This window comes from Cryptomeria japonica, chromosome 8, assembly GCF_030272615.1.
Source record: "Cryptomeria japonica chromosome 8, Sugi_1.0, whole genome shotgun sequence".
Classification (NCBI taxonomy): domain Eukaryota; kingdom Viridiplantae; phylum Streptophyta; class Pinopsida; order Cupressales; family Cupressaceae; genus Cryptomeria; species Cryptomeria japonica.
In genome coordinates, this window is record NC_081412.1 from 404,618,296 (window position 1) to 404,762,474 (window position 144,179).

The 144,179-nt window shown below is 36.5% G+C and overlaps 1 protein-coding gene across 1 annotated transcript; it reads right to left on the bottom strand.

Annotated features, from left to right (window-relative positions):
* Positions 1–64,609: 64,609 nt before the first annotated feature.
* LOC131079468 (DEAD-box ATP-dependent RNA helicase 39) lies at positions 64,610–120,502 on the bottom strand. The gene is made up of 9 exons (XM_058017433.2): positions 119,721–120,502; positions 99,101–99,196; positions 98,828–99,016; positions 98,543–98,683; positions 95,901–96,041; positions 93,169–93,311; positions 65,944–66,073; positions 65,770–65,818; positions 64,610–65,525 (listed from the first exon to the last, which is right to left on the bottom strand). Exons 1-9 carry the CDS (start codon positions 120,252–120,254, stop codon positions 64,939–64,941), a joined length of 2,010 nt encoding a protein of 669 aa, XP_057873416.1. The 5' UTR covers positions 120,255–120,502; the 3' UTR covers positions 64,610–64,938.
* Positions 120,503–144,179: the final 23,677 nt, after the last annotated feature.

A 144,179-nucleotide genomic window follows, 5' to 3' on the forward strand; every position in this document is an offset into this window, starting at 1 on the left:
AAGACATGATCGATCAAGGTGACATCACGATTGATATCGATAAAATTTCAGCAAACACGAATCATACTATCTTTAAGGATCCATTTGTTAAACATGACAAAGGGAAGGCTTCTACATCAGGAACACAAGGTAATACAACTAACTACACAAAAGTCTCATATGACTACATTATTCATGCCATTAGCTCATCAGATGTAGTAAAAGATGATTCTTAAGAAACACTTGATAAATATCTAGAGATTAATGACAATGATAACCAAATTTGTATGCTGTCAGAAGTGCCAAAATATTATGAAGACAATAATATTTGTCTCATGGACTGGGGGCATGAAGAACCATTTCATTCGAGATGGTTTGGAGATGAACTTATAGCACATATCATGGATGTCAAACTTACACATGAATACTATAAGGAGGGATATAACATAAACCTTGACAACACAACATATGTTACAAACAGTTCCTTCACAAGAGATGATATAGTGGCTACAATCATAATAACTCCCTGAGACAGAGACTATGCAGTAGTTACTCACAGATCTAAAGTAACTTTACAAGGAGTACCACCAAATCTACCACCGGGAGTAGGGACTTATAATATTGTTGAGAAACTCAAGAAAACCCCGACACAGATATCACTCTTTGAGCTATTATGTATATCACCAACTCATAAAGCTATTATGGACAAGGCACTTCAAGATTCAGTAGTGGACAGAAATATAGATGAAAATGCCTTCCAATCCATGGTAGGGAATTTGGTATAGGGTACCCACATTGCATTCACAGATATTCCTAGTAATAGACTTATCCATAATGACCCACTATATCTAGAAGCATACATACATAAGAGAAGAATCAAAAGAGTACTTATAGATGGAGGAGTCGGTCTCAATATTTGTACTTTAAAGTTGGTTAAGGAATTGGGATATTCTGGGCTTCATATTGATCCATGAAAGAGAATAAATATCAAAGCATATGATGATGAAGAGCGTCCCTCAAAAGGTATAGTTATGCTACCAGTGCAAGTAAGACCAATAACAATAGAGGTTTCTTTTCAAGTGTTGGACAGAGAAATAGGGTACAACATGTTATTGGGCCACCCATGGATTCACACCATACAAGTTGTACCATCAACATTTGATCAATGTGTCAAATTCTTATATAATGGCATTGAAATAACCATAAAGGGTGATCCAAATCCATTCCAACCCTGTAATTACTTAAAGGCAAGTGTGGATAATCAGGTACCAATTAATCAATTTGCACCTCTCACTACACAAATGGAGTCATTAACAATCATGTAAATACAGAAGAATGTGCCTACAACATCCTCTTTGCAGATAAAAGATATTGGTTGTGGAGAGTACTCTATTTCAAGTACCTCAAATGGAAAATAGTTGTCTATGTCTCCTATGTCTTTTGGGAAACCTCAAAATGCAGTAATGAAAAAGGACAAAGGAAAATAAATTTAGATTAGTATGGCAATGGGTTCAAGATACTGCAAAAACATGGGTATGATGGTACCACAAGCTTGGGATTACAAAAACAAGGAAGATTAGAACCCATTGTACCTAATGACAATCCAGGGAATCAAGGGTTAGGATATAAACATGTACCATATATAACGGAAGAAAGACAACGCACACTAGATATACTGAATAGACCAAGGCTACTGTCAAAATACATATCTCAAAGGTAGTTGTCCACACGAGTGTTTCCCTCTTCATCTCAAACAAGCAAGCAAGTACCAACATCGCCTAGTGTGGAATCAAATGGTGAAGATATGAGACAAATCATACAAGAACCTAGCACTGAGTCACCCACCAATACAGTATCTGAAGCAACTACACAAACAAATGTAGTAACAAACATAGGCTTAGCACCAGCAAATGAGCCTAATCCCTGGTTATTGTCAATACTTTTGCCAAGGGAAACAACTCAAGCTCCACCCAATGAATCAGATGAAGAGAGACTACAATGACTTGTCCTAGGTTTAAGAAGGGTTTACATCTTCTACAGAGAGACTACAATGACTACAGAATCTTATGCCTCATGTGGGCTTAGTCCTAGGTTTACATCATTTACAAAATGGATATCCAACCTGGTACCTGTGACTAAGCCCACAGGAGGCATAAGAATCTATACTGACTTCTGAGATCTAAACAAAGCATGTCCTAAGGATGATTTTCCATTACCCAACATCGATATGATAGTTGACTTAAATGTTGGGAATGAAATGCTTTTATTAATGGATGGTTTATCATGATACAACTAGATCAGGATTGCACCGAAATATCAACACAAAATGAAATTTACCTGTCCATGGGGGACATACTGCTGGAATGTGATGTCATTTGGTCTTAAGAACATAGGAGCAACATACCAAAGGGCCATGGCGATGCTATTTCATGACATGATCCACAACATAATGGAATATTATGTGGATAATCTACTAGCTAAATCACAGACAAGAGAAGGTCATCTTGCAGTCCTTGCAAAGATATTTGATCGATTAGAGAATTACAATGTCAAGCTAAACCCAAATAAGTGTGTGTTTGGTGTAACAACAGGCAAATTGTTAGGGTTTATTGTGTCTAACAGAGGAATTGAAGTAGACCTTGAAAAGGTCAAAGAAATCATAGATATGCAACCTCCATAAACACTTAAGCAATTAAGAGGGTTGCAAGGAAGACTATAATCCATACGGAGGTTCATAGCACAACTGGCAGAGAAATGTTATCTATTCCAATATTTACTCAGGAAAGGAGTTACTTTCAAATGGACAGAACAATGCCAAGAAGATTTCCAAGATTTAAAGTGTTAGTTCCACCTACTCCAGGAAAACCTCTATTACTATATATATCAGCAACAAACTCATCTTTGGGAGATTTGTTGGCATAGCATGATGATCAAGGAAAGGAAAGATAAATCTACTATATAAGTAGAACCTTGATTGGATATGACCTTAATTACACTCCTATAGAACGAGAATGTCTAGCAGTGATTATTGCATCTCAAAAACTTAGACATAAAATATTGAGTCACAAGGTACAACTTATAGCACGCTTTGATCCACTCAAATATTTGTTAAGCAGAGCAACATTGACTAGAAGATTGGCTAAGAGGGTCATTATTTTGAGTGAGTTTGATATAGAGTATGTGGATAGAAAGGCAATCAAAGGACATATTATAGCAGATCAGTTAGCAGAGGCTCCTTTATAAGACAGTCACCCATTTCTCATAGACTTTCCGAACGAATCAGTATTTACATTGACAACATCTACCATGTGGAAATTATACTTTGATGAGTCATATACAAATCATGGAGCTAGAGTTGGGATTCTTTTCATCACCCCTCATGGTGATTCTATCCCTAAGTCATTCAAGATAAATTTTCCCTGTACGAACAATATAGCTGAATATGAAGCTCTCATCATAGGACTTCGTACAGCTGTGCAGTGAAGAATAAAATAATTACAGGTCTGCTGTGACTCGCAACTAATTGTAAATCAAGTCAATGATGACTAAAACATGAGAGATGATAAATTGCTTCCTTATAAACAAATGGTAGAAGATTACAAAGAACATTTTAGTAACATCACTTTTGAACAAATTCCAAGGATACAAAACAAGGCAGTTGATGCCATGGTTATAGTAGGGTCTCTACTAAATATGCCTAATAATGAAACTCGGTTTGAGTTTATTGTAAAACAATTGATGATACTAGCATATGAGATTCCCTCAACAGAGCATGTATGTGCAATTGTGGGTCCAGAATCCCCGTGGTACAATGAGATATACGCATATTTGCATACTGAGTACATGTCTCCAGATTTGTCTAGAAATTAAAAGAAAACTCTTATTCATTAGGCATCCAAACACAGTATTATTGTTGATACATTGTATAGAAAGGGATTTGATGGAACCCTTCTCTGATGTCTTGAAGAAAATAAAGCACAACTTTCCCTAAAGGAAGTCCATGATGGAATTTGTGGGGTGCATCAAAGTTGTCTACCATTGTCAAAGAAATTGCTAAGAACTGGATATTATTGGCCAACTATGGAAAAGGATGCCTATAAAAATGTACAAAAATGTAAACAATGTCAAATGTATGGAGACCTCATTCATGCACCAGCACAAGATCTTCAACCTATTACATCACCATGGCCATTTTTACAATGGGGGTTAGATATAGTTGGTAAAATCAATCCTACTTCTTCCAACGGGAACAAATTCATCTTAACAACTACTAAGTATTTTACTAAATGGGTTGAGGCAATTCCCCTTACATACACCACTAGAAAGAAAATAGCAAAATTCATGCTTGATTACATTATCTGTCAATACAAGATTCCACTATGCATAGTAACAGACAATGGACATCCATTCAAAAATCAAGAAATAAGAGAATTGTGTGACAAATTTCATATACAATAGAGATTTGCAACACCATATTATCCGCAAAGCAATGGGAAAGAAGAGGCAACAAACAAGACAATATTGAAGATCCTTAAGAAAGTTGTCACTGATGCAGGATGGGACTGACATCTCAAGTTAAATCCCACTCTTTGGGCTTACAGAACAAAAGTACGCACTCCTACAAGAGCAACACCATATTCCTTGGTCTATGGTACAGAAGTGATACTACCTATTGAAATAGAACTACCATCTTTAAGAGTCTCCTTAAAAAACATCATATCAGAAGAAGACTATTGAGTTGCAAGATTACAAGAGCTAGAAATGCTCGATGAAAAGAGACAAATCGCTTTCACTCATTTGCAAGGTTATCAGAACAGATTGAGAATGAGTTATTTTAAATGAGTACACCCAAGGAATTTTGAAGTGGGAGATCTAGTTCTCAAAGAGAACCAAAAGAACTTAGCAGAACGAGAAAATCCAGGGAAGTTTGAACCTAATTGGATAGGTCCCTTTATCATAACAAGGGTTATAGGCAATGGAGCATACAATTTGGCTACCATGGAGGGACATCCACTCCCTGACCTGATGAATAGCAGGCACCTTAAATGATATTATACCTAAGGGTTGGGTTAGTTTAGGTTTTACTTTCTGCATTTCATATCATTTTATTCAAACCACTGCATGATATATAGTTTACTTCCCAGCACATCACTCTCACAAATTTCATGGCATATAGTTTATGCATTTACATATATCAGCATCAATAAAACAAGGCAACTGTCCAAGTTTATCATCTATTTGCATTTAAGAGAAACAAGGGTCATCTCCTTTCTTAGATATTCGGACATGAAGTCTTTGAGATCCTAAGGTCATTCATTTTCAACATCACCCTGTGACGATGCTTTACTTATGGTTGGGTAGTGATTTCACTATTTGAGACTTGTTAACCCAAAAGCTATCAATTTCTATATCTCAAACACGTTAATAAAATCTCTAATTCATTCTAGACACCTAGTTGATCATATGACTAGTGAAAAATCTAAAATTCTACTTCAGCACCGCTGTAATTGTCACACCCAAGTAGGTTTTATTACTTACAAGTCAAGTCAATAAAATAAAAAGAAAAAGAGTTATGCCAAATATTCATCTCAAGGCAAAAGAGAAATGATATATTACTGAAATATCACGTATACAAAGTGCGACAAAACGCTTGACCATGGGAACATGCAAGTAAATTCATTAGGGCTATGAACGCCTGCTGGCAATGGAGCAATATTTGAGAAATTTCAGTTTATAACCTCGTTGAAGCTCTAAAATCTTGCTGGTAGCAAGGCTCTATTCGGGATGCTTCTAAAGCTAGGACAATCCACGTAGATAGTCATAGATAGTCATATAGGATGTTAAGGATCTTTAGTGAATACAAGAGCAGGAATTAACTCATTTGCACACACATGGGCAAAAGAGGATCAAAGTTTCAAGAACCAATGGGGAAGTTTTCCGCGTCTCCATTTGTAAATCCTAGTCACTAAGTGTGTTAATTTGAAGGTTTCAAACGACCTTAGGGATCGATTGACCGCTTATCTATGAAATGTTTTGCACCTCCATTGGTGTATTACAAATGCTAAAACAAACACAGTCATCCTTGTTAGAATAGAAAATGCATATTGCATTAACATAGGTCATGTAAAAAATTCATTGTCTCCACATGCATTCTGTAGATCATCATGTCATACAAGTCTGCACACTGGGGGCATAACTGAAAAAATCCTAAAAAATCATTTAAAGTCCTAAGAAAATCCTAATAAATCATTTAAAGTCCTGAAAAAAAATCCTAAAAAATCACTTAAAGTCCTTCAAAAATCCAAAAACAATGAAAAACATATAATCCAAAAACATTGAAAAACATATAATCCAAAAATATTGAAAAACATATAATCCAAAAACAGTGAAAAACATAAAAAAATCTAAAAACATTGAAAAACTTAAAAATCCAAAAACATTAGAAAATCCTTCAAAAATCCAAAAACATTCAAATATGATCTTGAAAAAATCAAAAACATCTGCAAAATGTCCTGAAAAATCAATCAAAAACATTCAAATATCGATCCACATAATCCAAAAACATCAAAAAAGCTCTTGGAAAAGAACTAAAAATCAAAAAATCAATCAATCAAAAAACTTGCAATAAAATGTCTCGCAAGAAACAAATACCCTAGCAGATATCCAGAAAATGCTTCGCATGAAGTTAACAAAGGATACGACTATCGAGTCAAACATCTGCAATCAACGGATCAAACTGTCTTATCAATCGTATCATATCTATATCAAAGTGATCATTATCTTGTCTTAAGCAGAAGAGGATACACTCAAAATCAAATATGTCGGTCTTAAACGGGGTCCGCAACTTTCTGATATCATACATTATCAACCATCACATCAAGCAACTAAGAACGAAGGCACAAGTTCAGTATAGCTGCTGAATTTTGTCTGGGTCGGTCTTTATCTTTTATCATTTGGTGACAGATTATGTTCCTATGCTACTCAAGGATGACCACAAGTGACTAGAGGATTCATGATGGGCATTACCTTTTTCTTTGTTTGTTGTTTGTGGTGTGAACCAATGAAGTTCTAGGGAAATTGCTCTAGTGGGTGTCTGTGATAGGAGCATTCAGCTTGTGAATGCCACACATACCTCTACCCCTGGTGTATTTCCTATAATGGAGGGGTTCACTCCTTGTCTGCTATGTGTTTGTTTCTTCGATGAGATATCTTTACATCTTGGTTCCTTATACCCTGATGTGCTAAGCTTTGTTGTTCAATAATAAGGCTCAATGATGAATATATATTGCTCAATAAATAAATGACACAAGTTCATGATCCATTCATTTTCATTCTCATCTCATTTGTTTATTGATAGTTTGTTGATTTCCCATCTTCTTTCTAAATCATATTCTTTTCTAAACATTATTCTTTCATCAATTTCTTCTTTCTTTCATCTTACTAACACTTCTTCAAGGTTCATCTGAGTTAAAAATTTATTGTGGCATTATCATATAAAAAATAAAAATGCATCCATATAATTCCAAAATACATCCATACAATTCAAACTGCATCCATGTAGAAACCATTGCATTCATAAGCATCATTCATAAATCATGTAGAAACCATTTGTATTCATAAGCATCATTCACGAATCATATAGAATCAGATAGACATACATTGTATAGCTCATAGCATCATTCAATATACATGGAAAACAAAGCATAAATCGCCGCCAAAAAAATTGCATATCATATATATAACTCAAAAATGATAATGTGTACGAATACAATAATCATAAACAAGCTTGAAGGCTCAGATAACATGATCTAAATGTCTCAACCAATACTGCCTCTATTAGCAGGTGGATCATGCCCACTAGATCCTGCCCCAGGATGTCGAGGTGGACCTATAACACCACCATTGTTGGTCCTCTATGATGATCCACAGATTCTCAAAGCGCAGATTCAGAGTCTAGAGGATGAGGTCGCTAGACGAGATATTGAGCAAGAGGCACACCACAGAGACTACAGTGCACTAGAGATCGAGAGGGATCATCTCTAGAGGGAGAGAGATGAAGCCGTAAGACGATCACAAATGATTTAGGTTGCCTATGATCAGCATTTTTCTCTAGGTACTGATGCACGTAGACATTTTGACACTTTATTACGCTGCATAAGAGGCTTTTTATTATCGACAACTCTACTATGACATTGTTCCTGGGGGATAGAGATCTCCTAGCTTTAGTGCGATTAGAGGTATGTAATAATAGGTGTCACCTATACCTCCCCAAACTATGTGAGTACCCATCCTAGAAGAGACACCTCAATGATCCTCTAAGTCTCAATTGTCCTCCCAATAAGATATCTTTGTTATCTACAGAAAGGTAAGTGTTGTGCATCATCTCCCCAACCAGGGCAATCTAAATATGGTCTCTAAATGAAATGCTGCAAAATATCAAGTTGATGTCGCCAGTACAAGGTGTTACCCGAACCCTTGTGTCTAATACCAGTTGTGTATCTATATGCATAAGGCTCACCAGGCTGCAAGTCAACATGAATAATAGGTCTAAAGATAGAAATGTGTTCCCACGCCCAAGTCTGGAGCAATGTCACACCACAACTGATAGATCGGTATCCCGGGTATACAATGTTGTGCATCTGATAATAAACCATGGCTAAAAGACATGGACCCCAAGCATATACTCAATGATGAACAATCATATCATGGAGCACTCTACCCCATCCAACTGGAAATTCATGACCTCGTCTATCAGGCATCAACAAACCACCTACGATACTACATAATATGATAGTCAGATCATCATAGTCCAAGTGATCCCAAGGAATATCATAATGACCACTGATCTATAAGTCTTTCACCTCACACTCAAAAAGGGTGCACAATCTAGCAATGAAATCATCATGATCATAGACAACTCTCTCACCATGAAAGGAAATGCGTAGTATACGCCATACATCCTCTAAGGTAATGGATGTCTCACTAGTAGGAAGATGGAAGGAACATGTCTCGGAATGCCATCGCTCTACCAATGCTATAATCAAGGCCTTGTTAGTCATAACCTCTGGCAAATGTAAAACATAATATAGTCCAAGATGTCGAATATGTGCAATCTCCTCCTCAATTAAATCAGCACGAAGATCAAGTCCGTTGGGTCTATTTTGTTGGCAGTATAACACTCCAATATGCTCCTGCACAGAGAAAATATTGAAAATATCAGATATCAGATAACGAGATAACAAGAAATTATCAAACGCATGACAAAAAACTTCAATATACAACGAATGTGTAATGTTTTACACTTATGCGTGACATTTTACACTTATGTGTTACAGTTAATGCTTATGCGTGACATTTAATATGGATGTGTGACAATATGAGCTAATGCGTAAACAGATTAGCGTATGCATAGCAATTACAACCAATGTGGTATACTTAAGCTCTTGCGGTACATTTCAAGCGAATGTGTAACACTTAATGCTAATGCGTGAAAACTGACATGCGAATGTATGATGATTGAAAATAAGGTATCTGGAAAATTTTTGAAAAAATAGCAAAAAATTAGGCAATTTTTTGGAAAAATACCATGTCGCAAGTCCCCAGAGGTCTCTGATAAGACCATACTCACTCAGACAAGTACAATCGAGCTCTATAGCTAGGAATGATCAAATACTCGCAGGAAAGCACAAAACTCGCAAAGATTTCCAAGAACTCACCACAATGCAAATGAGCAAATGAAAAGCTAAAATCTCTATTTATAGCTCAAATTAGGGTTTTTTTACCACCTCAACGCCCATGGTCCCCGCCAACTTCAAACAACTTGTAGGCTACTCAAATGATCTCGAAATTGAAAAAAAACTTCACACGATTGCTCATTATACTGATATCAAAAATATGGTCTCAATTTTTGAATTTTTCTACCACCTTTTCCGAAGGGGCATATTTACACTATACAGTGGTACCAAGGCATACTGGGGCAGAATTTTTCATTGTCTTTGAAACAATGTCATTCTGACTTTGTCTCAAAGAGGGGAAAATGTAGACACCTAAAATGTCTCATTGATCATGCACTAAGTATTTGCCTAATTGATTAAATAATTCTTTAATTATTTAATTAAGTTAATTAATCATATTCTTCTAATTTCATATTTCCTCATCGTCTTACTAATTATTTCTATTTCATATTCTTTCATCATTTATTCATTTTAACCATTTTCTAATGTTAATTAAATATTTATTATTTAATTAAATATGATTAATCTCCAATCTAAATAATCTTTATTATTTAAATAAATTATATTCTCAATTTCTATCTCTAATCAATTAATCATTCAACCCTTTTTAAATATTAATTAAATATTTATTATTTAATTAATTGTGATTTAATTCTTTTAATTTAAATAATCTTTATTATTTAATTAAATCCAACTTCTAAATAATTAAATAGTTCCTTTAAATTATTTAATTAACTAATTATTTCCTCTTATTCAAATTCCAAATCCCTAAATTCTAATTTCATTTAATTTCATTAATTCTTCAATTTGTAAATAATTAAATAGTTTCTTTAAATTATTTAATTAATGAATTAATTCTTCTAATTTCATTCAAATTCTAATTCTTCTAGTTCATCAAATTCAAATACATGTGCATGATTTCAAAAATCAAATTGAAAATCAAAGTCAAGTTCTAAATATATTCAAATAACAAATTGAATTTAAAATAAATTCAATATTTGAATAAATCTCATGCAAAGATTAAATTGAAAATCAAAGTCAAAGTACAAGCACATGCTAAATTAATTAATTCAATCAATTAATTAATTAATTCAATTATCTCTCCAATTCCTATTTCCATCTTTTAGTTAGCTTTTTATAAATAAAGTTTTCTTTGCCATCCTCTTTATTTCCTCCAATCATTCTTTTTCTTCCCTCGGTTAGCTTTTTCTCAATCAGTTGACTCAATTAATCTATTCAATCTATTTTGTTTCACTTCTGAATCAGCAATTCAACTAACAATCAGCATGTGAGCTCACCTGAATTCCACCTCTTGATCAATATATTCCACCTTTCAATCAATCATCTCCAATAATCTATAAATTGGAATCTGAATTAGAGGAAATAATTAGTTAATTAAATAATTTAAAGGAACTATTTAATTATTTATAAGTTGAATTTAATTAAATAATAAAGATTATTTAAATAAAAGAATCAAATCATAATTAATTAAATAATAAATATTTAATTAATATTTAGAAAAGGGTTGAATGATTAATTGATTAGAGATAGAAATTGAGAATAGAATTTATTTAAATAATAAAGATTATTTAAATTGGGGATTAATCAGAATTAATTAAATAATAAATATGTAATTAACGTTAGAAAATGGTTAAAATGATTAAATGATGAAAGAATAGGAAATAGAAATAAATAGTAAGATGATGAGGAAATATGAAATTAGAAGAATATGATTAATTAACTTAATTAAATAATTAAAGAATTATTTAATCAATTAGACATAATTAGTACATGATCAATGAGACATTTTTAGGTGTCTACAGACTCCTTTTGCATTTGTTAAGAAATGTCATCAATGTCAGCAACATAGCAATTTGATCCATGCTCCCGCCCAAGAACTTCGATCTCAAGTAGCATTTTGGCCCTTTTCTACATGGGGTTTGGATATCATTGGTAAAATATCTCCTCCCTCATCTCAAGGACATACTTTCATCATAACCGCTATTGATTACTTTACAAAATGGGTAGAAGCAATTCCTCTTCGATCCACTACCGTCAAAGTAATCTGTTGATTCATCTTAGATAACATCATTTCCCGATTTGGAATACCTTCCGCTTTGGTTTCGGATAATGGGACTTCATTTAAAAACAAAGATGTGAAGAATTTTCTCAAGAAATATCATATTCAACATAAATTTTCTACACCCTACTATCATCAATCAAATGGTCAAGTCGAATCTTCAAATAGAATAATCGAACAAATCCTTTGTAAGACTGTGAACAAGCATGGTAAGGATTGGCACACTCACTTAATCTATGCTCTTTGGGCTTATCGAACAAGCATACGTATTACTATTGGGTGTGCTCCTTATAATCTTATTCATGGTGTTGATGTTGTTATGCGTTTGGAGTTAGAAATCCCATCTCTAAGAGTTTCTCTTAAGGATATAGTGGATGATGATTCTTATAGGGAACAAAGGCTCCAACAACTTGCGATGCCTGACGAGTGATGAATAAAAACTCTTGAGCATATTCAAGCATATCATAAAACTTTACAACGAAGTTACAATGATAAAGTCATTCAACGTTCCTTTTGAATAGGTGATTTGGTGCTTAATGAGAATCAATGCAACATGAATGCTTTACCTGAGGACAAAGGAAAATTCAGCCCTAATTGGCTTGGATCGTACATCATTGACGAAGTCTATGGATTGGGTGCTTACAAGATAGCAAATGTGGAAATTACGCCTCTCAAAGAGCCTATAAATGCTATGCACCTTCATAGATAGTATGCCTAGTCCTTCTCTTTCTCTCTCACTTTCTAGTTTATTCTCTCTCCTTATGCCTTTTCTTTCTTCAAAATTGGATAATATGTTAGCATATCTTCATTAAAGTATGTGGTATTAAATGATATTGTATTTTTTAGTCGACATTACTTCATTCTTGACAAGCATGTTTCTTAAATTTATGGTTTTTTTTGGATTCATTTATGTAAATTGTAATGGATTTACATTTTATATGTGCTAGCATGTTATACAATTTCTTATGTCTTAAGTAGGATTATATCATGTTGTGCTTAATTAAAGTTAATTAAATCATATGAGTCATATATTTCTCAGGATTAACACATTCTTCTTCTACATCACCAAGGTAGCATTTAATTAAATACTTAGTTATTTAATTAAAATCACACATGTATCAATTTAATCATGAAGCATTGAGAAATCAATCACATGGGAATTACATTAGACATACATGTTCATTACCAAATGTGTTACTTTTAATCAAGGAAATTCCTACATTGTTTCAAGAATTAAAATAACATGTTTGAGATAAAACATAAGTATAAATGTCATAACATGTATATCATTGTACATCACAATGTGTCTCAACATAGTCATCTCCTATCCCTATGACTAGCAACTGGAGGATGGTGACTAGATGTCCCATCCTGGTCTTGTTGTGGGGGTGGACCCATGGGTGTGTATCATGATGTGGAACATGAGTGACTCCGTGAGGAGCTCCTACACTCCCTTTCCATCATGATCTCGCAATATGTAGTTGCCTATACTTGAGTCGCTACTAGATCACACTCTGTCTATTGTAGCCTCTCTAACAAAGTACTCTCCCTCTCTCGCCCGACCTCTAACTCCACCCAAAAGGGGGTGAACAATTCATCATGCCACCCAGCACTCCTCTAAGGTCTATGAACTATCTATGAGGAGATAGGAATGTGTGTGGTAGTGATGATGTCTGTCACTACATTCTGGATAAGGGAGTGCCACCCCTGAACACCAACTGTAGAGATAGAAAGAGGTTTTCATCAGTAACATTCTATATCATCAAATTTGTATAATTAAGATAGATTGAACAATCATAAAATACCTTACCTGGATCTCCCTCTCGCCAATAGGGATCATAAAAAAAAACTTCCTGTGACTGGGACCCGCTAGGATCTCCACGCTCATAATGCCTCTATACGATGGGCATGAGACAGTGGGGACTAGAATCAGAACCCCTTATAGGGTCCTTCTCCCCTCGGGATAGAATTCTTGGTGGATCTAGGGAAATGGTGTCATCTCTGGGGTGATGTGGAACCGCATCTGACTCGTTCTCCTCATCCTCCTCCTCATCCTCATCCTTCTCCTCCTTTCCATCCTCCTCCTCCTTCTCCTCCTCCTCCTCCTCCTCCTCCTCCTCCTACTCGTCTCCATCCTCCTCATCATCATCATCCTAATCTCCCTCTCTTGCATCAGGATCATCTCCATCACCACCAGTCTCCTTCTCTCCTGCATCATCATCCTGATCATTTGTTTCCTCCTCACCAAGGTCCTCGAATGTATCAGGGTCCTCCTCATCACCTGCGTGTCTCCATGGTCCAGGATTCCCTTTACGGAAGTGTCAGAAAGATGGCTCTAGGGTATTTCCTACCCCACCATGTGATGTACCATCAGTGTACACCCACATCATCTCTACAGTCGGTCGTGATATCCCAATCCAACGCATCTGAATCTGTGATATCAATCTCATCACTGGTAGGTCTCGAAATGGCTCCTGGCCTGGGCGTTACACTTGAGTGCCATATGTAGATAGGCACATCTGTAGGGACACACTGCTCAAACCCAAACTATCATCAGACTTGGTCAAAGTAGAATGGGACTATAGTGTGGCTATACCGTCCCTCCAAAAGACGGTTCCCCTGCATACAAAATAACTGCCTATGTATAGCTACCCACATGTACATCCTAAGGTAGGGTCGCCATTTGATAGCCTCTGTTGTCAATATGTCAAAGGTCACTCTCTAATTTAGAAATTCTTTGAACCGCCACTCATGGGTAAGAGGATATGCAAACACCCTAGGTTGCTCCAGAACCAAAACAATGGGAACCCTAGCAAGTCTAGTGCATGTGATGTGCTCAAGAATCCAAACCTATAGTAGTGTGCAAGTCATTTGGTTGCATCCCTGTCCAAAAATGTACTCTCCTAGGTCATGATAAAGGTGGACTAACATGCTTTGCCCTCAAGAGAATACCCTTTGATGTCTCTCCATCGATCTCATCGCATAAGTGAGACCTCCATGCATATGTGTGTCGTGCCCATTAGGGCACACGGCTAATGCAATGGTAGAAATCATCAATCATCTCACTAGTGGTACCTCACCGGCCGGATGTAAAAGCCAGCTAATCATAATGCGGCCTTTCATCTCACTGGGCATCTCTCTCCCAATGCAATATATCTTCTCCCTCCTATAGTTGGTAGCAATGCGATCACTCGGTATCTCACCGTCTCTCCTTTGATGGGCAGGTGAAGTATGTGGTACACGTCCTTGAGAATGACTGTCATCTCCCCCATGGGTAGGAGAAAGGTGGAGGTATATGCATACCATCTCTCCATCAATGCCATCAGCATCGCAGGGTGGAACTTGATGGTGGGCATGGTCATCACATACCATAGACCTACTATGTGTAGCATCTCTCTGTCCTCTGGTGTAAGCCTCAGAATATGACTCTGGAGGATCCAAAAGGTATGATCAACAATGTGCTCTCATATGTAGGGAAGAATCTACAAACACAAAACAATCCAATCATCTGTAATCACTCATCTATCATCATCATCTAATCGAAACATCATTCTATCTATTCTACACATCAGACACCTAATCCCATGCAACCCTCAGTGACTCTGAGCAGGGACCAGGGCACCCCTCTGGGGCCAAAGCACCCTAGGAGGACCAGGGCACCCAGGTGGGACTAGAGAACCCTGGGAGGACCAGGGCATCCTTGTGGGACCAGGGCACCCTAGGAAACCATGGTGCTCGGATAGGGGGGCATGTGCATGATCTCGACACTGACATCATCAACACAAATACCAACGCAAACAGGAAAAGTCAACAACAAGTCAACAGAAGGTCAACTCACCTCATCGAGCAGTTTGTCCGTCAGCACGATCTGGCATAGGATCTCCATCCACATGGGTCACTCGAGTCAACGTCGAGGCATGATGGTTGACGCGTGGGCTCCTCTGCAGTGAATAGTGCCAAAAGTCAAAAAGTGACAAATGAAAGTGTCACTTTAATATTTATGAGATATGCACTTTTTCATTTTTATAATTTTAAGTTAAAAACCCTAATTTTGCCCTTTTCACTTAATCTATCATAACTTGAGCTAGGGAGCTCCTATTTTCGCATCATCAACGATGTCAGAATCGTGAATTCGCTCTCTTGCTCCATATTGGTTCCATAAAGCGCTTTGATGGAATCTTTCTTCACTTTCATATCTTTGTCATCCATCCAACTCTCATCTATCATGTCTTATACAGGATGTATCTTTCCTAAAACTAGATGTTTTGATCAGGTCTTATGCAGGATATATCATTCTTGAAACCAGATGTTTTGATCATCTTTGTCTTATACAGGAGGTGTCATTCCTAAAACCAAACTTAATCTCAATCTTATTGACTCTATCAATCCATTTAATCTAATCCATTCTATCATGTCTTATACAAGATGTATCTTTCCTGAAACCAGACGTTTTGATCAGGTCTTATACAGGATATATCATTCTTGAAACCAGACATTTTGATAATTTTTGTCTTATATAGGAGGTGTCATTCCTGAAACCGGACTTGATCTCATACTTATCAATCTGATCAATCTTATCAATCCAACCAAACTGATCAATCTTATCAAACCCATGCATATCAGAAACTATCCACTCTTCTATCTTTCAAATAACATTCTTCTTCTTTCTAGAGATCATTCATGTCTTTAGTACACGAACAATCTCCTGAGGGTGCATTATCGTATAAAATCTCCATATCAATTTCATATCACTCTCATATCGACACCAGCTTCATATCGACTTTTCATATCAAATCAATTCTACATATCTAGAGCATCATATCGACAATTTTAGCGATAACACCATATCGAGAATTTTGGTGACATATCGAACGTTTTTCTTTGAATCAACGTGTGGTCACACATCACTTCAAAGAGGGGCAAAATGTAGACCTAAAACTTGCAAAACAAATTAAATAAATTTTATTCATTTAATCATCATTTATTTGTCTATTAATTAAAATAAGGTTAAATTAATATCACTATTCTTCTATTTGACCTATTAATCAAATTAAATATTTGATTAATTACCCTTTCTTCCAATCTACCCCATTAATTAAACTAAATTTTGATTAATTACTCTTTACCCACTTAAAAAAATAAATCTTATGTATTTAATTAATAGCCTTTTCCCTTTTAATTGAATTTACATTTGATTAAAAATCTCTTCGCATTTAAATAATTCATTATTTATCTGTAAATACCACCCCCCCCCCACTTGCAAAATCCTACAAATGCAAGTTGCACCCCTTTTGGCTCAAATAAATCTTTTATTTTATCAAAAAATGCCTATTTCTCTCCACTTGCATTCTCCTACATTTTCCATTAGTATGCTAATATTCTTCTAGAACCCCTCTAACCACTCATTAACTAGCCTAATTCTATTAATCATGTCATATCCCTAAATTTTGGGGAGTCACTTCTCCAAATTTGGGGAAAAGTCTTCTAAATGTGCCGAAGATTGTACCTCCTCTAACAAGTTAACTTGTTGAGTCTTCCAAACTTGTAAGGTTATCTAACTTTCAACAAGTTAACCTCCAAAGTCTTCAAAGAGAATTTAATGCCTCTTACAAGACGTCACCCTAAGCCACGATGGTTGTCCTTTTGGTCATCCCTTTGCACAAGAGTTTACCTCTAGGACAATAGCATGCTCCCTTGGATAATGGCATTATCCAATGATGTCATCTCTTGAGGTTACCCCTAATGCTTAGTTAGCATATAATATTTTCTTAGCATCCTCTCAAGCCATCTTAAGGTGACATTTTTCAACTTGGGATTCGATTGAATCCCCCTCATGGATTGATAACTTTCAATCCTAGCCCTTGTTGATATTTCTCAATCTCAACCATCCATTTCTCTATTTTCTTACAATTAGAGCCCATTTCTTCATCTTTTGATATCCATCTTCTTTTGCGTCCATATTATAGTTATTTTTTGTGCAGGTTATCAAGGAGCTCCAATTGTTCATCTTCCAGCATCTAGGCCATCCTAATTGCATCATAGCTTAGATTATACCATATTGTAGATTATCATTAAGCTTAATTTCATATCAATTCCATAACATTCTCATATATCATCTTCATCTTATCTTAATTAGATCACTTAATCTTTCAATTTGGAAATACACATCCATCTTGCATATCATATCAATAGCTTTTCATCTCATCACTAGGATCTTAGTTGCATCCATTTTGATCCTAGATCATATCCTTTAATCTCGTTCTTTAGGTTGTCATCTTAAATATCAAGTGCTCTTCCAAGTGAGGGCCACCTTGAATCTTGAAGATCCTTGGAGATAGAGGACCATGAGACGATTTTGAGCAATTTGATTTGATGAACATGTTTTCTTCATTTAGATTTCTTGATATAATGTTTCATGGGTTCATTTTATGTTTTCTTGTTGTCTTGCAGGCCTCCAACAAATCAGGTGCACACCAAGTATTGCTTAGCTTATTTGCTTCTGATGTTATCATTTTGGATATAAGACATAAATGGCCTAAGATGAATGTCTCCAATTGAAAGAAATGGATTCCACTATGGTGTGCAAGGAATAGCATAATTATGGAGATAAAATTCACACAATAAATTTTTCTACTGATGAGATGATGTGTTATAAGCATTCATAAATTCTTTAGGGGTCAACAAAGATGAATGCAATCGAAACATTTCCCCACTTATCTTATATGAAAGATGCAATTCTTTTAAGTAAAGAGAATATACCCTAGGAGGTGGTCTACATTCAATTAATTGGGGTACCAATGTACCTATATTGTCTATCTTGTCCTTCGATCTATTTATTTCTGCATCTTTTTCTTTTATTTTCTCCTCATGCAATTCTTTTTCTTTTCTCCATGTCTCCTCTTTCCTTTCCAATAATTTCCATAAATCAAGTGCAACTGAAGCCCAAGAAAATTGAGGTGGTTTATGTGTACTTACCATAATCTTTATTCTTTTCTCCTCTTGATTAACCTTTTATGTTGCCTCGGCTAAATTCTCCAATCCTGGTGCAACGGTCTCCTTTTCAACAAAGGGTTCTTCACTAAGTGGTTGTTGAGGTTCATGAGGGTCTTTAATGTTAAGGTCAACTTTAATTTCTCTAGATTGAACTGATGCTTCCTCCTCTGCATCCTCTTCTTCATCCATTACTGTATCTTGTGACACATTCTCTGTCATAAACTACACTAAATTATGAACCACATCTCTTGCTACATCTTGTGTCATATCTCCCAACTCTTTGTCTTCTAATTTTTCCTGTGATTCCCCTTTAGTTACTTTCTTAAACTGACATGTCTCCTTTAATTTTTCTTAAAAAAATTCTTGAGACACCTCTTGATGTTGAATTCCTTCATCATTAGAGGAAGAAGATGGAAATGAAGTTTGCAACTCAAGGGAATACATTTTAGGAACTTCTTCTTCTGAACATTGGGTGTAAATTTTCTCTCCCTCGGAAGTTTTACTCTTAAACTTCTTCTTTAATCTATGACTACTTTTGGTAGGACGTTTACTAGTAGTGGGCTTATCAATTTGTTTCTATTTCTGACCAGTTTTCCTTGCTTTTACAACTAGTTTCCTCATTACCTAAGTTATTGCAGGGAGTTCAGATTCATTTACTTTTTGCTTCCTAGATATAGGGGTCTTTGGTGCAGGTTTATTTGGAGCAAAAATAGGAAGCTTAAACTTCTTTTTCTCTTTTACCATTCTCTCTTGTGCATGTTTCCTTTTCCACCCCTAGTATCTATTAGTTTATGTGCCATAGGTTCCTTTGCATTTTGAGCAAAATCCTCTACTTCACTCAAATAATCTCCACTAGAAATATTTGTTGTTTCAGAGGATGAAGAGCCTATAGCTTTTTTAGCACTAGGTATCTGCCTTAATGGTTGTGCTCTGGCTATATCCAAAAAATCTATCCATTGCATCTCAGGGTTTATTTCAACCAGGGTTTGTTTAATTAATAATTGGACTAAACATTGGTGAGAAACAGACTGAATGTTACATTTCTAAACTTGGGCAGCCATCTACTTTAACATGTTGTAGAGGAAATTAGGAACCTTCATCCATCGTCCATGAATTAAATGACTCAGAAACTTAAAATGGACGAAATATAACTATGATTCTCGACCTTCACAAGTGAGATACATGATGGCATATGTCACCCTGTGAGCCCAGAGAGGTGGCAATGATAACCGACTTGTCCCTTGATGAGTAACATGCAGTGGAGGGTCACCATGTTCTGTAAACTAAGCTTAGGTCAACCTAGCATCCTTAGTTTGAGGAAATGGTTCTCCATTCCTAGGCAAGCCCGTGATTTGTGCAATTCATTTTATTGTAACAGGCACTCTCGACCCTTTGACCACTACTTGGTTGCACAAATTCCATGGCAATATCATCATCAAAAGCATTTAGCTTAAGAAAATAATCAAGCCAACCACATCCTCTGAAAAAGTGGTTCAAAATCTAGGTCTTGTTAGAGTAAGCTATGATTTGTAGGTTCATAGCAAATTGGAGGACCTCCCATTTCACTTCCCTTTGAGACAGATACAAAATTCTTCAAGAAGCCCTACTATGATTCTGAGATTCAAAAGTTAAACTCCCTTCTTTCCTGAGGTTTTTTAAATACGATAAACTTATGACACAACTTCTCATATTGCAAATAACAAGGAGTTGATTATAGCAAGCGTAATAAAGTGTCAAATCATGCAACCTTCTTTTAAATTTAAAATTTGATTGAATGAAATTTGACTGATTTGACATTAGAATTCAGGAAGAGTCAAATCAAGGATTAAACCCAAGTTGATATAATAACTAAAATTTATGCCAAATTTATACTAACAATGCCAACCTCGCATTATCATATCCCCCCCCCAACAAAAGTGACACGCAGGTGTCCACACATGTGAAGGAATAGGAATTATGAATGTATTTATAATTATTGGTATCAATGAATTGACAATAAGATATGAAACAAAAATTATAATCATGAAAGGAAAGATAAAGTACTTACGTGAGTAGATGAAAGATTTTCGCACGCTGGTATGACATTCGACACGTGCAAAGCAGAAGAGCTACTTTTTGAACTATTCAAGATATGATTGTGATAATGAAACTGATAATGGAAGTTAAGAAAGATGAGTGAAGTGGAAGTTACGTGGAATGATACGAAGAAAAGGACTACACATGGACATGGAGTTTTATTGTGGTGAATCTGGAGGATCACCAACAATGGCTACAGGAGAAACGGAATATTAAATTCCTCAAATTTCCACATGAATTCCACTTTAGTTAGGGGCTTGTGATAAAAGTGGAGACAGTGGTCGTTGACTAAGAGTCTAAATTGTTCATTATCAATAGTAGCCAATTTGACTGCACCATTGGAATATACTTCTTCAATTTCATATGGACCAAGCCACCGAGTCTACAGTTTGCCAAGAGTATATTTGTACCTAGAATCATACAACATAGCCCAATCTCCTGCATTAAATTTATTGGTTTTAATATATTTGTCATGTCATTTGATACGTTGTTGTTGAATCAGGGATGTATGTTGTAGAGCTGATTTCCACAATTCATCCAATGCATTGAGCTGGAGAATCCTTTCTTGTTCTGTTGCTGACAGATCTAATCCTAATCATATGGCAGTTCAAAGAGTTTTATGTTTAAACTCAATAGGCATGATTGTTGTTTTTCGATACACTAATTCAAAAGGTGTAAATCCTGTAATTGTTTTCCAGGATGTCTTATAGGCCCATATCGCTTCTAGTAAGCGATTTGCCCAATCTTTCTTGTGAATAGCTACTATTTTTGTCAAGATGGCCTCAATTTCCCTATTGATGACATCAACTTGCCCATTTGCTTGTGGGTGATAGGGAGTGGACTTTTTGTGTCTAATATTATATTCTTCCACCACTACTACTATCAAATTAGATGTAAATTGAGCACCTTGATCAATAACAATTTCTATAGAAATCGTGTACCTAGTAAAAATGTCTTAATAGCCCATTTACATTGTGGGTAGAATCGTGTACCTTGATCAGTAACAATTGTGGGTAGAATCGGTAGAGGAATTGTGTACCTTGATCAGTAACAATTTCTATAGGAATCGTGTACCTTGGTGTCTCATGCATGCTTAATAGCCCATACCTCTACCCATTTGGTAAGATAGTCAGTAGAGACTAATATATATGATTTCCCATTAGAAGGTGGGTCAATTGGGCCTATAGAATCCATTCTCCATTTGTCAAATGGTGTAACAACAACCTGGGGATGCAAACTCTTTTCATCTAACTTGGTTGGGCATCCCATTCTTTAACATATATCACATTTCCTTGTATACTATATAGCATCTTTATGTAGAGTAGGCTATTAATAACCGGTAAGTATTTTCATAGTTGTCCTCTTAGCTGCAAAATGCCCCCCACAGGGTTTATCATGACAAGCATGTAGAATATCATATCTCATCTTCTCTAATTCATCTCCTCGTGACACTATCTAGTCCTGTATAAAACAAACATCCAGTGACCCAAGTATATGGAAAAAAAATTCATTGAGGATCCTTCTGTCCTTTTGGTGCAGCCACGGTAGGAAGGTCCTCAAAGAGAATAGTTTGGACCGTGCAACAAGAGTTGCACAACAAAAACAACTAAATGTGATGGAGGCAATGCAGAAACAAACTGTATTATATCATGAAAATCATTTACAAACTATCGGCGACATGTGCGCTTACAAGATTCAGCACACTAGCCTGGTTACATACATGCTCAAATATAACATCCAGGCTCAAGAAAGAATGTGAGACAACTCTGAATCTCCTAACCTTCAATTTTATGTTGTATGTTCTAATGACTTAATTTTACATGCTTAATTACATTGATTTATATGATCAAGGATGATCTGTGTCGGCCCAAGATGGAACAAAATCCAATGAAGAAGATGTAATGTGTAAAACAACCAGGTCGGCCTCCGCCAAAGAGATCCCTTCGGAAAATCCATAGAATGAAGTATGGACCTAAGGGAAGATCAACCAAACACCAAGGAATGTTGGAAATAATGAATTGAAGTTTTGTAAGCTACAGAAATGATCCACAAGATTCACCAATAGCAAATAGGTCCAAGCGATTCATGTGCTCCAAGCCAGAAAACCATCTTAAATTCCAGAAGAGATAACTTGTCGGAAAAAGATCCAAACATTCCACAAACTTAGGATAAGGTAGATGAACATGTCCATGAACAAAATCCAGCTCCGCAAGATCCAATGAGAAAATGCAAAGAAACGCAAAAAGAAATGTTGAAACTACAAAACAAGAAACAAACTGAAAAGAAAAAGTTTTTGTTTGATGTAATATTGCCATGAACCAGGGATGCTCTTGCATCAGACATCCAGTGTTGTCGAAAATATTGAGTCCCTCACTTTGTTGAGGTCAAAGGAAAACCAAGATGGTCTACCTCTGCCTGAAAAATCCATGATGAATCTTCAACTGGTATGCCCTTCCACTTCACAAGATACTCTTTGTATCGGTTGCTCTGGGTGCTATGCCCAATCCTACTATCCAAAATGTCTTCAAACTAATCCAATTTCCTCTGGGGTATTTGCTTCTCCAAGTTTTCTCCACTACCCTCACTGAATTTTGCCTCATGGTATTGATGTAGATCTACAATGTTGAATATAGGTGAAATACCCAAACTATCTAGTAACTCCACTTCATATGCATTTCTAAAACTGAATTTCCTTAAGATTTTACAAGGTCCAAACTTCCTCATCTACAACTTATCATAGGTTCCAACTGAGAATCTCTCTTTTCTCAGATACACCATCACTTCATCTCCAACTTTAAATTCCCTATGTCTCCTCTCTTCATCTGATTTCTCCTTGTACTTGTTGTTCATGTCTTCCAAATGTTGTTTGACCCGATTATGTATTGTCTTCATATGCTCTGCAAATTCTTCTGCTTCTGCACTCCTCCTATCCTCTTTACTGATATCCCTCAACTCCGATATGCCTCTAGGCTGTGCTTCAATAACAATCTCAAAAGGTGTTCTTCCAGTACTCATGTTCACTGAATTGTTGTAGGCAAATTTTGCTTGTGCAAGAACCAAGTCCCAACTTCCAATTTTCTCTCCAACTTCACTACTTCTATATGTCCATCAGTCTATGGGTGAAAAGTAGAAATGAACTTCAAATTTGTCTTCATCTTCTTCCAAAGTGTTCTCCAAAAATATACAACAAACTTAGTGTCTCTGTCTAAAACTATGCTGTTAGGTAATCCATGTAATCTCCCCACTTCCTTGAAAAATAGGTCAGCAATATGTACTACATCTATTGTCTTCTTGCAGGGTATGAAATGTGCCATCTTTAAGAACCTATCTATCACCACAAATATAGAATCATTTCCCCTATGTGTCTTAGGCAATCCAAGTATAAAATTCATGTTTATGTCTTCCCTGTTGGCATTTTGATGATTATGTTGTGATTGTCATTGATGGACACACACTTGCTATGAGATCACTTTGTGAATGTATGAATTATGCTCAACCGGTAATTGTTCCAAACCGGTATCATGTTGTAGTCTTTAGACTATTGATGTTATGAAGAAAGTGTTTACCGATCTCAAGCGGTATAAAGACCCAAGCGGCATAGAGAGATCAAACGGTTTAAGGATCTCAAGCGAAGCGGAGCAAAGGAGCCAGAAGCGGCAGTTATCTTTTTCCCAGTCTTCAATTTTTGTCAATCAGTAATCTGTTAAACCGGTATTACTCTGAGTTACCAACCGGTAACCGAAAAAGTTGTATAAACCGGTAATACTCTGTGATGAGTTACCAACCGGTATATTTTTGTGATGAGTTACTATCCACCAACACTTTGATGGTGATTTTGTGTCGTGTTATCAAATGTGTCTAGATACAATGAACCTAGGAACTTGCAATGTAATCCTATTGGATCGACATGAAATCAAATTCCTTTCTAGGACATCATGTCTAGGGTTTTGTATGCGTATGTATGAGAGTAGTTGTTAGGTTTTGGTGGTCATTGAAGCTCTTGTATGTGCGATCTTAACTGAGAAGATCAAGTCTATAGAATGTGGATTTACTAAAGACTAAAGTAATGCTGAAGAGAAATAGCTATGAGCTACAATGGATCTAATCAAGCAAACTGTGTCATTTGCTAGATCATTCACTTATTGATTACTCACATCTTTGACAAGTCAGAAACCCTTAACCGGGTAGGCCCAGAAAAGCCTTTGTAAATCCTCTAACAAGGTGGTTCACATCTGTGGATCTGAAATCCTCTCACAAGGTAGTCTTTAATCGGACTTATCTCCTAACAAAGACTAAGATTCCTAACAGGATCTATTATGGTAAAGAATAGTGTATGACCTTAACCGGTCTGGTTACTATTCTGCAGATAGTTACTTGTGAGTTTCATCTCACCGTGGTTTTTCCCATTTGGGTTTCCACGTCAAAATCTCTTGTGTTATGATGTTTGTGCTTCTATGGGTGAATGCCTTATTTTCTATTTGGTCTGCATGTGTGTTAATCGGTTTGTTTGTTAAACTATTTTACCGGTTTACTGCCAGACTGTTAAAGTGTTTAAGTACAGTATTTTTTGGTATACTAATTCACCCCCCCCCCCTCTCTTAGTATTCATCAATTGGTATTAGAGCCAGCCTTTCTACAAGTCTAACCACTTGGAAAGAGATATGGGGGAATACACTGTGAGGGAACTTACTCATCAGCTCACTCAGACTGAGCAAGCCTATGATGAACTTAAGGTCAAATATAAGGCCTCTCAGGCAAAAAGAAGAGAGCATGCTAAAAAACTGATGGAGCTAACTAAAAATAGTTATTCTGATGAAGCGAACATGGAAGCCCTAATTCAAGAAGTTGAAAAACTGAATGAGTCCAATGCCAACCTAAGAAGGGAACTTGAAGGAATAACTATCAGAATGTGTCAAGAGCTTGAGAACTGGAGGAAAGCTAAAGATCTGGTAAAAGACAAAGATCATGAGATCTCCAAGCTGAAGCAAGAGATCAGTGCACTTACCGCTCGTCTTCATGAAAGCAAAATGGAAAAAGAATAAGTGCAAGATGAACTAAACATGGCTATCTCTGAGAATGCGACCTTGAAGGAATCCAAGGCTGCCATTTCCAAAGAACTCACTGAGTCAAAGGAAATACTTGCCAAATTCAATAAGAGCTATGTCAAGCTAGAGCAGAAGCTTGGATCAGCTAAACCAGTAAAGAATACCAATGGACTTGGTTTCTCTGAATATGAGGAAGGTGAGACCTCTGGAACAAAAAGTGGAGCATCAAAGGATAAAGGTAAGAAAAAGTTCAAACATGTTTGCTTTAATTGTCTCAAGGAAGGACGCACTGCTAATGTATGTAGAAGTAAGGCTTACAATAATTTTCCACATTTTCTAAACGATAAGCCTAGACCCAATAGATTCAATGGAAATTGTTATGCATGCAACAAGTTTGGGCATAGAGCATTTGAATGCAAGTCTGTCATGCACAATACTGGAAGGTATCCTCAAAGGAGTCAAGGAGTTTTTCCTAAATCCTCTGAGAATCGGAACCAAAACCGGTTTAATACCTATAGTCATCACTCAGGTAGCGGTGGCTATCAAGCGGCAACCGGATGGAGAGCAATCTGTGTGATTTTTCATGGTCGTGGTCATGGTCACACTGCTGCAACATGTAGAAGGAAGAATGGAAACATGAATAATGGACCTTGGAGAGCACCTGGAATGGTTTGCTATCACTGCAACAAACCAGGTCATACAGCAAGATTCTGCAGAGCAAGAAAGAGTATATTGGATGATATACCGGTCACTCCGGAAGGAAAGATTGATGTTGAAATTATTCAAGTAGATATGGAGAAAACCTGGAAGAAGAAGCCAGAAGAAGTGATTCAAGAAGAACAAGTTTCTGCACCTAGTGTGGAAGTCGTTGAACCAGCAAACTAAGCATCAGAAAAGCTTAGGGGGAGCAAACGGTGAAATATCACGAACCCCTGGTTTACACCGGTAAAAGACCTCAACCAGTATGTGATACCTATCAATTGGCAGAAGACCAGAAATAGTAAAAGGCAAATTAGGGTTTACGCCTTAATAGTGGAGCATTTATCGTGGTAGGTGAAGGACTTGTTTAAAAGAATTTTTCAAAGTCTTTTTTCACTTATCAGTTCACGAGCGAAGAAATTTTTAAGCACAGAGCGAAGAAAAGTGATTCAAAGAATTTATCAAAATCCTGAAGAAGAATCAAAAGAAAACATCTGTTGGTGAAGTGTAGAACACAAAGCGGCATTTCAGCAACCAAAGGAGTGTGTAGCAAAATTTAAATTGCGAGCCCTAAATTTTGACTATCGAAGGTATTTTTCAAAATTCTCTGTTTATCATGGCTTTCGCATCACATACTAGTTCTAGTGCACCTGTTGATACTGTAGACTTCATTCAATGGAAGGCAAAATATAATGCCCTATCTCAAATACCCACTGGTGTTATAGTGGAGGAAGGCATTTCCAATTACATTGATTGTAAGATTGAAGATCTAGGATATTTGATGATCCATTCTTAGTTGAGTTTGTTCTGTGGGAAGGACAAAAAGATTAAACCGGAATTCAACATTCTAGAAAAGAAGAAACTTCACAATGTTGTCTATTTCCTTGAAGAATTTTCAGATGATCACATCCGCATTATTCTGAGCAAAGTACACAGTGATAAAATGTACTTAGAGCGGATGCATGATATTACACCGGAAGCAATTCATGCCATCACCAGTTTCTGCAACGTCGGTGAAGTGCTAGCCCTAAGGAAGATCAGCAAGACGGAAATGACCAAGTTCACCGGTTCTGTGAGCGATTCGTTGGGAATGACTGTCAATTCCATCAAGGACGATCTGGTCAAATATGCGTGTATGGTGATAGGATACCGAACATTCCATTCCAGTAGAATCAACTTTGTCTCTGCTGCAGCGGTAAATGCCGCCTACAGGATGATCAAGGAAGATGCATCATTTGATCTATGCAGTGGTATGCAAAGACAACTTCTATTGAACCTCAAGTCGATCAAACAGGATAATGCCCTGAAATTTAAGTTTGGACAACTATTGGTTAGGTTGGTCTTCTACTTCCAAGGCTATTTTCCAGGAGTAAGTGATATTCAGTGGTCTACTGACCAACCGGTGACAAAGCAAATCAAGGAAAGCCTACAAGCGGTAGGAACCAGGTATTTGGAAGTGCTAAACAAATATTTTGATGAGTTCAGATACAAAATGAACCAAAGAGTAAGAATATCCAGTGATATTGTCAAGAAGTATGAGGAGGACATTTGCTTCACCATCAAAGTTGATGAGTGTATAATGGAGGCGGTTGAGCCTAGACTGGAAGAAGTGGAACCGATGGGATATGAGGTAATGTATGACATGTTAGATGGGTATGCCTCTACCCTAATCACCTCGCCCCTTGATCCAAAGGAAAAGAGAACCGGCACCTATTTGGCAAGGGTTACAGCAGTTGAAGAACCCTCAGTAAAGAAGGTAAAGGCAATGCCTTCATCATCGGCACCGGTTACCACAGCAAGTCCCAAAGTGACCAAGCGGTCACCAGCAAAGAAGAAACCGGAAGCGGCACCCGCCAAAGTCTTTGAGAGGAAGCGGAAGACAAAAAGAAATACACCAGACTCAGAGGACACTGTCTCTGAAGAACAGCCTAAGAAGACTAGGCAAACGAGGAAAAAGGCAAAGAGTGAACCGGCAACATCTGCACCGATAAATATTGATATTTCCTCTTACAAACCTTTGACACATTGTCAAAGAACAATTAAGAATATTAAAAGAAAAGTACTTGGTGATTTGAAAGAGTGCTTTGATGATTTTAATGATGATGAAAAGAAGGAAGTTGAATAGGAAGTTATCAATTATTTATGTATTAATGACCGGTGGCCATCAGAAATTAAATCTGAGACGCCTGATTCTTTGTATAATTCTTTAGATAACAAGTGGCGCATTGCCATAGAAAAGGAACAAGAAATAAGAGAGGAAGTATTTGCAAAATACTTTCTTGATGTGCCTAAAATAGAATTGTATGAAGTGGTGGAGAGATATAAGGGCCTCTTCTTCATGAGAAGAAGAAGACTCCTGTTATTGGAAGGAAAAGTTTCAAAAGTGGTCAAAGATACCCACTCCCTTGCTCAATCAGCTTTGAGACTGCATGAAGTGGCTGAAGCCAACAGGAAAGCTAAGCAAGAACTAGAAATCACTCAACCAGATAAAGTATATGACAGTGAAGGAGAACCGGTCACTACTCAATTGGACCCGATTGATGTTGATGCCTTGAACGGTGAAAAATGTTACTCCAAATGCACCAACATAAATAGAAGGTCAGGAGAAATGGGAGGAAGACGAGAAAACAGGCAGAGAGAGAGAAGAAGAAATAGGAGGAAGAAAATAGAAAATAGGAAGACATGGAAAAGAAGCAAAAGGAAGAAGAGAAGAAAAAAGCGGAAGAGGAGAAACAAGAGGAATAAAAGAAAAAGGAAGAGGAGAAGAGGAAAATAGAAGAGGAAAAGAAAAGAAAGGAAGAGGAGAAGAAGAAACAAGAGGAAGAAAAGAAAAGAAAGGAAGCGGAATAGGAAAAGGAGAAGAAAAAGGAAGAGGAGAAGAGAAAGGAGCAAGAAAAGAAGAAGCAGCAAGAAGAGAAGAAGAAGAAGGATGAAGAGGAAGAGAAGCAGAAAGAAGAGGAAAAAAAGAAGGCAGAAGAGGACAAGCAAAGAGCTAAAGAGAAAGAGGGAGCGGCACAGAGCACTCAGATGGAGACCCCAAAGGCAACCAACCGATAATCAAGCCAAACTGGCTGACATTACTAGTCCCATTGACCTCCAGTCTGCAAAAAAATCAAAGTTGTTGCAGAGCAGTAAGCTTGCTCAAGAACGCCTGGAAGTAATAAGGAGGAAGAAAGAGAAAGATGTGATCCAAGTTGAGGTGGACACTCTTACCAGTTTGATACCCGGTACCAACCTCCCAAGTACCGATTCCTCTCTTGCACAATTAAAGCTCCTATGCACGGTTGTAGAAGACCAGGTGCAAAGCTTGGAAGAGGTTGCAGAAGCAAATGCCAAGAAGGAGCATCAAAAGGCTCTCGACACTTCCTTAGTGAAAAAGTTAACAGAGCTCCGATCTAATCTTCAGAAGGCACAGAAGGACATTAGAGATGCAATGGATGAGGGAAAACTATTGCTAAGTAAGATATGTCAACCTCGTTTATTCTGTGATGATGTGCTTGCTCAGAAAGACAAATTGCAATCTGATATGCAGTCATTTATAAGCACCTTCAAGACGCCATATGATTCCTTCTCCACATATGGACAAACCGCTCACCAGTTTCAACTCCAGTCTGCAAGATTAGAGTCAGAGATAAGCAACCGGACACGTAATTTGTAGGAACTTCAATTGGTCCTACTGCCAAGACTGCAAATTCTTCAGAAATGCTATCTAAATCTGGATGCCCTAACGGTCACTCAAGAGATGAGTACCTTGGATGCCATGGAAGAGCAGGTCTATCAGATGCAAACGAAGAATGAGGTTGCTACCTCATTGCTTGAATCATGGTCTTTATCCATGAAGACATTTATGCAGGATTTTAAATCAATTTTTGACAAGTTTCACTCTTTATTGTCATAAACTTTTTTAAATCAGTTTTTAATGCTAATGGAAGAGTTTTTTTTTCAGCTGTACTTTGTCATTGTTGGCAAAGGGGGAGTAGTATTTTGTATTTAAAAATTTTATGCATGCTATGCATACTTTCATGTTTATCTCAGTAAGGAAGTAGTATACATTGTATTTTCTGCAAAAGGGATAGTGTATATGCTTAGGGGGAGTAATTTTACTTATGGCATGATTTTGTTGTAAAACATTTAGATGTCAAAAAATTTCCTAAGTGTTGCCATCAATGCCAAAGGGGGAGATTGTTGGCATTTTGATGATTATGTTGTGATTGTCATTGATGGACACACACTTGCTATGAGATCACTTTGTGAATGTATAAATTATGCTCAACAGGTAATTGTTCCAAACTGGTATCATGTTGTAGTCTTTAGACTATTGATGTTATGAAGAAAGTGTTTACCAATCTCAAGCGGTATAAAGACCCAAGCGGTATAGAGAGATCAAACGGTTTAAGGATCTCAAGCGGAGTGGAGCAAAGGAGCCAGAAGCGGCAGTTATCTTTTTCCCAGTCTTCAATTTTTGTCAACTGGTAATCTGTTAAACCGGTATTACTCTGAGTTACCAACCAATAACCGGAAAAGTTGTATAAACCGGTAATACTCTGTGATGAGTTACCAATCGGTATATTTTGTGATGAGTTACCATCCACCAACACTTTGATGGTGATTTTGTGTCGTGTTATCAAATGTGTCTAGATACAATGAACCTAGGAACTTGCAATGTAATCCTATTGGACCGACATGAAATCAGATTCCTTTTTAGGACATCATGTCTAGGGTTTTGTATGCGTATGTATGAGAGTAGCTGTTAGGTTTTGGTGGTTATTGAAGCTCTTGTATAAGCGATCTTAATTGAGAAGATCAAGTCTGTAGAGTGTGGATTTACTGAAGACTAAAGTAATGCTGAAGAGCATTAGCTATGAGCTACAATGGATCTAATCAAGTAGACTATGCCATTTGCTAGATCATTCACTTGTTGATTACTCATATCTTTGACAAGTCAGAAACCCTTAACCGGGTAGGCCCAGAAAAGACTTTGTAAATCCTCTAACAAGGTGGTTCACATCTGTGGATCTAAAATCCTCTCACAAGGTAGTCTTTAATCGGACTTATCTCCTAACAGAGACTGAGATTCCTAACAGGATTTGTTCTGGTAAAGAACATTGTATGACCTTAACCGGTCTGGTTACTATTCTGCAGATAGTTACTAGTGAGTTTCATCTCATTGTGGTTTTTCCCATTTGTGTTTCCACGTCAAAATCTCGTGTTATGGTGTTTGTGCTTCTATGGGTGAATGCCTTATTTTCTATTTGGTCTGCATGTGTGTTAACTGCTTTGTTTGTTAGATTGTTTTATCAGTTTATTGCCAGACTGTTAAAGTGTTTAAGTACAGTATTTTTTGGTATACTAATTCACACCCCCCCCCTCTTAGTATTCATCACTCCCAAGGTCTCTCTGAAACTATCAAATGCTTATACAATTCAACATTCTAACTACTACCTTTTGCAATTTGACAAATCCTACATCTCTATACAAATTGTTCAACATCCTTATGATTCTGACGCCAAAAGTAATTCTCATTAATGAATGCCATTGTCTTGTCTACACCAAAGTGTCCGACTAATCCTCCATTGTGCTTCTCCTTTATTAAATTCTCTCTCATAGAACTCCTAGGTATAAACAACTGAACTCCTCTGAACAACATCTAATCATGAATGAAATAATCTAACCACTTACTTATGTCCACCATAATCGGTTCCTTACAAGATTTCCAAGGTTCTGCAAAATCTAGGTCATCCCCATACAAGTTCTTCAATTATTCAGAACCTAATACCTCCACTCTCGTCTCTGTCAGCAAGTTCCTCCTGCTCAATGCATCAGCAACTCTATTTGACTTCCCACTTCTATGCTTCAAAACAAAGGTATAACTCTGCAAGTATTCTACCCATCTCATATGTCTCTGATTCAACTTACTCTGACTGTTCAAATACTGCAAAGCTTGATGATCAGTATACAACACAAACTCCTTAGGCAACAAATAATGTCTCCACTTCTTCAATTCTTGAATTATGGCATTAAATTTTTTGATCATACACTCAATATCTCCTCCTTGCATCATTCAACTTCTCACTGAAATAAGCTATTGATCTACCTTCCTGACTTAACACTGCCCCAATTGCATTCCCACTTGCATTACACTCCACTTGAAATACTTTGCTAAAACCTGATAAAGCCAACACAGGCTTCTCTGTCACCTTTTGCTTCAACAATTCAAAGCTCCTATTTTCTCTGGTTGTCCACTTGAAATCCTTTCTATCTCCTCTCATTGCTTCTATCATAGGGCTACAAACTGAATTGAATTTTTTTATCAACTTCCGATAGAAGCTATCTAATCCATGAAATGATCTTACCTCTTCAATGCTTTCTGGTGTAGGCCATTCAACAATTGCTCTTACCTTCTCAGGATCCATCTTCAATCCATCCACAAATTTCACAAATCCCAAATAGAATAACTCTTCCTTCATAAAATTACACTTCTTCATGTTTATCAACAACTTCTCTTCTCTCAACCTCTGCAAAACTTGTCTCAAATGCAACATATGTTCTTCTTTGCTCTTACTGAAAACCAATATGTCATCTAGGTACATAATAACAAACTTACCCAAGAATTTATTCAATACCTCATTCATCAATTTCATGAAAGTACTCGGTGCATTAGTCAATCCAAAAGGCATCACCAACCATTCATGCAGTCCTTCATTTGTCTTGAATGTTGTCTTCCACTCATCTCCTTCTCTGATTCTGATCTGACGGTATCCATTTTTCAAGTCTATCTTTATGTAGTATCTGGCTCCACTCAAACAAACCATTATGTCATCCATCCTAGCAAGGGAAATATATACTTCATTGTGATCTTGTTTATTGCTCTGGAATCAATTCCCTATTACGTTTCTTCTCTTCCCTTAATTTCCTCACACTTAGATTAACCAATTGTTCTAAATATTCATCAGTCTAGACAGGGGGTTTTTTTGTCATTTGTACCATCTCCTTGAACCTGTCATCCAACTGTACTATGGAATCACTCAATTCTTTTAGGGGATTTGGCCAGGTAGGAGCCCTATTGCAACTACTAGACCCTGTTAACATCCTCCTTTGGTCAATTCTAGCAAATGTTGTTCATAGTTCAATCACCATTTTTTGCATATCATCAAATTTTAGGTTTAGATCTTTTGTAGTTCCTTCTTCTGGTATTTATCTCCTCTCTTTCTTCCTTTGTATTATGGTTGCACCCACCTTGGCACGCTCAGCATCACCCTTATTGGTGCACTCTTCTCTTTTCTTCCATCTCTCTTCTCTTTTATTTTTTTGTCTTAGTCTTCTTTCTTCTCCATTTGGGTTGGTCATGATGTTTACTCTCCTTGACTTTGTTGCTCCTATATTTCTTTTGAGTTCTTGGTATCTCCTTTAGCCATGGGTGTTCATGATTTGGTCTTATATTATGCCTATATTTCATTCCATGATGGTTACCTTATTAGTTTTCCTCAATAGTCGTGTTATTTCATTCCATTCTGAACTCTTTCCCCCTTTCCATCTGCCATCCCCTTGGCACATGACCCCCTCTCACAAGGTAGACGTCAAGAAGATAGAGTTTTACCAATTTATTTTCAATCTTTCTTCTTTTTCTAATTTGGTGTTGATTGAATTAAAAATTTATTCCTAGAAATAACCCAACGCGACCTAACCAAGGTCTTGGCAATAGAACCAATGTTGGCATAAAATCTAAAGGAGATAGACCGGAGTTTTGTTCCTAAAAGATTTTTGCTAGTTTTAGTCTATTAATCCTGGAGGTGGTCCATTAGATTACTCTAGGTCTAGGTTAGTTACTTAGTTAATAGAAATAGCATACACTATATTAAAGAAATAAAATAGAATCTTTGTATTAATATCTTAGTGTGCCATATACATTTCTTATATCCCCTTTATCAAGTATATTTTTCTATCTATCCTCTTAGTTCTTAACCTTCTTAATTATAATCTCTTAGTGACTATACATCCTATATCTACTTATATCTACTTTTAGGGTCACAACCCTTTGATAGTAGCTTCATAACTAATCTATCACCTAGTTTTTTTTAATTTTGGACCCATGTTTATCGGATTACCTTCTAGTATTTCTAAATCAATGTCTATAGCCTGTTTTTCAGTCAACACCAGACTTGCCAATCATAAAGAGGTCAACAATCTTATGTTGCCTATCAAGCATATGCCCCCTTACTGTCATTTGGGCACTCTGGAAAGAAAGAGATGTGAGATTATTGCAAGAAAAACAAATGACGTTATCTTCTTTCCAAAATAAGGTTGAGGATGCCATTGTGAAAATCATTAACAGCCAATTGGGATAGATCACTCCAAAGAATACAACTTTCACAAATGAGATGCAAATATGAGATTAAGTTAGAATGGACTGCAAATTCCTTCATGGATTAGAAATGGAAACAACAATGAACCATCTCCTAGAGACAATGTGTTTGGTCTACTCCATAGTTTGAGCGGTATAAGCTAAGTTTTGATGGCTCATCTAGAGGGAACCCAAGAATCTCTAGTGTCGGCTACATAATTAGAGATTGGAATGAGCGAATGATGATATTTTCATTAAAACCCTTACCCACGGGCACCAACAATGAAGTTGAATTCAAAGCTTCACTTTACAACCTAAACATGTGCAATTCGAGTTGGATCAATTCTAAACTAGAAATTGAATGCTTTACTGAAAAGGAAAATCCAAAACATCTTGAGTTTTAAAAATTATATCATAAACCACATTTATAGGGAAGGCAATAGAGATGCAGATAAGTTGGCCAAGGAATTCGCGAATGGAGTAGACATTCTTTTGTGTGGATTTGATGCTAACATTAATTCCAATCTCTCCTAATTTTGGGAAGTACAAACCTAGTGCATCATGTCACTTCCACTCGAAAAACAATTAATTACAAGAAATATTCTCTTCCAATTTGGAGTGTTTACGTACTTTGACATCTAGAGTAGTTTTGAGGTGGGGATGATTGGCTCCATCCTAGCTCACAAGGATGAGAGATATGAATGCCAACTTGGAGCAATTAATGAATACTTTGCTTGCAATTTGTGTGGAAGGGATTTATATTTCCACACAAGGTAACAATTTCAACCACTTTGCTTCCCTTAGTTGCATTTCTCCCAACATCGGCTTATGGACACCCCAATCAAACTTCGCTGCAACAAAAGGCAAATGTCCTTTCTAGGGTTAATATCAAACCTACGTCTTAGAACAATTTGCAAGAGTCATGAATGAATGATGGATTTTAATAACGTCCACGAGGTCAAAACATCCTATGGGACCCACGAATAGCACATACCCTAGAAAATCGAGGTAAAAGGACCTTAAACAGTATGTAACCTCTTCTCGAGATCTGCTTTTCTGCAGTGAATCTTAATCAGCAGACTTGCCATTTTTTCGAGTTTTGATTCCTCAAAAAGCGGGTTTAAATTGTTCGTTTTTAAAATGTCTTCGTAAATGACACAGATATCACTGTATGTCGAGCATTCCATGACAAAATGTCGCTCCAACTCTACTACTCTAGTGCTACAAAATAAGCATAACTCTTTAGAAACCTTCCATCTACCTGTTTCACATCTCAAGTGATGAGAGCTGGTTCGGAGCTGTGTCATTAGCATTTTTGTTTTCCATTTAATATTTGCTTCTATGTAAGCTTTTTCTTCATGATCTTCTGTAGGGTTGAATTTTATGATATAATACACTTTTTTCCGTCCATCTTTGTTTTGTCCATAACCTGCTTCTGAATTTTTCCTTCACAATTTTTTTGAAGTAATTAAGATGGTACTTGGGAAATATTGCTTGACAAATGCGGATAGATACCGGGTAAATACCGACATCTCATCGCAGTTCATGGCATCTTCGTTGTACCATGGTGACACAATGGTGGATATTCTCCCACTCTTAAGGGTAGTGTTCATGCCTAAGGTGTTGGTTGATGACATAGACATAGTGGTCATGGAGAAAAATTGGGGTTGGGATTCCTTGGCCGAAGAACATTTCGAAGCTTTTTCAGCCAGGTGTTGTGGTTGCTCAGCAACCTTTCATCATGAACTCGGATGACCAGGAAATTGGTCGACTCTGCCACTAGGCCACAGTTGCTCAGGATTCCCTCTGATGGGTAAAAGGGATAGATATTGAAGACAATCTGGATTGGTTGTTCCGGTTTGCAAACATTGTAATATCTGACTCTGCCACTAGGCCATAGTTGCTCAAGATTCTCTCCGGCGGGTAAAAAGGATAGATATTGAAGACAATCTGGATTGGTTGTTCCGGTTTCCAGACATTGTAATATCTGACGATTTCTTCGATGCGGCTTGAGGGGGACCCTTTCCCCCCAAGTTTTGGCATCAATTCTCTTCAACACGGATGCAGGACATGGCTGGTGTTGTCGCTCCTTCCCACTTTCAGCTTTGTTTTGAGCTAATTATTTTGGGTTTTGGGTTTTGTATCGATTCTTGGCAGTATGATGTATTAGTGCTTCAATTTCAGTGTTCTGGCTAAGCACTCTTTTTGGGTTGGGATGGATGGTTGTGAGAAGGGTTTATTTTTTGTAATTGCTATCAAACAGCAAGCATATCATTGTTGTTTCTCTCTGTAAACATTGTCAATTTCTCCACTTTGCAGTTTATCGAGCCAAAAAAAAAGCATGGTTACTTTTTTTTATTTGTTTGGCTAGAAAAAATGAACATTCATTTTGTCATCCCGCAAAGACAAAAAGGGCATGCCAAGGGTGGTTTGCGGAATTACAGATTTCATTGAGGAAGGGAGCTATTAAGTGGCAAGGTCATATTTGTTTTATTCTCCACATCCAGCACATCAAAGGTGAAAGGGAGGCATATTTACATTTTAAAGACACATATAACACTCCTGCAAATCCACATAAAAGAAATAGTCATGTCAAAGCCATTGCTGAGGAATTTCGGGCAGGTTGGAAAGGACATTATATGCCTTTTTTTTCTTCTTGTTCTTTTCAATCTTGGGCACCAACTTGTGGGTGCTTTCTAGAGAGATATTGGCACCAAAGTCAATGTTGTTCTTATGTATAAATAGATCAATGTGGGGTGTAGAGAATAGTAAAAGAAATGAGCGAAGAAATAATTGAATGATGGGTTGATGACAATAGTTTTGGGCACCCGTTGTTTGCTCCATAAAATGCCAAAGCTAGTGCCAATGTGGAAAAATTAAGGATGACAATGAAATTCCATTTGCTTGTTGATGGCAGGATGAAAGAACAGACTTTACAAAGTTGTGATGGCACTTTTGGTGCGGTATGAGTTTTTTTGTTTACTTGCGGTGGGGTGGTAGATGATATTTCTCTTCCAATCACATAATTTACTCATTGGAGGCATTGTATTAAAACAAAATCAAATGCAATATGATTTTTGTGCTACATATTGTAGTGCTGCAATTTCATAAATATGGGAGAGAAGGCATTTTAATGTTTGTGATAGCTTATTCTAGGGTGATAAGGTTTGAAGTGATGGATATCAATTACCAACTTTCAAGAGATAAGCTCTCCAGCAACAAATACTTGTATGTTTGTCATGATCAACAAGGATTTCAAATAATTACAAGGTATCATGTTATTTTAAGAAGGAACAAGATGTCACAATTTTTGCTATGATGTGCAGTTTTTGGGTTGATGGCATGCATTTGCATATTTCTTTCATCCACTATTGCACGAGGAGCTAGTTTTGTTGACATGCGTATTATGTGCATTATGGTTGCTAGTCATACATAGAAATGATTTTCAACGAGAGTTTGTGGTAGTTATGCCTACAATCTGTGTGCAACTTAAAACATACTATAGAAGTGGGAAAGTTTTTCAATGCTTTGTGCCCATGGGAAATATTCTAGCATCGGTGATAAATGAAGTTATCATACCCTTCACTTGCTAGTGGTATTTGGCTTTGATTGTAAGAGAGGAAAGAAAGCTTGCTTTGGTTTTTCAAAAACTGCAACCACCATTAGATATGTTGGTTGCAATATGGAAATCTCTATGCAGTGCCATTGCCAATAAAACGTTGCAACAATCAAATGATGGAAACTAACTTTCCTCATTTGTTTAGAGTTTAAAACACGAACTACCTTGGGCATTAAAAAGTAGGTTGCAGGCAAATTGTTCTTTTTTATTTAAGCAAACAATTGCAGAACAGAAAACCAATAGCTAGATCATATTATAAACAAATGTATCTACATTGGGTTGGGCCCAAAATTGTTTATTGTAACTTGTAGATAGGGTAGGCCCAATTTGGGCTGTAAAATCAAATATGTATTTGAGCGATTATTTACATAATTAGGTTGGGAACAAACTCATGTAGCTTGTGATAAAGGCAATCAAGCAATAACGTCCTAATAGGTCAAGACCTATTTGGATGATATACATAATATTATTATTAAATTAACAAGGCGGGCCGACTTGAGACTTGACACCACAAGTCAAGTATATAAGAAAGTCATTTGCATGGCATAATCAATCAATCAATACAAAGCGAATCATTCTTAAGGCTGTCAACACATTCAGCGAATTTCTACATCAAGCATAAGATCTTCGGTGAATCACTTCTGATCGTCCGCAAACTATCTCTAATTACAAGTAGCAAATTTCTCCAACAAAGATTAGAGAATTATCTCCTCTGATTAGGCGAGCCATCTTGAGGTTTCGAATCTACTTGAGGACTGGCAAATATACCTAAGGGTTGGCGAATGTACATAACAAACTGAGTCTTTAGTCAAGCAAACTCTACGAACTAGTTGGGTGTAGATGTATTAAGTTATGAACTCCATTCTGGGACAACATACTCCATTCTCAGTGGTTATGATCTGATCCTCAAGGCAGATTGACATATATCAGATAAGTTATGTGTTGTGCCCTAGTTGGGTGTAGATGTATTAAGTTACTATGAATAATCTAATTAGATTTGCATTTATTGTTGCTGGGTTTTTCCTCCAAAAGGGAGGTTTTCCCAGGGTATCTGTGTGTGATTTGTGTTTGTCCTTCATTGCATTTTGATTTTTGTTGTTCATTATTTAATTTGATTGCTAAAATTAACATGGTATCAGAGCTTTAGGTTCATTATAAATCAGATTATTGGTTATCCTTCACTTCTAGTTTGTTGCTTTAATTTTGCAAGATGGTTACAGGATTGAAGGTTGAGGAGAGAGTTGATGGTGCTCTCAACTTTACTTCTTGAAAAGTTCGTGTGCTTCTTGCCCTTGAAGAGGTTGAGCTGTTACAGTTTGTGGAAGACAAGGATCTGCTTGAACCCTCAGATCCAGATGAGTTAAAGCAGTTCAAGAAGAATGCTCTTAAGGCAAAGAAGTTTCTAATTGATTCTGTGAAGGATTATCTTGTTCCAGTCATCTCCAAGTTATCTTTAGCCAAGGAGATGTTCAAACACCTAGAAGGAATATTCGAAATCAATAACATCAGTTGGGCTCTTACTCTGAGGCAGCAACTTCTTCAAATCAAGATGAGCAAGGGAGATTCAGTCATGTCTTTCTTCATGAAAATTTCAGAAATTGAAGGACCAACTCAGCTCCATTAGAAGTGAAGTAGTGGGCAAGAATGTTGTCATGATTGCATTAAATGGTCACCCTGATACTTGGGATCCATTTATTCACAGCATAAGTGGAAAAGTTGAATTTCCATCCTTTGATCGCCTCTAATCTGATTGCATTCAAGAGGAATCTCGCCTAGTTGCAAGAGGAATGCTCAAAGGCACTCATGGAGGTGACCATCATGTGCTTGCATCTCAACATGTCAAAAGAAAGGGTGATCATTGGAAGAAGAAAAACTTCAAAAGAGATAGAGACTTCAGATCTCTTGCTGCTTACGATTAAAGGAAGAAGCCAAGGGATCTTTCACATGTCCGTTGCTTCAGATGCAATAAGTTTGGACACTATACTAAAGACTGTCAGAATCTACCCAAACAAGGAGAAGCGAACCTGAATGAAGTTGCAGATTCAAAGGATAATGAAGACTTCCTTTTCATTTCTACTTTATCTAGCCATGTGCCAACTGACAACAACACTTTGTTGATAGACAATGGTGCATCCAAACATATCACGGGATACCGAAAGCACCTCTTAGACATGGAGAAAGAGTTCAATCTTCATGTGGTAATTGGTGATGATGCTCAGTGTTTTGTAAGAGATTTTGGCAATACTTATGTTGGTGTAAATAAATATTCATCTTGGATATTATTACACTTTACTTAAGTTTACTTAGGTGCATGCATTTCATAGTAGTTTGGGTATGAGACACTTGAGTGTTTGTGCCACATTGGGATAGTGTGTGTAGGAGAATTTCTACCCTTTATGGTGTGATCTTGTTGTTACACTCCACATTTAGTGGGTGATCCACCTCATGTAGAATATTATATTATTTCTCCTACCTACCCACGCCTATTTCCTACCTACCCTTATTTCTTATTGAGCCACATGTCATGTTTGTGTGCTCACATATTCATAAGCCTTGCCTATATAAGCAGGCTCATCTACATTGTTTGTATGGGCAATCAATCTATATCTTGTAATGATCCAGTTGATCAGTATTTTCATCTTGATAGAATATAGTTTATTCCTATCATCTATTTTGTCTCTCTTATTTGTGCTTTCCATTTCCTCTTGATCTTGGCAAAATCTCACATGGTATCAGAGCCATTAGAGTGTCATTGGTTTGCCAATTGAGAGAAATTTGATGTTATTTGGGGTTTGCGTTTTGGAGCTTTCTATAGCAGGTTATTATTGAAGCTTGATGGGTCAAATCTGAAGTCATCATTGGATTGAGGAGGTCTAAGAAAGTCAGTTTTGCCTTTTGTTTCATCCAAATCAGACTTTGGAGGCCAAATCTAGAGGCATTTGAAGTTTGAAGCCGCGACGGAAATTTTCCAGAAATTATAATTTTGCAGGAATTTTTAAAATAGTGATATCTCACTCATCTTGACTCCTTTTTTCGAGCAATTTTTTTTTTAGGGGATAGAATTTCATGATCTGTACAATGGTACAGGATTTTTCTGATTTGCAGATACAAGTTTTTTGGAAATCGTGAAATCCCAATTTTTACAACTTTGGAGGCTTCATTTGGGCTCATATGGACTCCTTTTCAGGTGCCGTATTTTTTGAAAGTGCATATTTTTTCATCTAATTTCATAATCTGCCATCTGTTTGTAGTGATTTTGAGTAGAAATTGTACTTTCAATATTTGGCCATTCTTAGCATATTTCGTACTTGTATTTTGCTTGGATCTTAGTTTAGATCACTAGCAGTATTTGTTGAAGTCTCTTACATCTCATTTTGAGAAGTTGTAAAGTTGAAATCAGAAGTCCATTTTGACATTATTTGCAAGTGCCAACATGATCTTTTTATGGGGGGTCAGTTGTTCATTTATATCTCTTGGTGAAATTTCATTCGGAGGCATCTTCATCTACACTATTCTACATGGCTTCTTTGTTGGTGGCATCATTCTCATGTTTCCACATTTGAATATTTGATGTAGTATCATGTTATATGTTCTTGCATGAGCCATGTTGTACTCGCACTATCATAAAGTGTCACAACTCTTTGTATCTTGTCATTGTTGACTATTTGATGTAATCCTCTTGTACACATAATATCTTGTGAGACTTGGTGCATGGCTCCAGTTGAGACTTAGATTGTACACATTTGTACATGGCTCCCGTGAGACTTGGATTGTACCATTATTTTTGCTATTTTTGAGTATCCAGATGATGCTCACAACAGGTTGTCTCCATGCCTGATCTTCCTTTTGTTGCAGCGAGTGATTCATCGTCATCGACTTGGTACTTGGTTTTGTCACACTTTGACATTATTGGTACAACATTGGCTCTCTTTCTTCCTTATGGGGAGGTATTTTGGTCATCATCATTGGACCATCTTTGCAAGAGATTCGACATTGAGGGGGGCTTCATGGTCTCTTCTTCTCTCTTATGGGGAGGACATGTTTTGTTCTTCTCATTCATCATTGAGAGCATTGTGTGCTTTCATCATCTCTCTTTTGGGGAAGGGTTTTTTCCCATTGTATTTTTCTCTCTTTCCCGCTTTATGGGAGATTGCATTTGCATTTGTACATGGGTACTGTTGTGACCTATTTCACACATCGCCCCATTGCAAATGGGGACCCCCTTTTTTTTTGCTTTTTTGGGTTTTGTTTTGGCGTTGCATTTGCTAATCATCAATTTTTTTACAATGAGGAGTTAGAGTTTTTGAGAATTCATCCCAAACCAGATTGATAAATTATGCTCAGAATTGAATTTGAATGCTGCCAAAGTGTTTAGAAGGTCTAAAGGACGAAAATTGTAGTTGCTTTGAGCCATTTTTGACAACCTGCTATTTTTAGAAATTTTTGCTTTTTTCTGTTTTTTCTGCTTTTATAAAACTGACATTTCGGTTTTGTTCTTTGGGCTATTTTATTACTACCCATTTTGTCGGAATTTGAAAATATCACCTCTAGATATAAAAAGCAGGGCTTCGAAAATTTTGCTTTTTTTCTGAGATTAGGGTTTTGTTCTTTAGGTCATTCTGATCCTACCCATGTCTTTAGATTCAAAAAAAATTGCTTCTAAGTGTAAAAAGCAAGGGTTTGAAAAATTTTCTTTTTTCTGAGATTAGGGTTTTGATCCTCATGCCGATTTATTCCTACCCATGTTCTTAGATTTCAAAAATGAGGTCTCCATGTGCAGAACGCAAAATGGAAATCCAGATTAGGGTTTTTGTCCAGATGAACCAGCTAGGTATGAACATGGCATGAACATTGTTGACCAAGTCAAAAGAAAGCAAGTGGAATGGCACATCGAAAATTTCATCCAGGTTGAAGAAATAAAAATGGCAGACAAATTCAACAAGGTTCAAGGGTAGAATGGCAGACGATTAGTTAAAATGTGGAAGAAATTTGAGCAGGATCAATTTAAAAATTGTACAAGAAAAATTGTTCGACAAGTATTAAACTCCTACCAAGGGTTAACTAACTCATGGCAAGGGTTACTTAACTCCTGCCTAAGGTTAAGCTTATTCATGCACCAAAACTGTCTGACAATTTTTAAAGTGCACCTCATGTCCAAGCTAGAAATTCTTTCCAAGTCCACTTTAAAAACATGGCATAAGGAAGATGTGCAAAATTCGCCAAAGCTTGAGAAAGAATGTAGGGCCCACTTGAAGATGGCATAGAATTAAAAAATATATAAATTTCCTAGTTGGCAATAAAAGATGATATGGCATTCCAAGAGAATTAAAAATGGCAAGTAAGATGACTTGGCAATTAAAGTCAAAGAAAACAAAAAATTAAAGAAAAAAAATTTAAAAACTTTAAAAAAAAAAAAAAATTGTGCCATGCCTTCCTCAAATTCGAATTTCTAGAAAGAGATTTAAAACAAATAAAACTTTCTAAAACATGATGGAAGCTTCTAAGGATAAATTCCAACTTCTTGGAGGGAGGATAAAACAGTAAAACTTTCTAGTTTTTGAGAATCTTCCAAGCTTCCTTCTAGAAGAAGGCAAAGGGTTTCAATTTTCTCAAGATAGAATAAAACACAAAGGCTCTAGAAATTGCTAAGAAGCTATAAAGACATGATGCCCATTCATTAATACTTTGTTTGCCAAGAAGAAGTTTGTATAGCAAAGAAGGAAGCATCAAAACTGTCAAAATTCGCTAAAGTTGACAGAAGCTAGTAGATTCAATGCATGATCAAATTATCCAACTTCAAAATTCGCCATGTCTACAGGTTTGGAAATCAAAGTGAACAACTCTCAGGCATAAATATTCTGAGATTAATGCCAAAATCTGATCATATTATCAAATTACCTTTGCAGAAGTAAAATAAATTCAAGGGTTTGAAGAAAAAAAAATTCAAATTCTTCAAAGGAAGCAGCTCCAAAATCCAACTAGATTATCAAATTTTCAAAAGAATTTGGATGAGAAATAAAGAAAAATCAAGGGTTTGGATAAAATAGGTTTGATATTCTCCTTAAATTTGCCATTGATAACAGTTTGAAGGAGAAAATTCTACCTTGAACATCTCCAAAAGGAAGAATAAAGCAGGTCCAAGGGTTTGAAAGGGACATTCAAAAGGTTCAAGTTCGCCATCACCAAGGTTTGCTGATAAAATTATGAGTTCACCATTGATCATCCTTGAATCTACCTTGGGAAAAGAATTCAAATCTACACATAGATTTCTCGGAAATCTTTCAAATCTGCCAAAAAAAGAGAAAAATTCATCCAAGATAGGCCAAGACAGGAAATTGAAAGTGGACTTGCCCGAGGAAGAATAAATTTTGCCCTGTCAAAAAAGAAAAGTAATCTAAATTCACATTGTTGAATTGCTGCTATCATGGTCAGCAGGGAAGTTTTAATCATTTCCAAACCCTCCTCGGAAGAGGAAGATTGTTTATATCTGATATGCATGTGATAACCTTCCAAGTTTGAAGTGAAGCATCAACTAAAATCTGTCCAAAGATGTGGAAAGTCCGCCCTTTCATATGCAAGGAAGAAAGTCATCCAAAATTTGCTAAGGAATGAGACATGTCCAAAGATTTTGTCCAAAGAAACTAAGCACAAAATTTGAGCAAATAAAAAATTATCCAAGGATGTGTGTACTTCACCCTGCCAAGAGGAAAGCCTTCGAGCATGCCAAACAATCCAAAACATGAAATTTTTCTTTCCAAGAACAAGATGGCCTGACAAATTGGAAGACAATTTGTCCGATCATACTCCGAAGCCTACCAAGATGACATGACAAAGAGCAAGACAAATTGTCTGATTATATTTCCGAAATGTGCCAAAGACAAGAGAACATGTGACTGTTTGAACTTTTCCGATCCATAAAAAAATGAAGGATGATTGTCCAAGAATATTCCAAGTCCGAGGACAAGCCAATTGACATGAAGCATGCCAAGACATAAAGATTGACACAAATTTGTTCCAAGACACAAACCTTAATATGTCAAACACATTCAAGTTCCTAGTTTAAGAAAGCCTAAGAGGGAGAAAACATAAATTGGCACATTCACAGTCAGGACATAAGACAGGACTAAAAATTGTCCAAGCATTTGTTCAAGCAAGTTGATCAAACTCAGACATGAATTTGTCCAAGGCATAAATGAAATATGTGAAGATGTCGGATCACAGACCTCAAATTTGATCCATTAGACAAGAAGACCATCAAGCCGGCACGCTATGAGGAAAGACTAATTTAAACAAATTCACATGAAATCAAACCAGTAATCAAGCAGGAAAATAAATTTGACAAGCACATGAAATCAAGAGTCAATCAAACAAACGGGTGGATAAAGGTTTGATACATGAAAAATGGCTAAGTGTGGAATTTCGCACAACCAAAAGAATCAAATTTTGACTAAATGTTGGACAGGAAACAGGAAGAAAGGAGAAGAACAAAGAAGAAAATAAAGAGTAGATGAATCAAATTCTTCTCCAATTTCAAGGCACCTGAAAGAGTCTCCGGGCATCAAGAAAGAAAAGTCTCCAGACTCGGCGAAAGTATGGGAAGAAATTTCAGATTTCTTGAAGGATTTGATTTCTGAAGAGTCAAAGACAAGCTCCCACGTGCAACATAAATTGGCAGCAAGAAGAGTATTCCAGACAAATTTCCATACTTAGGCAAATTTTTCAACACAAATTTGGGAATTCAAGTCAACATGTCCAGGTTCATTGAACACACTACCTCTCAGCAGAAGAAGGGGGTGCAATCCTAAAAGATAGCATCTTGTGCCACTTGTCTTTCATCTGATGGATATTTGATCTATTTTGGGAAACCCTAATTAGGGTTAGGTTGTTTTAATCTCGGTCATTGATTAGAAATCAATCCTGGCCATTTAATTGTAATTGGGGAGCCTATAAATTGAACTCACCCCTCATTTGTAAATCATGGGAGCATGTTGCAAAACATGTTGAGATAAACAATTGTTGCATACAATTGCCAAAGTAATAAGTAATGCATTGTTCGAATTGATGGTGATTATCTCTTTTATTTTGGAGTTGGCATGGTTCTTATCCCTCATAATAGTTTAGATTTTATTTCATGTACGTTAGAAGAATGAAGGATTTGATAGTTTAGATTAGTGAAACTTTTTGCTCATACTTTTGTTGGATGGATGATTTTCATTCGATATGTAAAGTTAGCCTGAGCTTTTGATGTGGATGCTTAACTTCTACTTTGAGTAATATTGTTCAATTGTTGGTGTTATTCGTAAGTGTGAAAATATTGAGCACAACCTTAGAAGATTGCACATGCTTTGCGTAGTTGTCCTAAGTGTGGCGAAACAAAGTGTTGTTATCAGTTTCACCTAGTCTTTACTATCTCCTAAATTCTTAGGAATAGATTAGAATTTCTAAACCATATCTCCTTTTCAGTTTTCTTGAAGTCCATAATCCAAAACCCACAAACGATAAACCTCTATTGTGAATTGAACGAGCCAAGCGTAAGTCCCTTTGTGTATTACCAGCATATCACAACGCCCATTGAGCTTATCCACACGTCAAGACCTGACCAAAGAAACCTTGGAATCGCCATATAGTCTTCTTGCAACCTTAGCATAAGTGGTGGTTTTTCAAGAGAGGATAGAGTATCCTTGGGTATTTTATTCTAAAGTTCGGTATATGATAAAACGTACACCAACATAAATTGGCGCTAGAAGGAGGGTTGAACTTTTGTTCGTTTATTCAAGTGGAGAAATTCAGCTAAATGGAAGCAGTATGAACTTTGAATTGCCAAATCAGAGATATGTTAGATCTCTTTTATGTCAAAAAAATTCAAAAAATGAAAAATTGAAAAAAAAAAAAAAAATAGATAATGGAAAATCAAAAAAAGGATTTCTCGATGGATGGGTGACCATTCTATGTTTCTTATTGTCGGGACAGTCTCATAGTGGACATCACTCAGTTTCAGGAAAATTTGAATGCACAACTACACCCCAGGAATTTGTCTAAATTTGTTGTACCCGGGAGGTGTCAGATTCATGAAACGACGCAACATGATGAGATGAATTGCTTGACATTTTTGTCAAGGATAGAATTGGTTCTACAAGGGAAATTTTTCTTTTGGGATGTTCCAAAACCAGAATTGTGTATAAAGCTTGACGATGAGGGCAATGGAAATGATCCTTTTACAAGGTTCGTACTTAGAATTCAAAATCAGATAGAGGTAGGAAATGAAAGACTTGAAGGTGTTTTGCTTCCTCGTTAGTGTCGTATTCACAATGAACCACATCCAGAATTCACTTGTTCAATATGCAAAGAGGCCATCAACCAAGCTAGATGTCAATTGGGATTATTAGAATTGCCAAGGAAATGCATTATGAATGAGCATCTTAGGCCTGCATCAAAAGAACAAAGCATTGCGACATCTTGTGAAGGAAGAAAATTGGGAAAAGATATTGAATCAAGCATTCAAGTGGATGAAGATTGTTCCTACATCACACTAGAACGAGAGGCCATTGGAATAAAGACCAAAGAAGCAATGAGGTACATCCAAGCAAGAGGCAACTGTCATCATATGGAAGCGGATGAATATATAGAATTGCAAGTTACTAAAGATCATCAAAAACCAAAAATAGAGGACTTAGTTGATAATAGAGATGGTTCGCTTCAAGAAGGAATAATCCTTAATGAAGAAGTTCAATCATGCATGAACAAGATGGAAGAAATGATAAGTAACTTGTAGCAAGATGGAGTATTTGACGATCAATGGGCTGCCAAGATGGAAACGGAATATGAAATGCAATTTGGGTTGGCGCTTGATCCAATGATCACAGTCATGGAGGAATTGCTAGATGAAATTAAGAAAAATGGAATGCTACCTGATGAACAAGTAACTGTGACAGAGAGAAAAAATGAAGAACAATTCAGGTTGGGGCTTGATCCATTGTCAGGGATTCAAAAAGAGTCAGCACATGAGATGTTCCAAATTTCCAAATTCACCTTTGAATCCAATTCTCGCCACACTCCACCTAGTTTGGGACATGACGTTGATCTACATGTTTCGGATGCAAGTGGTATGGTCCACCATCAACTCTAACCTCCTGATGAAGCAATGGACGATGAGCAAGAATTCTTGTCTGCAAATGAAGACCACCGGGTTGTATCTTTCCCTACTGTTGACTATAAAGAATATCATTTTGATTATGGAGATTTAGGAAAGACAACTTGTTTATGGATCAATCATGGTCCAAATGAGTTGCCCCAGTTACTAATCTTTCCTGAAGTTTTGCTTGAGTTTCAGGTTTGTACTTCGGAAGAATATTTTTCTGAATTTAAAGATAAGTTTGCAAAACTTCGGACTATGACTGTTGATTTGTTGTTGCTACACATCTTGAGAAATCATGCTAGGAGTTGTATATACTTAGGTCTTTTGAGTGTTGTTCATTTAATTTTTTATTTTATTTTTATTTAGAGTAGGTTAGTTTGTTTTCTTAGTTTAGTTGTTTTGCTTTCTTAGTTTAGTTTGCTTTGTTAGTTTAGTTGTTTTGCTTTCTTAGTTTAGTTTGCTTGTTTGTTTTGTTTTGCTTTCAATAAAGGGGATTCTATTTGTGAAGGGTGTTGTTTCTTAAGAACTCTAGTGTCTGTACTAAACTATGTTCAGTCCATTTCTTGGATAATTATTTATGAAATACTTTGAATCCGAGGTTGTTCTTTTTCAACTTCGTCATTTGGTTGGAACTTGTGCTTGACTTGGAACAAGATCATTTATTGTGTCTTGACACCAATATCTTGTGATTATTATATTTTTTTTACACTTAATGAATTCTCCGAGTCAGTATGGTCTCCCAAGTGAAGTCATGGCAAACAAAGAAAAAAAAAAGAGAAAATCATCAAAAGTCTTACTTCAACGCCACTATAATACTCAAGCCCATGCGAGCTTCATTGCTTGCGAGCCTAAGCGTGGGAATATGTGAAAAGAAAAAGAATATCAAAAAGAATGAAAAACAAAGGAATGAAAAATCAAAACACTTGGCTTTGGGTATGCGGGAATCTCTACAAGTGTACCCTCAATAAAAAAGAAAAATAATCGCCGGAAGTAGAGCAATCCTCGTGAGATTATAGAGATAACCTTGTTGGGGCTATGGACGCTCGCTGGCAGCAAGGCTCTATCGAAGGATGCTATTAGAGTTAAGACAACACAAATAAGTTAGACAATTGCACAGCTTGCCATGATGGAACCAAAGAGTCATATTATTCTTACGAAACAAAAATGAACACATTTTGCACACACTTGTAATTTGAGATGAAGTGTCATGATCCAATTTGAGATTTCGCTTCCTTTTTTAGTATGTTTTCTAGTCATTTGATGGACTGGAAAGAATTTTCCAAAGTTTCTAGGTATAGATTGGTCTTATCTTTGAAATGTTCAGGGACATTTATTCGGGTTGGCGCTAGATGTTATGACCTATTTCACACATCGCCCCATTGCAAATGGGGACCCCCTTTTTTTTTGTTTTTTTGGGTTCTGTTTTGGCGTCGCATTTGCTAATCAACAGTCTTTTTACAATGAGGAGTTAGAGTTTTTGAGAATTCATCCCAAGCCAGATTGAGAAATTATGCTCAAAATTGAATTTGAACGCTACCAAAGTATTCAAAAGGTCTGAAGGACGAAAATCGCAATTACTTTAGGCCATTTTTGACAACCTGCTATTTTTAGAAATTTTTGCTTTTTTTCTTCTTTTTCTGCTCTTATAAAACTGACATTTGGGTTTTGTTCTTTGGGCTATTTTATTACTACCCATTTTGTCGGAATTTGAAAATCTCGCCTCTAGATATAAAAAGTAGGGCTCCGAAAATTTTGCATTTTTCTGGGATTAGGGTTTTGTTCTTTAGGTCATTCTGATCCTACCCATGTCTTCAGATTCAAAAAAAATTGCTTCTAAGTGTAAAAAGCAAGGGTTTGAAAATTTTTCTTTTTTTTGAGATTAGGGTTTTGATCCTCATACCAAATTATTCCTACCCATGTTCTCAGATTTCAAAAATGAGGTCTCCATGTGCAAAAAGCAAAATGGAAATCCAGATTAGGGTTTTTGTCCAGATGAACCAGCAAGGTATGAACATGGCATGAACACTGTTGACCAAGTCAAAAGAAGGCAAGTGGAATGGCACATCGAAAATTTCATCTAGGTTGATGAAATAAAAATGGCAGACAAGTTCAACAAGGTTCAAGGGTAGAATGGCAGACGATCAGTTAAAATGTGGAAGAAATTTGAGCAGGATCAATTTAAAAATTGTCCAAGAAAAATTGTTCGACAAATATTAAACTCCTACTGAGGGTTAACTAACTCATGGCAAGGGTTACTTAATTCCTGCCTAAGGTTAACCTTATTCATGCACCAAAAATGTCTAACAATTTTTAAAGTGCACCTCATGTCCAAGCTAGAAATTCTTTCCAAGTCCACTTTAAAAACATGGCATAAGGAAAATGTGCAAAATTCGCCAAAGCTTGAGAAAGAATGTAGGGTCCACTTGAAGATGGCATAGAATTAAAATATATATAAATTTCCTAGTTGGCAATAAAAGATGATATGGGAGAATTAAAAATGGCAAGTAAGATGACTTGGCAATTAAAGTCAAAGAAAACAAAAAATTAAAGAAAAAAAAAAAATTTAAAAAAATTGTGCCATGCCTTCCTCAAATTCGAATTTCTAGGAGGAGATTTAAAACAAATAAAAATTTCTAAAACATGATGGAAGCTTCTAAGGATAAATTCCAGCTTCTTAGAGGGAGGATAAAACAGTAAAACTTTCTAATTTTTGAGAATCTTCCAAGCTTCCTTCTAGAAGAAGGCAAAGGGTTTCAATTTTCTAAAGATAGAATAAAACACAAAGCTTCTAGAAATTGTTAAGAAACTATAAAGACATGATGCCCATTCATTAATACTTTGTTTGCCAAGAAGAAGTTTGTATAGCAAAGAAGGAAGCATCAAAACTCTATCAAAATTCGCTAAAGTTGAGAGAAGCTAGTAGCTTCAATGCATGATCAGATTATCCAACTTTAGAATTTGCCATGTCTACATGTTTGGAAATCAAAGTGAACAGCTCTCAGGCATAAAGATTATTAGATTCATGCCAAAATCTGATCATATTATCAAATTACCTTTGCAGAAGTAAAATAAATTCAAGGGTTTGAAGAAAAAAAAAATCAAATTCTTCTGAGGAAGCAACTCCAAAATCCAACTAGATTATCAAATTTTCAAAAGAATTTGGATGAGAAATAAAGAAAAATCAAGGGTTTGGATAAAATAAGTTTGATATTCTCCTTAAATTCGCCATTGATAACGGTTTGAAGGAGAAAATCCTACCTTGAACATCTCCAAAAGGAAGAATAAAGCAAGTCCAAGGGTTTGAAAGGGACATTCAAAAGGTTCAAGTTCGCCATCACCAAGGTTTGTTGATGAAATTATGAGTTCACCATTGATCATCCTTGAATCTACCTTGGGAAAAGAATTCAAATATGCACATAGATTTCTCATAAATCTTTCAAATTTGCCAAAAAAAGAGAAAAATTCATCCAAGATCGGCCAAGACAGCAAATTGAAAGTGGACTTGCCCGAGGAAGAATAAATTTTGCCCTGTCAAAAAAGAAAAGTAATCTAAATTCACATTGTTGAATTGCTGCTATCATGGTCAGCAGGGAAGTTTTAATCATTTCCAAACCCTCCTCGGAAGAGGAAGATTGTTTATATCTGATATACATGTGATAACCTTCCAAGTTTGAAGTGAAGCATCAACTAAAATCTGTCCAAAGATGTGGAAAGTCCGCCCTTTCATATGCAAGGAAGAAAGTCATCCAAAATTTGTTGAAGAATAAAACATGTCCAAAGATTTTGTCCAAAGAAACTAAGCACAAAATTTGAGCAAATAAAAAATTGTCCAAGGATATGTGTACTTCACCCTGCCAAGAGGAAAGCCTTCGAGCATGCCAAACAATCCAAAGCATGAAATTTTTCTTTCCAAGACCAAGATGGCCTGACAGATTGGAAGACAATTTGTCCGATCATATTTCTGAAGCCTGCCAAGATGACATGACAAAGAGCAAGACAAATTGTCTGATTATATTTCCGAAATGTGCCAAAGACAAGAGGACATGTGACTGTCCGAACTTTTCCAATCCATAAAAAAATGAAGGATGATTGTCCAAGAATACTCCAAGTCTGAGGACAAGCCAAATGACATGAAGCATGCCAAGACATAAAGACTGACACAAATTTGTTCCAAGACACAAACCTTAATATGTCAGACACATTCAAGTTCCTAGTTTAAGACAACCTAAGAGGGAGAAAACATAAATTGGCACATTCACAGTCAGAACATAAGACAGGACTAAAAATTGTCCAAGCATTTGTCCAAGCAAGTTGATCAAACTCACACATGAATTTGTCCAAGGCATAAATGAAATATGTGAAGATGTCGGATCACAGACCTCAAATTTGATCCTAATTTAAACAAATTCACATGAAATCAAACCAGCAATCGAGCAGGAAAATAAAGTTGACAAGCACATGAAATCAAGGGTCAATCAAACGAATGGATGGATAAAGGTTTGATACATGAAAAATGGCTAAGTGTGGAATTTTGCACAACCAAAAGAATCAAATTTTGACTGAATGTTGGACAGGAAACAGGAAGAAAGAAGAAGAACAAAGCAGAAAATAAAGAGGAGATAATCAAATTCTTCTCCAAATTCAAGGCACCTGAAAGAGTCTCCGAGCATCAAGAAAGAAAAGTCTCCAGACTCGACGAAAGTATGGAAAGAAATTTCATATTTCTTGAAGGATTTCATTTCTTTAGAGTCAAAAACAAGCTCCCACGTGCAACATAAATTGGTAGCAAGAATGGTATTCCAGACAAATTTCCATACTTAGGCAAATTTTTTGACACAAATTGGGGAATTCAAGTCAACATGTCCAGGTTCATTGAACACACTACCTCTTAGCAGAAGAATGGGGTGCAATCCTAAAAGATAGCATCTTGTGCCACTTGTCTCTCATCCGACGGATATTTGATCTATTTTGGGAAACCCTAATTAGGGTTAGGTTGTTTTAATCTCGATAGTTGATTAGAAATCAATCCTGGCCATTTAATTGTAATTGGGAGCCTATAAATTGAACTCACCCCCATTTGTAAATCATGGGAGCATGTTGCAAAACATGTTGAGATAAACAATTGTTGCATACAATTGCCAAAGTAATAAGTAATGCATTGTTCGAATTGATGGTGATTACCTCTGTTATTTTGGAGTTGGCATGGTTCTTATCTTTCATCATAGTTTAGATTTTATTTCATGTATGTTAGAAGAATGAAGAATTTGATAGTTTAGATTGGTCAAACTTTTTGCTCATACTTTTGTTGGATGGATGATTTTCATTCGATATGTAAAGTTAGCCTGAGCTTTTGATGTGGATGCTTAACTTCTACTTTGAGTAATATTGTTCAATTGTTGGTGTTATTCATAAGTGTGAAAATCTTGAGCACAACCTTAGAAGATTGCACATGCTTTGTGTAGTTGTCCTAAGTGTGGCGAAACAAAGTGTTGTTATCAGTTTCACCTAGTCTTTACCGTCTCCTGAATTCTTAGGAATATATTAGAATTTATAAACCATATCTCCTTTTCAGTTTTCTTGAAGTCCACAATCCAAAACCCACAAACAATAAACCTCTATTGTGAATTGAACGAGCCAAGCGTAAGTCCCTTTGTGTATTACCAGCATATCACAACGCCCATTGAGCTTATCCACACGTCAAGACCTAACTAAAGAAACCTTGGAATCATCATATAGTCTTCTTGCAACCTTAGCATAAGTGGTGGTTTTTCAAGAGAGGATAGAGTATCCTTGGGTATTTTATTCTACTGTTCGGTATATGATAGAATATACACCAACAGGTACCTAACATGGCCTCGTACTCGGGACCCATCTTGCATTTCTTAGTTGCATTGTAGACTTTAGTGCATTCCCCTGAGTTGCACTTAAGGGGGGGTGTTGGTGTAAATAAATATTCATCTTGGATATTATTACACTTTACTTTAGTTTACTTAGGTACATGCATTTCATAGTAGTTTGGGTATGAGACACTTGGGTGTTTGTGCCACATTGGGATAGTGTGTGTAGGAGAATTTCCACCTTTTATGGTGTGATCTTGTTGTTACACTCCACATTCAGTGGGTGATCCACCTCATGTGGAATATTATATTATTTCTCCTACCTACCCACACATATTTCCTACCTACCCTTGTTTCTTATTGAGCCACATGTCATGTTTGTGTGCTCACATATTCATAATTCTTGCCTATATAAGCAGGTTGATCTACATTGTTTGTACGGGCAATCAATTTATATCTTGTAATGATCCAGTTGATCAGTATTTTCATCTTGATAGAATACAGTTTATTCCTATCATCTATTTTGTCTCTCTTATTTGTGCTTTCCATTGCCTCTTGATCTTGGCAAAATCTCACAACTTCCTTAAATTTGGAATCTGGCATCTCTTTGCATCTTAGTGATATTTTATTTGTTCCTAGAATTAAAAGAAATTTAATCTCTATTTTTGCTCTAGAAAATAAAGGTTATCAAATAGCATTTTCTGAGGGTAAAGTACTTGCTTTGTCTAATAAATCTAGTTTTAAATCTGCTCGTGTTATTGGAAATAGATATGATAGTTTGTATAAGCTTTCAGCTAATCTTGTTCGAGCACTCATCCATGAAACTCTCGAATCTAGCGAGCTGGCATAGAAGGCTTGGCCACCTTCACTTTCAGGCACTTCCCTCACTTGAAAAGATGGTTAAAGGTATGCCTAAACTTAGTTATTTTCATGATGATACTTGCAAAGGTTGTGCATAAGGTAAGAATACTAAGAGTCCATTTCATAAAAGTGAAAATAGAGCTAAGGAAAAATTAGCATTTGTTCATTCTGATCTATGTGGACACACGTATGTTCCTTCATCTAGCGGATTCCTATACTATGTTACATTTATAGATAATTTTTCTAGAAAGACTTAGATTTACTTTCTAAAATCTAAGGAATTTGATGAAGTGCTAAGTAGGTTTAAAGAATTTAAAGCCCTAGCTGAAAATATGTCTGGTAAAAGGATTTAAGATTTGACAATGGAGGTGAATACACCTCAAGTAGTTTCAATGAATTTTGTGTAGAGACAGGAATTAAGAGGGAGTTTTGTGTTCCTTACAATCCTTAGCAAAATGGTGTGGCTGAACGAAATAATAGTCATTGTTGAAGTAGCTAAAGCAATGATTCATGATCAGGATCTGCATACTTCCTTATGGGCCGAAGCATCCAAGATTGCAGTATACATTTAGAATAGATGCCCTCACCGTGTTCTGAAGAACATGACTCATGAAGAGGCATTCACTGGAGTTAAACCGGATATCAGTCACCTAAGGATTTTTGGAAGTCTTGTCTATGTTCATGTGCCGAAAGAAAAGAGAACTAAGCTAGAGCCATCCGGGAAGAAAGGTATCCTTGTTGGATACAATAAATCCTCCAAAGCATTTCGTATCTACATTCCAGGATAGAGGCATATTGAGATAAGTAGAGATGTTACGTTTGAAGAAAATATTGCTTTTAAGAAATCTAAAGGTTCCCTTGTCAATGATGATAAAGAGGTCAATGATAATCAAAACATGGATATTGATACTAACCCTGAGATTTAGAATGAGTCTTTTGAGCCTCCTGAACCTATTGAGCATGGTGATCCTCTTGAACCTCTGGATCCAACTGATGGACCTAGAGATATTGCAGTTAGCAAGAAAAGGCCACTTTGGGATAGGAGCACAATTCAAGAAGCAGAAAAGTTTGCAGCTCCTAGTGGCACTTTCAGAGAAAGCAGGAGACCTCAGAAGTTCTCCAACTATGTCACAATGATGTGCAACATCATTAAGACTGAATCATCTAGCATAGAAGAAGCTATGAACCAACAAGCATGGAAATTAGCTATGGATGAAAAGTATCAATCCATCATCAAGAATGATGTCTGGGATATTGTACCTAGACCTAAAAGTAAGTCTGTTGTTTCTTCTAAATGGTTGTTTAAAATTAAACATGCTACTAATGGTAGTATAGAGAAATATAAAGCTAGATTTGTAGCTCGTGTTTTTTCTCAAAAGGAAAGCATGGATTATGAAGAAACATTTGCTCTTGTTGCTAGATATACGTCTATTAGAACTATTATAGCCATTGTTGTAGCTAAGGGTTGGAAGTTACATCAGATGGATGTAAAGACTGTCTTCCTTAATGGTGTCATTGAGGAAGAAGTCTATATTGAGCAACCAAAAGGATATGAGACTTATAATAGAGAATCACATGTATGCAGATTAAAGAAAGCTCTTTACAGCCTCAAGCAATCTCTTCGAGCTTGGTATGAAAGAATTGATAAGTACTTGGTTAGTTTAGGGTTTTGTAAGAAAGATGTTGATCCTAACATTTACTTTAAAGAATTTAATGGTGAAAAGTTAATTCTGGTTTTATATGTGGATGATTTATTCTTAACTGGTGAAGATAGCCTCATCATTAGGTGTAAGAAAGAATTAGCTATTGAATTTGAAATGAAGGATCTAGGTCTAATGCATTACTTTCTAAGATTACAAGTGTGGCAAAAACCTAATGAAATTATTCTAAGTCAAGGAAAATATATTGTTGATATTTTGAAGAGATTTGGAATATTGGATTGCAAACCTATGTCTACTCCTATAGAAAACTAACTTGAAGAAATTGAGTTTATTTGCAGCTAACTCTGATTTTGCAGATCCTTCTGAGTACACACAGTTGATTGGATCATTGATGTATCTAGTTAACACTAGACCAGACATTTGTTATGCAGTGAGTGCTCTCAACCAGTTTATGAACAAGCCAAAGCATGTTCACCTTGTTGCAGACAAACATATTATGAGATACTTGTGTGGAACTGTTGGCTATGGGCTAAAATATCCAATCAATACTTTTGTTACCTTGGAAGGCTACTTAGATTCTGATTGGGCAGGAAGTGTTACCAATAAGAAGAGCACTTCAGGTATATGTTTCAGTTTGGGTTCTGCTTTAATTTCTTGGGCCAGTAGGAAACAATCCTCTGTAGCCTTGAGTACTGCAAAAGCTGAGTATATTGCATCGAGTGTTGCATCAAGAGAAGTAATCTAGCTTCGAAAGCTTCTTGTTGGGTTGTTTGGACAACTTTGGAAACCCACGGTTATTCATTGTGATAATCAAAGTTGTATTAAAATTTCTGCTAATCTTGTGTTTCATGAAGATCAAAACATGTGGAAACTCACTATCACTATGTTCGTGATATGGTACAAAGAGGTGCCTTACAGCTGAAATATGTTAGCGCTGATGAGCAGGTTGCAGACATTCTCACCAAGCCTCTTGCTCATGTGAAGTTTAAATACTTTGTAGATAGGCTTGGAATTGTGGAGAATCCAGCTATGACTGAGAGGGAGTCTCAGTCTCAGTGATGCATTAAGTTGCATCTTCCACTCTCTGCGGGCAATGCATGGTGGAGTCACCCTCTACGGGCAATGCAAGGTGACAGTATTTCCTTCTTTGGGAGAAGGTTGAGGTGAAAGACCTCTTCCACCCTCTGTGAGCAATGCAAGGTAGATCCATCCTCTACGGGCAATGCAAGATGGAAAGTTTTGTTGTTTTCTTGAAAGTTAATTTTTCATCCTCTGCGGACAATGTAAGATGAAGAAGTCCATGATGCATGATTACACTATTTGCTAGAATCCTCCCTAGCTAAGAGGGAGTGTTGAAAACCGATAGCTAGATCAGATTATATACAAATGTATCTACATTGGGTTGGGCCCAAATTTGTTTATTGTAACTTGTAGACAGGGTAGGCCCAATTTGGGCGATAAAATCAAATATGTATTTGAGTGATTATTTATGTAATTGGGTTGGGCCCAAACTCATGTAGCTTGTGGTAAAGGCAATCAAGCAATAACGTCCTAATAGGTCAAGACCTATTTGGACGATATACATAATATTATTATTAAATTAACAAGGCAGACCGACTTGAGACTTGACACCACAAGTCAAGTATATAAGCAAGTCATTTGCATGGCATAATCAATCAATCAATACAAAGTGAATCATTCTTAAGGTTGCCAACACATTCAGCGAACTTCTACATCAAGCATAAGATCTTCGGCAAATCACTTATGATCATCAACAAACTATCTCTGATTACAAGCAGCAAATTTCTCTAGCAGAGATAAGTGAATTATCTCCTCTGATTAGGTGAGCCATCTTAAGGTTTCGAATCTGCTTGAGGACTGGCAAATATACCTAAGGGCTAGCGAATGTACATAACAAACTTAGTCTTTAGTCAAGCAAACTCTGCAAACTAGTTCTTCTCTAAACGAACTTCATCCTGGGACAGCATACTCCATTCTCAGTGGTTTTGATCTGATCCTCAAGGCAAATTGACATATATCAGATTAGTTATGTGTTGTGCCCTAGTTGGGTGTAGATGTATTAAATTACTGTGAATAATCTAATCAAATCTGCATTTATTGTTGTTGGGTTTTTCCTCCAAAAGGGAGGTTTCCCCAGGGTATCTGTGTGTGATTTGTGTTTGTCCTTCATTGCATTTTGATTTATTTTGTTCATTATTTAATCTGATTGCTAAAATTAACACATGAAATATCAAAGAATATGCACATAGGGGGTTTGGGTGCCACAAGGATATTGTTTGAACGAATGATTGCTATTGAAGGTTCAGAAAATGATAAAGGGGTCATGGGCCAAATTTTATACGAGGTGCTAAAGTGGAAATGACTAAAAATGGCAGTCTTGAAAGAAAATATGCAAGTTTAAGGTGAAATTTTTGTTGCTAGTAGATGGGTTTTGACCCAAAGCAAAGTTGTTTTACTCCTCTCGTAAATGGGTTTTTACACTAATTTGAAAGGTTTGCATGAAAATTAAAGATGAAAAAGTAAACTATTTTCAGTTACAAATACGAGAGCAAACAAAACGCATGAAGAGGAAAAAGTGGAATATTCTTTTGTTGCAAATCAAAGGGAGCTAAAAGTGCCAAGTGTCTACCGCATATGCAATTTAGGGCTTTTTCATTTCTTCTCAGTAAAATCCATTTTCTTCTTCTTTGATAGAGGTTATAGGTTTCAAGTTATAGGCTCCAAGTTCTGGGTATTGTTGTTTTTTGTACAAGGAGACTTGTCTAGGTCCAACAATTCTTTGAAGTTTAGGAATAAATATTGTAATCTTAGGTCTAATAATGCCAAGCAGATTCAGTTTGCAAGTTAGAATTATATATGTCATGTTGTTAATGTCTCCTACATGCAATACAGTGACATTTTAATCAGAATAATCAAGGATATTGTGATTTTCATTGCACATATATTGCAATGAGTATTTGACCGATAGCTTTTGTTCAAGAAACAAACTAAATTAGCTTTAGTTAATCATTGAAGGCTTTGTTATTGTGTAAGGATCTGAAAGTAGGTTAACAATGTGTCCGTGAGTGGTTTCATTACCATAAGGCAACAATGTTTTAGTGACCACTAAATTTGTGTCCATGTCATTATCAAGAGAAATTATTTCATTTTTTACTCTATAATAGACAAGGCACCAGTCTAGCTTGTCTCTAATGTGGAAACCCTAGAAGGAATCCACCTTTAATCTGTAAAGCAACCTTTACTATTTTGTGTTCTTTTCTTTTTCATTTCACACATGCGTTGAATAGCAATCTGTAAAGAAGTTCTATACAAAACTAATTCCTAAGAAACTTGTGATAGAGGACACTCAGTCTCTAGAATGAAGCATTAGCATTGAAGAAATTCAGAAAGCCATTAAGACTCTGAATAATGACAAATCACCAGGACCTAATGGATTGCCAATAGAATTTTATAAAAGGAATATAGAATTGATAAGTGAAGATCAAGACATCATGCCAAACTTTGTCAATCAAAAAGGGTGCCATTAAGCTGCTACCATAGGAAGGAAACAAGATGATCAAGAATTGGAGGCCAATTACACTTTTGAACGTGTCTTATAAGATTCTCGCAAAAATCATAGCCCTAAGATTTGTCGATATTCTACCCAAGTTTATCAGTACTACCCAAACTGGCTTTGTCAAGGGGAGATATATTCTGGAGAATCTACTAACTAGCTAGGAGGCAATGTAGTGAGCCAAGGTTTTTAATCAAAATGTTGCAATGTTCCACTTGGATTTTGAAAAAGCATATGACAGGGTTGAGTGGTCTTTTCTGACCATAACCCTTAAGGTTTTTGGATTTCCTACAACCTTTTGTCATCAGGTTTAGACCCTCTTTGAAAGATACATCTGCTCCAATTGACATTAATGGTTCCTTAACTGAGTCTTTCAGCCTTGGAAAATCCACTAGGCAGGGATGTCCTTTAGCCCCTGCTCTACTTGTCATAGCATCGGGTGCTTTATACTACTTGCTCAGAGAATCCACTCTCTTGCCCAAAGTTAAAGGTATATCCCTCCCCAACATGGAAGATCTAGTGAACATTCAATTTGCGGATAATACAGCTCTGTTTCTTGAACTTAATGAGGAGAACAAGAAGTCCATCATGAAGAAACTTACTCTCTTTTGTGATGCATCTGGTGCAAAATTGTCGAACTCCAAAAACATAATGCTAGGATGGCAAGAAGAACCTCCCCAACGGTTTGCAAAATATAACTTTCAACGGGGTGGCCCTTCAAAACAAGTGGGATACTTGGGCATACCGTTTGCTATTAATCCGAACCTAAAAGATATGTGGTTGTGGATTAAAGAGAAAAATTGAGCACAAACTTGGTAAATGGAAGAGATAGTTCCTTTCAGTGGCCGACCAAATGCAGGTCTGTCAAAAAATTATGTCTTCTAACGACTTATACTATTAATTAGTATGGCTGTTTTGTAGTTATCAAGTGAATGACATTCAAAAGCAAATAAAGAAGTTTTTATGATCTGATGGCAAGGAAAGAATAAACAACATTCAATGAAATAGCAATGGTGCTGCCTTTAAAAAAAGCATGAGGGGGGGGGAGAGGGGGAAGGAGGGGGAGGTGGGGGAGGACTAGATTTGAAAGACCTTAAGTATCAAGGGATAGTGCTTGCTTGCAAATGGATCATCAAAGCCCTGAAAGGGGATGAACCCTGGAAAGTGCTTATTAGAAACAATATTAGTCTTCATGTTCCCAAGCAAGCCAAATCCTAAAAACTTCTTCCTCTCATTGACCTGCTAGCTGGAAACTTTCTTGTGACCCCTACTGGATCCACTGTGTTCAAAACTATTCGGACAGCATGGGAAAATGCCAAATACATCATCATTAGTAATAACATCATCTCTGATAATAACAAAATTTGTGGTGAGAGGTCCATTTGGTGGAATCTCTGCCATAAGGAAAGACCCCTTGCTCTCTTGCAAGGATGCTCTACTAAGAACTGGTCCCTCAAAGGTATAAAGTGTTTCAACAATATTCTCTATGAAGGGCAATTGAAGTCTTGGGCCTCTTTGAGCCACAAATTTGAACTCCCTCCCTCCAATTGCAGAACCTATTCGATTCTTAGAGAAGCTTGTACCCATATGTACCTCCCTAAGAATTGCTCTGATGATCAAGATAATCTGGAAAAGTTGAAATGGTCCAAGGGGAACAGAATATTAATGCCAAAATGATTTATAAAATTTTGTGTAATAATATTAAATTATTTGACTATAATAATCAGATCTGGCAAGTCCGTCAAGCAAGAAGTGGCGGAACATCTTTAGCAAGGTATAGAATAATATAATTGAGCCCAAAAGGGCCACTTTCAAATGGCTTTTGATACTACAAAGACTGTCATAAAAGATGTTTAGCAACGATGATGAACTGTGTAGCATACGCAGGAAACCTGATAGGCTGATACCATCAAGCATATTTTCTTTGATTGTTTCATAGCTAAGGAGATTTGGAATCAATTCTGCTTTAACTTGAAAGGATGGGATAATAAAATTAATTATTCTGAAATACTGTTTGGCTATATTTCTAGAATAAATAAGAATTGTAATCTTTTTTGGCTAATTTTCTCTACTGAAATTTTATGGCATATTTGAAAATTGAGGAATGAGGAAAGATTTCAAGGAACCAAGAGGACGCTTACTGAGTCTTGTAAGAGACTCATATTTGCTAATGTTGCTATGCAGGTAGCTTGAACGTTGGATGTTTCAAGGTTCAAATTCATGAAACTGCTGGAAGATGGCATAGTCAGGATCAACTCATCTGAAGTCATATATGAGCATACATGAACTCACACTAAGGAGGAGAATAGACACTTTGTGCAAGGACTGAGGAAATTTGTCAGACTAGACAATGAAGGCAAGCTTGAAGAAGAGAAAGACACTGAAAAGCAGAACATAAAGACTGAAAATAGGAACAGGAAGAGCAATGCTAGATACCACCTTAATGAAGGAAGCTGCTCAACAATTGAAGGGGTCAACTCTAATGAAGTAATTTCTGATATTTATATCCCTATTCGATGGGGAAACTTAGATAAGTACAGTGAGAGCAGAAACCTTTAAAAGGAGGCCACTTCGTTGGATACTTGACAGTTTTGACATAGAATGTTAACTATATTTTGACAGATACAGCAATAGCTAAGTTATACAATGAAGCCAGAAGGCATGGTAGATCAAGACACTTCTGCTACAAGGATACATAGCAAGATTATGATAAGGATTGAAATACTATACAAAGCAAAAAGTGCCACTGTTTTTGTATCGTATGTTATAAGCTGTTGTATATGTCATTAAGTGTCTAGATGCTAGTCTCCCGTTGACTCTTATCTTGACAGTTTAATACTGTCCTGAACTCTTGACAATTTGATATATGTATGGCTTATCCGCTATCTTTAATTTTAAAAAAAAAACTTCAATCGTATTTAAATAAAACAAATCTTATCGAACTGGTGAAAGTTTCTACACCTTTATATGATGGTTTCATCATTTGGCCTTTAGATATTACTCTGATCTATAGTCATCAATACAAGGACAATATGAGGTAGAGGCTTTTCCACGACCATATTAAGGAGACTGAGTTCATAGGCAGTAATGTATTCTCCTTGAGCATTTCCATTTCATCGCAAGGCATAGTTTCATCAAGTTTTGAGATGGGAGCCACGTTTTGGGGATGGGGTACAAAAGACCTAAATGCAGAGTCATCAGAAAATAGTTGTACAGGCATAGTTAAATGAGGTACGGAAACAATGGCATCTGTAAACAAAGACATTTTATTTTGCAATTTAAATATATGTAAACAAAGGCAGTTATCTGTAATCAATGGCATCCATAATCAATCTCGCCATCATGAATCGCTCCATCTCATTGCTTTTAAACTCAACACCGTAATCAAACACAGGAATTTTTTTTTCCTTTCTAAGATATTTTTTTAAAGCCCTAACATTTTGGGGACGTCGGAGCATCCACCAGCCATCCCCAACAAAGAGGCATGTCAAAGGAAGGTTGGGGAAATTTAGAGGCTGCCATGGCCTCCCCTCCTTGGAGTTACTTCTTTGGAGAATGAAATCTGAGATGAACTATGATTGGAAGTCAGGATCTCAAGAAAGTGCATAAAGGGAAGAGCTTAAGGTTTATAGGTTTGAGTCATTTATATAATTACATTGTAGTAGTGGAACATGCATCACTGACTGACCAATAAAATGAAACTGCATGCATTGTCATGTCCAAGTCACTTAAGATTAACCTCAGTTAATATTTCAGTTGTAGTCAAGCAACAACGATTTAAGAACTCCTGGCCTCTTTGCCAAGACCACCGTACAGACTAATGCTCTCATAAAAGTTGAAGAAAATCAGATACATATTTAGGATAACAAAATGGAAAACACACTTATACTTTTGAAGTAGTTGCTAAAGCTTGAATCCTTGAATAAATACCTAACATAAAAGTCGAAATGCAACTTCAACAGGATGACAATGAACTTCACAAGCAATAAATAATTTCTCGATTAGCACTCAAAGTTATCCAAGAGTACATGTACTTCCAATGTGATACCCATTTACAAAACTGCTCCAGCAAGGCCTAGGCCTAGAAGCAAATGTTCCCGGTTGGCATGTTAAAGTCCTACATTCTGTTTCACAGGTGATCTTGTTTGAAAATGTGCTTTGGAACTCCAATGTCTTTGTGAATCTACAGACTCTTCTTATTAGTTTCATTTTTGTCTGCGCCACAACCTGTACTTAGATCTGTGTTGCTTCAAAAAGGCCTTACAGGACAGAAGGGAATCAAAAACATAATACATACAATAAAACTATGCCTTTCTCTTCCCTGAACCTTTTCCCTCTTTCTCTGAAGATTTTTGTTTACCTTTAAAGCCAACTACAGAGAGTCTAGATGTCAATGCTTGCTCGGTCTTCCATACCTTTGGTGTCCCTTTTGCTTTTCTAGTACTCGTGATTTTAAAAGTTTTCTGCGTAGATTCCTGTTTTCTCTTGGCACCCAAAGCAGTAACATTTACCTGTTTGGTCTTTTGGGAACTGACTTTAGAATTTTTTGGTGCAGAAGTTCTCAATGCCTGTGTGCCCAGCTTCAGTGATGGATTCCTTCCAGACCTAGGAATTTTAGACACTTTTGTTGCAGAAGATCTAACTGCCTTAGAGCCTAGCTTTGATGATGGAGCCCATCCAGCCCTCTGAGTTTTAGTTCCTTTTTGAAAAGATGTCCTCTCTTTAGGTTTCACATTTTCATTCATTTTTTGATGGATCTGTTTCTGTTTTCTCGCTTCATGTTTTTCTTTTATAGTAGTAAGCCCCTCTAAGCTCTCATTGTTTCGTATAGCATCTTCAATTTCACTTGCTAGAGTAATCTCCTTCTTTGTGATAAGGCTTGTCACTTTACCTGCAAGATAGGATTTAATGCTTAATAATACTGATATCAATAAATCACTTTGACAGCTCAAAAAAATGACAAATAGCTATAATTCTCTCTATTATTCAGGATCCCTTGCAATTTTGTTGTCCTTAATCCCTTCCAACCACCCTCGGCAATCAAGATTTAGAGATTTCTAAAGAATTCTTTAAAAAATACTAATAGCAGCAGCAAAGAAATGAATAACAAAAATATCTGAAGAAATATTTTGAACCTTTTGCTCCCATTCGAGCAGTTCTTCCAGTACGATGTAGGTAATCTATCTGTACCAGTACAACACATACCAAGGGAATCAAGGCAATTGTTTGAACTGGCATAGAAATTACTTAAAAAACATTCCAAGAGATATATTAACAACATACAAAATTATCAAAGACTAAAGACTTACTGGTGTATGAGGAAAATCAAACATAATCACATGATCAACAGCCAAATCAAGTCCCCGAGCTGCCAAATCCGTGCAGACTAATGTAGGGGAATCACCATCATCACTCTTGAACTTGTTGAGATTCTCAATTCTGAGAAACAAAATAAATGATATTAATTGGCATGTAAAAAGCATACGAACAGTTTACATCTACAACAAAGCTCTACCTGGAGTAGGTTAGGCTCTTCCTAAGGAAAGGACCAAATTACATACAGGGCAAAAAGATTTATTATATAAGAAAATTATGTTTTGGTAAAGATTCCATACATAGTTTAATCAATCAGTATTTTCATCTATAGTTTTACATAGATCTGAAAGGCTTTCTACAAAAGAAACTCAACGATTTGATAAAACATGTATAATTATCTTATCTAATTTGGAAAAGATGCAAGCTCAATTATCTAATCTATATCCATTGCCAGTACAAAACAGACCTTTCATTTATTGCTGCTGATATAGATAAATAGTAAAAGTCTGATATCAATGTCATGGGAGATTCTATTCTGGAAGCTGCTCAATTTTCTCAGAAATTTGATGGATTTTGGTTATACTTGTGTTCTCGTGATGAAATAGTCCTGCATGACTCTGGGACTTCTTATTTCTACTACTGTAGTCCTGATTAAAAATCATTCAGCAGATGCTTGTCATGATTTTTCAGTTGCTCAAACTCTATCTCCATCTCTGGATACAACCTGTGGGTTTGTTTCTATTTTAAATGGCTTTCTCAGTATTATATTGAAAGGAATTCACTAAAGGGGCTCAAAAAAGCAGGCACTGTAAGCTGTATATTTATTCCAGAGTGCTTGGAATGCATGTGCAGCATCCTCTGCAGGAATTATTTATTGAAATAATTTCCTGGAGGAAGACTGGCATTGCTGACTTTAGCAGCATTGAGTTTAACAACCCAGTTCACTATCTTGCTGAAGTATAACATCAGGACCGTCATTGAGTTGTGGAGAAAAACAAACCTGAAATGCACTGATTGTTCATTGTATCCAAAGTTTTAAAACTCGGACTCGGCAAACCAAAAATTTGGACTTGGACTCATGAAAGACTCACGAAAGACAGCCAAAAAAAAAAACAGACATAAAGAAATTAATGCATTTAGAGAACATAAGAGCCATAATTGAAACATTACACGTCATATGATCTACAAACACGCAATATTTGAAATTTCATCATTCATACTCATAGTTTCAACTCTAAAATGTATAATAGCAGCATAAGTTTATAAATGTTCACAAAATTACATATAATGATATGTCCGACTCCAAATGTTAAAAACAACAATGAACAAACCAAAGAGAAGACTACATCTTCCTCTTTGTATTTCTCCTAATATAGCTCAATTTTTCAGGCATCAAGCTAAAAGTAGTAGCAGTGGGTGTTGTGGTATCTAAATGGTGAGATGATTCTTTTTCAAAGTCAAAGTCCTCGTCCTCGTCCTCGTCCTCATCTTCGTCCTCGTCTTCATCCTCCATTTCATCCAATCTTGCTCCTTCTACATCTTGTGCTGCTCCTCTCTCTATTTCTGCAATTTCTTCTTCGGTAAGGAGGACATCGTCACCATCATTTTGTTCATTCACGGTCCAATCACCATATAGATCAATTTCATCCAAGTCAATGGCCACATGTGAAACACCCTCCACCTGTCTAACTCGAAGGTGAAGGTTGTATTGAACGAAGAACCCTTACCAAAGGTTTTGTTTCATGTTATCTTCGTATGGTGGATGGAGAGGGCATGCCAATGGGTTTCATTTATGAGGCCATGGATAGGGCCAAAGAGGCCATTTCACATTACTATCATGGAAATACAAGAAAATGTGAAATCCTTTGGCGCATCATTGTTCGTAGGTGGACAAACCAACTCCACCAACCAATACATGCCTTTGCCTACTTTTTGAACCCGAAATTCTACTTCTCTGATTCATTTAGGGCTGATGAGGAGGTCATGGCAGGTGTTATTGCATGCATTGATAACATGGCACCTGATCCTGAGTTGAGAGACAAGGTTATTGATGAGTTGGAGGTGAGATTTGACATTTGCAGTTGCTCCATCTTTGTTTATGAATTCGGAAATGTTCATTATTGAATTTGAGTTTGACACTTTGACTATCTATTTATGAATTTGGAAATGTTCATTGTTCAAGATCTACAATAGTGCAGAGGGGAGACTCTTCTCATCACAACTAGCGATTGATAGGAGAGGAAAACAACAACCAAGTAAAAAATTTAGTAACTTAGTTCAATACTGTAAGAAAAAAACTACAAACTCAATTGTTACATTTTTTTCTCAATTCTAATATTTCTAAAAAAATTTTGTAGATTTATGGTGGGAGAATTATGGTGTTTGCACGCCTAATCTTCAAAAGATAGTCGTCTGTGTTTTGTATCAGCCATGCAATGCTTCTGGGTGTGAACAAAATTGGAGTGTATTTGAGAGCATTCACACAAAGAAGAGAAATAGATTGACACAAAAACGTCTCAATGATCTAGTCTTCGTTCAATACAACCTTCGCCTTCGAGTTAGAGAAGTGGAGGGTGTTTCACATGAGGCCATTGACTTGGATGAAATTGATCTATATGGTGATTGGACCGTGAATGACAAAATGATGGTGACGATGTCCTCCTTACCGAAGAAGAAATTGCAGAAATAGAGAGAGGAGCAACACAAGATGTAGAAGGAGCAAGATTGGATGAAATGGAGGATGAAGATGAGGACGAAGATGAGGACGAGGACGAGGTCGAGGACTTTGAAAAAGAATCATCTCACCATTTAGATACCACAACACCCACTGCTACTACTTCTAGCTCAATGCCTGAAAAATTGAGCTATATTAGGAGAAATACAAAGAGAAAGATGTAGTCTTCTCTTTGGTTTGTTCATTGTTGTTTTTAACATTTGGAGTTGGACATATCATTATATGTAATTTTGTGAACATTTATAAACTTATGCTGCTATTATACATTTTCGAGTTGAAACTATGAGTATGAATGATGAAATTTCAAATATTGTGTGTTTGTAGATCATATGACATGTGTAATGTTTCAATTATGGCTCTTATGTTCTCTAAATGCATTAATTTCTTTGTGTTTTTTGTAAAACTACGGTTTTTTTTTTTTTGCCGAGTCTTTCGCGAGTCTTTCACGAGTCTGAGTCCGAGTCCAAATTTTTGGTTTGCCAAGTCCGTGGCGAGTCCGAGTTTTAAAACTTTGGTCCACACCACCAGATCTGGGTCCAATTTGGGATCCAGTTCGGTGTGCGAAGGATATGTAGGCTATAATTAGATATTATTAATAATTATTCTAATATTATATTATTAATATTCTATATTACCAATTTGCTGGGCAAAGCTCCCCAGTTCAAGTCCGGTCCAGTCTAGATTTGGTTTGCCTTAGTCCATCCTGCAAATCATCTACAGGTCTATCCGGGCATACCTACAACAAATTTTGTAGAGACTAACACCCAAGTAGCAAATTTGGTCAATTTTTTTATTTATTTATTTTAAATTGACTTCTAAGTTTGACCAAAAAGCCACATTTGTCCACCCCGAACCCTACTATTTCTCTTATTGTGAATGCAAAATGGTGTGCACCATGAAGGTTTATGTGGTTTTGAAGGTCTTAATTTGACCTTGGTAGCAAGAGCTTCGCCCCTCAACCTCCCCCTATATCATGACAAGGAATGCGCCAAGGGCACTGCTGTAATGTCCCCATTTTCGTGAGCATCAAAGATCGAGGGATTAGCCTATTATTTTGACTCTTGTAGGCTAACATGTTTGGATAGACAGTCTCAATGACATCTCCAATTCTTCAGTTCAATTTTGGGTTCAGTTTCAAGGCCTTTGCAGTCAGTGTGTGGACTTAGTTGAACGACTTACTATATAGTAAGTCAATCTGACAATAGTGTTATCTTTAGGCAAGGCACTTGGCCACATGGGGGTTATTCAGTGTTGACTCCAGCTTCAAACAGCATGTCAAAAGACTGAATATTGAGGGAGATATTAATATTTTAGTGGTTAAGTTATTAAATTAACTTATATGGATATTATAAAGTCATAAAGTGACTTCATTAAAATTAAAAGCCACTTAAATATTATTAAATGACTTTTATTAAATCACTTAAGTGAATTTGGACACCCAAAAGCAAATTAAACTATGAAGAGTAAATTAAATACATTTAAATGTATTTAAATGACTTGGGGTATACTTTCTTGGGAAACATGCCATTTGGAGTTATTATAAAGTTATATTATTAACTTTATTAAAGTGGGCCACTTAAATAATATAGTGTGAATATCAAAAGGGTACACCCAAATGGGGAATTAATTCAAATGTTGCATAAAGTATATTAAATGCATTATAGATGTATTTAACTCCCTTCAAGAGGAAATCACATTTTTTTGGAGAATTATGCCTTTTTGGGTTTATAAAGGCAAAGCAAGCAATTCAACCTCTATTATTGATTATTGATTATTTGACATTGCTTGTTATTTTGCTCTATGGAATTGTTTGACAAGGGTTTCAGAGGTTTGGCCATTGGAGAACGAAAATTCTTCGTAGATCTATGATTGTGAGGCTGTGGAAGATCAGTTGAATTATTGCAATTGTGAAGGCTTCATTCTAGAGTCTTATTGTGCTTCAACAGAGATTCTTTTATCCAGATATTGCAGAGTTTTCAATAAGGAAAGGACAAATCAGGTTAGACGCCCCTTTTAGCAGCATACTTCATTTCAATAAGCAGTCGTACAATTTTCAGTTGCTGGCCGTACAATTCAGGCTTTGCATGTGGGGTCCAAGAAAGGGACGTTTTGTTTTGGAGGGCTGAAACACCTTCCTTCTTGCATTTTGGTTGCACAATTTCCAATGCCTAGCACATACAAGGTATTCCATCACTTCTTTGGCTTGAAGAAATAATTTCCTAGACTTGTACACCTATTTTGGTCAAATTCCAAGTTTTGGCTAGCAAACTCCAAAATTCTTTATTTAAAATAAGTTGAGGACCTACGAGTATGTTTTATGTATTAGTTTCATTTGCAGCAGTTATCTAATTCATAATATAGATTCAATTGCCCTATATTCGGTATCCATTCAGTTTTATGAGCAATTCTTGCCTGGTGCACTTGTTATATTTTATTCAAAATTGTTCAAAACCCTTGAAAAATCCAAAAACAAATCAGCAATAGTATTTCAAAAGAGTTAGAACCAGTAGGGTTCGTACAACTACCCCTCAGACTCCCACCAAGGACACTACCCACAAACCCCCACTAAACTCATTAAAGTTTGTCCTAGGCCAAATAAAAAATGGTTGCCGAAGGAACAAATATTCCCTTATATTCAAAGTTACCCTAGGACGTGTCCCCGACCTGAAAACCCCCGTCCCCGTCCCCGTCCCAGGGACGTTTCGGGGACTTGGGGACGGCCAGGGGACGTTTCCCCCCATCCCCAAATTGCCCTGTTTTTTGAGGGGACGTCCCCGAAACAAGGGGACGCCTGCCCTAGCTCTGGGGGACGTCCGTACGTCCCAGGGATGGCTGGGACGTCCCCAATCCGTCCCGGGGACGGCCAGACGTCCCCCATTCTAAGGCCCTTTAAAAATATTAAAAAAATTTAAAAAGTTGTATTTTTAATTTTTTATTTAAATTTTCTAATAGAGGCCCCTTATTAATTCAAATTGTTATTAAAAATAAAAAAAATTAAAAGATAACATTAATTAAATTTTAAATTTATTAATTTAATTCATAATTTTGACAATGAAACTATATGGCAGCAGTGTAGCCTTTGGCCATTTTGACACAGAGATTAGAAAATCTCCAAACTCGGCGAGTCAATAGAAAAATAACACCCAATGCCTTTATTAAAGAATAAGTTTTTTTGGCCTCGCGGGGCGCTACCCCTCGACCCCGCCCTGTATCGCGACAGGGAGCGCACAAGGGGCGCTGCCCCTTGACCCCACCTTGGGGGCGCTGCCCCCAAACCCCCGTTGAAAAATATGGGGGGAAACTGCGTCGATAGAAGTAGGGAAAATTTAACCTCCGAGTCTATTGATATGCATATTGACAATGTGAATGAATTGAAATTCTGATTTATGAATGCATAATTGCATATTGTCTATTGAGTATTAACAATGTTGTATGTTCAGAATTTACATTCTAAAATGTTTTCAACTTTTCATAGTATCATACACATGCTATATCCATGTTTTATTGTTTTCATATGAATATAATGTATGTATGCATGCTTTATCCATGTTTTCATATGAACATTTAGAATTTTGAAATTTTCCTATATATTTTATATAGCCGTCCCCTTTGCCGTCCCCCGCCGTCCCCTGACGTCTCCATCTCGGAAACTCGGGGTAACTTTGCTTATATTAGAGAAAAAGAGGATCTTGCAAATCATCTTGCCAAGAGAAGCTCACGAAATCTTCCTAGTGGCTTCTCACAACCGGTTAGCCCACATCCTTTCATGCCAATGCCACCATCTTCTAAAGAAGAGAATGTTTCGATTTCACAAAAAAAAAAGGCCCATTGGAGAAAGCATTCAAAAATGAAGTGAAGGAGATTGTAGATAAGAGTATCCCTTCAACATTGCTAAGATCGCCTTATTGGAAGGATATGGTGACAACCCTTGCAATACACCTCATGATTATGTTAGTCTTGGGTATGAAAATGTGTGAACCACCTTATTAGTGAAGAAGAAATTTTTAGTAGAGACATCATTAAGAGTAATCAAGGATACATGGCCCGAAATAGGTGTGGTGTGAACGACCTTATTGGCAAAGGAGAAGGTTTTAGTAGAGACATCATTGAAAGTAATCGAGGATACATGGCCCAAAACAGGTATGCCCTTCATTTTTTATGGATGGGACGATTGCAAACATAGACCACTGATCAATGTTATAGCAGTGTCCCCTAAAGGGTTGATGTTTTGAAGGCAATGGATTATGAGGGGCATGTAAAAGATGCAAATTTCATTTCTAGTATCCTCGTAGAATCCATAGAAATGGTGAGATCTGAAAATGTTGTCCAAGTCAAAACGGACAAAGCTAAAAATTGTGGGCAGTTTTCTTTTTAAACTCCATGCCCCTCCAAGAGATGAATCGACCAAGGTATCCAACTCAAAGCCTATCACAAATATTCCAAAACTCACACCCCAGCAGCACTATGAACTCTACACCATTATTGCAAACAATACCATGCCAAAGCACAAGGAGGAAAATTACCTACCAAGAATAAGCAAGAGAATCAACCCAGCTCACTATGAATTCCAATACCCAGCAGTTAATGTCCTTGTCCAGCCACTAAGGTAAGATGTAAGAAACTTCCATGCTTTAAATATACATACAAAGTGATGCCCAACCAGTGATATCACCATTCGCTAGCCACACAAAGATAAATATTCCAACACCCAGCACTTGGCAATTGTGAATGAATCAATCGCCCAACAAGGATAACCATGCCAAAACTGGAAAGTCTCACGCCATCCACAAACAAATATTGCCCAGCACATATATCACATTCACTGACAATCTCTTGTAAATACTCCACAATTTTGTCTTGCCTGCAAGACTTCACAGAACTGCAAACCTCCAATCTAACCTGCAAATCTTTCCGCCCAAACTGAAACTCTGAATGAATCTCACCATATTAACCAAGGAGGATCTTTCACCACCATGGCTAATATTCCCCGAGAGGGATTTCATCCACCATAGGTTGAGATGAACCAAGTAAAATCTCACAGAACCACAAGAGTTTCACAAGAGGAAATAATATAATCTGCATAATGCCAAATGAGCTCTCTGAATCTCCTTTTATACTTTCTCGCTGAGCTTTCCAGAAGATCATTTTAAAATTTTCTTTTAATAAAAATAACTTCCTTTTTGCTCAAAGAGACCCTCTTTATAAAATAATTATTATATTTCATACTCAAGGTCTCGTTTTCAAGCATCCATGATTTAGAACTTTAAATTCCATTTCCAACAAGCTATTACACTAAAGTTCTTTTTAAATTATTTTTATAAAATTAAGCAACCTTAGTGAAAATAATTAAATTAAAGCTTGATAATTCACCCGAGACTGTCAAAAAGCATCAGAATTGAAATCTAACCATACTAGAATGAAACTGGTGACGAATAATAAAAATTGGGATTGATTGGGTGACTTGCTAAAAAGAAACTCTCTTTGAGAATCTTGGAGAACACACCAAAGGTTGGAATTCACATCAGAAAATGTCACACGAGTCCTCAAGACCAACTGAACTCATTGCCAACATCAAACATCCCCAAAGACAAGATTAGCACACACTGAGAAAGTCAGAGATGACTACAATGCTGGTAAGACCAAAAATGGTGACATTACATTTGTTGTCATGATATATTTATTGCTGTTGGTATAAAGTTGTCATGATTATTTAACAGTCTTTTTTGAATGTCAAAAGTGAATTTTTTTTAAATTATAAAAAATTGCTTTGTTGTAGGGGACACTTTGCTGTCCCTAAAACAGTTGAGGGATGTCTAAGATGTTCCTGGCCACCATGGGATGACCTAGTGTCCCCTTATTGCTTCCTATCATCCCCTAAAATGGGGATGTGTTTCTAAGACATTTCCACAATTTGCTTGTTGCCTGGGGGGGGGAGGGATGGACCTTCATCCCCTAAATGCCTAAGGGTGCAAGAATAAGGGTTTGAGGGGTGGGGACACATCCCCATGTAACATAGTTTATACAATGTTTAGTTTGTCATTCACAAAACAAAAAATTTGTTGCGACTCTTCACTCTCTCAACCTCTCAAATAAAATACATTACTAACATATTCAGTGAGCCAATTCTACATGAGTATTACAACCACTCAACAAGCATGTAGGTAGTAACTAATTATAATAGGCAGCAACTACACTGTAACTTATGATCTTATTAACCTACTCATTAATTTATACACCATGTACACTATGGTGTAATACTAATTCCCAAAAATCTTTTAGGATCCTTTTCAACCATTGTCAAAAGTTATTTAAAAAGCCTGATCGAACCCACAAAACCTTTGTTGCAATATTTGACCATTTTGGACAAAGACAAGTTCAAAAATTTATGGGACAAACATTGGCTGTCATATATGCAAAACTGATTTCCATGGGGAATTATAGTAGGCTTGGCCACCATTTCTTAGGCGTGATTGGACATGGGGTTTGTTTTTGTGAAAAATAACCTTAGAAAAGAGGGTTTAATTAGCTAAGCTAGTCAGGGAAGGTGAGGCAAAAGCTAGAGGTGTACCTCTGGAATCCATGAATGTAGAAATAAGCAAATATCTGAATGTCTCAAAAATTGTCAAATCGACATAAGCTTCCACTTAGATCTATACACAAGCAAATAAGAATGCAAAGAAATAACAACAGAATAATATTACAGCCAACTTTATTGCATAGTACAAACGAGACCACACTTATAAAAAGCAAGGGTGTAGCTAGTCAACTCACAATAGATGGAAAATCCTGATATAGCATGATGGAAGCTGACTAAAACCAATCTAGCATTTAGAAAAGAGATAACTCAACTTGAACTAGCTATGTGTCAAACCAATGCATAAGACATGGGCACATGACTAAATGACACAAACTATCTAAATGTGCCTAAATAGAGTGGATGAATAAATATAAATGAGAATAATTGTTGGTGTAAATAATTATTCATTGTGGATATTATTACACTTTACTTAAGTTTACTTAGGAAATGCATTTAATAGTAGTTTGGGTATGAGACACTTGAGTGTTTGTGCCGCATTGGGATAGTGTGTAGGAGAAATTCCACCTTTATCTTGTTGTTACACTCCACATTCAGTGGGTGATCCACCTCATGTGGAATATTATATTGTTTCTCCTACCTACCCACACCTATTTCCTATCTACCTTTGTTTCTTATTGAGCCACATGTCATGTTTGTGTGCTCACATATCCCTAACCTTGCCTATATAAGCAGGCTCATCTACATTGTTTGTACGGAGAATCACAGGCAATCAATCTATATCTTGTAATGATCCAGTTGATCATATTTTGCATCTTGATAGAATACAATTTATTCCTATCATCTATTTTGTCTCTCTTATTTATGTTTTCCATTGCCTCTTGATCTTGGCAAAATCTCACATGGTATCAGAGCTGGTCCATGTCTCACATGGTATCAGAGCCATTAGAGTGTCATTGGTTTGCCAATTGAGAGAAATTTGATGCTATTTGGGGTTTGCATTTTGGAGTTTTCTATTGCAGATTATTATTGAAGCTTGTTGGGTCAAATCTGAGGTCACCATTGGATTGAGGTCCAAGAAAGTCAGTTTTGCCTTTTGTTTCAACCAAATCGGACTTCGGAGGCCAAATCTAGAGACATTTGAAGTTTGAAGCTGCGGCGGAAATTTTCGAAAAATTATAATTTTCCAAGAAATTTTCAAGTAGCGATATCTCACTCATCCGGACTCCTTTTTTCGAGCAATTTTTTTTGTTTTGGGGTAGGATTTCGTGATCTGTACAGTGGTGTAGGAGTTTTCTGATTTTCGGATACAAGTTTTTTGGATATCGTGAAATCTCGATTTTTACAACTTTGGAGGCTTCATTTGGGCTCATATGGACTCCTTTTCAGGTGCCGTTTTTTTTGGAAGTGCATAATTTTTTGTCTACTTTCATAATCTGCCATTTGCTTGCAGTGATTTTGAGTGGATATTGTACTTTCAATATTTGGTCATTTTTGGCCTATTTGGTACTTGTATTTTGCCTGGATCTCAGTTTAGATCACTAGCAGTATTTGTTGAAGTCTCTTATATCTCATTTTGAGAAGTTGTAATCATTGAAATTAAAAGTCCACTTTGCCATTATTTGAAAGTGTCAACATGATCTTTTTACAGAGGGTTAGTTGTTCATTTATATCTCTTGGTGAAATTCCATTCGGAGGCATCTTCATCTGTAGTATTCTACAGAGCTTCTTTGTTGGTGGCATCATCTTCATGTTTCCAGATTTGAACTATCATGTTGTATGCTCTTGCATGAGCAATGTTATACTCGCACTATCATAAAGTGCCACACCTCTTTGTATCTTGTCATTGTTGACATATTTGATGTAATCCTCTTGTACACATAGATTAGGAATATCTTGTTAGACTTGGTGCATGGCTCCGGTTGAGACTTAGATTGTACACATTTGTGCATGGCTCCCATGAGACTTGGATTGTACTAGTAGTTCTGCTATTTCTGAGTATCCAGATGATGCTCACAACAAGTTGTCTCCATGCCTGATCTTCATTTTGTTGCAGCAAGTGATTCATCGTCATCGACTTGGTACCTGGTTTTGTCACACTTTGACATTATTGGTGCAGCACTTGCTCTCTTCCTTCCTTATGGGGAGGTATTTTGGTCATCATCATTGGACCATCTTTGCAGAAGATTCGACATTGAGGGGGGGCTTCATGGTCTCTTCTTCTCTCTTATGGGGGGGGACACAGTTTTGTTCTTCTCATTCATCATTGAGAGCATTGTGTGCTTTCATCATCTCTCTTTTGGGGGAGGGTTTTTTCCCATTGGGTTTTTCTCTCTTTCCTCGTTTATGGGAGGTTTTTGCATTTGTACATGGGTACCTAACATGGCCTCATAGCTAGGACCCATCTTGCCTTGCTTAGTTCATTGTAGACTATAGTGCATTCCCCTAAGTTGCACTTAAGGGGGGGTGTTGGTGTAAATAATTATTCATCATGGATATTATTACACTTTACTTAAGTTTACTTAGGAAATGCATTTAATAGTAGTTTGGGTATGAGACACTTGGGTGTTTGTGCTACATTGGGATAGTGTGTGTAGGATAATTTCCACCTTTTGTGGACTTATCTTGTTGTTAAACTCCACATTCAGTGGGTGATCCACCTCACATGTGGAATATTATATTGTTTCTCCTACCTACCCACACCTATTTCCTACCTACCCTTGCTTCTTATTGAGCCACATGTCATGTTTGTGTGCTCACATATCCCTAGCCTTGCCTATATAAGCAGGCTCATCTACATTGTTTGTACGGACAATCACGAGCAATCAATCTATATCTTGTAATGATCCAGTTGATCATATTTTGCATCTTGATAGAATACAGTTTATTCCTATAATGTATTTTGTCTCTCTTATTTGTGCTTTCCATTGCCTCTTGATCTTGGCAAAATCTCACAATAATACTAACCTAGTGAAATGACATCATCACCTAGCCTAGTCTAAAAACTCTAACATCCCACTTAAGTGCAACTTAGGGAGAGAAAATGACAAAACAACTATGCAAATCCTCAAAATATGGGTCCTAGCAAGAAAGCCTAATTAGATACCCATGTATGACATGATCAATGAAAGAAAGGAGGACTCATGATGTAATAATATATCCCCTTAAAAGACACCTTCCTTCACCCCAAGCATCAATTGAAGCTAAACCTTTTGAGGCAAAAGTTAAGGATTTGGTGAAGATGTCAAAAACTTGCTCCTCAATAAGATAGCACTCCATCCTAATAACATGATCCTAGATGAGCTTTGGAGTAAAATGCATGCAAAAATCAATAGATTTGGTACAATCATAGTTGGACTACTCGCGACTCGGCTCGACTCGCCAAGCCCCTGGGAAAAAAACTCAAGAAAAACTCAATGAAAAATTCGGCAACTTAAAAACATGCTTAAATTTAATAAAAAATGCATTTTTTTGCAAAATTTAATGAGAAGATGCATCCAATGAGTCAATAAATGATAACACGTAAGAAACAAGCTGATTCTAGATATATTTAAATGCAAAGTGTCTACAAAATCGCATCCTCGTGAGGAATTCTGATGGCTAGAAGCCTGAAAGCAATATAGTAAATAGTTTTTGTAAAACCAAAAGTAAATACATCGTTACAAATTACAATTACAACTTTCTCTTCCCAACTCTAGCAAAAACTCGGGGAGAGGTAGAACTAGAGGGTCTAGTCCTAGAATTCTGCAGTGGGCGTGACTGTGCCTCCTCGCTCGGTATGGCTGGCTCATCCTCCATCCTGGATGAAGCTATATCTTCACCTGCTTCTGGCACTCGCAATGAATCCTCATCCTCCTTTAATGCCATCCAATGTGAAACCAAATCCACCCCCTCCTCCGTAGCCTACCTCTCCAAATCATTGATGTCATCCTCTATAAACAATGGAGGCTGCTCTTGTGATATCTAGTCAATGTAAGGATCTATATCATCCAAATCAATTGGACCAAATAGTGCTTCCTCTACCTTCCTTATGCGCAACTAAAGATTATATTGCACAAAGACAAGGTCATTGAGGCATTTTTGAGCTAACTTGCTCCTCTTCTTCGTGTCGATGGCCTCAAACAAGCTCCAATTGTGCTCACAACCAGATGAACTACAAGGTTGACATAAGATTTTGAGGGCAATTTTTTTGAGATTTGGGGTATGTCCACCCAAACTTTTCCACCAAGCATCTGCAAATTAAAATTAGGTTGAGGGTAGCACCCCTCATCGAGGTCTGAGGGTGAGAAAGAGGGGGATAGAGAGATAGGTCTAGAGCTTGGGGAAGAGAGGAGAGAGTGAGATAGAAAGTAGTAGAGAGTGGGATAGAGGAAGAGTGATAGGGAGATAGATAGGTCAAAAATTCGGGGCAGATAAAGTGAGTGAGATAGAGAGAGCGAGAGAATGTTGATAGGAGCATACTAATTACTGAAATTTAATTAAGTCTGAAAAATTAAAAGATCTTCTAAAACCTAGAATTTTAATTATAACTCCTAGAGATCTGAAACCACTCTCAAACATCCTACCAATATATACATGACATATAACTTAAAAGTATAAGAAAGGAAAAAGACATATTGAAATGTCACTTATACTTAAATGTTATATTTGTATATATTCTCATGAAGAGAATGAAACTAACCTGAAAAAACAAAAATTAGATAATTTTTTGACATGTTTGGGCCTCTTATTTTAGTGCTGCTGAGTTTTTTATAGAAACTCGTCGTGTTTTTGTGAAAAACTCGCCAAAAACTCGACGTTTTTTTCCCAAAAACTCGTCGAGTTTTTAATGGCGAGTAAAAGTCATAAAAACTCGCGAGTAGTCCAACTATGGATACAATGATGCTCCATTAAGTTGTGAGGATTGTGAATAGTACTTTAGTTGTCACAACAAAAAGTAGTGGACGCTCATGCAAAACCAAACTTTGTCAACAACTAGTGAATCCAAAGAGCCTCCTAGCTAGCAAGAGCTACACCATAATACTCATCCTTAATGGATGATAATGCAATAACAATATACCTCTTGCAAGACCAAGCAATAGGCCCAATACTAAGACCAATACTAAGACAATAAACATAAACAATAGTGGATTGTTTAACATTGTCACTAGCCCAATTAGAGTCGATGAATCCCTCAACATGCAAAGAACCTCTTGATGTGTAGTGAATGTCAAAGTGCATGTTGCCACAAAGATATCGAAGTATATGCTTGGCTACCTAAAATTATGCCAATTAGGATCGTGGAAGAAACAAGCAACAAGGCCAAAAACAAAAAAGATATCTAGGTGGTTGTGTCAAATGGAGTAGGCTACCCCACCAATTACCGATACAAAACAGCATCAACCGATGGTGTATTACAAGCAATGATCAAGGTTACTCCTAATTGGAATGGAGTTGGGGCAAGCTTGCAATAAAATAGATCAAGGGTGTACTTGTGCTATGAAATGAGGATGCCATCCTCGAATTGAATGATGTGCGGAACAATAAAGTAGTGTAGGAGCCCTAAATCTATCATCTCAACTTGCTCCACCAAATAAGTTTTAACACCTTAAACCAAAGAGGAGGAACTCCAAGTAGATCAAATCATCAACATAAAGCACAATTAGAAGTTCATCACCATTCCTCTTGGTGACAACAAATGAAACCAAACAAAAGCAAGAAGCTATCCATATTCTCAAACCAAGCCCATAGGGCTTGTTTGAGTCCATAGAGAAAATATCTATGCCAACAAACTAAGGAAGAATCCTTAAAAACCCAAGGGAGTTCTCCATATATATCTTCTCATGAAAATCACCATTGCAAGAAGGTGCTCTTCATGTCCATTTCGTGAGTGGTCCATCTCTATGAAGCAACAAGGAACGGTATAATGTAGATAGAATCCAACTTTTCGCTAGTGCAAAGGGCTCAAAGTAATCAATGCCCTCTACTTGAGAGAAACCTTTGGCAACAAGTCAAGCCTTATAAAGTGCATACTTGGTTCGACAAACCCACTTACAACGAATCAGTTGTATTCCATTTGAATGAGCCACAAGATCTCGAGTATTATTCCTTGTTAAAGAAGAATATTGTGAGATTTTGCCAAGATCAAGAGCTCATTGAAAAGTACAATAGAGAGACAAAATAGATGATAGGAATAAACTGTATTCTATCAAGATGAAAATATTGATCAACTCGATCATCAAGTGTTAATCAAATTACATACAATGAATATGAGTCTGCTTATATAGGCAAGGCTATATGGATATGTGAGCACACAAACATAACATGTGGCTCAATGAGAAACAAGGGTAGGTAGGAAATAGGTGTGGTAAGTAGAAGAAACAATAGAATATTCCACATGAGGTGGATCACCCACCGAAGGTGGAATGTAACAACAAGATAAGACCACAAAAGGTGGAAATTTTCCAACACACACCATCCGAATGTGGCACAAACACCCAAATGTCTCATACCCAAACTACTATGAAATGCATTATCCTAAGTAAACTTAAGTAAGGTGTAATAATATCCAAGATGAATAATTAATTACACCAACACCCCCCCTTAAGTGCAACTTAGGGGAATGCACTTAAGTCTACAATGCAACTAAGCAATGTCGAGGCCTTGTTAAGTACCCATGTACAAATGCAAATGCATACAAACCAATGCAATGAAATCTCTCACAAAGCGGGGAAAGAGAGAAAAACCCAATGGGAAAAAACCCTCCCCCAAAAGAGAGATGAAAACTATACAAGAGAACTCTCATAGAAGCATGTGAAGGACAAAACCCCATGTGAGGAAAAAGTCCCCCCCATATGAGAGAAGAAGAGAAGCTAGGTAGCCCCCCCTCAATGTAAAATTTTGCACCAATGATAGAAGCTCGATGATGTATGAAGAAACTGCTCCACAAACGTCGAACAACATTCCTCCCCTTAGGAAGAAACAAAACCAACGGTGTATCCATTAAGTCTCCCCAATCATGAAGGGAAGATGTAGGAAAAATACTCATGATGAATGGAATCTCTGAAAACTGCTCAAGTGTCCCCATGTCGATGCTGAAGGTTACCCCCTCCAAAGGTGGTAAACTGCTCCACACTGCTGAAAATGGCACTCCAAGATCTAGTGGAGAAGAATGTAGAACAATATCCAAAGACTCACATGTCTCCTCTAAGGATAAAGAGACCTCCTCCAACTGATGTACAAAAGTATCCACAATCATGTCAACCTCTAAAGAATGATCATGTAAAGAATGCACAAGAGGGTCAGAGTGTTCCCTCGCAACAATCGAAGAAGGATCATCTTCATCAAAGAGAAGATGAATGTCATCAATGATGTCTCCCAAATCTGCAATGTAGGACTCCACAAACAAACCTACAATGTCTGTCAAGTAGTCATCCCAATCAACTGAAGCTGGAAGACATGGAATATCTTGCTGCACTGAATCACAAGAAGGCAAAACTGTCGCACTAGCTGCATCATCAGGTGCAAGAGGTGATGTGATATCAATAGGAGGAGATGAAAAGCAAGGCTCAAGAACGGGGTCACATGTGAGAACACCCAAGTTCAAGTACCCAAAGTTCTTAAAATCTAAATCATCAACCTCATCAATAGGACCAAAATGTGAAAAGGAGTACAACCGAGATGCATGCTCAACCACCCCTGTCGCAATGATAGCTCTAGTCTCCAAGTCTCTAACGATAACTGAATTAGGTGTGAACTCCATAGTTTTCATAGTTGCCTCATGTGTGATTTGATAGATGGAAAGAAGATTATTTGTCAAGTGGGGTACACACAACACATCATTGAAGGAGTTATCCCCAATGGCAATAGATCCTTTCCCAATCACATCCATGTATGTATGATTACCCATCAAAATCTGCGGCATGTGGCAAGGCTCAAATGAAAAGAACATAGACTGCGAAGATGCCATATGATGAGAAGCCCTTGAATCTAGAAGCCATCTCCCTAAATCATGACTTGTAGTAGCACAAAGAGCTCGTCTCTTTCCTTTATTTGTCCCAAGAGAGTGATCCTTTCCTTTATCCTTTTCCTTGGAAGAAGAAACCGAAGTAGACATTCTAAAAGGTAGGTTGATTTTGTTCTTCTCAAGAAGATTCCTCAACTCATCAATATCCTTCTTGTAACAATGATGTTCATCATGTCCTGACTTCTTGCAATATGCACAAAAAAGATTGTCCTTATATGATTTCCTCTTAGGTGAGTATGTAGAATCACCTTGTTGTGGAGAGGATGATTGTGCTCCATCTTGTAGTGGTTTTGACTTAGGTTGCTTTTGATTCTTGCCTTTTCCTTGATTGCTTTGATTCCCTTTATTAGCCACCAAAGCTTGCGACTTTGAAGATTTGAGAATCCCCATCTTGGTCAACTTAGATTGCTCAATTATCAACATCTCCGTGAATGCATCAAATGAGGGAGAAGTGTATGAGGAACCTTGAGCTAACCTATGGGTGTGAAAGCTAGATACAAAGGTTGCATACTCTGAAGGAAGCTTGTCCAACAAGTTATAAACCAATTGAGCATCCTTTTTGTCAATTCCACAATCCTTTAGCTTTGCTCTTAGCTCATTTGCTTTTGTGACATAATCTTGGATTGAATCAAAATCTTTGGGATCCAAAGTTGCGAGTTCACTATCAAGCTTGTAGCCCTTAATCTCATCAGCTTGGCCATACAATTTCTCATAAATATCCCAAGCCTCTTTCATTGTTGTACACTTATCAATGTGAAAAATGAGGTCATCTGATACATACTTTCTCAAAGTTCCAAGTGCCATAGAATTCTTAGTGAGACATTCAATTTGAGCATTTGGATCAGCCTTAGGATCCGGTGGTGCTGTAATAGTTCCATTTACATAATGAATGAGTCATTTTTCCATTAGTTTACTCCATGTCTTTATCTTCCATGATGCGTAATTATGAGGAGTTAAAAGTGGAAATTTAGGAGAACCCATAGCACCAAAATGAAAAAAAACAAGATAGAGAGAGGCACAATCACACAAGACAACCCCCCAAAATTACTCAATCAAGAACCCCCCCCCAAAAAGGTGAATTGGCACTTTATACTTGGTGCATATACAATGGGCCACTTGTAAAACAAGGCAAGGCAGACTTCTGATTTCATTCTTACAACTGCCTCAAATAGGCTATAGGAGACTCCAAAAAATACTACAAGTGATCTAAACTGAGATCCAAGCAAAATACAAGTACTAAATAGGCCAAAAATGACCAAATATGGAAAGTACAATTTCTACTCAAAATAACTGCAAACTAATGGCAGATTATGAAAGTAGAGGAAAAATTATGCACTTTCAAAAAAATCGGCACCTGAAAAGGAGGTCGTATGACCCCAAACGAAGCCTCTGAAGTTGCAAAATCTGGGATTAGACAGGTACAGTCATGAAGATCTGCAAATTCTGAAAAATCCGTCCATCAAAATCATAAAATTCCTCCACCACTGCGAAAAGCACGAAATTCTAGCCCATTTCAAAAAAAATAGCACCAAAAAAGGAGCAAATATGAGCAAGATATGGCCTTCCAAAGTCGGACTGAAAAACTGAAAAGCTCAATGAGAGGGGGTAAAAAAAATTTCAAAAAAAGTCGATGTAGCACTGACATCAGCAATCCATGAGCTTAAAATTGACGATTGTATGACCGTCAAAATGATTGTCTCCCCCCCTATCCAGGCAATACGGAAGATGACATCATCCGTACAGAAATGATGTCAGCAATCCCGCTTGGCAAAAGTACGAAATCCTCGTGGCAGTATGGATCCGTTGACCAACCAAATAAAATAATGCCACGTGGATAACTAATGTGGCACCGTGTGTGTCTTAACTGTCTGTGTGGAGGGGTCACGTGGCATAGGTGGAGGCCGATCACGGGAGGCAGCCCGCGGTGAAGTCAAGCACCAGGAGGTGAGCACACGGCAGCGGCAGTCAGGGAGGTCATTGGCGATGGGGCAACCCAGCTAGGAGCACCTCCCCAGATCTGAAAATTGAAGCCTCCAAAAATGACTAATCAAATAAGCTCTTTTGGCTCTGATACCATGTGAGATTTTGCCAAGATCAATAACTCAATGAAAAGTACAATAGAGAGACAAAATAGATGATAGGAATAGACTGTATTCTATCAAGATGAAAATACTGATCAACTAGATCATCAAGCGTTAATCAAATTACATACAATGAATATGAACCTGCTTATATAGGCAAGGCTATATGGATATGTGAGCACACAAACATGACATGTGGCTCAATGAGAAACAAGGGTAGGTAGGAAATAGGTGTGGTAGGTAGGAGAAACAATATAATATTCCACATGAGATAGATCACCCACCGAAGGTGGAATGTAACAACAAGATAAGACCACAAAAGGTGGAAATTCTCCTACACACACTATCCCAATGTGGCACAAACACCCAAATGTCTCATACCCAAACTACTATGAAATGCATTATCCTAAGTAAACTTAAGTAAGGTGTAATAATATCCAGGATGAATAATTAATTACACCAACAAATATTCCACTATCAAGTATCATCCCACTCAAGTATCCTTCTTGCATCATGAAAACAATGTGGACCACTGGAAAGTGCATTACACAAAAGACTAACTTCATCTTTTTGAGAATGAGTACAATAAAATCAATGTAATCACCTTCTCAACTACTAGCTCTTAATGTATAGTACAAATCTAGCATGGTTATGACTTGGGGAAAATATGTGGAGGTGTAGGTATAGCAACAACCTCAACAAAACCACCTCATTATCATCAATCAAAAGATAAGCACCATCTTGAGAAGTAATAAGTTGTCATGAGCAATCATCAATAAAGGTGAGCACATACATAGCCCCAAAAAAGGAGTTAAAAAGGACATAATGCACAAACTCAAGCAAAGCCTTAGCTCACCAAGCCTTGCCTTTCCCAAATGGGACATCTTAGATAGGCCTAATACCATTTCCTTTGTGCTCAACTATTGCAAATATTGATAGTTGAGATGTCAAAACTACTCATGCCACAACTCGCCCAAGGAATCAACACGCACAACAAGCATTGAAGCTAAAGAAGACTCAAAGAAATCAAACTTGTCCGAATGACATGCGAGATCAACTATTCCATGAGCAACCACAACTTCTAGATTCTACAACTTTGATCAGCATATTGTATGGAGAAAATTCCAGAATCTTTCCTTGACCAAAATGACACATTTATCTTGGGTTTTGGCATTCTCTAGCAAGCGTTTTTCTTGGTGAGTCCTCTGTGAGTTTTGGCAAGTTTCTAGCAGTTTTCAGCATTTTTTTCAGCAAGTTTTTAGTACTATTTTGTTAAAATAATATTAATATCTTCTATAATGGTCATCTTCTATTTTTTGCAGTCATCTTAGTTGTCGACTTATTTAGCTATTTAGCTTTTAAGTCGACTTATTTAGCTTGTTAAATTAGCTTTTTATTATTTAGCCTTTTAAGCTATATTTAGCTTTTTAAGCTTTTTAGCTTATTTGATTTTACTTTAACGACTAATTCTATTTATAGAACATCGTCTTGCAACCTCTATATATACGTGTGTATATCGTTCAATGTAATTATCCGATTATTGAATCATTCATTCAATTTATTTTTCATGGTATCAGAGCATGGAAATTAAAAAATTTGAAAGTTTTTGTTATTAAAATTTTTTGAAGTTTTTATTGAAGAGATTTTTTTAAAACTGTTTTTTTTTTCTTTTTTTTGAAGGTTGAAAATTTTCCTATGGTTTCTGCAATTTTCGACTAGGGTTTTGACCCTTCAGTTCAAGTCGAAATTTTATTCTGGTTGCAGATTCTTGATGGGTTTTTCAAGACCTCAATTGGATCGTCATCAAATTTTTCAAGGTGCATCGTTTTCTGTGCCTCAATTTTTGAGCCATCGGATTTGCATTCTGATTTCAGATTCTTGGTGGGTTTTTCGAGAGCTTTTTTGGGTTGGTCTTAGAGTCATTTGTGTTCCTCGTTTTCCGTGCCTTGAATTTTGTGCCAGCAAATTTGCCTTGGAATTTAAAAAGTCTACGATTTCTACTAATTCTGTGGATGTCAAGAATTGTGGTGTCTTCTGGGCACCATTTATGTTTTAAGTTTGCAGAAAATTTTAATTTATGGGTTTCTTCCAAACCTTGAAATTCGTGCCGGAATTCTCCTCCAGGGTTTCAGTTTTTCAGCAGATGCTTCTACTCTATTTTTTTTAAATCAGATTCTTTTGTCTCTTGCTTTCACTCGGTTGACCTTGTTCAACCTCGATTTCTGTGATGGCATCTTTGACCAACATCATGTTGGAACACAGTCAGAAGTTCAATGGCCTCAACTACAACACTTGGAAACAACGCATGTTATCAATATTTGAATATCGTTGCCTTGATCAGATTGCTCTTGGCAAGGTTCTTCGTCCTACAGTAGCAGGTGAAGATCAAGACAAACATGATACGAAGAATTGAGAGGCTATCATGCTTATCAAACTCTCAGTCACAGATGATCAACTCCCTCAGGTGACTTCAAGTAAAAGAACTAAAGAGATCTGGGATCTTTTGAAGGATCTTCATGAAACACCTGACAAGAGCAGAGCTTTCTTTCTGAAGAATATGTTGTTTTCTATCATGATGAATGAGAAGTATTTTATCCAAGCACATCTCACGAAGATCAAGGAGATCTGTGACCAGTTGGAAGCTATAGGCCGAACCATGGTGGAAGAGGATATGTAGTGATCACGCTAAAAAGCCTTCCCAGATCATACGAGCATTTCATTGATACTCTCAATATCTCATCTACTAGTGTTGATCTGAAGTTTCCTAATCTCTGCAACAAGCTTTTACAACAGGATCGATGGAAGCAGCAGTTTGGAAGCAACGCTAGTTCGTCCACTGAACAGGCCTTCACAACTAGAATTTTGGATAAGAACAAGGGTAAAGGTCAGTCCTTCCAGCAGAAGGGGCAAGGTCAATATTCGCAGTCTTCAAAGAAGAAAAGTGTACAATGTAACTATTGTCACCAGTTTGGCCATGTGAAGAAAGATTGCAAGAAATTGTTGGCATCTGTGCAATCTAGGCTGGGAGGGTCTCAGGAATAGGAGCAGGCTCATGTTGTAGAGCATTCTGAAGAGGAGTCAGCCTTCTATGCTTTGTGATAAGCAAATTTCCTGATTGGTTGGTTTTCACATTTTTTTTCCTCAAAAATTGTTTGCAGGGTTTCGAATTTTTTCCTTAAAAATTATTATCTATCATCCGCAAAGCTTGTGTGGGATTTCTAGATTTTCATAATTTTTTCTTCAAAAATTGTTTGCTGGTTTTTACGATTTTTTCCTCAAAAATCATCTATAATACGCGAAGTTCGCGTGGGATTTGTGATTCGCGAAGTTCTCTGGTTTTGATCAATTTTTCTCCTCAAAAATCGAGCTTTGTTGTAGTCAGTTTGAGTCGCACCTGCCAGGGCGAACATCTGCAACCGTGGTATCTTGCAATCAATTTTGGAGTTGGTACTCATCTGCAAAAGGATTTGCTGATTTTTCCTCAAAATCATGGTTTCAGGCTTCAGTAATCCGTGTGCCAGATCTCTAATTTGATGCAAATCACCTCGCTTGTCACTCACGGAGTCTTGTAAATCACGAGTACTTGCCAAGTTTGCAATCTATGGTCCATTTCAATAGCATCCTGTTATGTGAGTAACATCTCAATGAGAGAAATGAGAGTCAAAACTCCAATTTATAGAATTTGAAGGAATTCCGACATTTTAAAATTCAAAAAAATTATTTTCCCTTGAAAAAGCCCCCATAACCTTTCTAAAACAATTTAAGCCTTCACATCACCTGGGCGTTCAACTTGAGAAACAAAAAAACATCTTTTTAATATTTAAAGTTAAACACTAGAATGAATAAAGACATCACTTTATTACTTTAGTACAAGTATTAAAATATCATCAACCCCCTTACAGAAAACTTGCCAAGACATTGAAAACAGCAATCGATCGTGTTGAAATAGAACTAATGTTGAAACACGATAACTGGTGTTGAAAAGAGCACTGACTATAAATAGAAAGATCTCCAAGGACAGAGGAAAACAAACCTTAAGAATGGTGTTGAAACAAGCAATTACTATAAATAGCAATGTTTTCCAAGGACTAAGGAGAACAAACCCAAAGAAACCCAAAACACTACAAAGAGCATTGTCACCAACTAAAGCACCAATTGAACTCCGAACCATCATCAGATACCAAAAGAAACTTAAACTGAGCTCTCCCAGAATGCTATAACTCTCTCATCCCACCACGAAACCTTCAAAAAACCCCGAAAATTGCCAACACTCACAAAATGGTATGGCATAAAAAAGGGGGCATTACAATTGATGTTTGAATGATTTGATGCTTGAATGGTTGATGTTTGAATGACTGATTGATTTGCTTGATTGCTGAGTTGTTTGTTTTCTGAATCCAATTGATGATTAATGTGGATTTGATTGTTTGCTTGATTTCTTTAGGAATTGATGACTGATGATAGCTTGATTGATGCTTCTTTGATTGATCTCCCCTTTATACCTTATTGGGGAAAGAATCACCACCTTTCACAACAACTAAGTCACCACCCTTCATTGCTGACTTTGACAACAATTTAGTTCCAATTTGATTTCTTCATTCCAAATTTATGTTCCTTGCTTGATGATCTCCTCTCAAGCAAATGATCTCCTTTTTATATATTATTCTTGAAGGAGTCACAACCTTTCATGATTTCTGCCCTTTGAAAGAGAGACAACTATTACTCCTTAACTGCTGTCTTGAACCTTAATTTTATTTTCATTAATATCTTTCATTTTAGGAAATTGATGCCCTTGATAAATTCTTTAATTTAATTTTAATCAACTTTCTCTATGGATCGCTAGCATCATTTTTTGGTGCCATCTTTATTTACATCACCTAAGTTATAATTTTTTTAAGGGGCTGGGACCATGGTTTAATACAGGCTGTGATCTAATTTTTGGCGGGACACGACACCACACATTTCAAAAGTGGGCATTTTGAAATATGTACTGAAGACTTCCATGGTGGAATAGAAGTGGGCACAGATTTGGAAAGGACCAACTTGGACAAGATCGAAAGTATCAAATTTTGAAATATGTACTTAAGACTTCCATGGTGGAATAGAAGTGGGCACAGATTTGGAAAGGACCAACTTGGACAAGATCAAAAGTATCAAATTTATATCTAATTTCTCATTGTCACACTATTTCACTTGAGTGCAAAGATACTTGAATGTAGCACGGTAGTCCTCAATGTTGGGAAAGTTGTTAGGAGTTGGGGGAAAAGCAAATCTGCCTCCAATTGAAATGCTTTGAATTCATTGATTTCACCAAACAATATTGCCTACTTATTCCATGCTTCAAGTAGTGTTGCCATGTCTTGGATATGAAATTGCAAACTCTTTGAGAAATACATTCCAAGAAAACATGTGCTTTATCACATTTGTTAAGCCAAAGGACTAAAGAAACTTTTGCATTTGTAGTTTCCATGTGTGAAAGTTATGTGAAGGAACCTTTAGATCAGCCATGGCAACAAACAGAAAGGCAAAAGCACGCAAGAGGTAGAAAAAAAAATGTTTACATCCCCCCAAATTGTATCGGGCAATAACATGTGCAAAAAATAAATGAACCCATACCCCCCCAAGCAAATAGAAAGTGGCACTTTATAATTGAGTGTGTCATAGAGGCCTGTTTATAATTTCACAAGAGTTTACAATTCCAAAATTTGACAAGGGTTGAAACTACAATCTTAGTATAGAATAAGAACAAACACGGTATACCATTACTCACAAAAACAAGTTTGTACATGAAAGCTATGGGCATTCAAAGTTCAAAATGATGATTAGACAACAAAATCTCTGAAACTATAATTTATAGAAAGATGGGGCATCAAATGCAAAACATAACTCACCACTATGAAGACAGCAAAAAATTAGCTAGAGTCAAAAAAAATTGACTCAATTTGAAAATTCTACAGCCAAGATATGACCTCCTGAAGTCTCCAAAAAACAAAACTTTAACAGAGAGAGCAAGGGTATTATTCAAAAGCTAAACATCAATAGTAGTGCACATGCCGCTACCTGGTGGCACCTGAGGGGCAACTAGGTAATGAGGTGGTGACAGTCCAGTGGTGTACCAAGAGCAGCTGCCAAGTGGAGTTTGTGCAACTAGAAGGCTGAGTTTGGGCAGTGCTACTAGCAGCGCTGCTCAGAAGGGTGACCATCATACAAATTATTCAATGACATGGCCACCAAGGTGGAATGCATCCACTAGTTAGATACCACTAAAAAGGTACTACAGCTGACATGAGTTCACTGCTATAAAATATAGAAGCAAATGTGAACAAAGTTTTTTCAACATCAAGAAAAATGTTTTGTCTTACCTGCACAAGTCATGCGGACTTGGATGGCATGAATGGGCAAACAACTTGGGCTGTAGATGCCTTGCTTCAAATTTGACAAATTTACAGTCATTCTGAGGGTTTTGAGCCTTCTAGATACACAAATGAGCTCCAATTTGCATTCACAGGCAAAAATCTTGAGCCGCATATGCCTTCCTTCAAATTTGACAAATTTACAAACATTGTGAGGGTTTTAAGCCTTCTAGATGCACCAACGAGCTCCAATTTGCACCAAAATGCTCTGAAAACTGTGCTAACATGCAACCAAAAATCAAAAATAAAATGATTTCTTGGTGTCCATTTTGGATGAAACAGAAGGCAAACTTGACTGTTTCAGCTGTTCCAAACAAAATAACCGGCTTCATTTTTCTCCAGCAAGCTCTAGTTAGATGTTGGCTTCTGGCACTCCAATGGTTGTACCATGAGATTTGCAACCAAGCCTCCCCCAAACAGAATACATGATAAGTGAGAAACACAACATCTACAAGAGGAACCTCACAAAGAAAAGGGATTTGATTTGATATTCCATGATATGCATGGCTGAATAATATATGGTATTCATGTGAAATCAAGACACACAAATTTGGCAACTCATAGAATTATGAACTGGAAAGTAGAAACAGTAGTTTGGTCGTATAATTAACTGGGAATAACAACTTTTCTTTAGATTATTAATAGCTTAACTGGAAGATGCTACAATTTGCACCTAATTTTAGCTATCATGTATCAAAGGATTCTTCTCGTAAGTGCTCAGTAGTTTCTTATGATTAATATTCCTTTTCAAAATGGCATCCAACCAATGCTTGGCAAAGCTTTATTTTATCCTTCTCTCTCTAGATTCTACACAAGGTATCCAATTTCGACAATGCTTATTATCTATACTTGCCTCTCTCTTATGCAACTGAATAACCATGGAAGAAAACTGCACTAATTTCTATTCAACCAAGAGTTCTCATTCCATCAAGAGCACATTTTCTTCATTTTTAGCTTTCTACCATTCACTATTAAGGAATTCAATTTCAAATCATACAAAAAGTCCCCTTTAGCCTCGTTTCCTTCTCTTTAAGCCGAGGACCTTGCACATTAGTCATAGGGCCTAGCTATTTTGTAGGTAGAGATTATAAACTCTTTCAAATTTTAAAGTATACATCATGTTGTATTTCAAAATATTTCATATTTAAATGGGAAAAACTACTACATGTTAAAGCATGTTAAATGTTTAGCACAGAGAGCATATTAATCTAAAATTTAACCTTCACATTTATTCATTGCGAAGATCATTCAGATAATCCATTTTCTTAAAATAGAGGGCTCAAACAAATCACTGTTCTATAATTAGCTCTAGGTGCTTGTTCATCTTCATATGAACCGTGATAATCTCATGTATTGGATATAGGATCACAGAACATGTCATGACATCGTCTGACCCTTGTTACATTCCTAGCCCAAACATGCTCAAAATCCCCAAATAAGATATCCTTACCGCTTTTCTGCAGGCACTTCACCATGATAATTCACTGTCAGAACTTGATTTTCATTCAAAAAATGATCAACTGCACGACTGGAGCCCAACGTATTACAGAAGACCATCACTTTATTGCCCTTTGCAAGGCTTGGTTCTAGCACCTGAATGGATGTATATTACAATGCATTAGAATTTTTGCATATGTCCATGCTTGCTTAAACTTTTGACATTAATAGATTCATCTGAAAATATTAGATCTTTTCAAAATCAACATTCAATAGATAATAACCACAATTGCACTAAAATATAAAAAAATCTGAAAGCGTTCAAATACAATAAACCATACATCATCGTAAACAAATTATGATAGGGTCAGGGTACAAAGTGTTTAACACGTGTAAAAGAGCACCACGTAATTACCCATTCAATGAAATAAAAAGCATTAAGTCACTCAAAACACCATGCTCTTCCACAGAATAAGGTTTTGACAAATAACCACCATGCCAAAGAAGAAGCTTGTAGAAAGCTTGCCTATATAACCATACTTACCAGGTCCTAAAAGTCTGATTCAATGAGAGGTCAGAAAAATTAGAAATCCAGAATTTTCAAATAAAAATCAGTAAGATTTCTATAGCAACTGAGAAATCCAAACTGAATTAGACTAATCCGACTGGTCAAAAAAAAAAATGACTGGACCAGATCTGGTAACAATGTTTATAACAGAACCACTTGCAGACATACATTCAAGTTTGTATATCAAATGGTACCAAAAGCATGCTTCTACACAAGAAAGACAGAAAAGATAGGATGTTGGAGAATACAATGTAAATCTGGAATTATTCAGTATGGAAGGATAATGTTGTCATCATATAAAATTTGACATAACAGAATAAAACTCTGATATTGATAAATGGTACACACGGGTACATGTATAAGATGTATGCCAGATGGAGAATACTGTGTAAATGTGGAACTATCCGGTATGGAAAGATAATATTATCATTATATGCAATTTTTGATAACAAAAATAGAAATCTGAAACTGAAAAATCGCAAACAAATAGGTGCACATACATGATACAAACATATTTCAGTAGGTACAATATTAGAAGTTAGTTTATATACATGTGTTTATTATGCAACTAAGTCAAGACAGAGATAAACTAAACAAATAGGTGCATATACATGATACAAACATATTGTTATATATACAATATTAAAAGCTAGTTTATATACATGTGTTTATTATGCAACTAAGTCTAGACAGAACTAAACTAAGTTGCCAAAAACAGATACATCATACTGATATGGATGCAGGAGTGGGGATATAAAAGATCTCCAGGACCTCAAAATATAATACGGAATCAAAACGTTCTTTTATATATATAGTTCCAGAGCAGTAGTTATACTTTCACTATTTGTAAACCAATCCCCTTATCTTTTCATTTACAATCTCTTTATGCAAAAAAAATAGTTGAGTATGATATTGCTGCCTTATATGCCGCATTATTACTAAACATAAAACACTTTCAAATCTATGGCGATTCTCGGTTTAGTAAATCAAATCACAGGAACTTACCAAGATAAATTATCTAAATGTAATGATTTAGCTTATGTTTATTAGACAATTTGCCATCATCAACTACACTCAAAAAAGGTAGAGGAATTGGTGTATGTGCATTCCAACCTATCTCATTTCATACATACAAAGTGGCTACAAGGAAGAGGACACAGGGAAGTTGGCTATCAAGCCAAAGCAAACTAACTTGGATGCTTCCACTTCCCACCTTGCTACACTTGATGTTGAAGACAAGACAACTAGCGAGCATGAGAGTGCCTATGTCAGTGCTGGTGCTAGTTCCAATGTTTGAAGTTTGTCTAATATACCAAGACCTACATCATCTAATATGGATGGTGATGATATTTTTGAAGGCCCATATGACATTGATGCTCAATCAGTGATAGCTCATTGTTGACATTATTATTTTATTTTTTTTAGCGCATATCATGACATTCAAGTTTGACAAATAAAGTTAATAAACATTGTAATTTTATATTTTTATGATATGATGTCATGTGGTATTCTGACTTAATTACTTCTGCAAATATGTATATATTTATGATTTTATATCTTTTTGTATAGACAAACCCAACACCAGAAAATATTTGACTAATCCACCAAACCCCAAACCCAAACCTAAACCAGTACCAGGACTAATAATTTAGATAATCTGCTATACTCAGACTTTAGCTAATCTGAAAATGTTGTCCGATTGTCTATCACATAAAGAGAAACAATTACAGCAAAGACTGGCTCAATCAAGCGGGAAAATAAGTCTCTTATAGAACTCAGTAAAAAGAGCAAAGATAAGGGAGGGCTGAAATTGCAGTCAACCCTTTCCTGGAATCATTTCTAAAGTTGATTCCATTCAATGGACAAAATATTTCTGCTGACATTTCTATTGACCTAGCCATTTCCAAATTTGCATCAGTTACTGATGTTTTCGATACATTTTGAAGATATTTTTTCTTCTGAGACATTTCAGAAACACTGAAAACACAAAAGAGTGAACCCCAAGGCATTTTTGTTAAGAGATGAGTAATGTAATACAAGGAACTTAACAGAGCTCAAGTATTCTTAGAGCAAAACACTTCAAGACCCTAGCAAAGAGAAACTAGGAGTAGTGCAAATGTCATGCTTTTAAAAATCAATCATTATTATGGAATATCACATTTAAAATATTTACTAACCTGCAAAAGTGCCTCCAGTTTGTTTTCATCTCCAGAAAGCTTTATGAAATCATGGCGTGCAGATGCAATCTTTTTGTGTAAGGTTGAAGTGTGCATATGCACTATCCCTTCAAATTCTTCATCAAGTAGCTTTTCGACAGCCTGTAATAACTTACCACAGTCAATAGTTTCACACCCAAAGGGGCAAATGCTATGAGGAACAAAATGCCATAGAGAAATAATTCAAAACCAACATGAAGCAACTTCCAGCAGCCACTATCTTAATCATATCGACAATAACCATGCTGCATGTTGACAGAACACATTATGCATGATCAATAATGGTAGCAAAGAATAGCAATGAGTAATAAATATTGTACACAAAATTTTGTGCTGTGAATGGTTGTCAATAAATGTGGCTCCGTGTTGATGTCATCTTTCACAAACTAAACAGGTTACAATATATCACCAAAAAGAAACATATTCAAGCATTTGACACTTGATTGTGAGTCATGAAAAAACTCATATCAAACTATTCTATTTAAAACAAGTATAGCCATTTCAAAGATTTCCTATAATGTAACATCTGTTTGATAGCATCTTAAAATAGCTTAATGGGAAGGTTCTTAAAACTGTGAAAGTGCACTCACAAGAGTTGTAAATAGAATGATTAACATATCTTCTCAAACCCGCAGTGGATTTCATCAAATTGAAAGCATAGTTAAATATAAAACTGAGTAATTTTATTTCAGTCTAGCTGTGGTGAACTGCAGTCCTAGGCAAAATAAATATCCAGGTCACGAACATAAAAATTAAGCATATTTAATATAAAACAGTAATTTTATTTCAGTCTAGCTGTGGTGAACTGCAGTCCTAGGCATTATAAATATCCAGATACAAACATAAAAATAAAATAAAATATACATAGGCCAGTCCAATGTTTTCCACTTCAAATATTCCACTTAAAGCAACAACAGATTACATGTCAAAAAAATTAAAGTGACTTCTTTTTATTAATAGACCTAATAGATTGGAATTCTTCCCATAGTGTGTTTGTTAAAGTGGTGGTGTTATTGTTGTGGCCACCAAGGTTCAAACCCCTGCTGGGCCATTGTGATCGCAGGCCAAGCCTTCGCCGATCCATGGTGCTCGCAGGTTTATGCCGGAGCTTTGATAAATGGGAATGAGGTCCACCATTTGTGACCTCGCTGGTTCATAGCTCTGGGTCAAAAGTGTTTCACGTGGGGCCAGATAGCATGTCATGCCAGCATCACCAGTCACATTAATAAGTTTACCAGGCACTTTTTTAAAAAATAAATAAATAAATAAACCTGATAGATTACTGAACAGCAGCAAAAATTAATAAATTGCAAGATGGCAATCATGAAAGACTCGGAGAAGATTGGAAAAATCATTGCAACGACTACATAGTAAGAATGAAAAAAATAGAGACATGCATCAAGTGTCCCATGAAATCTTGATTGCTTTTATATTATTTTTTACCAAGAAATAGAGCTATTTATATTTTGGCTTGCAGTTACAGTTGGTAGCATAAACATCAGTAAATTTTATAGAGTTGTATTAAAAATAAGAGATAATGGGCATGTAATATAAGGAATTCTCTGGTCCTATCTCATCCAGTCAGCCCAGCTCATCAAACATAACAACATAATGAAATGTGAACAAAAAAGGCAGTAAATTCCTTAGCAATTTTCCATGATTGCTCTCGTAAAAGATGTGTAGGCACATAAACCTAGAGTGAGTTACATCCTTGGGTATTCCTGGCAATTTTCTTATAGCAGTTAGAGAAAGCAAAGCACCAGAAAGCTTAGAGGCAGATCATTTGCAATTGAAAGTACAATCCTTCAGCTGAAGCATTGCTTCACCGCTGTATTCTCAACAGTGATTTGGTTTATCATAATAGCTCTTGCAAGAAAAAAAAACACTTGAAAGTAAGACTGTATATTTTTACAATAATGTACAGGGGACTTTAGGCAATCCAAGACTACAGGCTTAAACTTTTGACTGGAACACTAAACATCATACAGAAAAATGATCTACCGCTAGATATATCTATGCCTTGAACATGATATACCATCAACCCATAATACAGGAAACCATTTGCCTCCACCACTAGATACCATGCCTTGAAAAATAATATATCATCCACCAATAACAGTGTTTACTCCAAACTTCAAAGCAGTGTGCCCTTCGTAGGCTTGAGCGAATGTTTTCAAAGCATATTTTTATTTCTAGTTTTGTTATGATAAATTGGAGCCCATGATCAAAAGATTACTCCTACCAGTTATTTAACCCATATCATCAGGTGATGGAAGCTGAACTATTTTTATCAGAATATTTTGGGATTTACTTATTTTCTACAGATAATCTAAACACGTCCATCGTATGATATGTTTAAGAATTAAGAATTGCGATACAATTTTCTTGTCCTTATAGTGGAACCTACATTTTGTTATTTACTGGGTTGCTGTGTGTTTTTCTGATTTATATTACTATATTGTAACCATTACTGTTTGAAGAACACTAAAGGTAAAACCAAAAGGCCAGACAATTTGCAAATACGTTTCTTCAATTCCTAGTACCACTATTCATACTCTTAAATTCTTAATTGGATCAATCAAATTAAAAATGAGGGTAAACACCTTTGTAATGGTTGCTGTTACCAAAACTGTCTGAAAACCTTGATCCCCAGGTTTTGAAGCACGATTTCTCAGTGGGTTTAAAAATTTGCGAAGGTCGGGACCAAAGCCACGATCAAACATGGTATCTGCTTCATCAAGGACCTGAAAAAATTTTAATTGGCAGGGTATAAATTCTCATGCTCCATGTCAAACCTCTAAACACACGTTTCATTAATAGGAAATCTATAATACATTTATTATATGAAATGATTAACCTCACAAATTTGTCATGGGAGAAGAGCTCACCACATACTTGATATCGCCATAAAACATATTGCCCTGATTAATATGTTCAAGCAACCTTCCAGGTGTACCCACTAACATCTCGAGTGGATAGCTTAAAGCATCCTCCTGAGGCTTCATGCGGCCTCCACCACTTATCATTGTTAATCGAAATCGTGCATGATGCGATATAGACTTCGCTACTTGAAATACCTGAAGAAACACGAGACATCCAAAGAAATTTGAATCTAAAAATGATAGCATTATGCAATACCCCCTACAGAAATGATTTTCTACCTGCTCTGAAAGCTCCCTGGTAGGACATAAAATGACAGCACGAGGTCTTTTTGGCTTTGTCTGCATGCCAACTTTTGATTCATCTTTCCTTAAGAGCTATCAACACAAACAACACAGGCACTTTTGTAACAGAAACACGATAAATAATACAAGTGTTTCATGACAAAATATAATGCAAAAACTAAAAAAATTGCACATTTATCCATCAAAATTTTATAACACATAAATTTTAAACTTTATGGGGAATTACTCAGAAATATTATTGTATACATTTACGCAAACAAAAATTGATGCCTTTCTCTCTCTACATCAAGCAATTTTTTGGCAAGCAACCAATTTTAACATTCAATGTCACATACCTAACACACCACAATAATCATTAATTAAGGTCAGGACCTATTAGTTTGTAAGTATATACAACCACATAGTAAGAATAGACTTTTACCATTTATTGTGGGCACAAAGGTCCTGTTCGGAAGAAAAAGAAGGGAATGAGACATGAAAGACCCAAACTAGTATGAAGTTATACATATTAAGTTCTTTATAAATTGCACCTAGAAAACATGGGATAAACAAATGGTAACTTCTGGGGCCTCCTCCTTGTGCCATAAACGCTAAAAACAATTTCAAGGCATTCAAATTTTAAGAATAGGGCCCTAGTCGAGATTCTTGGGACATAGCAAGCTATGACTGAACAATGAAGCAATGAATTTCAATTCTCACAAAAAACATCTTTATACAGATATAGTTTGAGTACATTCTATGAACTTCCCTCTTCGTCAATGGGACAAAGAAGTAATGGTAGAGATATGAAACAATTCAGAAACCTTGTCAACAAATTGAACAAAGCAATCAGAAATTTTACTGTACCAGACTGAATCTTGGAGTAAAATTTGAAATGACAACCAAAAGCAATCACCCTCGAGCATGGCAAAAGCTTATTCACTATGATTACAAGTATGTGTTCTATGAATGCAAGTCTGATCATGAGCATGCACACTGTGCTAATGATTGTGGGATAAGGAGCAAAGTACTGCCAACAATAATCATTGCCAAGATATCAGTATACAATCAAGAATGATAGGCAAAGCAGTCAATGAGCCAACTGAAACCAACCAAGACTGGGAGGAACAACTAACAAAAGACTCCACACTCTCATATGGCATATTACTCAAAGGGTACAGACAAGAAGAGTTCTGAGGGAATCAGGTGTCTCGAGATGCTGTCTTGGACAACCTGGCAATCACCAAACCAGTTGACTGGTTGACGAATAACCTACCGAAACTGATATCAACACATTGAATCATCCTGCAAGATGGTTGTGGCAAGAGAGAGAGCCAAACAACATCAAAATCTTACAACAGTATGAAAAGAAGGAGAAGCCTCATTAAAGAACACAGAAAGGGTTGGGAATTGACTTGTATAGGGACAAACCAACCGAGCAGGAGAACATGTGGAAAAAACTTTAGAAGCCTTTTGAAAAGGAATTCATGTTGCCCTGAGATGATAAGGAGATCCTTGCAAAAATATATGACACAAGGTAAGAATGAATTTGCATGTGCATGTAACAAAGACTTAAGGAACTGCTGGGGAAATTAGAAATGGAACCAACCGATGGGTTGAAGAAACAAGGGCTTATTGGGGGATTGATACCCTATTTGCAAAAGAAGATGACAGTGGTTCCTGTCATATCTTCTCTTTCAATAAATTTCTATGACGTGTTGTAAGCCCATTTCCAACTTCACGTGAGCTTAGGCAAACATAGTACCAAGAAAATGATTTTATAACCTTTGAGTGTGGTACATTTTTTATGTCTTTATAAAGTAACCACTTAAAGTGTTTATAGTTTATACAAGTGGATGCCTAGATAAGGGACCTTTGTAATAAAGATATCATTATAATGTAGGTGCCTAGAGCTTGCTTGAAATTAAAAACAAATCTTTTATTTAATCCTCCTATGTGGCGTGGGATTAGATATTTGAGAATTTGTAAGGGTTTCCTTTTAAAGAGAAAGTTGAGCACTCAAGGAATATTTATAAGCAAGGCTTTTGGCCAAAGGATACATGATTTTGTTTATCATGTCATTTCCTCACATAGATTGGACATCTTGTTCATCCACCATTGGAGATAAGACGATAGAAACCCCTTGATTTCTATTACTGGGTAAGTGGAGGGGAACCCCTAATTCAGAATTATGCAATCCCATCCTGAGATTGCATTTGAGCTTCAAAGTTGCAGATTGAAATGGAGTGTATTCATGGCAAAAATCATTGTTTGTGGTGGCTCCCATTACACCAATTTCTAAAGGTTTTTGCATGGCTTTCATACAACCATATAAGCTGGTTGTGGGTGGCTAATTTAGCACCATTCTTGCAGATTTGAAGCAGCTATTTTAGCACCCTTGTTGGACTGTGGGTGCCTAGGACAGCGCAATTTATTACTGTTGTTAGTTTTGTACATGTTGGTGGTGATTTGCAATTTCAGAATTGTTCTTGGGTAATTGTGTTCCATGGCGTTTCTGTGATGGGTATGGCAACACACACACACACACACACGGACAGAGAGACAGAGAGAGATAGAGAGTCAAATTTCTACAACTTAATGAACAGCAGCAATATAACATGACAATGCTAAAATGATGCTGGATGATGTCTGCAGAAACCTGCATGCCAATCACATTCCAAAAAGAAATTTTTTGTTTGTACTTCTCACACAATACCACACTGTACTAGACCATGGCAAACGTACCTTTAATGTAATGTCCCCTACTTGGTTTAGGCCTGTTTTGACCATAATTAATCTATTTCCATATACTAATGACTTCAACTAAAGTGGTTAGGAGACAAATCTATCCTAACAGGAATCAAATCGGTGATATTTCATAGTTCAATAAATTAATTTATTAATAAGTAAATTGTTCATCTATCATACATCCATAATAAGTTTACAGATCCAAGCCCTTATCTATCTTGGGACCATGCCCTCAAGGTTTATGGGTTGCTGATCCCTACCCTATCTTGGGCTCGTTATATTAATTGGATTTAGACCGCCCCTCTTTGGAACATCTTAATTCCCAACTTCTTGAATACTGACAGCAGTAGCAAGGATTATATCCAAACATATTCTTCTTACTGTTTATTATCTTGTGAGCTCTTTCTGATTTACAATCTAATATTTTTATGTCTGATTAAGGCATATTATATATATATATATATATATAGATTGATTTGAACATAAAAACAAATAAATACATTATATAATATTATAAATCATTTATATATTTATTAGTTACGTATTTATGAATTACCAATTATTACTACATTTGTTAATTACCTTTTGTATAAATCACTAATACCACCACTGCCTAAAAACATAATTTGTTAGTACTTAGCATATGGGTGGCTGTAAAGGCAGACAGATTTGACATGCATCAGAACTGGTCTGGTCTGCGACTATATATTAAATATGACTGTCATACTTATTGCAGTCTAAATTAATATTACTATTAAATTCTGCATAAACATTATCAAGCTTCATGTAGTAAGCATTCTTATTAAACACATCCCCATGCATACCATCAAGAACAAGGATGTTACTGTATGCAAATTAATAACAGTTCTAATCTGAGTTGTTCCGTTCCCTTCCAGGTCATACAAACTGTAGTAAAGAAACCAAAAATATTCCTCCTTTTTTCCTTTTCTATAATCTGCATCAGAGCCTTCTTATAATCTGTGGTGAACTTTCATGTACCCATTCAAGAGGATTCGTATCTTCTCATAACAACCGATTGTGACTTTTCATGATTACTTTTTCTTCCTTAATGATAATAATCTCTGCCTTAGCGTATTCGATCTTATTTCTAATCACCACCGAAAATGAATCATATCTTTAGTTAGTACGTGAAGTTTACTTTGGAAGCCGTTTCTCTTTATGAGTACATGACTTTCCAAATAGACGTGTTATTCAAACAATTTGTTTTATTAACAACAAAACGTGGCATCTTAAATTGATTAAATTATCACTTAAAGGTGATAATAATATTTTGACTAAATTATCTAACACCAGATTTATCATTTTATCAAATCGTGGCACTAATGATTATTATCTTGTCTTGTGCGACCTGGTCTATTTGACCTGTTCCAAGATGTGTCTTGTTCAATCTGCCTTTTCACTCACGGTCTTCCTTACTTGCACATAATGTATTCTACAAGAATTCATCATGAGGATCGTGAGAACTAGATTATAAGAAATCGTGTTTATGAATTAGATTTAAAATATATAAATTATGTTTATAATAAAAAAACATTAAGATGTAATATTATAAGATAGAAACACACTATAAGGTTCATCACATAAATAATAAATTAGAAAATAATATTTAATAAATAAATATTTAATAATTCCAAATAATCTTTTGTTGATAATTATCATATTGATTAATAATAATTACTTTATTTAGGTTATATATATATAACGATCAAGGAGGAGACATGACATTTAATCTCTTTTGCAACTGAGAATAAAAATGACTCTAATATCGTATCAAGAATTTTGAAGTTTGATACTTATTGAACAATGAAATCAGAAATCCTAATTATTGCTGTTAATATTTAACTGCTGTATAATTTAAATATATCATTAACTATGAATCTGAATCATGATATATTTATTGATGTTATATTACAATTGTTCTGATTAATATGAAGAACAGGTTTTAAGGACCCGAAACCTTTAACAAAGGAGCAAAAGATAGTTCAGCAGAGAACAACAAGTCCAGCAATGAAACAGCATACAAAAGACTGGCAAGAAGGCCAGTAAACCGAACGGACAGCAAAAGAAAGGAACAGCAAAGCAAATAAAACCAGATTAAAGGCCTAGACAGCTAACAGCAACTACAGAGACTTAAGAAGATCAGCCGCCTTAATGACCAGCAAGTCATAATTTGCCGAAGCAGCTTTGAGCTCTTCAAATTCCTTGTTTGGTTTTTTCTCCTTCTTCTTGCCTCTGGTCCTCGTTCTTGGTCCTTGCACATCTCCCATGCCTTCCATGTCAGGTTCCAGCTCCAGGGATTCCTTCTCGTTCTCCAGCTTGCTGATAAGAACTTTGGTGTTGTCAGCCAAGGCCTTCAGAATGTTATGGCTTTGTTCAGCAATGCTTCTGAGGCAGGTTTCAATTTTGTTGAGTTTGTTGTCAGTATCCGCCATTCTCTGGTCCGTAGCATTGTCATTGGTTTTTATCTCTTCCAGGGCCTTCTCCACTTGCTCAAACCTTGGGTTGAAGGCGTCCCTAATCTCTTCAGCTCTGGCAACAGTTTTACCCAAATCATCAACATATTCAGCCATGGATTTACCTTCACCAATGCTGATTGTCTCCAGAATTTGAACCCTGTGGCTCAGCTTCTTATTATCCTCCACAGCTTTCTTGTGACTGTTAATGAGCCAGTCGAGGGTGTCCATAAACCCTTTCAAACCCTCGGTAGGAGGATTTGAAGGGGGGCTTTTCTCACCAGCCTTGGCCTGTTCAGTATTGGAAACATCTCTCCACCAGTAATCTGTTCGGCATTTCCACCAACACTTTGGTTGAAACCTTCCCCCGTAATCTCCTCCTCCACTTTTTGGTCGACGTCAGGATCCTTTCTCTGCACTTTGTCCTCCAACTCCAACTCAGAATTGCCCTGCCTTTTCTGTTTTTTCCTTTTCTGAATGGAAGTTTTAGTTGTTTTTTTTCGAGGGGACGGAGATTCATCCTTTTCAGAGTCCTCAGAGACCTCCGAGGAGGAGGAGGAGGAGTGAATTTGGAAGACCTTCTCTTTGCTTTTTTTTCTTGCCCTTAGAAGAGGACGGCTCAATGCTCACCTGTTTTCTTTTCTTACCAAGTTCAGCTTCAGAGTCTTCCAGACTCTCCTCTGTCTCACTTTTCGAATCACTTCCAGATTCATCACCCATAGAAAAATTAGAATCCAACCCTTCCTCCTCAGAATCAGAGATAGAAAGTTGGGGGCGAGCAATTTGATTAGCTTTTAAATGGTCATAGATTAAAACCATAAGACCTTGGTGCATGGTTGTGTCTCCCTTAGGGTTCTCTCTATGGGCTTTAATAGTAGCATTCATTGAACAAATCAAGAAATAGGGTATGTTAACTTTTTCATCATACCTGAAATGGTTGAGCAGCACAAAATGGTAGCCATAAACTTTGGTGAATCTACCATCCAAGGTAATATATCGCATAATAGCAAACAGAACCTCCCTCCAAGGCTTAGCAAAAGCCTTGGAAAGGTAGTAGGTCTTGCTAAGCTTAACCAGGCACTTCTTCTCCTTAGCAGTTTCAAGGTATCGCTCGATGGCGTCCTTGCTAAGCTTTTTGTCTGTGTAGAAATTACTTCCCTCCCTACAGAGACCCGTCACCTGAGCAATGAGGTCTACATCAATGGAGATAGTTTGATCTCCCATCTTCAGGGTGCCCTTCCTCCAATTTTTGTTGAGAAAATTAGTGATTGTGGCATCCCTCCCATGGAGTCTCTCCATATACTTCGTAAGCCCGCCCTTCTACAAGATGCTCCAAATTTCCTCCTTCTGTTTTCTCTGCTTACAGTTACTAGGCTCATAGTGATGCCTGTTACCTCCCATAGTTTCACAGCTCAAAACAAAAAACCAAGAGTTGCAAAAAGCTATAGGAAAGAAATTTCTCGAACCGACCCCAAAGACCTAGAAAGCATGGGAAAAGGTGGCATTCGTCTTGTCATTAATGATACTGACACAATGATAAGTAGTAATAGCCCTCCAAGTAATGCTATTAATCATTATATAATCCATTTAAGATCTTTGGAGTGCAGTTATATTGATCCGTGAAAATGATCAATCTGGTGTCATTGAGGAGATCCTCTTCACCCTTCCAGGTAACCATGTTGTCGTGAGTGACCGCCATGTTGGCTACCAAGTCAGCGGGGCCATTTGCTTCACGATAAATGTGGGAAATAAAACATTTATCGAAGGTGTTAATTAGATCTCTAGCAGCCTTTATAATGTTGTTGATAGTCCATGAGGGCTTAGAAATTCCTTTAAGGCATTTAATGATATTATTAGAGTCCCCCTCAATCCATAGATAGGGACAGTTCCACCTTTTAGCCAGGAGGATGCCTTGGAGAGCAGCCATAGCTTCCGCCATGTGGTTAGTTTGGCAACCTATAGGAACAGCTATCATTTCCTTACAAATGCCATTTTCATCTCTGAGAATTGCACCACATCCCGCTAGTCCAGGATTGCCTTTGGCAGCTCCATCAAAGTTGATTTTGAGCCATCCCTGAGGGGGAGAGTGCCATTTAGCTTCAAGTCTCTTGCTTTGTTTAGAATCAATACTAACAGCACTCTTCAAATTCCAGGAGTTGAGGATGTGAGTTTCCAGGCAATTGACAGGATTGCATGGTTCTCCAATGATCCTGATGTTCTCCACAATAGCCCTTTGAATTTTTTGAAAAACAACAGCCTGGGTGAGAGAAGTATCCCTGAAGATGCGGTTGTTTCTTTCTTTCCAGATCTCCCACAGGATGTGAGGGAGAGAGAGCTGCCACAAAGATCTCAAAGTGGGATTAGACCAATGATAACTCCAAGAATGGAACAAATCTTGGATAGAGTTAGGAAACACCCATTCCATACAGAAATTCTTAAGAAAGCTTTCCCAAATTGAAACAGTGAAAGAACAATGGATTGCCAAGTGGTCCACAGACTCTTCCTCCTCAAGACATAAGGCACACCTATTAGGGAAGATAAAACCTCTATCCTTCAAGTTGTCTAAAGTCAAAATTTTGTTTTGGAGGATGGTCCAGTAGAAAATATTGATCTTTGGAATAAGACCCTTTATCCAGGCTTTAGACCAGAAGGGGTTCTCTGAAGGGGTTAGGGATAGCACTCCATACATGGAAGAAACAGTAATATTGCCTTTGGGTTCAAATTTCCAAATTAGAATATCTTCTTCATTGTTCAACCAAGTAGAAGCCAGGTGTTTCTTGAGATTGATGAGGTCAGGGTGAATACCTTCAATGTTCTGCCATTTATCACCTATCCAATACCCCTCAACCAAGGAACCAAAAACTCTTTTGTAAGGGGCAGCAACAGGGGCCCAATCAGGGATTTCCAGCAGAGGCTTATCAAGCAACTAGGGATCTTCCCAAAATCTAACTTTCCTACCATTACCAACTCTCCATTTCACCCCTTTGGCAATGATGTCTTTACACTTAGAGGCATGATTCCAAATGTGAGACCCGTTGATACTGAAATCATAATTAATGAAAGAGGAAAGAGATGAAGACAGAAGAGGATACTTACTTCTCCAAATTTCACACCACTCACTGTCAGAGTGGAACAATCTCCAAACCTGTTTAGACAAAAGAGCTTCATTGAGGGTCTGGATTCTCCTCAGACCCAAACCACCTTTGTTTTTTGATCTACAAACATTGTCCCAAGCAAAGAAACGAGACTTGGACTCGGCAAGGCTGACCCGACTCGGGACTCAGCAAAAAATCGACAGGACTCAACAAAAACTCGACAAAACTCGGCAAAAAAAACCAATTTCTAGTGATTTTTGCCTAGAGCGAGTCGGGTTAGCCTTGCCGAGTCCGAGCCACCCAAGACTCGCCGAGGGTCACTCGGCTCGTGACTCGCCGAGTTTTGGCAAGTCATGGCGAGTCACAGAACTCTGGTCCCAAGCCACTAATGCCATTCTTTTCTTTTCCTCAAACCCAGATCAAAGAAAAAAAAAATTGAATTTTTTCAATAGCATCAGCAAACTTAATTGGAATTCTAAAGAGACTGAGGGCATAAATAGGAATGCTTTGAAGGGAAGCTTTAAGAAGTTGTAGCTTGCCAACCTGACTTAAGAGAGCACCTTTCCAACCAGCAAGTTTTCTTTGAAATTTATCCACCAAAGATCTCCAAAAGGAACCAAGGGGAGCAATGCCTAGGGGGAGGCCAAGGTAGGTAGCAGGGATATCAGCAATCCAACATTCCAGAATTCTACTAATTCTATGTTGTCTTCTCTCAGGAGTGTTGATGAAAAACACTTCACTTTTAACCCAGTTGATAAGCTGGCCAGAAGCAAACGCAAACTTGCAAAGGGTTTCCTTCAAGATTCTGGCTTCCGAAATGCTCGAGTCCCCCATAATGATGGTGTCATCCACAAATTGTTGGTGGGAGCAAGTATGATCTGCAAAGGAGGATTGGAGACCTTTAAAAATACCTCTAGTCACCATGCTTTCCATGAACCTACCAAAACATTCAGCCATAATGATGAAGAGAATAGGGGGGATGAGATCCCCTTGCCTCAAGCCTCTGGAGGCTTTAAAGAAGGAGGAGGGAGAACCGTTAACTAGAACAGCAAAGGAGGCAGAGGAGATAAGTTGTTTGAAGAGGTCCACACATTTGTTAGAGAAGCCAAAAGCCAAAAGAACCTTCATGAGGAAAGACCAATCGACCCAGTCATAGGCCTTAGATAGATCAAGATTGAGAATAAAACCCTGCTTCTTAGCCATAACAAGGGAGTGGATGTTCTCATGGACAATAATGATGGAATCAAGAATTTACCTTCCTGGCACAAAACCATTTTGCTGATGACTGATCAAAGAGGGAAGGACATTCAAGAGTCTGGCGGTTAGGACCTTGGAAATTATCTTATAAAAAGAGTTGCATAAACTGATTGGCTTGAACTTATCCATGGAGTCAGCTCCTTGAATTTTGGGGATCAAAGCAATGAAGGTGCCATTAATTTCTTTCAAAAGTTTTCTTACCCCAAAAAATTCTCTAACCCCATTGGAGACATCTTTACCAACGATATCCCAAAACTCTTGAAAAAAGAACATAGGGAAGCCATTAGGTCCAGGGGCTTTGTTGCCTTCAAAAGAAAAGACAACATTTCTGATCTCCAAGTTCGATGGGATGGAAGTTAAGAAAGCATTCTTCTGCTCATCAATAAGGCAAGGAATGTTCTGAAGGAAGGAATTTTGAACATCATCATCCAAGCTTTGATCCCTACAAAGAAGATCAGAGAAGAAACTTTTGGCCTCATTTCTTATCTCCTCCTCCTTAACCAGCTCCACATTGTCCACCATCAGTTTTTTGATCCTATTAGCCGCTTTATGTTTGATAGTCGACATATGGAAGAATCTGATATTCTTATCCCCTTCCTTCAACCAGATACATCTAGACCTCTGCTTCCAAAAAGCTTCTTCTTTAGCAATAAATTCATGGTATCTTTTGAGGATCTCATTTTCTTCAACAATGGTCACAGTAGAGAATCCATCCTTTTGGATTTGGACCTGAATTTTATTGAGGTCTTCCTGAATTTTTCCGTTGGCCTCAAAAATATTCCCAAAGCTGGATTTATTCCAAGTCCTTATGTTGTCTTTTATGCTTTTAAGTTTTCTTCACAACTCTATACATGGCAGTACCCTCAACTTGAATGTTCCACCATTCCTAAATTTTATGAGTAAGATCCGGATGTAAAGTCCACATTTTTTCAAACCTAAAAGGAAAATGCCTTCTCCTGTTAATGGGGTCAGCAATAAGAGTTATGGGATAGTGGTCAGACCCAACACGAATGTGAGCAGACAAAGAGCAGAAGCAGTGTTTGTACCAATCATCAGAAATAAGAGCCCTATCAAGGCGAACTTGAATAAGGTCATTTCCAGCCCTCCTGTTAGTCCAAGTGTAATTGAAACCCTGCATCTCCACATCATTAAGAGCCTGAGTGTTTATAAAATCCATGAGGGCCAGTCTGCTATCCAACTAGGTGTTGAAGTCTCCCATGACCAGCCAGCTGAGGTTCTTGAAGTTGTCCCTAATTTCCATAAGTTTTTTCCAAAAATTGCTTCTGCCTTTCAAGGTGTTAGAAGCATAAATGTTTGTGAGGACCCAAGAGGTTTCATCTTTTAAATGCTCAAATTTAATGCAAGAAAAATTGCTTTCTTGAATAAGAACTTGACCTCTAACACTATTGAGATTCCAAATTGTTGCAATGCCTCCAGAGGCACCTTCCGAGCTACCACCACAGATGCTCCCAGATTTAAAGAAATTCAAAGCTTCAACATTTTCTCTACTCATCTTAGTTTCTTGAATAAGAAAAATATCAGGTTTACTATCCCTAATCATATTCCTAATAATATCATGCTTGTGGGGATTAATAAGTCCCCTAATGTTCCAAGAAACAATCTTCATAATTACTTACCAATTCCTAACTCCTTCAGAGTCCTCTGAGTCCCATCTGCTATGTTCTTGATGGCCTCCTTATCTCTAACTTTGTGGTTTGAAGGTCGTCCTGGGCATGAGGAGACATACCCTACATCAACTTGAGCAATTTTGCTACACTTCCTTAATTGGGCAGTAGAGGGAGTGGATCCTTTTTTGTTCCTGTGTTTTGGAATTTTCCACTCGGCTTCTTTCTCAAAAACCGCTTCAGGATTGCTAAGGATTCTAGATTTTTCCTCTTCATTACCCCATTTAGGTGATCTGGATTCATGTGAAGAGCACTTGACTGTTTTAGAGGCTTGATCTGAATCAGAAAGGTTCAGACCCAAAAGAGTACATTTCTAGGCCTCTTGAAAATCAGAACTGATTGTGAGAGGGGAAGAGTCAACCTTTTCTTCTTGTGATCCAATGATCTCCCCTTCCTCAGATTGTTACACTTCCTTAATATCCTTATCCTTCTAATCCTCTTCATTGGAAGCTTCCTTACTGGCCAAGGTGTCAGCAATCACCATCTGGGTATTTTCTTTAGAAGATTCATTCTGATCTAGTATTTCCTCTCTTCGGATCTGCCCTCCCAAGGGGTTGTCTGCCTTCATTCGTTCCTTCCTCAAAGCTTCCTGGGGGGGAAGATGTTTAGAAACAGAGGCTGAGGAGACCACATCCTTATTCTCCCCCAGGGGTCCAAAACAGTTGATCTCAACTAGGTCAGTTTCCTTATTTTCTGAATTTTTGACTTGCCAGACCTTTTTCCCCGGAGCCTTTCTACTTTCTACTATAGTTTTGGCTTGCTTATTCTCCCCTTTGGGCTTGAGAGGGCAATGTTTAGCCCAGTGACCTGCTTTTTTACAGTGGAAGCAAGCAAAGGGGATGGATTCATATTCAATCTATTGTTTCCAAGTACCCAACTTAGACACAATATCAATCTGCTCGGGCATATCTACATCGTGGGCGATCCCTACGCAAAATCTGGCATGAGTGAGCCTCCTTCTTGAAGCTGTGACTGGATCAATTGAGAGGAGCTCACCGAAAGAGCTTGCTATACCTGAGAAAATACTTTCTGCCCAATACTCAAGAGGCAGAACTGGTAACTTAACCCAAACTGGGACTTGCACCAGAAGAGATTCACTCATATTTAGATTCGGGTGCCATTTCTGGAGGACCGGAGCTGTCTTTCCAACCAACCAAGGGCTACCACAAAGGATCCTTATTTTGTCTTCTTCACATGAAAAAGCAAAGGTGAGAAGACCTTTGGGCAAAGCCGAAATTTCAACATTACCTTTCAAAGCCCATTTCCGTTTAACATAGGCCCTAACAACCTCAATGTTTGGGAGTGGTCCCATAAATTTACCCACCAAAGAGTTCGACATGTTGCTTATGTTATGGTCCACAACCGAGTCAGGGATAGAGATGGCAAACTTACCACCATTCGGACCCGATATATTCTTGACAGGAGGCAGGGAAGATTTCCCAGATGATCTAGTTCCAACGAGGGTTGACCACTTTCTAGTTTCTTGTCCATTCTCAAAAACCGCTTCATGTGGGCTGAACCCCCCAACCACGTTTCCAGGACCCGCATTATTCTCTGGCAGAGTACCGTCAGCCTGCAGAATATCCAGAGGCTTGTCCTTCTCCCCCATCTGGCCAGCTCCATCGACCTGGCCGCTTCCTCCATTGGAACCAGAGTTCCTGCCTTGCAGAGAATTCGAAATTTGAATTCTACCATTACAGTTGTTGCTTTCACTGCTGTCATGAATAATTTAATTGCTGTTACAGTGCTGTCATGATATATTTATTGCTTCTGTTATACTGCTGTTATAATGCTGTAAGGATATATTTGACAGTCTTCTTTTAATGTTAGGAACGATTTTTTTTAAGCATTATTTAAAATTGCTTTTGACAGGGGATGCCTGGCCGTCCACAATATGGTCAAGGGATGTTTGAGACATCCCCAGCTGCCTCAGGGACGGCCAGGCATCCCCTATCAGTTTCCTGTCATCCCCAATTTCAGATACATGTTCCAAGACATTTCCACATTTTCTCAGCTGGGGGGTGGGGGATCAGATAAGGGATGTTCCCCAAAGTCCACCCATCCCCAAAAGGCCTCAGGGGACAGGGATGGCAGTTTGAGGGGTGGGGATGCATCTCCATGTAACACAAGATATTCATTGAATAAGGAAAAAGTAATATAATTTTGTCAGCTTCTATGTATAACGGTTTATATTTATTGCTGCCATACATTTAATTTCTAGAAATCTGATATACAGTTCAATAATTCTGACTTGTGAGAAAAAGAACTCAATTAGAAAGTGTTGAAATTTTGTTAAGTGAGCATTTTTTTATTAGATATTACATGATATCATTTGGGGATATTACGGTTCCATATTAACAATTAAGATGCTTGTTATCAAGCAATAGGCATAAATAGTGAGATCAAAATGTCTGTGCAATCAAGCATACAAAGCATTAGTCAAGAAGATGAGCCCACATCTATAGAGACTAAAATACATGTTGAGAATGAAGAGAAAGTTGTGGTGCAGAGATTGCAAGACTAAAGGGCAAGCTAGAGAAATCTGAACCAAGAAGTTATGCAATATCTATCAAGTAATATGACACTCTATTAAAGATTTAACGATAGAGTCTCAAGAACAAAAGCATTCAAGTAGTAGTCATTCACGATGAAACATCCACACTACACACTACATCATCAAGTCCCAAGAGTAACCAAATTCATCAAGGAGCAACCTCTAGCAGTTATAGAGACCAGCAAAATGATAACAATTGCAAGAACAGTGACAGAGGTAACCAAATCCAATACAACACTTAGGGTCCATGGATTGTGTGGTGTCACAAGATCATCAAATTAATTCGGGAGAATACGCCACTTCGATCATCTCACAATACAAAGATGGTGCTTTATGCCATATACCATTTCAGTACAAGCTTTAGAACCATCCCAAGAACACATGTTCAAATCACAAATCCCGGACTCCTCTTTGTCTTGGATGCACAACACTGACAATGTCAGTGCTGTTCTGGGCAATTGTTCTATGGAGTTTTGAGAAAACGATAAAGCAAAGGATAAAGAACCATCAGAAGACAAGCAGTTGTGTTTCTTCCAACAACTCAACTGTCTATTCATCTTCCACCTTTGTATGTTAATGTCTCGTTACTATTATACAGAAAGACATTAATGAGAAATCAGTTAGCAAGAGGTATTGAGCATAGATAGACACCATGCAACATATATCTTATCTCTCAAATCATTGCAGAAAACTTTTGCATAATAAACTCTTGCAATTTATAATTAAAGCATGGTGTCACATTGCTGATGTGATGTCTTTATTTATGCACTTGTTATTGCAATTGATACTCTTATCATCTTTCATTTTGTTTCCTTCTATAATACACATTTGAATCTGTTTGGGTGTGTTGTCACTCCGTCACACAAGGGCCCCAGATCAGTGATAACTAAGCACAAATCACTTTGCAGTGATATCAAAGACCATAATTTGTATCACTGCATAGTATTGTTAGAGTTTCAGTTTCTCACTTGAATCCTTCTTTGCAATTTGTATGCTCATTTATGCAAAGCTTAACTATAGAAAGCTTGGTAACAAAACTCGTGAACCTTCATCCTACTTCGTTCACAATCTCAATCAAAACAGACAAATCCAAACCAAAGAAGCCAATTTCAGAAATGTTCAAGAAATGACAGAGAATGCTTTGCAATGTCAACAAGATGATTTGGAGCAACACTACACAAAGGAAAAACCAGGATCATTTTTACATCAATGAATTTCTATAGCATTTTCAATCCATTTCAAACGCATCAACTTTGTCAACACAAAGACCATTTGGAGGCCAAACACTGTAAAAGATACAAGTAAATCTATACCGAAATGTCCCCATTTTGAAATAGGATTTAATAATAAAATTAAAATATAACAGAATAATAAAATTAAATTGAAAAAAAAGAATAAAATTTAAATAATTAAAAGTTAGTTAAGTTTAATGAATGGTCAAAAGGCATGAAATGAAAAGTTGTGATCTCTTCCTTTTGGCAATGAAAAGAGAGTAAAATATTGCTTACAAATCTGTTGAGACAGTGGCAGTAAGATGCAGACAAGTATAGGAAGTGTTTCCTTATGAATAACCATGAAAACTAAGATGCATAACTACACCTCACAGACCCTATACATATCAAAGAATGATGGGTAGTATCAAAATATAGCGACAAACTTATGAAGGTGCATATGAATAACATATAATAAGCCTATAGAGGAGGTTGTTGGACATAACAACATCATGTTAAATAGAAACAAGAGTAATTTGACATACATATCTACATCCCAAGTAAAACACAGAAATGTCAAATAATACAAGTTTTTAAAAAGTTTGTTCACAAGGGTTTTTGGAGAATTAACCCTTACATGGAAGGGCATTGAGAAGTGGCAGTCTTATGACTGAGACAAGAAGCATGAATTAGTAATAGAATAGGATGCCTCTTCCCCAATAGTCATAAGAAAATCACCTATTAATAGATGTGATACCAATTCGACGCAAAAGCAGTTATTAAAAAAAAAAATATAGCAATCTGTAAAAGAGGATTATGAGAAAATCCAAAGTGACTTCATAAGCAAATGTTTGAAGCATATTGGAGCAAGTTTATGACACATTTATTGTTGGTGTTGGAAATAAGCCACACCCGGACCAACAATGGACTGGTCCAAGAGGGGCCAGTAGCTCAGTGGTAGAGCACTCCAGCAGCATATGGAAGGTCCTAGGTTCGAATCCTAGCTGGTCCATGTCTCAACATGATATCAGAGCCAGGTCCAGGCTAGGAACCCCAAGCACACAAGAGATGTGGCTTAAGGGGAGCTGTTGGTGTTGGAAATAAGCCACACCCGGACCGACGATGGACTGGTCCAAGAGGGGCCAGTAGCTCAGTGGTAGAGCACTCCAGCAGCATATGGAAGGTCCTAGGTTCGAGTCCTAGCTGGTCCATGTCACATTTATGAGCACATGGGAGCAAAAAGGCAGGGTGAGGCCCACTTTTTGGCTCTAAATGGCTTATGAGTAGCAAGATGCGGTTAGGCCCACTTTCTAACTCTAAATGGCTTATGAGCAGGAAGGTGGGGTTAGGCCCACTTTCTGGCTCAAAATGGATTATGGGCAGAAGGATGGAATTAAGCCCACTTTCTAGCTCAAAATGGATTATGGGCAGAAGGATGGGGTTAGGCCCACTTTCTGGCTCAAAATAAATTATGGGCAGAAAGATGGGGTTAGGCCCACTTTTGGCTCAAAATAGATTAGGAGCAGAAAGATGTGGTTAGACCCACTTTCTGGCTCAAAATTAATTATGAGCAACAAGATTGGGATTAAGCCCATTTTCTTGCTCAAAAATGATTATGAGCAGCAAGATTGGGGTTAGGCCCACTTTCGAACTCAAAAAAAGAAAAAAGAAATAAGGGATCTAACAACACGTGTATTTACATGTATACCCCATGTCTGCATATATTCATGTGTATACTTCGAGTATTTATGTGTATGTTTCGTGTCTACATATATTCATGTGTATGTTTCGTTTCTGCATGTATTCATGTGTATACTTCATGTTTTTGTGTATGCTCTTGTATACATCATGTTTCACGTGTATTTACGTGTATACCCCGTGTCTGCATATATTCATGTGTATACGACAAGTATTTATGTGTATGCTTCATGTCTGCATATATTCATGTATATACTTTGTGTTTTTAATTTTTATGTGTATGTTCTGTCTGGTTCATATCTGATGGGTTTTCAGCAATTATTTCCAAATTCATTTCATATTGGGAATCATTTCGAACACTCCATGATCATTGCTTGAGGACAAGCAATCTTAGGTGGGGCGGACTGTAACATCCCTATTTTGAAATAGGATTTAATAATAAATGCTAATAATAAAATTAAAATATAATAGAATAAAAAATAAAATTAAAATTAAAATATAAAAGAATAAAATTAAGATAATTAAAAGTTAGTTAAGTTTAATGAATGGTCAAAAGGCATGAAATGAAAAGTTGTGATCCCCCAAACATGAGATATAAAAGGGAGAAGAGAACTTCATTTGAATGAGGGGGATATGGAGAAAGGAAGAAAGAAAGAAGCATGTGAATCAAGGAAGGATTAAGGGAAGAAGAAAGGAATGGGAAGTGAGTAAAGAAGTCACTCTTTCAAAAGGGCAGAAATTATGAGAAGGGTTGTACTCCTTCAAAGGGTGCTAATTGTGAAAGGTTGTGACTCTTGCCAAAAGGCAGACATGATGAAGAGGTGTGACCTCTCCCTCACATTGAAAGACATAAAAGGGAAGAAGGATCAAATGAAATGGAGGGAAGGAAGTGGAATTAAAGGAGATCTAGAGCACATTCAGAGCAGAAGTATATGGAGGGATCTGAAATAAGATTTGAAGAAGGCATCGAACCATGGAAGGAGATCACGCAATCATTTTGGGAGAAGAACATCCACAAATTCAAACATCTACAGCAGTCATCCAAATCAGGCAAAGATCATTGTGACCAGCAAATACAATCAAAGATCAGACCTGTAATTGATCAGATCCAGATTTCTCATACCAAACATCTAATAGCATTAATAACTATTGTTGTGGGCAAATATGCTAGGGTAAATCCAGAAGAGGACACTACATATACAGCCCTATTTTTCAAGGTAAAATAGATATCGATGCTCTAAGTCTAAATAACCAACTCACCCTTGCTTTTATTATGCATTCAATCAATCTTGTGGTCAAGAAAATATAATGTTTCCTTTCTGTGAATTTCCTATCTGTAAAGAAATGAGAGGTTAAAATTTGCAATACCCATTTAAATGACCTTACACCTGTACATAGCTGGAATATTTTTGTCAAAGCCCTGCAAGAAACTTGTTAGCCTATACAAAACCATGAGGATTAGTATTTCAAGTATTCCCAACTTCGTCAAGGTCGTGAGTAGTCCATTAAAACTACATTGATGCATTTCATTCTTTCGTTTCTAATTTGGACGCTAAGAATCGGGCCAAAACTTACATTTTGAAATATAGGTCAGGATTGAGACTATTTTATCACTTTGCCGAGTATCACAAACACATTGCCCAACCATAAGCACATGTTTGTGAGCAAAAGGTGTTTCGAGAGATCTTACTTTAAAAAGGCCAGAGGTGAGAGGATCGTGAAGACCACTTTTATGATAGATTTGCCAATACATGGAGGAGACCATCAAATTAAGTTTCCCTTCAAAAAAATTTTTTTTTTTAATTTTATCCTGTTATAATTTGCTGATTTTGAAAATTTCTAATATTTTTATTTGCTAACTTTGATTTGCAATTTAGTTTAATTTTTTTAAGTCAATTTTATATACATTTTTGTTTTGAATGTCAAGATTGTTGGCTGGGGTTCTACGAATTGTGGGTGCAGATAAAAACTCCATAAAACATCCATATCAGGCCATGAACAAAGCCAAAAAGACTCCAGTTGAGGATGATATTGCTCCTCAACGAGAAGCTACATCACTACCATCCAATTCAAGGACACCCATTACCACATAGACATTTAAGAGCTTTAGTCATAAAAGAAATTTGTAGATTATGAACATTGACATTATAATTTATAACATTTATTTTTACGGAAACTTGAAGTTAATATGCATCGTTGCATTTGACTCATTTTTTTAATCTATGATGCGTATTAAACTCTATTTCTTATTTATATATGAAGGAAATCAGTAATATTAATATGTTTTATAAATTCAGTAATACGCGTGTTTTTGAAGAGTATTTTTACCAACAAAAAAAAAAAAAATTAATGTTCAAAAAAAATTTCCAATCTTTTCCAAGTTCAACTCTTTGAAAACAATTGGATCTGTTGAGTTATTGTTGAACCTGAGTTTTTGAACTATACATTAGGGTATTTTGAAATTTCTTCAAGTTTTACTTTGTTTAGATCTTGCACAAGTTAAATTTTAAACCATAATGAGGGTTTTCTTTTAAATTACACCCTAATAAGAATTTAGTTTAAAAACATAAGTTTACCCCTGATATGGTAAGCCATTTTCCATAACAAAGGATCTTACTATTTTAGGACAAGATGTTTATTTTTACAAAAAACCTTATTGGGAATAAAATGGTTTATTTAGTCCTACACGTTTGTTTATAATTAAAAAATTTATAAGTTATTAATACTTATGCCTACCTTTATCTCCACACGCTATATTTGACATTCAATAGCAAAATGATGGACAACCTCTAATAATGTTTTCAGCCCACTTGGAATCAAATGAGTGGTAAGACAAGAGCAATGATTCTTATACGATTTACTAAAGAATATGGATAGTAGGAACTTCAGGTGGAAGGGAACTAAATACTAATTATTGAAGCAATCACAAAACAGCAGTGTAATAAGTAGCCAAAAAACAATTTCATTCAGGAAATTAAGATATAAACTGAAAATATCAAGATCTCATACCAACATTCGGGAGGATAGGATATGCAGTCGCAGATCTAGCAGTGAATGAAGGGGTGGAAAAGTTGGGGAAAATAGTTTATACTCATCCTTTTCCATCAATAAAAAACAGCTGATATCGAAAGAGAGTGCCAAAGTGGAAGAGCTTAGTTTTCATTGAATATTGAAAAATTTGGGATAATAAAGAAAAGATTTATGAGGATAATTTATTTTCTTTATATTCATTGTGTCTTTTCATGTTTGAATCAAACAATGGAGAATGATAAACAAAGAAAGAGTGTGCTGGATAAATGATAAAAGACACTAGCTTTCCTTTGTGCTAACTTTTAGGCAATCTAAATATGTTTTACAGAGCTGGAGAAATGAAAGTTCTCCATAAGGCTGAAAGGCATAAAGTTATTTTAATTTTTGAAAGTTGTAGCATATTTTTCTTTCTCGGCCTCGTTAATTAACAGCAACTGGAGTTAGCACCTCAGTCAACATTTTTTTCAGGTCTCAGATGCCTTAATCCTAGTTATCTTTTTATTTTCTTTTAAATAGATATCTTAGCGAATTTCTTTCAATGTGAATCTTTCCACCACCATTCATCTAAGAATATTCCTCTATTTCGTTAAGATTATATATCTCTTGTATACAAGATTCACAAATTCTCAGAGAAAATGGAGCAACTCTTCTTTTAAAATTTTGGCAAATTGCAAGTATATCTAGGAGAAAAATAAAAATAATAAAAGAACAAATAAATTTCCTTTTAGCCACTAAAACTATCCCTACTAAATTGATTTCGTAGATGTTCTAAAGGAACGGTATACATATCGAGAACAGTGATTGTATATATAGGCCACATGTCTGCATTACCATTGAACCAGAAAGTGGGATTATGAAAACATACCTGAACGAGAGGGAGCATATAGGCGAGTGTCTTCCCAGAGCCAGTGTGGGAGGCCAAAACAATGCTTTTCCCATTCAGTATTGCAGGTATTCCCAGGCACTGCACTTCCGTGGGAACCGATATACTCAATTCCTGCACAGCCCTCATAATCTCCTCTGAAAGTCCCATCTCGCCAAAGGATGAAACTGTGGGATTGGGAGTCTTTTTGCTTTCCCTTTTAGAAGCAGCGCTTGTGTCGCTCTTACTTTTGGACTTGGCATTCTGAAGCTGAAAATCTTTGAGGTGCCTCGACCTTAGCTTCTCAAGTAGAGAAATTGCACGAGCCTGTTGAGTATCACCGCCGCCATCAGCATCTTCTTTGGAATTGTCTGCAAGTGTGACCGCTGAGGAGGACGAGTAGGAACCGCTGCGTACTGCCTTAAACCCTACATAACCCCTGCGCGTGGGAAAACGGCAAGGAATAATAGAAGCCCTTGTTGAGTTCAACAGAGCAGAAGAGGACTGAAACAGCATCATCGTCCTTAAAGCTGACATTTTCTTAAAGCCCTTAACGTGGTTGGAATCTGATTTCTTCCAAGTTGAAAAGCATAGTACCGCTCTCCTTATCCATCCATGGATAACACAGCGCTCAACTTTAAAACTCCCTGACACGCATTCACATCTAGCCTCACGCAAATAAATTGAATAGCCACAAAAATCTAGGATGTAGAATTGTGTTCTTCGATAAGTAACAGTAAAACGTTCGACGCGCGAACAAAAGAGTGAAAAGGAATGATAATGATAAAAAAAAATTCCTGTCAAACTCTTACGTACCAAGAGATTAATTTAAAGTAAATATAAAAATAAATAAAAAATTAGTATGGGAAAGGGTTGTAGTTCAAGAGCATGATTTGTGAAGAAATGATATGTCATATATTAGCAATTGCACCTTGGTAATGGGTATGCCGAGTAGGTGTAAAAGGTCAATTAAGAAAAAAATTGGTCTATTTTTTCATACTTTTATGTAGTATATGAAGTCAATTAGGAAAAATTTTGATCTATTTTTTGCATACATAATTCATGTAGTACATGAGATCAATAAGTAGGTCACTTAGATTATGTTTTTTTTTTTGTGCAATAAATGTCTCAATGGAGAAGTGATAGCTTCAAATAAATTATGCATTTGCTTGTAGAGATTCGAATAACGAAAACAAAACCTTTGTATTGAAAAAAGTCAAACTTCATTACCAACACACTCATGTTATGTTAGCAATAGAGAGAGAGAGAGAGGGAAATGGGATATATATATATATATATAAACATATAAACTTGTGCATGTTTTGGAAATTTAACGTAACATATTCTTGTTTTGAATGTAGAGAATTAAATTAAAAAAATACTCATGAAATGTCCAAAGAGTTTTACACAGTGGAATAGACTGAGAATTGCCTCTAATTATGAACAAACATTATCTTGCCTTTGATTAGGACCAAACATTATTAACCATTCAAATATGAAGAGTTAGAAAAAGGATAAGTTTTTTATTTTTGGGTTCATGTGATATTCCATAATCTATAGCAATTATTAATTTCCATGCTTCTCATTAAAGATTTTCTAATGTTTTTTTAACTCATGGATTTAAATGATTTTTACTATTTTGCAAACATTGTATCAATATGGATGTCGAATTGAAGGTAAAACGTTACATGTGAAATTAAAGAGACGAAATAGAAGAGAGTTGAAAGGACAAAAAGAGGAGCGGAAATGCATGGCAGATTTAGAAATTGATAAAGAGAAGAAAGAAGAACAAATGGCGCGTAAGAAGATAAAGAGACGAGTAAAGCACCAAAACAGGGGAATAGGGCTGCAACAACGTGGAAAGAAGAACATACAATTTCCTCCACAAAAGACTGCTAAGCAAGGATACAAATAGGAAAGAGGCATGGTGAGCAAGGGAAAAGAAAAAAGAAGGGAATTCTCCAATTTGAGGTTGCACCAAATGTGCAAGGAGCATTGTGTTGGATCATGAATAAAATTTATTGTAGATTAAAAGATCTTGGAAGCACATTGGAAAAGAATAGTGAACAACAAGGGTGCGTAGGAGTAAGAGAAGCAGTGGACATGAAAAGACTATGCAGATTTGAGTGAAGTGTTGAGTGGAAGAGAAGTAAATGGAGAGGCTATGCAAGAATAAAGAGAAGATAACACTTAGCATAGAAGACAATAATTAGAGATAACAAAGAGAAAAATTGAGGTGGAGGAACCTCTACATTTAATAGTGGTCAATTAAAATTTGGTAGATAGTTAGAGGTTCACACAACAAGAGGAATAAATGTAAAATAAAAGATCATGTTGATGATTGCAAATTTATATTATAAAATAAGAAATTATTAATTTTAAAAATTAATTTATTAATGTATTAACGCATAAAATTATTTTTCTTATTTGTAATAGAATTCACTCTTTCGCATTTGAGTCTTAATCCTTATTTTAAATTATAATTTTTGTAACTTTTTGCACTTACAAATAGGATTTCTCCTTTATGTCACCTATTACACAAATCACAAGATGTGTTAAGACAAACTCTTCATGCCTTTGAGAGATTTATAAGACACTTGATAGCATGCTTGGATAAAAAAGCAAGGCATTCATAGTAGTGATCCTACTTTGAGATTTGAGAAAAATAATATTAGACCCATTGTGATACAATTATGGAACATTGTGTACACCACACATCATATGGAAACCTATGCTCTAAATCTCCAATAATATGTAGGAAATATTGGGGAAGTGCATCCATCTCATGAGGAAAAAGTGAAAGAAAGGCTTATGAATTCCCTATGAAAAATGTATACCAATGAGGAGTCAACTCTTTTAACACATCAGCTAGCCTTTTTCATTATGTATAATCCAATGTAAAGCAAACTAAGGTAATGATTGATAAAACTAAATTAGCCTAAATTGGCACTATTAAATGGTGAATATCACATGGTTAGGATGCACTGAAGTTGAGGGTTCTTTCCTTTAGCCTTCTTTCACAAGTTGCCAATTATTTTTTTGTAAAGAAGAATTGGTCCACATACAAATTCACTGAAACAATCAAGAGGAACAAACTTGACCTCCTATTGATTAAAGAAGTTGGTGATCGCTCATAATGTCTTGCAACTACAAAATCAATAGAGAATTTTGAAAAAGTATTTTATTTTATTAAAAATTTGTTTAAGTTCAAAATTCATAGAAATCTCATGACAATGGGAGTAAAGCATCCTAGATTATTGTAACAAGTTATTTTGCATTGGTTCAACTAAAGCATCACATGTATCAATACTGGAATTACCTAAATATTTGACATTGTCATTCTTGAATTTTGAAACTAGAAGGCTAAATAAGTTAACCTAAAATCTAAATTCTATGGGATAGTTCAAAAGTAATTACCAAATGAATCATATAATTAAAAGAACCAAGTTAATCAATATCCAGTAAATCTTTTATAATCTTTGGGAATAAATAATATTCATAGCAAGCCTCTTTAGAAATGATTAGATGCTCTAGAAATTGAGAAGGCCAAAAGTTAAGAGACTTTTTTATTTACATTTGTTCACATGTCCCCTTCAAATCACTCATTGTGATATTCAATAGCTAGCATTTATCTTAGAGGTTGACAAAGGTGAACCAAAACTTATATTCAATTGTTCATATTTTTTGAGACCAATAAAATCATTCCATAAAATTAAGGGTAAAATATATAGCATGAATTATGATTTATCAATCCATATTTAATTCATGAATACACATATTTTGTCTAAATTTTGATTACTTAGCTTTGAATTTTATATGTGATCACTAAAAATAACTTCTATTATTTTTACTAAGAGTGAATTGTACAAATACAAACTAACAAATGCACATTTGAATTTGAATTATATATATAATTATCTTTCTTTAAATTTAAATCAAAATTTTAAGAAAATAAAAAAACAGAAATAAATAATAAAAACAATCAAATATAAAAAATAATAATAATAATAATGATGATGTAATTATAGATAAGAAATCTATAAGAATGACTGCCAAAGCATTAAGAAGGTAAGATGATCTGATCCGTGATAGCCTAACAGTAATAAGTTTTAAAGCTTTCGATTTAACCCTAAATTTACACAGTTCATCTGGCTCGTCTAAGCTTTACACATTTTGCACACATGTATGATAGGGCAATTTTAGGTACACCACGTGACAAAATTCTGGGGGCCTATAGGCAAAGCTTTACACCTACTAATTGCATTTGGTTGAAAGTATCTAAACATTTTTCTAAAAATGAATTTTCTGCATATCCTGCAATCATAGCATTCTATGGGACCACATTTCTTTGGGGCATTCTGTCAAACTGTTCAGCCCGTTCACATGCCTTGTCTATGCTTCCACATTTTTGCATTCATGTCTACCAGAGTATTTCTGACTAAACTATGCCCTTCCGATATGCTTTGATGGATGTCTACCCTGTTCCGTAGCTACCATTTTGGCCCAGGCACGGACTATGCTACTAATAAAAATAGATATAAAGGCAACCCTAGATAGTTACCCCAAAATGGTATAGTCTGAAAACAGGGGTTCCAAGGCTAAGGATTGTTGTTCCATATGTCTTATGAAACATGTGGATGAGGATGTGGTGAGGATTATGCCTGATTGTGCTCACATCTTTCCGGACCGAAAGATACGAAATTGGTGTGACAGAATAACAATAGAGCACAGTGCACGAAAGAAATAGTATGTATCGCATGGAAGAGAAGCGATTGATGTAAGGCGGAAGCGGTATATAGGCGAGAAAATTGACAGAAAAGAAAAAATGAAAAAGGCAAGGAGAAATGATGAAACCTGATGGAAATCTGACAGCGAGGACTACAAAAAGATCAACGGATCAAATGCTCTCAATGGTCTTGCATTTCTTATTGTGAATGTTGAGCCATTGATTTTAAAAATTTGCTTGTCCATCTCAAATAAGGATACGCCTTCGGCATAAATATATTTAAGATATTTGTGCTAGTATTATAAATTAAATATAAGCATGATTAATTTTATTATAATATTATTTGATTTAATCGATGTTAATTTTATATTGGGGTTCTTCTTGGTTATGTGGTGGTAGTGTTGTTATGAATACCAAGGTTCAAATCCATAGTGAACCATTGTGATCGTAGATTTGTGCCTTCACTGATCTAATGTGCTCATGAGTTCGAACCTCAACTTTGTTAAATTGGGATGAGCGGTCCATAGTTATTATAGCCTCATAAATTGTATTCATATATAATTTCATACTCGCTTGGGCCTCACTTTGGCATTTATGCCTTTTATGCCCTAATTATGCCTTTTATGCCCTAATTATGCCTGATTCTAATCACACTAGTTCCAAATTTGCAATCCTCATCTCCTACTATGATCTTTAGACCTTTGTTTAACACAAATAGATAGGCGTCCTTGTCCTCCTAGAGAGAGACGCCCAACGCCCTTGTCTAGGCCATAAGGGCCCAATTTCAAACCCTCTAACAGTCGAGAAATTTTGAACAGGAACATATTTCTCATGTTGGCTTTCTTCATAATTTTTAATATGTTTCATGAGGGTGGATATAAAAGGAAGCCTTACCCCCTCATTTGAGACATCTCTCCACAAATTTCCAATTACAATTTTTTAAATTCAAGTGAACAAGTAATCTAGCATAGTGAGAGCAGTGAAGGAGAGGTCAAGTATTCAGATGCAAGCATTTAAGATGGCATCCTATAGAGGAGGGGATTCACTACCTTCAAGACCTCATAGAATAAATCGACCTTTGCTAACTCACTTAATTGGCGCTCTAGTGAGCTAAGAATATCAACAATATAGTGGGAAATAAAACTACACTAAGTTAGTAAATAGAAATTGCAAAATGACATAAGTATATAGTGTAATAGAAATATTCTAGCCACGGTAACTGAAAACTAACAAAACATAGATTTTACCACTAACTTAGTAGAGCCTTGCCTTTAGATGCCAACGTGTCATGAGGATGTTTGCGTGTTGTGTTGTCGTATGTATGGTCAATGAGCAAAAATACCAAAACTCCTCGAACCTGTTCGTCACCTACACACACTCAAATAAGGAAAAATGTTGGGGTTGTATAGAGGTTTGCCTTAGTCAAACCCCCTGTTTTGGTGTTTCCACCACCATGGACAACCAAATAGATAGATTGGATAAAACGATAAAATAGATAATGTAATAGAGACAAACCTCGCTTAATGGAAGAAAACCCCTATTACAAGAGATATAAATGATAAAATAGATTAAATGCAGCTAGATAATAGATGTACTTAGAGATTTGATATATGAGATAGTATTGCAATGCAATAGATACAAAATATAAGAGATGAGAAGAGCATTACACAATCGAGACCCCTCTCTTGAAATTATGACGTGATCATGCTTTGAAAGGAGACTAATCTATCACAAGATTGAGTGTGTATTTTTATAGATCTTCACTATGATCATGAGAGCAAGAGAGTAATAGTGAGTGTCCTCTCAAAACGAGGGAGAAAGAAGAGTTTTGTTGCTCAACATGGGCGGGAATGACCTTTTCAAATGCACACAAGCCAAGGGACACGCATCAATAAGGGCCTGAAATAAAATATGCTTATTTAAATTAAAAATATCATTGGGACATTTGTGCATCGTGTTGTCGTCTCGTTAGATTAATCTCGAATTTGGCTTAGGAGTGGCTAACTTGCTACTTCATCTTTGGGATTCATGATGTTAGAATAATGAAATCTTGATCATGAATTTTTGTCATAAATGCATTGGGCTCAATGAAAGAGTGTCATAAATGCACTAGGTGCAATTAGAGACACTGCACATCCATGATCAAATTCTTCTGAAGACATCCATGAATTCCTACATGACAACATCAACCTTTCCATGAAGACTTCAAGACAAAGAAGATTCATAAATGTATAACATTTCAGTTTAGCATTTCAATTTTAGATCTAGCCTCTACCCTTCTAAGGCACACTTTCGTTTTGTTGTCCTTGTTTTTGTTTTGCGTAAAAACAGGATAACCCCTACGATTTTTTCTTTAAATTAGTCATTTTTTCTCTTAAGTCGAGTAATGAGGCATATTTTTCGTCTCATTTGTCTTTGAATTCTAGGTATTCGAAGTTGGTATTTCCCTCTTTTTGGTTAAATTTCAAAAATTTAATTTAAATTTTGTCTTTCTTGTTTTGGCGTAAATTTAGGGTTTAAACCCTAAATTACACTATGTTTGGCTTTTAAGTGTCAAGTCGGGTTTTAAACCCAAATTTACACTTTGGAGGTCATTTTGGCATTTTTGGTGTCAATCGGACTTCTGAGTCCGATTTACATCATTTTTTATATTACAAGTGTTTATCAGACTTCTAAGTCCGATTTACACCATTAATATGCACGATTTTGCATTTATGATTTTTAGAGTTCATTTTTTTTCGGGTTTCTTTTACCCTTTTATCAACCCATTTATGCCTTATCTTTCTCCATTGTTGTTTTAGTGGAGATTTTGGAGCTCGATTTATTTGGAGGAACTCGGTTTCTTACAAAATCAGATTTGCTAATTTGTGGTATGTATTTCTCTTTCTTTTTCCCTTTGTTTTTATTATGAGCTTTCTCTATAATGAAATTTTATCATCAAACATACACATTGAATTTTCCCTTTAATGAATATGCTTTATGACAAAGATTTAGTTATTGTTATTTTTTACTTTGATAAACCCTAGTCATAGAGTGTGAGTCGGGACTATAAACCCAACACACACCAAAGTTTTACCTAGGGTGTCAGATGGGTTTCAATCCTAATTCACCCTCTTTTATTTCTTTGGTATTGTTATGTCCTACGTGTATAACATGGTTGTGTCTCCATCATATATTGGAGCTTAGCTCTATGGTGTGCGGAAGGGATACAGTCACGCCACCCTTTTTATTGCCTATCTTTGAGATTGTTTAATGGTGGTAGTTAGGTTTGTAAACCCGATCTCCATCACCTTTAAAGTAATGGTAGTGATCAGGGTTACAACCCCCAACTACCCACCATTGTTTGTTATGCATTTTGAACCAAGGGAAAGATAATGATGATAGGAAAATGGTTATTTTAAGCATAAATAAATATTAAACACTCAAACAAACTTAGTAAAACACCATTATACCTCCATAGATCTCCACTTGTTCCTTGGATTGATCTTGATGAAGTGAAGGCGCCCCTTTGATGCTCCACTTGATTTTCTCTTTGCTCGTTGTAGATGTGGATTGCTCTCGAATGCTCAACAAGATAGATGGATTAAGGATTTGGATTTTGATCAAGGATAGATTGATAGATGGATATGGACAACAAGGATTTGATAGAGGACTATGAGAAAATGATAAAAATGTGATAGAGGGAGATGAGAGGAGAAATTAGCAGCATGATGATAGAAGAATGGAAGACTCCTTTTTGAGAAGGAAAGATGCTTCAATTTATAGATTGGAGGAGGCCAATGGAGGGCCAAGATTGATTTGTTTATGAAGGGATAATATTGATTCAAGTTAGTGGACATGGATCAAGGATGCATTAGAGAAATAAAAAGGAATATAAAATTCTTTGAGAAGAGGGGGAAAAGAAATTTGAATTTCAAAGTGAGGATGCATAGGGGGATTCAAAGAAATTTGAATTTCTTTGAGAGGTTCAAGATTGATGTGACATGAGTGGGGGAATTTAAAATTGGAGAATAATGATAAGTGGGATTATGAGAGATTCTAGAAGAATTAATTAGGTTGAATGGGGATTAGGAAAATTGATTTGTAGGAATCACATGACTAGGTTAATTAATTAAAATTAATTGACTGAGTGGGATTTAGAAGACTTGATGGTTGAGGTGAGTTTAGAAGAATAAGGAAATAATTAATTTATTTGACAAATTAATGATTGGACTAAAGTGACAGGATTAATTAAATTAAATTTAATTAACACTTGAGAAGAATAAGGATAACACAATTAAATCAATTAATTATGTTGACAAGCTTAAATTAATTAAATATTGATTTAATTAATTTTAGGTGTCTACATTTTGCCCCTCTTTGATATAGCATCATGAAGTGATGTTATATCAAAGAAGAATAAAACATAGTGGAAGAAAAGGACAAGGACTAGTAACATGATGCCCTAGCCATAAGATGAGGAAGAATTACGAGGAGGAAGTAGTTGTATGCCCCCTTGAGAGGACATGCGGGTTCGAAGAACACAGGTGTGCTCTCGAAATGGATTAGAAGATTAGATAATGAAAGGATGAAGATGCTGAGAGAGGGAATAAATGAATTGGAGTCTTGTGAATGAAACGAGATAAAGAAATGATAAATGGATGGGATTTCTTGTTGAGCAAATGAACCAAGGGAAAGATAATGATGAGAGGAAAATGTTTAGTTTAAGCATAAATAATCATGAAACACTCAAACAAACTTAGTAAAACACCATTATACCTCCATAGATCTCCACTTGTTTCTTGGATTGAGCTCGATGAAGTGAAGGCACCCCTTTGATTCTCCACTTGATTGGATCTTTGCTTGTTGTAGATGTGGATTGCTCTCGAATGCTCAACAAGATAAATGGATTAATGATTTGGATTTGGATCAAGGATAGATGGATATACATAACAAGGATTTGATAGAGGACTATGAGAAAATGATAAAAATGTGATAGAGGGAGATGAGAGGAGAAATTAGCAGCATGATGATAGAAGAATGGAAGACTCCTTTTTTAGAAGGAAAGATGCTCCAATTTATAGATTGGAGGAGGCCAATGGAGGGCCACGATTGATTTTCTTATGAAGGGCTAAGAATGATTCAAGATAGTGGATATGGATCAAGGATGCATTGGAGAAATAAAAAGGAATATAAAATTCCTTGGGAAGAGGGGGAAAAGAAATTTGAATTTCAAAGTGAGGATGTATAGGGAGATTCAAAGAAATTTGAATTTATTTGAGAGGTTCAAGATTTATGTGACATGAGTGGGGGAATTTAAATTTGGAGAATAATGATAAGTGGGATTATGAGAGATTCTAGAAGAATTAATTAGGCTGAATGGGGATTAGGAAAAGTGATTTGTAGGATTCACATGACTAGGTTAATTAATTAAAATTAATTGACTAGGTGGGATTTAGAAGACTTGATGGTTGAAGTGACTTTAGAAGAATAGGGAAAAAATTAATTTATTTGACAAATTAATTATTGAACTATAGTGACAAGATTAATTAAATTAAATTTAATTAACACTTGAGAAGAATAAGGATAACATAATTAAATCAATTAATTACGATGACAAGCTTAAATTAATTAAATATTGATTTAATTAATTTTAGGTGTCTACATGTGTAGATATGGGAATATATATACAATAATATGGAGCAAGCTTGAGAAACGAGAACAAGAATATGGCTTGAGCACTTTTCCACCCAATCTTGAAGCTTACGCTTTCCTAAAATTATTCATGTGACATGAAGAATACTTGGCCCGACATGAAATGCCTAGCTACTTGAAAACAATAAGCAAGAGGGAATCCTTGTGCAACTTGATATATCTACATGCATTCATATCCTACTCATGAACATGCAATGTCCTATTATCAAGATTTGACAGAGAAACACATAAATATGATTTAGCTAGGCTACAATCATCTATTTTAATGAAAATATGCCTTTGACCAAAGCACTTAAAAATATTTGGGTTTTCCCCAAAAAAGGATCAACCTTCTCTGATATTCCATATTCAACACACATCCCAAAAGGGTAGACCCATCACATGCAAGAAAAATAAACTACTTTCCTTAATAAATATGACATAATAAGCAAACATGTATATGCTCTGAAAATAAACTCTTTTCCTTCCATGCAATTAATCACATCACGATACTACATGAATAATGCATATTTATGTGATTATTTAATATCTTTCAGGATAAAATGAAATCTTTAGAACTCTTTGTGCATAATAATCTTTGATATGAATTTTCATGCATCATCTATTTAAATATATATACATTTAAATTTAAATGTTTACTAAAGTGAAAGAAATGAGTAATTGCCCTATGAAAGCATGCACATGTATGTAAGTATGTGTATGTATATGTGTACAACCAAAAAATTAGCAACTTGTAAGAGATTATATGAGCAACCACAAAACTCAAAATCAATTACACAAGATTATAATTGCATCAATGAATGAATACAAATGAAAGTAATAAACAAAATCAACACAAAATGCGAGTCGAAATAAAATGCTTGCATGAAGCCTCCATTGTTCTTCTCTCTTTTGTGTTGTATGGATTTGGCTCTCAGAATTGTAGCGCTTCGTTCAATAGTGTGATCGCACAAAAACTTGAAGATTGTGATTGTTTTTTAATGAGAATGAAGAATGCATTTATAGATTATTGAGAAATAAATCAATGGTCCAAATATGATGAGAAATCTCGATGATCAACGGTTGAGTTTTGTTGAGAGGAATTGATAGGGAGTTAGTTGACTTCATGATTGGAGATGATTTCTCAGTTAATTTACTTGACTAGTTTGTTAAGAGAATTAATTAGGATGTTAAGCGAATTGATGTGTATGTTAGAAGAGGTGATTGAGAGTGGAACTCAAAGTGAGTGGCAGTTAATAGGACTTAATTAGTTGTTTAAATAATAAAGATCATTTTAACACATGCATAGGAGAAATAAATATTTCAATTATTTTAGAGTAATTTGATTTTAAAAAAGGGAAAAATTAAATAAATTAAATAATTTATTTAATTGTAGAAGACTTAATTAGCTAATTAAACAATTAAAATAATTATTTAATTATAGGGTGTAGCGTCGTAAATTGTCCACTTTCACACTCTCCTAGCACCTACTTTAGTACTTCCCTTTCCTCTATGCATTATAGGACCTTTATTATTTAAATTAATTTGTAAATTAATATTATGGGTCTTATTCCACTTTGATACATCATCTCACTCTTATCTAGGCCCTTAATTCTAGACATGCCCTTTATTATTTTAATCCTAATATTACCCTAATTTCAACTCTCAAATCATATTTCTCATATTTACACATCTTAATTTGTGCCACCATGATCAATTTAGCATTAGAATCACAATAGTTCACATCCCTAGAAAATCAGAAAAAAGTTGGTCAGACCAGGTAGTGTACTACCTGGTCGCGAACCTTTTTCCCCAAATTTCAGGAAGGCCAGAACAACATCAGGACCCATAAACAATGCATCTAGCCAAATTTCAGCAAAAAGTGTCTGGACCAAGGTGATTTAGGGTGTCATGGTCCAGGATTAGGGTGTTTCGGAGTACCATGGTCCTCTTAGAATAGTCTCAAATTTTACAGGTGTCTCCCGAACTACATCAAAATTCAGATTTTTAGACCAAGGCATTGGGTGCCCTAGTCTGAGTGCCTCGGTCCTATCAGTTAAATTCTAGATTTCAATTACAAGTACACATTCAAATTCTCCTTCCATTTCTATACCTATTATGAAGTTTTTATTTCATTATTAGTTAGCATAATCAATCCAAATTGTTAGTTCATGCATTTACCTTCTTACCCTAGGTTTGACATTCAATTTACATCTTTTCAATTCAAACAAAAGGGGAATATGACCTCAATCAACATTAAACCCTCTTCTTAATAGAATTAAGTTTGGATCTATTGAGTTCATCCTCCTTTTAATGTGATGCATGTGAAAGTTAGGTCATTTCCTACTTTACATAGCTAAGCTTGTGAAACCCTATTTTTCCATCCAATAAATAAGGAAAGAGAGAAAAGATTTAATTAAATAATCAATGTTAGTCAATTAACATGCATGATTTAGGAGCTGCCACTTGTAGCTCAGTTGGTTGGGACTTGGGGTCTTCTCCCTCGAGGTCACAGGTTCGACTTAGCTTCATTGTGGAAAAGGCGGGGGGTTAGTTTCCTTATGGAATATTGTGTCAGTGCATGCTCCGTTGACCCGGGGTATAGGACTGGACTTTACCACTACCCTTTCTTAGCCGCCACGTGTAGCTCAATTGGCTGGGACTTGGGGTATTCTCCCTTGAGGTCATAGGTTTGACTTAGCTTCATAGTGGAAAAGGCAGGGGGTCAGTTTCCTTACAGAATATTGTGTCTGTGCCTGCTTCGCTGACTTGGGGTATAGGACTGGACTTTACCACTACCCTTTAGCCACCACTTGTAGCTCAGTTGGTTGGGACTTGGGGTCTTCTCCCTCGAGGTCGCAAGTTTGACTCAACTTCGTAGTGGAAAAGGCGGGGGGGTTAGTTTCCTTGCGAAATATTATGTCTGTGCCTGCTCCGCTGACCCGGGTATAGGATTGGACTTTACCACTACCCTTTAGCTGCCACTTGTAGCTCAGTTGGCTAGGACTTGAGGTCTCCTCCCTCGAGGTCACATGTTTGACTCGTCTTTGTAGTGGAAAAGGCGAGGGGTCAGTTTCCTTACAAAATATTGTGCCAGTGCATGCTTCGTTGACCCGAGGTATAGGACTGGACTTTACTACTACCCTTTTCCGCTAACCCAGGGTATAGGACTAGACTTTACCACTACCCTTTTAAAATGGTTAGTTTAGGGAACTCTGCATATGGTAGAAGGCTATTGGTGAAAGTTTTTTTTTTCAAAATGGCCCGCATCAGTACCATCATCTTGCTTACAATAGGAGCAGCAGATTCTGGGAGGGACCTGCACCTACTCCTCTGTCATTCCCTAATAACATCCTCATGACCAATCTAGTGGTTTTTCATGGGAAAAATAGATCTGAAAAAGTTTTTGATAGAGGTTTTTTTCAATATCCTCATATTTATGGCAACCCCAAGTCTGGACAAGGCTCCGTTAAGTCCCCTCTAACCTTCCCAAACTCCATTCCTTGTGGGTATTCTTATCTTCAAAAGCGTTTCTCCTCATTTCATAATAGCATTCCATTACGTTCTCCACACTTTGCTTCTTTCCCTAACAATATTATGATTCATAATAACTTCTTGCATTTTAGAAACCCTTATCTAAGATCTTCCTTCAAGCCAAATAGCTCCAATTTTGCATGCCAAAGGAGAGGCAATGTCGCATCTAACAAGTTTGAACCCCTCAAGATCTGGGTCAGAAAGAAGCCGACTACTCAACTCTAGTCAGGATCCAATCCGCTTAAATCAAAAGGTTGAAGAGAAGATTGGACCAGATGCCCAAGAATCAGCCTCTCAAATGATGCCTTGAGCCCACAGATTTGTCATCTACGAGATCATGCTCTCTTGGGTATTTTTCTTCCAAGATCTTCAATATTTCTATGTTGAAAAGATGGAATTTCCAATCATGGAGTGGAGTATGTTATTGTGAGGATCCGGTTATTACTATGAGGGGGGGGGGGGGGTGAATCAGTGATAGTAATAAACTGAAATCTTTTATCAATCTGAAAACACTTCTCAAAAACAGTTCATAACCAGTACCGATAGCTACTTAAGTGTTCTTCATTAAGCAAACATAGTAAAGACATCAAATGAATAACTCAACAATCCATCCAGAACATGAACACAAAGATTTTTCATATGGAAACCCAAATGGGAAAAACCATAGTGGGAATCGGTACCCACAAAATATTTTCACTCTTTTGGAATGTGCCATGTTAAAGGCCTAGCCCGGTTAGGAGCTTTACAATAATGCCCGATTAAGAGTAGACCCTGTTAGGAGTCACCCGGTGAAGGGATCTTAACCTCAACTTTGTTACGAGATCTACCCTATTAAGAGTAACCTTGCTAAAGGATTTAAACCCAAATTAATTAGCCACTCGGTGATGGGATTTACAAGATCAGGCATGTTAGGACCTGCTCGGTTAAGGGATTTTAATACTACTACAACTGTTAGGAAACAACAGGTAAATGATCTGATCAAAGCACTCTCTACTTGCTAGTATAGATCCATTTTAGCTACAATCTGCTTCACACATGTAGACATCTCAATCTGGTTTGGCACGCTCTCCTTCTCTGATCACCGACACACTAAACCTTCTCGAACTCGACCTAAATACACTTTACAATTAGGTCGGTTACAAAACCCTAGTAACATTCAAAATACATTGAATTTACATCATAGATCATATCAGATCATTAAAAATCATTACAAATCATTACAAATCATCATACAAATCATTGCAACAAATTTCAAGAAAATTACAATCGTTGAATGATCATAACACATCACCACAGATTGATCTGATAAGTTGTCAAACCCTTAACACATTCTACTAAGCACTTCATTGTTTCCCAAGAAATTTGATCCTTGTACGCACTTAAATGCAATCTTATCATCACACATGGTTTCTGACACATCACAACTAAGTAATGAACATGATAAGATTCACAGTCAAACCATAAAACATCACCGGTCAAAGATCTTGATACCAGTTCTCAAACCCTGCACTGAATAAACAATAGTCAATTATAAACATGACTTTCGGTTCTCCAAACATGATGTGGTACCTGTCATAGACTCATTAGAATGACATAAGCATACATTCCAAACCGCAAGACCTAACTCAACACGGATCACTATTGCAATCATCTCCTTCATTATTCCTGCTTACCGGTTCACTGTCAACTTAGGAAACATTCCATTATCGGTTAGGCTTAGATAACTTAGATGATATACCAAACATAAACAAACATGGGTGCCATCAATGACAACACAAATAACTAATCATAGAGCATCATATCACAATTATATCATCACCAATAGTCCTTTAATATATCATCCACATTCTTTACCAGTACATCATCATCTCTATCAGTTATGTCAATATGCCAACATTCTCCCCCTTTGGCATTGATGGCAACACTAAAAGAATATAACACCAAAATAATCAACTGATGACAAATACCAGGAACTCATCATGTCATGTTGTACTGATATGTGCTTCACTTGATCTTCTCCTCCTTTGCATTACTTCTCCCTGTCATTGTTCTTCTCCCCCTTTGACAGCAATGCCAAAGGTGCAAAGGCATCTTTTGTCTTCATATTTGTTGCTTCATCTTTGTTGCTCCCCCTGAGGACTAGCCCTCTTCTCATCAATCCATAGTGAAAGATATTCAAGTAGTCCACTGGATTGATGCATTACTAGCATCCTAATTGGTCTTAGGTATGGGTATAACCCCTAACTTACCTCTGAGATATGCAAAGGTAGCCTTAGGTAATGGCTTGGTAAATATGTTAGCCAACTGCTCCTTACTTGACACATGCTTCAGTCTCACTTTATTTTTATGCGCCCTTTCTCTCAGAAAGTGATACTTCAATTCAATATGTTTAGTCCTAGCATGCAGTACCGGGTTCTTTGAAATATTTATAGTGCTAGTGTTATCACAATGTATGATCATTGGTTCTGTCACATCCTACTTGAATCCTTCCAAGACATGTCTCATCCATATAGCTTGTGTACAATTCATGGATGCAGTTACATACTCTACTTCCGATGTAGATTGAGAAATACAAGTTTGTTTCTTACTGGTCCAAGATACCAGTCTACCACCTAGAAAGAATGCACCACCGGTTGTGCTCTTTCGATCATCTATATTTCTTGCCCAATCAGCATCAATGAATACCTACAAAGAAAACTTGCCTTTATATGGATACCACAATCCATAATCAACTGTCCCTCTAAGATATCTGAATATTCTCTTCACTAGCACTATAAATATTTCAAAGAACCCGGTACTACATGCTAGGACTGCATGGGCAATATCTGGTCTACTATGAACAACATAATAAAGTTTCCCAATCATAGATCTGAATTCCTTCTCATCCACTAAGGGTGAATCATCTTCTTTTGACAATCTACAAACTATAACCATAGGTGTTCCAACCGGTTTACAATCTTCCATTCCAAAAGTCTTTAACACTTCCTTCACATACTTAGACTAACTGATAACAATACCACATTTCATTTGTTGTACCTGCAAACCAATGAATTTTTTTGTCTCACCTATCAGAGACATCTCAAACTCTTCCTTCATCTCATCTGCAAAAGTCATACTCATATCATCATTTCCTCCAAATATGATGTCATCAACAAATACTTCTGCAATCAACATCTTGTATCCTTCAATCTTCAAATAAATATTGTTGTCCTCACTGGTTCTCTGAGATCCTATCTTTATTAGATGTGCATGAAGTCTTTCAACCATGCCCTTGGTACTTGCTTTAATCCATATAAAGCTTTATGTAGTTTTCATACCATATCCTTGTCTTCAGTCAATGCAAACCCATCCGGTTGCAATATACACCTCTTCTTCGAGAATACCATTCAGAAATGTTGACTTTACATCCATTCGGTAAACTTTAAAATCTTTAAAGTTTGCAAGTGCAAGTGGAATTCTAACTCCTTCAAGCCTAGCAACTGGTGCAAAGGTTTCTCCATAATCTTCACCTTCTTCTTGTGCATACCCTTTGCAAACTGGTCTTGCCTTGTTTCTAACAACTTCACCATCTTCATTTAGCTTGTTTCTAAATACCCACTTTGTACCAATCACATTTTTATCATCACGTCTAGGAACAAGTGACCAAGTGTTGTTTTTTTCAATCTAATCAAGCTCTTCATTCATTGCCTTTATCGAATCATCATCCTTAAGAGCTTCTCTCACTGTCTTTGGTTCAACTGTGGAAATCAGACATGCACTTTCTCTAATTTTTCTTCTAGTCTACACTCCAGCATTCTTGTCACCTATTATCTAGCCTTTAGAAGATTTAACCTTACATACCTAGGTATAACCTATTCCAATGCAATAAACTCTCTCTTTTCTTTATATTCATCTTCTTCATCTACTAGTCGAGCATCTTCATCTGCACTGTTTTGCTCAACATCTTTCTGCACTTCCGGTTCAATAATCACAAGTTTTTGTTCATCATCTATTGGATCAGATTTGCTGGTATCATCAGAGCATTCATCAACTTTTACATTGATGCTTTCCACAATATTCTTTGTCTTTTTGTTAAAACACTTGAAAGCTTTTCTCTTATTAGAGTAGCCAAGGAATGTTCCTTCATCACTTTTAGGGTCAAATTTACCAGTATAATCATCTCTTTTTATAAAACACGTGCTGCCAAAAACTTTGAAGTAACTGACATTAGGAGTTCTACCATACCATAACTCATAGGGTGTCTTATCATTACCTTTCTTCACCAGTACCCGGTTCAATGTGTATGCTACAGTGTTGACTGCTTCTCTCCAAAACATCTTAGGTACATCTCCCTATATCAACATAGTCCTTGCTACTTCAACAATGGTATGGTTTCTCCTTTCTGCAATTCCATTCTGCTATGGTGTCCTTGGAGCAAATAACAGCCTCTTTATTCCATTTTCATCACAATATCTCAAAAACTCATCTGATGTAAACTCTCCACCCTAGTCAGATCTCAGGCACTTATGATTCTTACCAGATTCCTTTTCTACTAAGGCCTTGAATGCCTCGAACTTGCTAAAAGCTTATGGCTTTTCCTTCAAAAAAGTAACCCACATCATCCTTGAAAAATCATCAGTAAATAACATGAAATACTTGTCACCATAAAAACTTATAGTCCTCATAGGACCATATAAGTCAGTATGTACCAAACCTAGAATATGCTCAGAAGAAAAATATTTGCTCTTAAAAGAAGATGTAGTCATCTTACCCAACTGACATTCTTTACACATCACATTGTCTAGTTTAACAAGTTGTGGCATACCTCTAACCAAATTTGACTTGCTGACCTTAACCGCATTATCAAAGTTCACATGACAAAACCTTTTATGCCATAACCAACTATCTTCAACCTTAGCAACCAAATAACTGTTTACACTAGCATTAAGATGGAATAAGTTACCTTTAGTTTGTTTACTAGTAGCAATCAGTTCTCCCCTGCATCCTATGATCCTGCACACTCCATTCTTAAAATCAAGATGATAACCTTTGTCATTCAACTGACCAACACTCAACAAGTTATGTTTCAAAACTTCAACCCAATATAGATCATCAACATTACTTTTACCATTCAAAGAGATATAACCTTTACCTTTTACCATACAAGGTGAATTGTTTCCAAATCTTACTACACCACCATCAAATTCTTCAAGAGAAATTGATTTTCTCTTATCACCGGTCATGTGGTGCGATCAACCATTATCAATAATCCATTCATCATTGTTGTCAATGTGAGATACTAAAGCCTTCTTATTAGACAAATCTTCTTTACCTACAACAAAAACAATCTCTTCATTGTCTTCATCCTCAAATTCCTCATCAGTAGCACCTTCATCCATTGCAACACAACACCGTTTGTTTCCTTTTCTCTTATATTTTCTAAACTTTTCGTTTTGATCACAATTAGGATAGCTTGTAGCTATATATCCTATCTTGTTATAAGAGAAACACTTAAGAGGTAGCTTGCCTTTGTACTTACTAGTGCCTCTAGGAAGTCTTTTTTCTAATAGAGCTTCAAGCTCCATCAGATTATCTTCATCATCCACAACAAATTTTCTACCACCATGATGACTTGACCTGCACTCATTACTATGACACAGATCTTTCCATTTTCTCACCGGTACACTAGATACAGATGCTTTGAAAACAAATTATGTCTTAGGTACACTATTATCAAAACTATTCAACTCAAAATTAGTGAGCTTACTGTATACACCTAAAAATGGTTTGAAGATAATTAATTAAAATACAGTTATTTTATTAATCCCCCTTCCCAATTAATTGAATTCACAAGCAATTTGATTAATTTCTCTACTCATCTACTAGTAAATAAATCTACATGATTTATTTACATAGTTTATTTCATATCCCCCTTTGATTAATTAATTCTAAATTAATCAATTCTTCTAATTCCTAATTAAGATTAACAAACTCAAGTTTGTTGAGATTAATTATCATTTTCCAAATTATTTGAATTTCTAAATTCAAATGAGCACATGGTTCCTAACTTTTAACCACCTAACCTAACCATCCTCTAACCTAACCCATTCCACCTAACCCTGGGTTTAACTAACCCCATCCTATCTTGCACATCCTAACCTCCTTATCCTAGCCTCCTATGGTGTGGATATTCTCCCCTTGAGACACATGGGACTTTTGCCACATGTCTCCTCCCTTGGACACTTGCCCTCTCATGAGCAAGACTCCTTGAAACTTGTCACCACAGAGATCACAAGTGTCCCTTCCTCCAACCTCTTCTCCAACTTCCTCAATCTTGGCCCTTGATATCTTCAGATCAGATCTGGACCATCGATTCCTGCCACCTCATCTTTGGCCTTGGAATTTCTATAAATATCCCCCATTTTGGAGCAATAAGGATCCCTTACATTCATATTTTTAGCATCATTACTATAAGAATTTTCATTTTAATCATCTAGTAATTAGCATTTTGGATTAATCATAACATGTTAATCTAGTTTCCTAGATCATACATTTCATATCATTTTCATAATCAATCATGATCAAGTAGCTACTCAACTCTTGAGTTGCCACTTTGGAGTTCATTGCTCCGCTGAGAGCCAATCAATCCAACACCTTCAAGGTCCTCAAGAATAGAGGAAAATGGAACATTCCAAGGAAGGCTTATGGTTTGCAATCTTTAATTTAGTTTTCAATTAAGCTTGTCCTTATATTTTATTGTCTCATTATACATGTATGCCTTTCTATTTACCACATTTTTAGCATCACATTAATTGGCGCCCACCGTGGGGCCTAGCCCCTTTGATCTTTAACGAGTTTGCTTGCAGGAAATTTCATTGACAGGTTGATTAGCTCTTTCAGTGGGAAGATTAGCTCTCTCGAGCTCCTGAATCACGTTCTTGGTCTCTATTGTAGCGTTCCGACACCTAAAATGGCGTTTATGGGAGATTCCTCAACTCTGTTTTTATGTTTTCTCCGTTTTATCATTTTCAGTCTGTACCTTAGCGTTTTTGGTATGTTTTGTAGCGTTTCTGGTATATTTGACAGCATTTTCAGTCTGTTTAACAACATTTTTGGTGGTGCAGAATAACGTTTCTGGTGTGCAGAATAGCCTTTTGGGTCCATTTGGCAGCATTCTTGGCACATACGATGGCGTTCTTGGTCAATTTGATGATGTTTTCAATTTTTTATTGATTCTTCAAATGTTGTATGTTACATTCCTTATTTCTGCTTCTGGACTGTCATTTTCCTAAACCTAATTTGTAGATTGTTGGTTTTGCAGGTACTCATTTCACTGTGAGAGATCGGAGGCATAAACCATTTCTTCGTCAAATAATGCAATATAAACTACTAACTTTGTTTGCAGTCGTGGGATTTTGCACTTATTTTTGTTAAATTAGGCACATAGACTAATTACAATGGAAATGAACAAACACATCTTATGTGTTTTGATGATAGGCGGGTATGCTTTCACCTTTCTTAGGTGATCAAAAAGCTAGACTCATCTTTTCCTTTCAATAGTGCATATGTTTAGCGGGCCTGCCCTCCCGAGGAGCCTATAAGGCCAAAACTATTAAGGTTGGTGAGAGGGGAACGACCCAAATGGGAACAGCTAATGCCAAGTACTCCAACCCACTATAAAATAAACGTGATTTGATGAAAATCAAGTCAACGACAGTTCTCGGGAATAACTCTCCTTCGTACCTTCGAGTATATCAAACCTTGGTTTTCAAGGCTGGGAGACTTCTTAATTGAGTTTATACCCCAACGTGCCAAACAAATCCCTTACTAGTTCCAATTAAAATTAGAAGCTACCTGGTTTACCTCCGATCATTATTAAATTCTTAGTGCATGGAGGGGGAAGAATCTCTCCTTAAGATACTCACCATATGTCCCTCTTGAGCGTATGCGCGAACTCCCCTTTTGAGACCTTATTGCCAGGCTCATAATGAGACTCCACTAGCTCTCGCAAAGGCAAAAACACGAGCGCCCTTTAGGGGGTGACAAGGTTGTGTGAGCTGACAGGGTGCCAAGTGTGGGCTAAGAACTAATAATGAAGCCAATCTCCTTAGGATAGACTGAATGATGTGTTTTCAATTGTTCAAAACCCATGAAAACTTGGACTTTCTTTAAAGCTTCTTGAACATACACTTTATGTGTCCTTTGGGACAAAAATACAATCTAATTTCTTTATTTGTAAGTCAAGTCAAGATATTATCCATTGAAATACAACAAAAATTGCAAACTCAAACTTCAAACTGTCAAATTTACAAGTTTCACAAAAGATTAGCTCTTTCAGTCCAAACAGTTGCACTTTCAGTTCAAACAGTCACACTTTCAGTCCAAACAGTCGCACTTTTAGTCCAAACAATCGCACTTATAGTCCAAACAGTCGCACTTACAATCCAAACAGTCACACTTACAATCCAAACAGTCGCACTTTCAGTTCAAATAGTCGCACTTTTAGTCCAAACAGTCACACTTTTAGTCCAAACAGTCGCACTTACAGTCCAAACAGTCGCACTTTTAGTCCAAACATTAGCTCTTTTGGTCAAAACGGTAGCTCTTTCAATCCAAATAGTCACACTTTCGATCCAAACGTCAGCTCTTGGTACGAATGTTAACTTTCTCATATTTCAACATTAATTCTCCAAGGTTGAGCTTGCTAGGTATAAGCATCAATTTTCTCAGTCTACACATCAACTCTTAGAGTCAAAACAACCATTGTTTAAGTTCCAACATCTTAATTTGAGACAACAAAGGTCCTGGTCTAAACAACAGAGTTTCTGGTCCAAACAACAACTCTTTAGGTCTCAACAGCAGAGTTCCTGGTCTAAACAACAGAGTTCCTGGTCCAAACAACAGAGTTTCTAGATCAAACAACAACTCTCTTGGTTTAAATAGCAGAGTTCCTGGTCCAAACAAAAGAGTTTCTAGATCAAAAAAACAACTCTCTTGGTCTAAACAATAGAGTTCCTGGTATAAACAACATAGTTCTTAGTCTAAACAATAGCTCTCTTGGTCTAAATGTTAGCTCCCTTGGTCCAATCAACAACTCTTTTGAGTTGAATGTCAAATTGCTCATGTTTCAACATTAGATCTCCCAGTTTGTACTTGTTAGGTCTAAATATCAATTCTTTGAGTCTTAAAATCACAAATCTGGGTCAAAATTACAATCTCCTAAGTTCAAACACTCAATTTGCTAAGTCTAAACAACATTATTTTAAACTTTAGAGTCACTACATTGTAGAATAGTGTTTATGGTCAGTATAGCAGCGTTTTTGGTCAGTTTGTCAGCTTTTTTGGTCAGTATAGCAGCGTTCCTGGTCATTTTATCAACATTTTTGGTAAACTGCACCAAAATCAGAAAACAAAAACAACCCATTTCTCAGACAGTTAAACATAGAGACTAGGTCATCTTCTTGGGTCATTCAATCAGGTTATCTTCTATCAAAACATATTCAAGACTAGACATGCTAAAGGTTCTCAAGTATTCACCTCAAACAAGTTCAATATCTAACATAAGTGCAACATCACATTTTCGTTGATAAACTGATCGTTCAAACATAGTTTCTCATCGGGATCTATCATCCTTTATCACGAAACTACAACGCTTGATCAGAATAACCTTGTTCTTTATCATAGGATATATCATTCCCATTGAACTTGGTCATATAAAAAAATCATAAAATTCGCACTCCAAAACTAAGATCAAAAAACTTGCAAATAAGCAAATACTTGAAAAAATTATTTCGTGTCTATCCATCTATACTATTTACCTCAACAATTGATAACTTATTGCGACACATTATATAAGATTTAAACCTCGCGAAACATTCAGAACACGTGTATGCCCGTTTTAACCAGGGCTCAAAGATGAAAAAATGCAGAAACAAAAATAGAAACATTTGAAATAACTGAAGATCATAGGAACATGGAACACGAAAATGAAATACAAGAAGAAGAGGAAATAACATAACAACATCTCAGAGAAATCAAACAAGATCCTAAATTCGATAAATTTATGGAGAAAATATTGGAGGGAGACAAAGGAAAATACTTCCTAATGTTAGCTAAATCTGGTGCTACACTCCCCCAAGATTTTGATGTGAGCAAATTAGGACAAAATAGAAGCGACTCTTTCCATGATAACGAATGGCATGAGGATATTTTCGGTTACAAAAAGGAGGACATATCAATTCTTGATAACACAAGAACTAGTGAGAAAACTTCCATTCCCAAAAAGGATGACGTGGAAATTCTCAATCATGTCAAATCTAACGAGGACACAAGAAAGAGTCAGGATGATACGAGAAGAGACCAAGATCATACTAGAGCCCAAAATCATGGTTATACAAGAACAAATCATACGAATAATCCTCTCACAACTCTTGCACAACAAATACAAACACAGATTCAAGATATGCAGAGAGGAACTATTAGACGATATTCGCTGCAGGAAATTTGTCCTTACCCATTCAACATAAATCTAAACATGATACCATTTCCTA

Bases quoted from the DNA above. Each gene is read 5' to 3' on its own strand.
- LOC131079468 (XM_058017433.2), bottom strand. From the start codon at position 120,254: ATGTCAGCTTTAAGGACGATGATGCTGTTTCAGTCCTCTTCTGCTCTG. The intron at 93,312-95,900 runs GTTAGTAAATAT...ACATCCATTCAG, and splicing joins AACTGGAGGCACTTTTGCAG to GTGCTAGAACCAAGCCTTGC. The intron at 65,526-65,769 runs GTTCAAAATATT...CCTATCTTGCAG, and splicing joins TGCTCGAATGGGAGCAAAAG to GTAAAGTGACAAGCCTTATC.